Source organism: Coregonus lavaretus (assembly GCF_964263955.1).
Source record: "Coregonus lavaretus genome assembly, chromosome: 8".
NCBI lineage: Eukaryota > Metazoa > Chordata > Actinopteri > Salmoniformes > Salmonidae > Coregonus > Coregonus lavaretus.
Genome location: NC_139995.1, coordinates 25,908,953 through 26,028,943, shown reverse-complemented (window position 1 = coordinate 26,028,943; position 119,991 = coordinate 25,908,953). Strand labels below are relative to the sequence as shown.

Genomic DNA, 119,991 nt, shown 5'->3' with positions numbered 1-119,991 from the left:
ATTTGAAGATTTACATTCATTTTGAAAACATATTTTCAAGCTTAACAATACCTTCTCGGAAGGCGAGTGATACTGATACACTCACATAGTGACACAAACCAGTACACATGTTTTAACTCATCTCGCAATCGAGAGGAAGAAACTTATTCTGGCTTAAATGCAGATATCATTTTTTATAATTATGACATATGATACTGTTTGTATGTTTTAATATCAATATCAAAACAGTACAAATAGGAATGACATTTTTTTACTAATCTTTCCACTAGGAAGACAGTGAACACCAATTCATAAATTATTTTTAAAAACACTCCCCACAGGGAAAAATACACAGTATATTCACTTTATAAAAATGAAATATAAACTTATTCGTGAAACGAAAATAAAAACAGAATATTCAATTGATCCTCTTGTAATCAAGAGGGGAACATTCAAATATTGATATTGTTCAATGCCCTTTTCATTAAAACCAAAACTTATAGAATAAACTCCTGCAAATGCAGAAGATAAGGATGAAATTCTCTGTAATGAGGACTTGGAAATGTCCTGCATGAGCCGACAAGGAAGAAGATCTCTTCCTATTCTCATTACTGTCTAACATCCATTACATTATTCTTAGACCAACATGGTCCATTGTGTTTGTCTGAGAGTGGAGCTCCAGTCTGTAGGACTCTACCAGGGCCTCCAGAGGGCGCTGATGACTTGACTCTTCTCTTTGCTGACGCTGTGCTGAGCTGGGGAGCTCAGCTGAGGCAGGTCACTCTCCCTTCTGTTCTTATCAGAGAATGGTTGCAGGCTCTGGAGGTCCAGCAGCAAGTGGCTCAGAAGTTTTCTCTGAGACTGTGTCTTCACCTCATCCGTGGACACTAAGTGTACAATCTCTTGGACACACCTGGAGTAGCCCTGATTGACAGGTGCTGAGCAGGAGGAAGAGCTCACTGGCAGGTACTGTTGCTGTCATCTCAGGAAGCAAACTGTCATCTCCAGGATGTCAGCGTTCTCCAGCTTGGAGTCAGGCTGCTGGTTGAGGCTCTCTGGACCCAGGAGAGACTTGAGCTGCTCAATGCTAATGTTGATACGATCTCTGCGTAACTTCTCCACCACTGGCTTTCTAATCTGCAAAAAGATAAGGAGAGTCATTAATAACATTGTTCTAAAATATATCAGAGGTGTGATAAAAATATTATTTTTATTTCTATTATCAAGAAACAAATCATAAAGCAAATTGTAATTTCAATTTACCTTGTTTGTCAGAGTCAGGTGGTCCTTAGAGTAGATCATGGCTGAAGTGATTGTAGGTGCCATGGCTTGATCTCTGTGCTGTAGAGGACTCTGTGTAGAAAGTGAATCTGATTTCTACTTGCTTCATCTCTCCTATATATAGTCCCAAATCTGCATATGAATGTGTGGGTCTTGTGCTTGTTGGAGTTTCTCACAGTCTGTAGCCAATGGGGTAGCTTGGGTTCTTAATGCTGGGGACAATGGTCACGTCTCAGGGGAACAGGTGGAGAGGTGGGGGGTGATGGAGAGTGACTCACAGAGCGCTGTGTGAATCTGGGAAAGTGGTGACCCCCAGATTTCCTGCCTAATGGCTCAGTGACACAGACAGTGCATACACTCATCATCAAAATGTACACGTGCGGGACTGACACATATCTTCTGCATTAAAACTTACACTACTTTCTTATACATTTTATTGGAAGATTCATAGCCTACCGTATCGTATTTGGTGACTGCATTATGAATATTACCTCTTTATTTGTTTTCCTGAATAGAGAAACGGCTTGTTTGCCGTTTGCAAATTCAGTATTTTAGCTTGTTTGCGTGTTTGCTTTATCCGTAAAAAGTTTTAACACGTTTGAGATTCATTCAGAATTATTCATGCTAAATGTTTTTTGTTATTATTATGAAGTCAGCATAATCAGTATAATGGGTTGAATTCTTATAGAAGACAGAGAAAATAGCAATATGAGCAAAATGTAGATCGATATTGGCGTGACTTCATCATCATTTCTCATAACTATTTGAGAGAAATGTTGCAATACTGTTCCTATTATTCGGAGTGGAGGGAATACACTTACAGTTTTGGAAGTCCGGAGGTAGCAGATGTGTCCTCTGTAGTAGAGAGCTGATCTGATTTTCCCACACTGAGTCCTGTGTGCTGTGATCAATGCACTACAAAAGCTGTTTAGTGGACCATTAGTGATGGTTATTGGCTCTGTGGTGTACGATAGCCAGAGCCTGACATCACAGACCATCTGGATTCTGGAGGGAAACTCCTGCACTGGCTGGTTCAACACATACTCTTATAGGTACAGACCGTGTATCCAAGTTAGTCCAAGTCAATGTCTGCAATTCAATCTGTTTTCTAAATGGTATTTGAGCTGATATTGATTCTCTTTGTCCTAGACAATAGCTATATTTGAAAGGAAACATATGATGTTATTACAATAATAAGATTATATTATATAAGATTTTCTTCCATAAAGATAGGAATAGTGTTAAAAATGTACTTAACCAAATAGGCAAATCACTGTTTATTTTTTAATTCCCCTCTATACGTGTGCCTATTCCCCAGTGGCTCTGGGTGTTCCCCAGACAGTCAGGTGCTGGTGGGACTGATTATGATAATTCTCATGAAACTGAACTGAGACTCTGCTCTCCAGAGCTTTCCCACACTCTGCACATTGAGAGAGCTTCCACTTAACAATAGAAGTGAATAGAATAGAAGTGTGCCTTGTTAAATGCTATCGTCTCTACACAAGCAGTTCCCATCAAGCCCCTGGGGGTAAAGTTGGTTTCTTAGATATTTGTCAATTTAGATGGTGATAAACACACATTTTTGACTAATTGATTATTTATTTATTTTACCTTTATTTAACTAGGCATGTCAGTTAAGAGCAAATTCTTATTTACAATGACGGCCTGTGTAGGCTACCGAGTCATAGTCTCGGTAGCCTATACAAGAGGCAACAAGTTTAATTCAAAATCCTGAAGGGTTAACCATACGGCAAATTATTATTGACCTTTTTTCATTAGCATTAGTATAAGGTCTGTAACAATACATTTCAAAATAAGACTATGAAATCTATGATTTTCACCAGACTTTATTAACTTTTTTGTTTTGCGAAATTATGTGAACATTTACTAAACATAGGCCTATGATAATGAAATATAACAATCAAAATTCCTCTCCCTATCCCTTGACCCCCCTAAGTAGGGGTCTGAGTGTATTGTCCTTAAGAGGCTCTGTGAGTGAGTTTTCCTGGGTTTCCCACACTCTCTCCATTCACTGCTTTGCTTTCAATGGAGGAACAATAGAAGTGTGTCTTATTACTCATCACATTAGTTATGCAGTTGAGTCCAGTCCCAGACAAAGAAGGTTACTTACTCTCTGTCTTCCCATTTGACTATGATAAGATGAGGGTATCAATAAGCTTTATTTTTGTAAAACACTTAGAAACTCTACCACGCATCAACATATTAGCTAACTCAAGATACAGAACTGCCTGTAATCTATGGAACAATGCAGAACAGATACATTTGACAAATGTAAAAATAGTATATTTGCCTTTTGTAATGACATTGCACAAGTAAGCACTTCTGCACAGACTAACATGCAAACAGTGGTGGAAAAAGTACCCAATTGTCATACTTGAGTAAAAGTAAAAGATAACTTAATAGAAAATGACTCAAGTAATAGTGAAAGTCAGCCAGTAAAATACTACTTGCGTAAAAGTCTAAAAGTATTTGGTTTTAAATATACTTAAGTATCAAAAGTGAATGTAATTGCTAAAATATACTTAAGTATCAAAAGTACAAGTATGAATAATTTCAAATTCCTCACATTAATTAATCCAGACAGCACCATTTTCTAGTTTTATTTATTTATGGATAGCCAGGAGCACACTCCAACAATCAGAGATCATTTAAAAACAAAGTGTATGTGTTTAGTGAGTCCATCTCTTGATAAGTGTGTGAATTGGACCATTTTCCTGTCCTGCTAAACATTCAAAATGTAACGAGTACTTTTGGCTGTCAGGGAAAATGTACAGTACATATCTCATACCTCTAAACATTCAACTAAATTAATCAACACAGAATATTACATACAGTTCCTTCAGAAAGTATTCTCAACCCTTGACTTGTTCAACATTCTGTTGTGTTACAGCCTGAGATGTTGTGTCACTGGCCAACTCACAATACCCCATAAAGTGGAATAATGTTTTTAGACATTTTTACTAATTAATAAAAATGAAAAGCTGAAATGTCTTGAGTCAATAAGTATTCAACCCATTTGTTATGGCAAGCCTAAATAAGTTCAGGAGTAAAAATGTGTTTAACAAGTCACATCATAAGTTGCATGGACTCACTTTGTGCAAGAGCTCGATTTTGGTCTCATCTGACCACAACACTTTCACCCAGTTCTCCTCTGAATCATTCAGATGTTCATTGGCAAACTTCAGACGGGCTTGTATATGTGCTTTCTTGAGCAGGGGGACCTTGCGGGCGCTGCAGGATTTCAGTCCTTCACGGCGTAGTGTGTTACCAATTGTTTTCTTGGTGACTATGGTCCCAGCTGCCTTGAGATCATTGACAAGATCCTCCCGTGTAGTTCTGAGCTGATTCCTCACCGTTCTCATGATCATTGCAACTCCACGAGGTGAGATCTTGCATGGAGCCCCAGGCCGAGGGAGATTGACAGTTATTTTGTGTTTCTTCCATTTGCGAATAATCACACCACCTGTTGTCACCTTCTCACCAAGCTGCTTGGCGATGGTCTTGTAACCCATTCCAGCCTTGTGTAGGTCTACAATCTTATCCCTGACATCCTTGTAGAGCTCTTTGGTCTTGGCCATGGTGGAGAGTTTGGAATCTGATTGATTGATTGCTTCTTTGGACAGGTGTCTTTTATACAGGTAACAAACTGAGATTAGGAGCACTCCCTTTACGAGTGTGCTCCTAATCTCAGCTCGTTACCTGTATAAAAGACACCTGGGAGCCAGAAATCTTTCTGATTGAGAGGGGGTCAAATACTTATTTCCCTCATTAAAATGCAAATCAATGTATAACATTTTTGACATGCGTTCTTCTGGATTTTTTTGTTGTTATTCTGTCTCTCACTGTTCAAATAAACCTACCATTAAAATTATAGACTGATCATTTCTTTGTCAGTGGGCAAACGTACAAAATCAGCAGGGAATCAAATACTTTTTTCCCTCACTGTAACACATCACTGAGTACCGCTCTTCATATTTTCAAGCATGTTGGTGGCTGCATCATGTTATGGGTATGCCTGTCATCGGCAAGGGAGTTTTTGGGGGGATAAAAAGAAACGGAATAGAGCCATAGAGCTCTGGCTCTGGACTAGAGCAGCTGACCAGAGCTGGACTGGGCACCGGTGGAGCAGTCTGCTCTGGCACTGGAGTGGAGCAGCTGACCGGAGCTGGACTAGGCACCGGTGGAGCGGACTGCTCTGGCACTGGAGTGGAGCAGCTGACCGGAGCTGGACTGGACACCGGTGGAGCGGACTGCTCTGGCACCAGCCGTACCGGGCTGGGGACACGCACCACTCGTCTGGTGCGAGGAACAGGCATGGGCCGCACCAGGCTGGGAACACGCACCACTGGTCTGGTGCGAGGAGCAGGCACGGGCCGTGCCGGACTGGATACACGCACCACTGGCGACACGCACCACTGGTTTGGCACGGGGGGCAGGTACGTGGCGTGCCGGACTGGATACACGCACCACTGGTTTGGTGCGAGGAGCAGGAACGGGCCGTGTCGGACTGGGAACACGCACCACTGGTCTGGTGCGAGGAGCAGGCACAGGGCGTACCAGGCTGATGACACGCACCACTGGTTTGTGGCGGGGAGCAGGTACGGGCCGTACCGGGCTGGGGAGGCGCACTGGTGACACAGTGCGTAGAACCGGCGCAGGATATACTGGACCGTGGAGGCGCACTGGAGGTCTGGAGTGTAAAGCTGGCACAACCCGTCCTGGCTGGATGCCCACTTTCGCACGGCACGTGCGGGGCGCTGGTACAGGACGCACTGGGCTGTGAAGGCGCACTGGCGACACAGTGCGTATCTCAGCATAACTTGGTTCCTCAATGAACACACGCTCCTTACAGCGAGTGCTGGTAGTTGGCTCTGGTCTGCCCCCTGGCTCCACCAACCACCCTGTGTGCCCCCCCAAAAAATGTTCTTGGGGCTGTCTCTCTGGCTTCCTTCGTCGTCGGCACCGTTGGCGTCGCCGTTGATCCTCTCCTACCTGGGCTTCTACCTTCGCCCAGGGTCCTTTACCAGCAAATATCTCCTCCCAAGACCAAAGTGTCTTCCCCACCTGTGTCCAAGGTGTTTGCTCCTCCTGGGCACGCTGCTTGGTCCGTTGGTGGTGGGATCTTCTGTCACGTTCGTAGAGTACAGGATTGGACCAAGGTGCAGCGTGGTATGCGTACATGTTCGTTTATTATATAAACACCAACAAAAGCAACGTAACGTGAAGTTCTAAAGGCTAAACCTCAAACAAGCCAAACACACAGAAACAAGATCCCACAACATAGGTAGGCAAAATGGCTACTTAAGTCTGATCCCCAATCAGGACAACGATCGACAGCTGCCTCTGATTGGGAACCACACCCGGCCAACATAGATATACAAACATAGAATGTACACTCTGACCAAACCAACAAGAAACAACAGGCATTAAAGATCAGGGCGTGACACTGGGAGACAAATTCACCTTTCAGCAGGACAATAACCTTAAACACAAGGCCAAATATACACTGGAGTTGCTTACCAAGACAACATTGAATGTTCCTGAGTGGCCTAGTTACAATTTTGACTTAAATTGGCTTGAAAATCTATGGTAAGACTTGAAAATAGCTGTCTAGCAATGATCAACAACCAACTTGACAGGGCTTGAATAATTATTTTAATAATAATGTGAAATATTGTACAATCCAGGTGTGCAAAGCTCTTAGAGACTTACCCAGAAAGACTCACAGCTGTAATCGCTGCCAAAGATGATTCTAACATGTATTGACTCAGGGGTGTGAATACTTATGTAAAATAAATTAGATATTTCTGTATTTAATTTCCAATAAATTTGCAAACATTTCTAAAACATGTTTTCACTTTGTCATTATAGGGTATTGTGTGAAGATGGGTGACAATAAATATATATATAATCAATTTTCAATTCAGGCTTTAACACAACAAAATGTGGAATAAGTCAAGGGGTATGAATACTTTCTGAAGGCACTGTAACTACAGGACAATCGTATATTTATTGATGACGTTCATAAACCATTGCATCTTTCTTCCTTGGATCTAAGATTTTAGGATGTCAAATGACCAGTACTTGGACTCTAATGCAAAGTATAGGATTTTGATAAACCACACAAACAATCAGATACACTGAATAATAAAAAAAATAATCATATAGAAAATATGTTTCTTAAACTATGTGATGAAACATCCCTGCAATTGCTTGAAAACATCTTCAAGACACATCATAGAGTGTGGGTTATATGAAATCTTCATAGAAGAAACATACTGTATAGACAAATGCATTTGTTAGATACATATCTCAATATAATATGAGCATTTAAAAGCTGTAACATTGGTAGTGAATCACAAAAAAAACAGGCTTGAATATCAATCAAATCAATTAAAGATTTGTAAGTCATAAACAAGAACATATTTTCTGAAATTCCTTCACAGAAGGATATTGTTGCATAATTCAAGAATGTAAACATTCTTTGTGCGCTTTCTTACCCAATGTGGGTAATAAATAGACTATAATGGGTCAATTATGAATGATAATTCAAGACAAATCTTCAAAGAAGATAAATTCACTCAGAAACATTTTTAAATAATGAAATAAATTGTTCCTTTGTGGTTGTTTTGCATTTTCTGAACAGTGCAGAATATAAACCACCCTTAGCAGATTGAGGAATTTCGTCTTACACAGTAAGAATAAATTTACATGATACTCATGTTACATGAAAAGTGATGATATTTCCTCACAGAGGAAAATATAAAAGGTAATATCAATATTAACTTCCATTAGGAAGGCTTTTTCACACATTAATGAAAAAACAACAAGCACAGTCAAAACAGAACTTTGAAATGTCCTGCATAAGTAGAAGATTATGTCTCTTTCTATTCTCATTACTGTCCACAACATTAATGTAAGACCAACATGATCCATTTTGTTTGTCCGAGAGTGGAGATCCAGTCTGTAGGACTCTACCAGGGCCTCCAGAGGGGGCTGTTGACTGGACTGGACTGTGCTGGGGTGGGGGACTCAGCTGAGGCAGGTCACTCTCCCTCCTGTTCTTATCAGAGGATGGCTGCAGGCTCTGGAAGTGGCTCAGCAGTCTTCTCTGGGATGTGTCTTCACCTCATCCTTGGACGGGAAGTGCAAAATCTCTTGGACACACCTGGAGTAGCCCTGATTGACAGGTGCTTAGCAGGAGGAGGAGCTCACTGGCTGGTACTGTTGCTGTCGTCTCAGGAAGCAAAATCTCATTTCTAGGATGTCTGCTTTATCCAGCTTGAAGTCGTGCTGCTGGTTGAGGATCTCTGGACCCAGGAGAGATTTGAGCTGCACAATGCTGCTGTTGATACGATCTCTACATAACTTCTACAACACTGGTTTTCTTAGCTGCAAGAAGAGACGAGGAGAGTCATTAATAACATTGTTCTGGAATATGGTATTATTGAAACAAATAATACATCTAATCAAACTGAATAATGGTCCTTAAATTTGAATCTTCAATGTACCTTTTTGGTCAGAGTCAGGTGCTCCTTACAGTAGATCATTGCTGAAGTGATTGTAGGCGCCAAGGCTGGATCTCTGTGCTGTGGAGGTCTCTGTGCAGAGTGAATCTGATTTATACTAGCATCATCTCTCCTATATATAGTCCCAAATCTGCATATGAATGTCTGTGTCTTGGGCTTGTTGGAGTTTCTCACAGTCTGTAGCCAATGGGTGTGCTTGGGAGGACAATGAGAAATGTGGAGCTGCCACATGCTCAGTGTTCTTATTGCTGGGGGACAATGGTCACTCTCAGGGGAACAGGTGGAGGGGTGGTGGGTGATGGAGAGTGACTCACAGAGCGCTGTGTGAATCTGGGAAAGTGGTGACCCCCAGATCTGCTGCTTAATGTTGGGATCAAAAGACACAGACATTGATCCCATAACTTACATATGTGTGAGATGACACATATCTTTAAAATACTGGTAGGCTACTCATAATGTTGTAACTTTTACTGAAAGCTGTTTGAGACAGTGACATAGTACTGATCTGATTGGAGTCCTTTCAGATTTGTCCGTCTGTAGTAGATGACCTTCCAGGTAATGTGACTCCATCAGAGTGCAGCAGTTCTGAGGTGATGACCTACCTACCCACCTACCTGCCTGCCTGCCTGCCTGCCTCTCTCTCTCTCTCTCTCTCTCTCTCTCTCTCTCTCTCTCTCTCTCTCTATCTATCTATCTATCAGTGGTGAATGTGACGAAAGTTCCAATAACTCATGTGACAACATTTACCTCTAGTGAACATGTTTGTGTCTATTTCTTCATTGAGAAATATTGTACTCATGAGCTTTATTCCAAAGGGCTTGTTGGGAACTGCTTGTGTAGAGATGAATTAGCATTTAACAAGGCACACTTCAATTGTTTATTTGAAGCTATCGCAATGGGCAGAGTGTGGGAAAGCTCTGGAGAGCAGAGACAGTTCATTGTCATTAGCATCATCAGTCCCACCAGCACCTGTGAGTCTTAGTGGGGGAATAGGTACACTTCAGGAAGGGAATGAAGCAACAATTTACAAGCCTGAAAACTGAGGTTGTTTTGGACTTAATAGTATTACATTATATATAAAGCAGTACATTTATTGAAAAATAAAATGTATATTCTCTGAATCATCTGAACAGCTAAACATCTAAAATGTGTTAAAAGTTTTGGCAGTTATAATTGTGGAAATAAGTGTATGGGAGTAAAAAGTACATATTTTCTTTAGGAATGTATGTCAAAGTAAAAGTTGTCAAAAAAATTAATAGTAAAGCAAACTACAGGTACCCCAAAAGTAGTACTTAAAAGTATTTGAACTTAGTTACTTTACACCACTGTGTGCTGGAGGTTTACTATGATATGATATTGATTTTAGTTGCTCATCAAATGTGTACCAAATAGTTTATTGTTTTCACAAGCCTTCACTTATGTGTAGGCCTACAGAAAATATCACAGAAGACCTGAGATTTCCTACATCAAATATCACAGAAGTTCAGGGCTATGTTCAGTTGCCAAACGTTTTTGAACGTTGCAGATAGAAATGCCATGGATAGAGCCAATGTGATTCCTTATTCTACGTGTCAGAGAGGCATCTGAATGTTTCAAAACATTGCGTCCTGCTGAACGTGCCCTATAGATAGTGGACGCGTTCCACATCTAAGGCGAGGTGACTGTGTCATCGACTGACAAATTGCTATAACATATTATGTGGTTAGTTGATACTTAAAATACCTATTGAGGCGTTGTATGATCAATCAGGCATCAGCAACGTCTAAGCTCTGGACGCGGCCTTTTCCATTGAGGGATTTTCTATTTTTCGTAGCTACCTGAACACCATTCCGCAACACGTCTGTTACAATGGGCGTGCTCCTCTGCTCAGGCGTTGCTACGCCTACCAGATCTTACAACACCTAGATAGGTTTTTTAAGTATCAGCTAACCACATCATATGTTATAGCAATGATTACACAGTCGATGATGATGTGGCACGCAACCATAGGTCTTGTGCCCCTGCTCAGACGTTACATGCGTCAACCAACGGTCGGGCACCACATTGCTATAACATATGATGTGGTTAGCTGATACGTAAAATACCTATCCAGGCGTTGTAAGATCAGGCATGCGTCAGCAACGCCTGGGCAGAGGAACATGCCAAACGGTTGATGCATGCAACGTCTGAGCAGAGGAACACGACCAATGAGGGGATTTGATTAATCTGGCCCAGGCGCCAGGGTAGGGACTGTAATGCACCAGGTGAAAGTTGATTGCATTCGTTTTGGAAGCGGGCTCCCGGGCCCCAGTGGAGTAATAATAAATAATAATATGCCATTTAGCAGACGCTTTTATCCAAAGCGACTTACAGTCATGCGTGCATACATTTTTGTGTATGGGTGCTCCCGGGGAGTAATGAGTAGGATTCTATTTTTTTCACAAGCAAAAGTGATTTTTTTTTTTATAAAAACGCTTTATCTGCCTTCCCAATGAAAACTAGTTTGAAAAATCAAACATATATTTTATAGAAAATATGTATGTTTCTGGACGAATCACACCGCTGCACACTCTCCATTGTGCTGATGTAGTACAGCGGATATTCGGATTTTGCGCCAACCTGTCACTCAATCCTTTGAACTTTTTTGCTATTTTTATATAGGGACATAAAACTAAAACTGAGGGAGCACATGTTTCAACTGAGCGGTCTAAGCAACCTTTTGCCCCCTAGTGGACGATGCACCATGCTGCCTTGTTGACAACATGAGCGGTAGTCAAGTGGGTCAGCCAGGCTACTAGCGGCGCAGATTAGTATTCGATTGATATAGGCGCTCCTCCCTCACCACTTTTGCCCGTTCACGTCACGACCAATAGTCAGTGCCCCGCGGCTCAGTATAATCGAATCCTCCCAATATTTACTTCCAAGATGGCGGCGGGGTGTGAGCAAGTGGACAGGAGTAGACACAGCATGGATAAAAGCATAACTCTTCCACCCGACGAGATCTTCAGGAATTTGGAAAATGCAAAGAGGTTCGCAATAGACATAGGTAATGTTACACACTAAGTTGCATCTTTCTATCGGTACTTGAGTATATTCACTTACTTTGACAATATACAGCCAGGCATTCACTAGAGGCTAGCAAGCAACGACGTGTTGTCTTTCTGTCTGGCTAGCTAGCGCTGCAGTGTTTAGATGAAGTACCGGTAGCTGCGAAGTTACCTTAGTGCCACTGGCCTGCCACAGACATACATGTTAGCTAGTGGTAATTAACTTTTGTTTATGGGTCAACTTAGATAGCTGCAGTTTTCTCAACTGGCTAGCTAGCTAAGTTAGCTAATTTGACCGCTGGGTCAAAGTGGCTGAGCTGTCAACAGTGAGTGACTGACATTAGCGTTACTCCATGCTAGGTAGCTACTACCATCAATTATCTCACGTTAGAACAAAGTATTTTTTTCCCCCACAGGTGGATCTCTGACGAAACTCGCCTATTACTCCACTGTTCAACACAAAGTAGCGAAAGTACGATCATTCGACCATACTGCAAAGGTAGGTGGCGTAAATAAACTTTGGAATGCTGTCAGTACACTCAGCCTGGTCTCATAGACTAGACGTAACATAGTAAATGTAAATCTGCGACACAGAAATTGTTACGTTCGGTATGGTTACATAAGACAGATGGTTACTTAAGCGAAAGTGGGGTGGATGGGTGGGTGTATAACGTGAACATCTAGCAACCAATGTTCCCTCTAAGCTGCACATGTATGCATCTCCCCCGGGACTACCGCGCAGAAGAAACATCAGCCACGTAGAGAAGAACGAGATTGAACTTCACTCAACTTTCTAGAGTTTTTCCCCATTAGTTAACACTATCAACGTTTCCCTTTACTGTGGGAATTGTGATTGAATCAACGCAATGTTAACCACTTTAAATGCAACATACCGAAACAAATCAAACTATGCAAGACTTAGTACGCAAGAGATTTTGTTGTAGGCAGAACACATCAGAGTAGGATTCTATTACATTGCATTCTATTGCATTGGCAGGCAAGACTCAGGCCCGTACTCTGCACAGACCGGTGCACCATAACCAATCAGAGCTGCAGTAGGATCTGTGCCATTCACTTTGTGTTTATTTTCAGCAAACTGTGTAAATATTTGTATGAACATAACAAGATTCAACAACTGAGACATAAACTAAACAAGTTCCACAAACATGTGACTAACAGAAATTGAATAATGTGTCCCTGAACAAAGGGGGGGGGTCAAAATCAAAAGTAACAGTCAGTATCTGGTGTGGCCACCAGCTGCATTAAGTACTGCAGTGCATCTCCTCCTCATGGACTGCACCAGATTTGCCAGTTCTTGCTGTGAGATGTTACCCCACTCTTCTACCAAGGCACCTGCAAGTTCCCAGACATTTCTGGGGGGGGATGGCCCTAGCCCTCACCCTCCGATCCAACAGGTCCCAGACGTGCTCAATGGGATTGTGATCCGGGCTCTTCGCTGGCCATGGCAGAACACTGACATTCCTGTCTTGCAGGAAATCACGCACAGAACGAGCAGCATGGCTGGTGGCATTGTCATGCTGGAGGGTCATGTCAGGATGAGACTGCAGGAAGGGTACCACATGAGGGAGGAGGATGTCTTCCCTGAAACGCACATCGTTGAGATTGCCTGCAATGACAACAAGCTCAGTCCGATGATGCTGTGACACACTGCCCCAGACCATGACGGACCCTCCACCTCCAAATCGATCCCGCTCCAGAGGACAAGCCTCGGTGTAACGCTCATTCCTTCGACGATAAACACGAATCCAACCATCACCCCGGGTGAGACAAAAACGTGACTTGTCAGTGAAGAGCACTTTTTGCCAGTCCTGTCTGGTCCAGCGACGGTGGGATTGTGCCGTTAGGCGATATTGTTGCAGTGATGTCTGGTGAGGACCTGCCTTACAACAGGCCAACAGGCCCTCAATCCAGCCTCTCTCAGCCTATTGCGGAGAGTCTGAGCACTGATGGAGGGATTGTGCGTTCCTGGTGTAACTCGGGCTGTTGTTGTTGCCATCCTGTACCTGTCCCGCAGGTGTGATGTTCGGATGTACAGATCCTGTGCAGGTGTTGTTACACATGGTCTGCCACTGCGAGGACAATCAGCTGTCCGTCCTGTCTCCCTGTAGCGCTGTCTTAGGCGTCTCACAGTACGGACATTGCAATTTATTGCCCTGGCCACATCTGCAGTCCTCATGCCTCCTTGCAGCATGCCTAAGGCACGTTCACGCAGGTGAGCAGGGACCCTGGGCATCTTTCTTTTGGTGTTTCTGTAAGCTGTTAGTGTCTTAACGACCGTTCCACAGGTGCATGTTCATTAATTGTTTATGGTTCATTGAACAAGCATGGGAAACAGTGTTTAAACGCTTTACAATGAAGATCTGTGAAGTTATTTGGATTTTTAAAATTATCTTTGAAAGACAGGGTCCTGAAAAAGGGATATTTCTTTTTTTGCTGAGTTTAGTATAAATTCAATCTCTGCTTGCCCCACAGAGCTTTCCCACACTGCCCATTGCGATAGCTTCAAATAAACAATAGAAGTGTGCCTTGTTAAATGCTAATTCATCTCTACACAAGCAGTTCCCAACGCCCTTGGGAATAAAGCGCACGAGTACAATATTTCTCAATGAAGAAATAGACAAACAAAAACATGTTCACTAGAGGTAAATGTTGTCACATGAGTTGTTGGAACATTCGTCACATTCACCACTGCATCAAAACAGTGGTGGCAATCTCATTTACGACTAATAAGAAACAATGGAAGACAGTGTACAGTGGAAAGGTTTACTTTACTTAATTACATTTGAGTTTTACAGGGACATTGGACATTAATCAACATTACTGTAAAAGTGCCCGTTTTAGCCAGCCAGCTAATTTTCATCATAGAATTTGGAATGTAACTATGAAACAGTCACAAGAAATGTTTACAAATCACTGATGAAAGTGCTTTTTAAAATAAAGCGCTTCACATGTTCGCTTTTAAAGGAGAAATTAAGAGAGCCATCTCAGAATTGTAAATATAAAGAAACTATTGAGGATATTAATCGATGGCTGAAAGAGCATGAGGAATGCATTTGGAATGTGTTGGGAACCCCAACAACGTCCATTCAAACCCCTCCTGCCATGCAGTGGGTCGTTGTGATAGCAGACACACTTCTATTGTGTGTCAGGGCTCAGCAGACTACATGCAGAAGTGTGGGAAGCCGTGTGTCTCTGTGGCTCCAAGCTCCAGAGAGGAGGGCTTGTGACTGGGGCACACTCAGCTTTGTGCAGGGAGCAAGCTGTGCTGTGGAGCTCAGAGGAGGGAAGTGTGCTGATACGTTTAAATACAGTACCAGTTAAAAGTTTGGACACACCTACTCATTCCAGTGTTTTTCTTTATTTATACTATTTTCTACATTTTAGAATGATAGTGAAGACATCAAAACTATGAAATAACACATGGAATCGTGTAGTAATCAAAGTGTTAAACAAATCAAAATATTTTATATTTGAGATGTTTTTTTTCTCGCTGATAAAAGAAAAGGGCCATATGTTTTGAAAGCCGTATCGCAAGCGATGATTATTTACATTTCTAAACGTTAAAACACAGTGTCGGGATTGTTGATCACGAGTCAGTCGTTGGCGACGCTAATCGCTGAAAACTTTAGGGAGAAGGCAGAATGCCGCATAGAGTTTTCTAGAGCTAGATACTCTTGCGCATCCTCGCCAAAAGGAGGCTATCGAGGAGGGGAGGACCATCTTACGTTTGCTACTAACGAATTGACACATCACTTGACCACTTATCGGTTTCCCGGTCACTGAGGGCGGAGGAGAGAGGACGGAGGACAGACTTTTGCCTAACGTGTTGTGTGCTATTTAAGCCATTTACTCAGCAACAATAACATCAAATGTCAGTGCTCAATTGAGGTGCTAAAGGGATTTGCTGCCAAAGTGCTCTGCTATGAAGTGTTATTACAGTGTTTAGGCCTGGAGGACTCCTGCCAGAAGAGTTGGGCCTATATATCTCAGCAGATTGATCTGTGTTTCTTGTCAGAGGTCTCCAATGGGTCTACCTGATAAAAATGTGTGAATGTAGCTACAGAAAAGTAAACTAATCAAGCTTGTGTTAGTTGGAGAGTAGCCAATAGGGGATTGCTCCAGTGTGGGTTTTGTGTTAGACATATAGGCTACTGATTCATGATCTAGGCCATCAAAAAGGTTTGTACCTTGGGACAGTGAAGGTGTTGACTTAAAGGTCTTACTGAGCCCACTCAGGTTGCCCTGGTGGTCTCAGTTCTGCAGTGCTGACCTGGTCCCTTAACTGTGTCTCCCTCTACCAGGAGACTGAGGGTGACCCCCTCTATGAGATCTCTATGCAGGAGGAGGTCTCGGCTCGCCTTCACTTCATCAAGTTTGAAAATGCCTACATCGAAACCTGCCTGGACTTTATCAAAGACCACCTGGTCAACACTGACACCAAAGTCATCAAAGCCACCGGTGGAGGGGCTCACAAGTTTAAAGATCTCATAGAGAAGAAACTGAAACTCAGGTGAGAAATTGAATGTTGTTAACCTAAAACAAACAGGTTTTGCTTATTATAATGTAACTACTCTTTATGTTTTGACTAGGGTGGACAAGGAGGATGAAATGACATGCCTGATCAAGGGCTGCAACTTTGTGCTGAGGAACATCACCCACGAGGCCTTTGTCTATGCCAAGCATGCAGACTCTGAGTTCCGCTTCCAGAACACTCACCCTGACATCTTCCCTTACCTGCTCATCAACATTGGCTCAGGGGTGTCCATTTTCAAGGTACCAATGTCTGACACAACTCCAGATCTGGTGTGACATGTGCCCTATGTAGACGTACCCATTACTTCAACAAACAATCTTTCTCTCCAAAGGTTGAATCAGAGGATACATTTGAGCGTGTTGGAGGAAGCTCCATAGGTGGGGGGACATTCTGGGGCCTTGGAGCTCTGCTCACAAAAACAAAGGTAAAACCCCTCCTCACCCCCATGCTGAGACTTCAAGCCCAATAGGCTTTTTCAATGGTCAGGCTACTCAAATGAATTAACATTTTTATTTTCTGTTTGTTCTTGCCTATTATCTTGCCAGTTGACCATACTGCAACTTTTTATTATCTGGAAGACTGGCCTCTGTACTTAACTCTTGTTCTGAATAGGGTGGTTACAAAATAGTTAGGCTATCTGGGTGAAAGGGCTCTTTTTAAAATTACTGTACTCCCATGACCTGCTCGCCCCTCCTACAGAGGTTTGATGAACTACTTCAGTTGGCCTCGAAGGGGCAGCACACAAATGTTGACATGCTTGTCAAAGACATCTACGGGGGATCTTATGGGTCCTTGGGCTTGACTGGGGACCTTATTGCAAGCAGCTTTGGAAAATCTGCTACTCCTGACAAAGGTAAAGAGAGAGCAGAGCACTTGCAGTACTTTTACTCTTTGCCCCATAACATGTTTTTCATGGCACCGTCTTCAGGAGCAGACTCCCTGGCATGCTATCTACTGTAATGTAGGCTACATTCCTCTTGAGCACTAACTGATTGATGACCTCTTACCCAGTTGCTGAGACCTTGTCCCTTATAGGCTGGTTGGTTGTTGTTACAATTGAGAAATGTAGACGAGTCAGCCAGCCATGGCAAAGAAAGCCACTAATTCACTCACTCTATTAGATCGTTCATGTTTATCATGTAGTGCCAATAATACCTGTCACAAACTGCCAATACGTAAACCAACACTGTACGTACTTCAATGGGACCTGGGCTTGTTGACTAGTTATGTTTCTGGTGCTTCACTTGGCTGTATGTTAACATACCTTTACTTTTGTCTCCTCCTGAATCAGAGTTCTCTAAAGAAGACATGGCTAAGAGTCTGCTCCATATGATCAGCAATGACATTGGGCAGCTGGCCTGCCTCTATGCCCGGCTCCACAACCTGACCAGGGTATACTTCGGGGGCTTCTTCATCCGAGGACACCCTGTCACTATGCACACCATCACTTACAGCATCAACTTCTTCACTAAGGCAAGCCCCCCCCATGTACCTTCTTAACAAGCATGTCTTTCTCAATCCAGGTACATTTGATTGAGCTCTAGATTTAGCACTGACAGAGCTGAATCTGATGGCAACTGACTAAATTCAGGGATATGTCCCTTGTGCCTAGTTCAGAGCTTGAAAGCAGCAATCAAATCTGAACTGCAGTATTTACACAGTACTATGCAAATATACCCTTTTTCCTGTGATATAAATTTCTCTACTTTCTTGACCAATCAGAATGACTCAAAATGCTACAACAGCAGACTGCACACTTGTTTTCACGGTGCTATTCGTTTTTTGCTAACAGTAGCCTAGGCTAACGGCAACAGTGGAAGAGAAGTCTGATTTTAGCCATCCATATAAATTCTGCATTTAAAAAAGTTTTCTGGTGAGTGTTTTGCATTGATCTGTGTCAGGTCTTGTGGACCCTCTGTTGGTGTTCATCTGTAGGCTAGTCGCTATTTGAAGTGGGGGAAATGGCATACCCTTGTCAGGGCTGACTGGAGGGCTATGATGGTAAAATGCCTTTTCATGTAAAACGCAACCTATAGAATGAGAAAATTGAAAATAAAACTGTCACACAGGCAGCCCAATTCTGATATTTTTTTCCAATGACAGATCTTTTCACATCAGCTCTTTTTCCAAGCTGATCTGATTGGTCAAAATACCAATCAGTGAAAAAAAAGATAAGAATTGGGCTGCCTGTGTAATCGCAGCCAATGTGTGTCCTCAGAACTGGAGGCTACAATTACAGTGCGCCACTGTAAACAATGTTCTGTCAAAGCCACGTGACATCTGAAGCAGCAGTAGCTGTACATAAACACTACATTTAAAAAAGTTTGTTTAATTAAATTAAGCATTTCAAATGTCATGTCCTTGTGTGTAACAATGTAACATGGACAATTTAATTTAGAGAGCGCTTTTTCATTGTTAAAATAGGCACACAACAAAATATCCAAAAAAATGAATACTCAAGGTTTCGAATAGTAACGTCCGTTCGGATATCCAGATATTCGATTAACCGTGCCCATCCCTAGTGGGCAGTTAAAAGATAATACATAAACATTGATATGACAGGTTTGATTTTATTGTGTCCATAGGCTACTTTTAAATGATACAATCTGTGAGTGTAATTAGAGTTAGAAATGGTTCCATTGGAGTGGATATGTATATTGTGCTTTTGCAGGGTGCAGTCCAGGCACTCTTCCTGAGGCATGAAGGCTATCTGGGGACTATTGGAGCCTTCCTTAAGGGAGCAGAGGAAGACAGTAGGTCAATATGCTTTCCTCTATGGGGTTTCTTCATGACATAATGTGGCACAGGAATCCATACCTTATCACACCCTAGGTTTTGTAAGGATTTTCCTGTTGATGGGAAGTTCTTTTGAGTCTAATTCACTGTTATTATTTTTTCACATTATCTAGATCCTAACCAGTACAGTTGGGGGGAGAACTATGCTGGGAGCTCTGGCCTGATGAGTACTTCTCCTGACCTGAACCCCATGCAACGTGCACGCAGTGGAACAGTAAGTCCATTGGAAAAGAAAATATTATAATACTGTAAGGTCAGTTTGTGACCACCAAGGTGCGCTCATAACCCACGTGTTATTTAATTTTGGTGTCATTTCATTGACCATTTTAGCAATTCCCCCCACCCTCTTTCTGAGATGATTGTGGATTTGATATTTTCTGTGGAAATGTCACCAATGCTGTCCTTTTAAAATCCACAAGCCTGGTATGACAACATCCTTCGTTGATCTTTTCAATCTAACATTTTATTGTTTTAATCTCTTCTCTTCATATCAACAATCTCTTACCTCTGTTTACCTACTGTAACCCTTACCTTCAGTTTTCCGTAAGTACTTTCCCATGCTCTGTGTGTAGTGGTTTGATTAGGGCTATATGTTTCCTCATGCTTCTGGCTTTGTAGCTACACACCTGCCCAAGCATTCACATTCACATTGGGTTAAATAAAGTTTCAGAGAGACAGCTGTGGCATTGTAACTGCTATATGCCAGCCTTTTCCTTTCACATATTTATTGCTTAACAGCCTTTTAAGTGTTGCTTTATGTAGTCATGTTTTGAATTGTGTTCTAACATGTTAAAACCAACCTTATAGTCAACCAACCTGTGTGACACTGTGGAGAATAGTAAGGTCTGTTCACCTTAGAAATTGTACATGAAATCATACTCACTGCACGGATGTGACTGGTGTGAGGAGTTGGTATACTATATTTCTGAACTTTGATGCGTGTGTCGACTGCTATTGTCAGCTCAGCTCACTGAACACTAGGGGGCATACTGAAAACAGATTTAGGGAAATATCTATGTTTGAAGGAGTCGTGTTGCTTTGGTTTCACTTTGGAGGGGTTGTTTAGCGACAACACCGATGCGTGCACAACTTTGGGGCAAAACAGACTGGGTTGGCTTACATTCAAAGGATTATTGACAACATGTAAACTATATTTAGGCTCCAAATATTTATTGAAAACATATATGTGCACAATAAGCACTTGTCTCTCAAATACATCGTTACAGTTGTTGGTTAGCTAACTAAAGGATTTTAGCCATATTAGCATAGACGTGACATTAGTCAAAACACCTCAAAACAAGACATGGTATCAAGAACAAGATACAACTGGCTGAAACGAGCCACCTACGATTCCCCACAAAGCAGCTTCTTGTCATTGTTGCTAGCTATCTGACCGTTCAGAATCATAACAACACACAGCCTTTTACCCCTGCGATGCGCGCACATCATTTTTGTGACGTTGTCATGCAACCCATCTAAGTGTGCATGAGTGCATTAGCCTAGCAGTATGTACAGTGCTCAGTGTGTCTCCTCTCCGGCTCCAGTTTGACATGTTGGAGATGGACCGTCTGGAGAGGCAGCTGGTGAACCTGCCCCTGCTGCAGGACCCGTCCTCCTACATCCCAGACACAGTGGACCTCTCAGAGGACGCCCTCGCACGGGAGTACTGGCTCTACTGCTTCGAGGAGGCCCTGGATGGGGTAAGAGGCAGAGCACCTGCCATTGGTCTATTCATCAATATGCACACATTGCATGATGCATTGACAGGGAGTCCTTGTCCTGGTCACTTTTGAAACGGCTGATCTGGGTGATGTGCTTTGGATAGGTGGTGAAGAGAGCTGTTGCCAGCCAGCCTGATCTTCCAGAGGCCATAGAACGAGCAGAGAAGTTCCGTCACAAGTACCAGCACAAGCTTCAGACCCTCCGTCACCAGCCTTTGTAAGGGGAGCCCCAGGATCTAAATGCCACTGCTGCAGATTGCTTTCAAAGGCTGTTAGACCAACTAGAGCATAACACTGTTTCTTGATTATTCATAGATGCATATCTCCAAAGGCATCCTAGTAGTGGATGAGATTGACTCTTATAGATGAAGAGTCTCACTGTTCCCTCTGCAATCTGTATGCGTTTATCTGCTAATGTAGAGTACTTCTCTTCTCACCTCTAGTGCTTATGGATCCCTCACTGTCAGAAGTCTGTTAGACACAAGAGAACACTGTTTAAACGAGTTCAACTTCCCTGACCCCTACTCTAAGGTTTGAGTAGATTCTATAGCTCTTTCCTATAACTCTCTTTTTTTCTCTCTCGTTGTTCACGGTTCCAGTAAATGTTCTAGTGCTACTCTTTTTCTGGACTTGCTTAAGTAGTTATCCGATGAAGCTTACAAGTGTGGTCTTGTGTGTCTTTTAATGTAATTTCATGTCCACTTGCCTTGTTTAGCGTGATTTGCTAATGTGGTAGGTCATCAGTGAGAAGTGGGAGGAAGCTGCTGTCTCAGTGCTGTGTCTCCATCCCTCCCACAGATCAAGCAGGGGGAGAACGACATGGCCCTCAAGTACTTCCAGAAGGCAGTCAAGTCCCTGGAGGAACTGAGCTGGGAGCAGAGGCAGTTTGCCCTGGTCAGGGGCCTCCTGGCTGGGAACGTTTTCGACTGGGGAGCCAAGGCTGTTTCGGAGTAAGTCTTAATGAGGCTGCACTCTGTGCACTCCTAAACTTGGGACTTTGAAGGATATTATTAGGACAAAAATTCTGGTCATAGACAGTGCATTTGGAAAGTATTCAGACCCCTTGACTTTTTCCACATTTTGTTACGTTACAGCCTTATTCTAAAATGGATTAAATTGTTATTTTTTTTCTCACCAATCTACACACAATACCCCATAATGACAAAGCAAAAACAGGTTTTTAGACATTTTAGCAAATGTAGTAAAAAAAAAAAACTGAAATTACATTTACATAAGTATTCAGACCCTTTACTCAGTACTTTGTTGAAGCACCTTTGGCAGCGATTACAGCCTCGAGTCTTCTTGGGTATGACGCTACAAGCTTGGCACAACTGTATTTGGGGAGTTTCTTCCATTCATTTCTGCTGATCCTCTCAAGCTCTGTCAAGTTGGATGGGGAGCGTCGCTGCACAGCTTTTTTTCAGGTCTCTCCAGAGAAATCCGATCGGGTTCAAGTCTGGGCTCTGGCTGGGCCACTCAAGAACATTTAGAGACTTGTCCCGAAGCCACTCCTGCGTTGTCTTTGCTGTGTGCTTAGGGTCGTTGTCCTGTTGGAAGGTGAACCTTTGACCTTCAATGCTGCAGACATTTGTTGGTACCATTCCCCAGATCTGTGCCTCGACACAATCCTGTCTCGGAGCTCTCTAATTGATTGCAGTCCACCTGTGGCCACAGGAAAACTTTGTTTGGACGTCGTAAAGGACCATTTGCCGAAACTGAAGAGATATAGCTTGCTAATGACCTCCTCTTGCACGTGGGGGAAAAAAACGGTGGACAGAGACTTGCTAGCTACGTTAGCTAGCTAGCTAGTTGGGATTTTCCACAAGGATTCTGCCTCCCGAAAAAAGCTTCTTGCAACCGGGTGTGACACCTACTCCCGTTGCCTGCTGCACTGCTGCTTGGATTCCACCTGGCAATCTGTTCCCAGTCTGCCCTGGCCTGTCTCCCCCTGTCTGGTACAGGTACCCCCGCCACACTCCCCCCTCTCTCCCGAGCTTTCGCTCGCCTCCAGCACACACTTACACACACCGCAGTCTTTGGACTGATTGGAATTTTAGGTAGGCTAATTAACTTGTGAAATTACTCAAACGCTTTAATTAACTAGTATAGGCCTACTCGTTATTTATTTTATCTCATACTTTTATAGCCTACTGGACTCCTCGAGAGCTGCTCTATCAAGTTATCTTGTTTGGGCGAGTGACTCTTTGAACTTACAATGGTTAGCCCCAAGTCGTTATATATTTTTTCTTGTGCTTTATGCTATTTGCCTCATGACTCCTGCGTGCTTTGTTGAGTATTAACTTGCTTGTTTACCCAACCGTGGGACAGACTGTTTGTTCCCACACTCGGGACTCTGACTCTCTATTGGTTACATTGGCCTCCCATCCTATTCTAACCAACTCTCGCCGGCTTTGTATTCATGTTAACTGATGAAATTGCTGTACAAATGATCTTTTTGCCATCTGATGCACATTCAAATGACATAGAAAATCAACACCGCAGAGCTCTCCCTGTCCTCTGCCGTGCCCTGATTGTATTACTGCTAATGATATCTGGAAATGTGCATGTACACCCGAGCCATCTACTGTTGCTAGCCCCAATTCTGACTTGTGCTCTGATATCTGTTTCACTGATTTCTGCTCTCGTAAAAGCCTGGGTTTTCTGTACGTTAACACTAGAAGCTTATTACCTCAAATTGATCAATTGAAAGTGTGGGTTCACAGCTCCAATCCAGATATGTTGGTCATTACTGAGACCTGGTTAAGAGAGTGTTTTGAACACCGATTTTAACCTTCCTGGTTATAATTTTTTTATGGCAAGACAGATCTTCCAAAGGTGGAAATCTTTACCAAGGAACACCTTCAGTGCTCTGTTGTCTCCACCAAGTCTGTCCCCAAACAATTTGATTTGCTGGTTTTAAGCATTAAACTTTCAATTAGCTCTGTTGCTGGGTGTTATCATCCACCTTCAGCACCGGTCTGTACCCTACCTAGGCTATCTCCTGGCCCCTTACACTAAGTCTGAATTTGTCCTGCTAGGTGACCTAAACTGGGACATGTTTAAACCACCTGACCAAGTCCTAAAGCAATGGGACTCCCTAAATCTTTCTCAGGTTATTACCAATCCCACAAGGTATGACTCCAAACACCCAGAAAAGGCTACTCTCCTTGATGTTATGCTCACAAATAATCCTGATAGGTATCAGTCTGGTGTGTTCTGTAATGACCTTAGTGATCACTGTTTTACAGACTGTATTCATAATGGCTGCTCAGGGAAACGACCTGTCCTGATTTGTCATAGACGCTTGCTAAAAAACTTTAATGAGCAAGCCTTCCTTCATGACCTGGCCTCTGTAAATTGGTATAGAATCAGCTTGATCCCCTCTGTCAAACACTTCGACGTACCTTCTTTTTCGATATTTTCAGTGGTATTGTTAACAAACACGCCCCCATAAAGAAAATTAGAATTAAAAACAGGTTTAGCCCCTGGTTCGACCGTGATCTGGCAGAGTTACTCCACCTCAAGAATTCCATTTGGCGAAAGGCTCGGCACACGCATACTCAGGCTGACTGGCTCTCGTTCAGGCAAATGAGAAATAAGAGCACTCGGGCTATCCGGAAGGTCAAAGGTTAGTTACTTTAAGGAGCAGTTCTCTCTCTGTGGGTCTAACCCCAAGAAGTTCTGGAAACAGTTAAAGACCTGGAGAATAAACCCTCCTCCTCACAGCTGCCCATGTCCCTTAATGTTGATGATGTAGTTGTTACTGACAGGGAGCACATGGCTGAGCTCTTTAATCACCTTCATTAAGTCAGGATTCCTATTTGACTCAGCCATGCATCATTGCCCGTACAACATTTCCTCATCTCCCACCCCTTCTAATGCGACTAGCCCCGACGCTTCTCCCTCTTTTTCCCCTGCCCCGCTACAAAGTTTCTCCCTGCAGGCAGTCACTCCCTGCAGGCAGTCACTGAGTCTGAGGTGCTAAAGGAGCTCCTTAAACTTGACCCCAAAAAACCATCTGGGTCAGATGGTTTAGATCCTTTCTTCCTTAAGATTGCAGCCCCTATCGTTGCCAAGCCTATCTCTGAACTTTTTTACCTGTCTCTCCTCTCTGGGGAGGTTCCCATTGCTTGGAAGGCAGCCACGGTGCGTCCTTTATTTAAAGGGGAGATCAAGCTGATCCTAGCTGTTATAGGCCAATTTCTATTTTGCCTTGTTTATCAAAAGTGTTGGAAAAACTTGTCAGTAATTAACTGACTGGCTTTCTTGATGTCTGTAGTATTCTCTCTGGTATGCAATCTGGTTTCCGTTCAGGTTATGGATGTGTCACTGCAACCTTAAAGGTCCTAAATGATGTCACCATTGCCCTTGATTCTAAGCAATGTTGTGCTGCCATTTTTATTGACTTGGCCAAAGCTTTTGATACGGTAAACCATTCCATTCTTGTGGGCCGGCTAAGGAGTATTGGTGTCTCTGAGGTGTCTTTGGCCTGGTTTGCTAACTACCTCTCTCAAAGAGTGCAGTGTATAAAGTCAGAACATCTGCTGTCTCAGCCACTGCCTGTCACCAAGGGAGTACCCCAATGCTCGATCCTAGGCCCCACGCTCTTCTCAATTTACATCAACAACATAGCTCAGGCAGTAGGAAGCTCTCCCATCCATTTATATGCAGTCTTATACTCAGCTGGCCCCTCCCCGGATTTTGTGTTAAACGCTCTACAACAAAGCTTTCTTAGTGTCCAACAAGCTTTCTCTGCCCTTAACCTTGTTCAGAACCTCCAAAACAAAGGTAATGTGGTTTGGTAAGAAGAATGCCCCTCTCCCCACCGGTGTAATTACTACCTCTGATGGTTTAGAGCTTGAGGTTGTCACCTCATACAAATACTTGGGAGTATGGCTAGATGGTACACTGTCCTTCTCTCAGCACATATCAAAGCTGCAGGCTAAGGTTAAATCTAGACTTGGTTTCCTCTATCGTAATCGCTCCTCTTTCACCCCAGCTGCCAAACTAACCCTGATTCAGATGACCATCCTACCCATGCTAGATTACAGAGATCTAATTTGTAGATCGGCAGCTAAGGGTGCTCTTGAGCGGCTAGATGTTCTTTACCAGTCGGCCATCAGATTTGCCACCAATGCTCCTTATAGGACACATCACTGCACTCTATACTCCTCTGTAAACTGGTATTCTCTGTATACTCGTCGCAAGACCCACTGGTTGATGCTTACTTATAAAACTCTATTAGGCCTCACTCCCCCCTATCTGAGATACCTACTGCAGCCCTCATCCTCCACATACAACACCCGTTCTGCCAGTCACATTCTGTTAAAGGTCCTCAAAGCACACGCATCCCTGGGTCGCTCCTCTTTCCAGTTCGCTGTAGCTAGCTACTGGAACGAGCTGCAAACAACACTCAAACTGGACAGTTTTATCTCCGTCTCTTCAATCAAAGACTCAATCATGGACACTCTTACTGACAGTTGTGGCTGCTTCGCGTGATTTATTGTTGTCTCTATTTCTTGCCTTTGCTGTTGTCTGTGCCCAATAATGTTTGTACCATGTTTTGTGTTGCTACCATGTTGTCATGTTGTGTTGCTACCATGCTGTGTTGTCTTAAGTCTCTGTTTATGTAGTATTGACTCTCTTGTGGTGAATATATTTTTTTTTTTTTTTTTGTCATTTAGCAGACGCTCTTATCCAGAGCGACTTACAGCTAGTGAGTGCATACATTTTATTTTTCATACTGGTCCCCCGTGGGAAACGAACCCACAACCCTGGCGTTGCAAACGCCATGCTCTACCAACTGAGCTACACAGGACTATATTTTTATTTTAAATCCCAGCCCCCGTCCCTGCAGGAGGCCTTTTGGTAGGCCTTCATTGTAAATAAGAATTTGTTCTTAACTGACTTGCCTAGTTAAATAAAGGTTAAATAAATAAAACTTTTATAAAAAATATTCAATTGATTGGACATCATTTGGAAAGGCACACACCTGGTTATATAAGGTCCCACAGGTTATAGTGCATGTCAGAGCAAAAACCAAGCCATGAGGTAGAAGCAGTTGTCTGTAGAGCTCCGAGACAGGATTGTGTCGGCACAGATCTGGGGAAGGGTACCAAAAAATGTCTGCAGCATTGAAGGTCCCCAAGAACACAGTGGCCTCCATCATTCTGAAATGGAGGAAGTTTAAAACCAAGACTCTTCCTAGAGCTGGGGGAGAAGGGCCTTGTTCAGGGAGGTGACCAAGAACCCGATGGTCACTCTGACAGAGCTCCAGAGTTCTTCTGTGGAGATGAGAGAACCTTCCAGAAGGACAACCATCTCTGCAGCACTCAACCAATCAGGCCTTTATGGTATAGTGGCCAGACAGAAGCCACTCCTCAGTAAAAGGCACATGACAGCCCAGTTGGAGTTTGCCAAAAGGCACCTAAAGGACTCTCAGACCATGAGAAATAAGATTCTCTGGTCTGATGAAACCAAGATTGAACTCTTTGGCCTGAATGCCAAGTGTCACGTCTGGAGGAAACCTGGCACCATCCCTACGGTGAAGCATGGTGGTGGCAGCATGTTGTGAGGATATTTTTCAGCGGCAGGGACTGGGAAGACTAGTCAGGATCGAGGGAAAGATGAACAGAGCAAAGTACAGAGATCCTTGATGACAACCTGCTCCAGAGCGCTCAGGACCTCAGACTGGGGCGAAGGTTCACCTTCCAACAGGACAACGACCCTAAGCACACAGCCAAGACAACGCAGGAGTGGCTTCGGGACAAGTCTCTGTATGTCCTAGAGTCGTCCAGCCAGAGCCCGGACTTCAACCCGATCTAACATCTCTGGAGAGACCTGAAAACAGCGGCGGGGGGGGGGGGTAAATAATAGTGAAGACCTCAAAACTATGAAATAACACATATGGAATCATGTAGTAACCAAAAAAGTGTTAAAACAAATCTAAATATATTTTCTATTTGAGATTCTTCAAATAGCCACCCTTTGCCTTGATGACAGCTTTGCATACTCTTAGCATTCTCTCAAGCAGCTTCATGAGGTAGTCACCTGGAATGCATTTCAATTAACAGGTGTGCCTTGTTAAAAGTGCATTTGTTGAATTTCTTTCCTTCTTAATGCGTTTGAGCCAATCAGTTGTGTTGTGACAAGGTAGGGGGGGTATACAGAAGATAGCCCTATTTGGTAAAAGTCCATATTATGGTAAGAGCAGCTCAAATAAGCAAAGAGAAATGACAGTCCATCATTAATTTAAGACATGAAGGTCAGTCAATACGAAACATTTCAAGAACATTGAACGTTTCTTAAAGTGCAGTCGCCAAAATCATCAAGCGCTTTGAAACTGGCTCTCATGAGGACCGACCGCCACAGGAATGGAAGACCCAGAGTTACCTCTGCTGCAGAGGATAAGTTCATTAGAGTTACCAGCCTCAGAAATTGCAGCCCAAATAAATGCTTCACAGAGTTCAAGTAACAGACACATCTCAACCAACTGTTCAGAGGGGACTGTGTGAATCAGGCCTTCATGGTCGAATTGCTGCAAAGAAACCACTACTAAAGGACACCAATAAGAAAGAGACCTGCTTGGGTCAAGAAACACGAGCAATGGATATTAGACCGGTGGAAATGTGTCCTTTGATCTGGAGTCCAAATTTTTGGTTCCAACCGCCGTGTCTTTGTTAGACTTGGTGTGGGTGAACGGATGATCTCCGCATGTGTAGTTCCCACCGTAAAGCATGGAGAACGAGGTGTTATGGTGTGGGGGTGCTTTGCTGGTGACACTGATTTATTTAGAATTCAAGGCACACTTAACCAGAATGGGTACCATAGCGGTCTGCAGCGATACGCCAACCCATCTGGTTTGGGCTTAGTGGGACTATCATTTGTTTTTCAACAGGACAATGACCCGACACACCTCCAGGCTGTGTAAGGGCTATTTTACCAAGAAGGAGAGTGATGGAGTGCTGCATCAGATGACCTGGCTTCCACAATCCCCCGAACTCAACCCAATTGAGATGGTTTGGGATGAGTCGGACCGCAGAGTGAAGGAAAAGCAGCCAACAAGTGCTCAGCATATGTGGGAACTCCTTCAAGACTGTTGGAAAAGCATTCCAGGTGAACCTGGTTGATTAGAATGCCAAGAGTGCAAAGCTGTCATCAAGGCAAAGGGTGGCTATTTGAAGAATCTCAAATATAAAATATATTATGATTTGTGTAACACTTTTTTTTGTTTACTACATGATTCCATACAGTGAGGGGGAAAAAGTATTTGATCCCCTGCTGATTTTGTACGTTTGCCCACTGACAAAGACATGATCAGTCTATAAATTTAATGTTAGATTTATTTGAACAGTGAGAGACAGAATAACAACCAAAAAATCCAGAACAACGCATGTCAAACATTTTATACATTGATTTGCATTTTAATGAGGGAAATAAGTATTTGACCCCTTTGCAAAATACTTAGTACTTGGTGGCAAAACCTGTTTTTGGCAATCACAGAGGTCAGACGTTTCTTGTAGTTGGCCACCAGGTTTGCACACATCTCAGAAGGGATTTTGTCCCACTCCTCTTTGCAGATCTTCTCCAAGTCATTAAGGTTTCGAGGCTGACGTTTGGCAACTAGAACCTTCAGCTCCCTCCACAGATTTTCTATGGGATTAAGGTCTGGACACTGGCTAGGCCACCAGGACCTTAATGTGCTTCTTCTTGAGCCACTCCTTTGTTGCCTTGGCCGTGTGTTTTGGGTCATTGTCATGCTGGAATACCCATCCACGACCCATTTTCAATGCCCTGGCTGAGGGAAGGAGGTTCTCACCCAAGATTTGACGGTATATGGCCCCGTCCATCGTCCCTTTGATGCGGTGAAGTTGTCTTGTCCCCTTAGCAGAAAAACACCCCCAAAGCATAATGTTTCCACCTCCCATGTCTGACGGTGGGGATGGTGTTCTTGGTGTCATAGGCAGCAGTCCTCCTCCAAACACGGCGAGTTGAGTTGATGCCAAAGAGCTCGATTTTGGTCTCATCTGACCACAACACTTTCACCCAGTTCTCCTCTGAATCATTCAGATGTTCATTGGCAAACTTCAGACGGGCCTGTATATGTGCTTTCTTGAGCAGGGGGACCTTGCGGGCGCTGCAGGAGTTCAGTCCTTCACGGCGTAGTGTGTTACCAATTGTTTTCTTGGTGACTGGTCCCAGCTGCCTTGAGATCCTTGACAAGATCCTCCCGTGTAGTTCTGGGCTGATACCTCACCGTTCTCATGATCATTAAAACTCCACGAGGTGAGATCTTGCATGGAGCCCTAGGCCGAGGGAGATTGACAGTTATTTTGTGTTTCTTCCATTTGCGAATAATCGCACCAAGCTGCTTGGCGATGGTCTTGTAGCCCATTCCAGCCTTGTGTAGGTCTACAATCTTGTCCCTGACATCCTTGGTCTTGGCCATGGTGGAGAGTTTGGAATCTGATTGATTGCTTCTGTGGACAGGTGTCTTTTATACAGGTAACAAACTGAGATTAGGAGCACTCCCTTTAAGAGTGTGTTCCTAATCTCAGCTCGTTACCTGTATAAAAGACACCTGGGAGCCAGAAATCTTTCTGATTGAGAGGGTGTCAAATACTTATTTCCCTAATTAAAATGCTAATCAATTTAACATTTTTGACATGCGTTTTTCTGGATTTTTTGTTGTTATTTTGTCTCTCACTGTTCAAATAAACCTACCATTAAAATGATAGACTGATCATTTCTTTGTCATTGGGCAAACGTACAAAATCAGCAGGGGATCAAATACTTTTTTCCCTCACTGTATTTCATAGTTTTGATGTCATCACTATTATTCTACAATGTAGAAAATAGTAAAGATAAAGAAAAACCCTTGAATGAGAAGGTGTGTCCAAACTTTTGACTGGTACTGTATGTATGTATATGTATATACATATATATGTATATATGTGTGTGTGTATTTGTTCATTCTTGAGAAAAATTGCATTTTAGATTAACAAAGACTCGCTCATGCTCACATTTTCACTTGTAATAGTGTTCTGGAGTCTGATCCGGAGTTTGGGTTTGAACATGCAAAACTGCAGTTGGAAGGTATGAACGCCCTTATTGACTGGGAAAACATTTGTTTATATTGATCCTGCATTTTATTCTGCTGCTGCAAACTATACAGGCTACATAATGACAGTCCCTTTTTCTCCATAGAGCGGCCGTGGCTTGTCGACGCCTATGACCAATGGCTCGAGAGACTGAAGGTAAGGAATTAAACTGTTTCCTGAAGTTGTAGTGTTTCAATGTGATTTATATTAGCTGCATTCGGTTTATGGGCCACATCCTAACTTGAGATCCACAGAAGTTGTGTGCCTGGATCTCAAGTTAGGATTTTGCCCAAAGATGTAAATGACTTGATGCTGTGGAACAGTAATTGAATACCATGCCTGCTGGTTTTCTTTTGCAGGGCCCACCTCATAAGTGTGCATTGTTTTTCGTAGATAATAGTGGAATAGACATCATACTTGGAGTGTTCCCATTTGTCAGAGAGCTTCTCTGCAGGGGAACAGAGGTAAGGAGCCACACCGTCCATCCCCTCATATCTGAAAAGCTGTCACTTTCATCACCCCTTCAAATACACACAGGGTTTAATAAAACAACATGAACGCAGCAAGATTTCCTTTTTTCTTCCTTTGACCCCCTGCTATGCTGTTTTCCAGGTTGTCCTTGCCAGCAACTCTAGCCCAGCTCTGAATGATGTAACAAACAGTGAGCTGCAGATATTGACTGAAAGAATAGCTGCAATGGATTCAGTCATACAGTGAGTATTTCAGTCTTTTGGCACTGCATTTGTGACTGGATTATGGATGTAAAAGATAGGATAGTAATGATCGTTTTTTTTATTTCTGTTTTCCTATACCAGCATGTCAATGTCCATTTCATTTGTTTTGCAGGTCTGCTGTGAAGGAGGACAGGCTGACGCTAGTCCAGAGTGGCTCCAGCTCCCCTTGCTTAGACTTAAGGTCTGTTTTATTTCCTAAGCATGAATTCTATTTCAACGAAACCTACCTTTCTTAACTATGTTTAAAAATATAACCTGAAGCAAATCCTGTAGATGTGTGATAATTTCTCTCCCCACCTCAGCCGTCTGGACAAGGTGTTGGCTGGGGTTGTGCGAGAGCGCCACACAGACCTGGTGATCATCGAAGGCATGGGCCGGGCCATCCACACCAACTACTACGCCATGTTGAGCTGCGAGAGCCTCAAGATGGCAGTCATCAAGAACTCCTGGCTGGCTGACCGGCTGGGGGGCAAGCTCTTCAGTGTGGTCTTCAAGTACGAGGTGCCACCAGGCCACAAAACCACCACCCTGGATCATGTTCCAGTGACGCCTTCATAATCTTATCACTCTCTTTTGAAGTATGATCATGGGAAAGGTTGAACTGGTTGAGGTACTAGTTGGAGAGGTCCAGTTGGCTGTAATGGGGTTGATTTGACCACCTCATGATGATTGACATGCTGATTGTACAAGGAGGCGTTAAGGTAATCAGTGGACTTGGGTTGATTTGAAAACTTAGTGGGTTATTTTAGCAAGGATGTCAAAGCCGAGTATAACATTGCTTTGAAACACCAGAATGTTTAAATGTCTTTATTTTTTGAATATACAGCCATACTTGGCACCATGTTGTGTTCTTGCAGATCACAGCCTAAATTATAGTTATGGTATCAGAACAGACAACGGTTGTCAGTGGTAGAGGTGTGCACTCTTTGCAGATTGACTGTCAATGCTGGTGAGATACTCTACTGTGCATTTATAGACAGGTTATCATCTGTACCCTGCTGTTTACACACAGCATCCCAATGGTTACCATGACAACGTGTCCCTTTCGGTGGTGAAGAGATGCTTTGTGTGTGCCGTGCTGCCAGGGTAATTACAGCAATCTGTGGAGAAGCATCACAAAAATATGGTAAATGTGCCTTGAGGTTGGAGTGATAAAAAGCATAGCTCATTCAAAAGTGCAGGGAATGCATGGAGGTTTGTTACCATAGGCTACATGAAATGGTATTTTATTTGGTTTCATGCTCCCTGTCTTCCTTTGAATCCAAGATTTTCCTCCTTTCATCACTGCCACTAGGGGAATTGAGATGATTTACATAATTGTGTGATGATCATTGCCTGAGAAGCTCAAATGTTTCTTCAGGAAATTTGTTTGAACAGAGTGGATAATAGCACTTTATTGATGGGGTTAAAATGATTAGGTTCTTAAAATTCCAGAAGGTGGCAGTATTTTACTGTGAAATATGTTCCACCTAACAACCCAAATTAAATGTGAAATATGTTGTTTGTTAATCAATGGACGTTCTGAAAGTGTGTTGTGTCAAACTCAAAACATGTATTTCAGGTAATTTTATTGCAAATGTTTAAGCTATCTTTGTATCATCATTCTATTGGTAGCCTTAGTAAATTAGGTCTTCTTCCAAACAACAAACACTAAAGTTGTCAAACAGTAGGCTAACCACTATCATTTACACAAATGTTCTGTAAAAGGGGACCAACTTTCAATCCTTAAAATAGTTTAAACGAAGGCAATAACAGATATCTGCTCTTATTAAGTAATGCTCTGGGTGATTGGAGGTGGCTGAAAGAATTTGATGGTTAATTTACTTACCGATGATACTCATTCATACTATATTTATCAAACCAGGTGTCTGAAATCAAAAAGTTTGTTTGGGTTGAGGTCTTGCTGTCCAAATGTTTCCATGGCGTTTTGCTTATCCTGTGGACTCACTTTGCGATATTGTATTATCATTTTTGTATATACATGTGAAATAAGTGGGTCAATATAATTAATTTGCATTATGAGTTCATGATGCACAGACATTTAGGGAAAGTATTTTGTTCTCTTGACAGTCACTTAATTAAAATATGAATATTTTAATGCCATTTCGCTTGTTTTTGGAGGGGTGGGGGGTACTTATGGCATTTGGGGGAGTTCAGGGGAGGGGAGTTGATACCAGCTAGAATACCACGCGCTGCTCTTGCAAGGGACAGGGAGTAATATGCTGATAATGCACTGTGCCAAGCAGGAAGTCCTCCTCCATAACATGCTGTACCTCTGCCCCTTCATTACTACTGGCACATGCACGGATGCCAGTTCTTGTGTAACAATATTGTACAACTCAACTATTCTGTATAGGCTTCTTGTTTAGTTTTCCTTGCAAAATAATTTATTTAAACACAATTTATTGCTTGTCAAACAAATTATGTTGTTTCAATGTTCAGTTCCCAATGCATGTGGGAAACGTTCAGAAATAATTCACGAACTTGATAATTATTTGCGACAAATTTGACGTATCCCATCCCACGCCCAGGTAGCCTATTCTCTTGCGACTCACCTAATGGGACAAACGCTGACATCAGTCCCCGCACGATCGCGCATACGGTTACGCGCTTCCATCCAGTGACTCTCCTCATAAACCAGATAGAATCCCGACGATCAGCACACCGACCGTGAACGGACCCCACACAGACGGAATTTCAGTCCTGTGCGCTTTCTCGGCCTACATCTGTCTTCCCATATATGACTGAATTCCCTTTGCAATAATAGTCACCCTCAACGGATTAAGAAACACGGGTGAGATCATTTTTTTGTCATTTTATTCATGCGTTAAAACAAGGCTCTCTGTCGCATTAACGAATAGCCAACCAAATGTGCCACCTGTGTCATTCATTTAGCTTATTGTTGCATTTAGACTACATTTTATAGCCTACTAAGTAGTGCATGAATAACATGCACTTTTGTTGCTTCCAAAAAGTTGTATGAATGGAATCCACTGAGAAGGCAAGACATAAACCGTTGCGGCCAGTTATTATACATTGAAAGAAATGTGAAATTGTATGCCTTTTTATTATACACAATAGTTCCTTCAATATTAGTAATTACTTAGTGGTAACTTTAATTCTAATCATATTTGAACAAAAGTATTTTTCTATTATTTGGCATGGTGGGAAATATTCTGTTTTGGTTCTGTATCTGGCAAAATTCCCAAAGAGTATTAATGATGTGAATATATTATGACACAATCATATATTGCGATCATGTCCTCTTGCATGTACATCTGAGACTATACTCAATAATATTGGTATTTCAAGGACATAATTAGAGGGCGAGAAAGAGATAATTTAGTTGGGGAGTCTCCATGTCAGATCATGCAATTAAAAGTGAATATAAAGCAGACACATCAGGTGTACAGTGTTTGTGGACTCATCATTAACAAGCCTGTTAATTAAAAACAAGTCAATCAGCAGAAATGTGAATGTGATCACAAGGAGAACAGTGGGGGGACCTGACTGTGAAACTCCCAGCAGGGCGATCTGGGGCCCACATCCCAGCAGGGCGATCTGGGGGCCACATCCCAGTCTACAATCACTAATCAGGGAAAATTAATCAAAAGAATAGGAAACCAAAGGACAATATTAATCATGACTTTATGGTTCACTAACTAAGCCTTCTTTCACCTAAAAGTAATTCCCCCCCATTCCACTTACATAGATAACTTATCATTATCACCCTCCCTCCTCTGTGTTTATGTAATGGGTAGTCTATAAGTAGTGAGCTGTGCCATTATAGCAAATCCACTATGGACCCCATTGGTGATCTACTAGTGTCCACCATCTCCATGTCTTATAATTAGTATTTTAGTGTGAGATGCTGGTTCAAGGTTGGTTCAGTCTGATTGATTGTTGTTGTGTTTTGGTTAGCCAAGGAGTGTCTTTGTGGAACAGTGGACCCAGCTGGTCTCCTTATGTGCCACCAAATGAGAGAAAGATTCCACTGTCACTGTTCCAAATAACCCTGCCCTGGATATTCTCTCTCTCTAAGTTATATTTGCCTACTCCCCTTCTCTCACTCTCCCTCTCTCTATTTGTCTCTCCCCAGTCTTTCTCTCCTCTCAGTGTGATGTCTGTAGCTCTGTTCTCCTGGTGCTGTTTGTGTCTCAGCGTTGTTGGAACGTGTTTCTCTCTGCTCTGTGGGTGTCTGGAGGAGGTTGCCCCGCTGTGAGTGTGTGTATGTGCACTGAGCATGCTCTACGGGAAGATAAGGGCTACATTGCGGGATGTCTGTGATGTTGCTGTGCAACCGTGGCAATGTTCGATCTCGCCCAACATCAGGGGTGTATTCATCACGGAAACTGTTTAAGAACCAAACGGAAGCAAACAGACCAAACAAATTTCTATTGGACAAATTCAGGTAGGTCCCTCCCTGTTTCGTTCCATTTGCTTCGGTTTAAGAAATGTTTTGCAACAGAATCGGCAGAATGAATACACCTCTGTTGTACCTGAAAGAAAATTGACACACAATCAGTTTGTGCCTCTCCTCTGCATCGGCTCAATTGCTGACAGATGGGCCTTCCTTCTGGCTCTTTATCACCCTGAGCAGTTTCCAGGGGCTCCACAGATAATGCTGCACACTGAGAGCTGAAAAGAAATGATGGTGTGAAATATTGTTCTCCAGAGTGCTGAAGAATTCAAACTACTTAAGTCAGTGGTAATTGATTGGGCATTCACTTATACAGGCTATTGAATTATCTTTATCTTTGCGTTCTTATTTTGACTAGTGTACAGTTATTGCAGTGGATCACTAGCTGTGTTTACCACATAACCTCACATTTGGTTTTGTTTTGGAGGTGGGGGGGTTATTGGCATTGTTCACTGGAGGAGCAAAGAAAGGATGGTGAATTAGTCATGCATGTCTGATCTGGTTGGTGTGAAGTCTTCCTTCTGCTCTTCTCCATTGAGCTGTGTGTGATGGGGACAGGGACCGGAGTCCACCTGAGCCCTGCCACCCACTCCCTTCCTGACACCTTCCCATTGTCCTCTCACTGTTATTGACTGGCCTAAATTAACCACATTACACAGAAGGCACACACTCAGCAACCAGACGGAACACTGCTAATCAGGTAAATAATAGAATAGAAATGGAAAAAAGGACGTCCCTGCTTTTAGAAATGGGCCTGTAATCTCTATGTAAACCCAGAATGATTCCGGTGGTCTTGAGGTCTTTGTTTGGTCGTTCCTTGTGGCCCGGCTGGTTGCTATGAGAGAAAACAGGAAAGGAGCAGATGGCTTCTGGAGGCTTTTGGCCCAGCAGGTGAAGTTATCAATGCGCATTAAATAGAGACCACTGCCAGACCAGGGCCTTGTGCCTCCACTGCTTCGCCATGCCTTGCTGCTTCCCTCACTACCACAGAGGCACTCTTCAAACGATCATTTCAGCTGTATCCATGATCTGCTGTTAGCTGGGCTTTTATGAAGCATGTCGGGGCCTGGTATCGTTGAGGACTGACCGATTGGTCATAGAACCAGAGAGAGGTCTCAGATAGCATCAACAGTGTTTAATGAATCAGCCCTCCAGAGGTGGCCCTTTGCACTCTGCTGCTAGATTGCCCATCATCACCTGCCCTACTTCTGTCTGAACAGTCTAAATCATCTCTATTGTTTTAACCCAGCTAGTGGCCTCCAACTGGTGATATGCAGTCGTTCTACAAAGTCTTCCAGGATTGTTCATGTTCACAGCTTTCCATGTATATGAGGTGAAGGTACACCACATGTCCTACTCTTCCTCATGCTCTCTCAAAGCCCTCTCTGTCTTCAGAATCAGAGTTTCACTCTCCTCCACTATCCAGCTAACCCTGCTAAAGTGGCCCCCCACAGCCTCAGCGCCAGATGCTAACCCCTGCTGCGTCCTACCTATATCACACAGCGCTCTATAATACACTGTTTGATAGAGCCTTCTAATCATCCGATGATGCTGAGAACTTCACCCCAGAGTATTCCATTACCACCCCCATCCTGAGTTCTCAGGGTCCACCTCTTAGTGGCTATATGAAAGGGCCAAAGGAGAAGGGGTTTCGCTTGGCAGGGATGCTCTGTGCCTCTCTGTGCCCCTCTGTCACCAACCAGCTTTCTTTTAAGGCAGCAGGACTACTCAGGCTGCTACAAGCAGTTCACTCTGTTTCTATGAAGGCATCACTTTTCTCTTTGTGTGAGAGAAATCATTTTGGTGCCATTCAATCAGACTGCTGCTCAGCCTCTGTCTGCGGCCTATTATCTCCACGCTCATTTCAAAGGACTCAGTGATTTCCAAAATGAGTCTTGGCTCAGTCAATATGTATCCTGTGCATTTTGATTGTACATTTTTTTGGACTAGTTGGTTGGTTCATTTTGGCAGCAAGGCCTCATGGAGCTCATTCCTCCAGAACTGAGCAGACTGACAAGCAAGAGTGTTTTCTAGTGATGCCAGGTTTTCTGAGAAGTCTCTCTGTTGTTAGATCAAAAAATACCCTATGACTTCCACCACAGCAGTAGCTCGTGTCAAATGTAGGGTTGCAAAGGGAGGGTACAGTGGGGAAAAAAGTATTTAGTCAGCCACCAATTGTGCAAGTTCTCCCACTTAAAAAGATGAGAGAGGCCTGTAATTTTCATCATAGGTACATGTCAACTATGACAGACAAAATGAGAAAAAAAAATCCAGAAAATCACATTGTAGGATTTTTTATGAATTTATTTGCAAATTATGGTGGAAAATAAGTATTTGGTCAATAACAAAAGTTTCTCAATACTTTGTTATATACCCTTTGTTGGCAATGACACAGGTCAAACGTTTTCTGTAAGTCTTCACAAGGTTTTCACACACTGTTGCTGGTATTTTGGCCCATTCCTCCATGCAGATCTCCTCTAGAGCAGTGATGTTTTGGGGCTGTCGCTGGGCAACACGGACTTTCAACTCCCTCCAAAGATTTTCTATGGGGTTGAGATCTGGAGACTGGCTAGGCCACTCCAGGACCTTGAAATGCTTCTTACGAAGCCACTCCTTCGTTGCCCGGGAGGTGTGTTTGGGATCATTGTCATGCTTTGGGATAATTTTGACCCCACGGGGTGAGATCTTGCGTGGAGCCCCAGATCAATCAATCAATCAATTTTATTTTATATAGCCCTTCGTACATCAGCTAATATCTCGAAGTGCTGTACAGAAACCCAGCCTAAAACCCCAAACAGCTAGTAATGCAGGTGTAGAAGCACGGTGGCTAGGAAAAACTCCCTAGAAAGGCCAAAACCTAGGAAGAAACCTAGAGAGGAACCAGGCTATGAGGGGTGGCCAGTCCTCTTCTGGCTGTGCCGGGTGGAGGTTATAACAGAACCATGCCAAGATGTTCAAAAATGTTCATAAGTGACAAGCATGGTCAAATAATAATCAGGAATAAATCTCAGTTGGCTTTTCATAGCCGATCATTAAGAGTTGAAAACAGCAGGTCTGGGACAGGTAGGGGTTCCAAAACCGCAGGCAGAACAGTTGAAACTGGAATAGCAGCAAGGCCAGGCGGACTGGGGACAGCAAGGAGTCACCACGGCCGGTAGTCCCGACGTATGGTCCTAGGGCTCAGGTCTCTCAGTTGGCTTTTCATAGCCGATCATTAAGAGTTGAAAACAGCAGGTCTGGGACAAGTAGGGGTTTCGTAACCGCAGGCAGAACAGTTGAAACTGGAATAGCAGCAAGGCCAGGCGGACTGGGGACAGCAAGGTGTCAGCATGCCCGGTAGTCCTGACGTATGGTCCTAGGGCTCAGGTTCTCAGAGAGAAAGAGAGAATGAGAGAATTAGAGAGAGCATACTTAAATTCACACAGGACACTGGATAAGACAGGAGAAGTACTCCAGGTATAACCAACTAACCCCAGCCCCCCGACACATAAACTACTGCAGCATAAATACTGGAGGCTGAGACAGGAGCGGTCCGGAGACACTGTGGCCCCATCCGAAGAAACCCCCGGACAGGGCCAAACAGGAAGGATATAACCCCACCCACTCTGCCAAAGCACAGCCCCCGCACCACTAGAGGGATATCCTCAACCACCAACTTACAATCCTGAGACAAGGCCGAGTATAGCCCACAGAGGTCTCCACCACAGCACAAACCAAGGGGGGGCGCCAACCCAGACAGGAAGATCACGTCAGTAACTCAACCCACTCAAGTGACGCACCCCTCCTAGGGACGGCATGAAAGAGCACCAGCAAGCCAGTGACTCAGCCCCTGTAACAGGGTTAGAGGCAGAGAACCCCAGTGGAGAGAGGGGAACCGGCCTGGCAGAGACAGCAAGGGCTGTTCGTTGCTCCAGAGCCTTTCCGTTCACCTTCACACTCCTGGGCCTGACTACACTCAATCATATGACCTACTGAAGAGATAAGTCTTCAGTAAAGACTTAAAGGTTGAGACCGAGTCTGCGTCTCTCACATGGGTAGGCAGACTGTTCCATAAAAATGGAGATCTATAGGAGAAAGCCCTGCCTCCCGCTGTTTGCTTAGAAATTCTAGGGACAATTAGGAGGCCTGCGTCTTGTGACCGTAGCGTACGTATTGGTATGTACGGCAGGACCAACTCGGAAAGATAGGTAGGAGCAAGCCCATGTAACGCTTTATAGGTTAACAGTAAAACCTTGAAATCAGCCCTTGCCTTAACAGGAAGCCAGTGTAGGGAAGCTAGCACTGGAGTAATATGATCAAATTTCTTGGTTCTAGTCAGGATTCTAGCAGCCGTATTTAGCACTAACTGAAGTTTATTTAGTGCTTTATCCGGGTAGCCGGAAAGTAGAGCATTGCAGTAGTCTAACCTAGAAGTAACAAATGCATGGATTCATTTTTCTGCATCATTTTTGGACAGAAAATTTCTGATTTTTGCAATGTTACGTAGATGGAAAAAAGCTGTCCTTGAAACAGTCTTGATATGTTCGTCAAAAGAGAGATCAGGGTCAAGAGTAACGCCGAGGTCCTTCACAGTTTTATTTGAGACGACTTTACAACCATCAAGATGAATTGTCAGATTTAACAGAAGATCTCTTTGTTTCTTGGGACCTAGAACAAGCATCTCTGTTTTGTCCGAGTTTAAAAGTAGAAAGTTTTCAGCCATCCACTTCCTTATGTCTGAAACACAGGCTTCTAGCGAGGGCAATTTTGGGGCTTCACCATGTTTCATTGAAATGTACAGCTGTGTGTCATCCGCATAGCAGTGAAAGTTAACATTATGTTTTCGAATAACATCCCCAAGAGGTAAAATATATAGTGAAAACAATAGTGGTCCTAAAACGGAACCTTGAGGAACACCGAAATGTACAGTTGATTTGTCGGAGGACAGACCATTCACAGAGACAAACTGATATCTTTCCGACAGGTAAGATCTAAACCAGGCCAGAACTTGTCCGTGTAGACCAATTTGGGTTTCCAGTCTCTCCAAAAGAATGTGGTGATCGATGGTGTCAAAGGCAGCACTAAGGTCTAGTAGCACGAGGACAGATGCAGAGCCTCGGTCTGACGCCATTAAAAGGTCATTTACCACCTTCACAAGTGCAGTCTCAGTGCTATGATGGGGTCTAAAACCAGACTGAAGCATTTCGTATACATTGTTTGTCTTCAGAAAGGCAGTGAGTTGCTGCGCAACAGCTTTTTCTAAAATTTTTGAGAGGAATGGAAGATTCGATATAGGCCGATAGTTTTTTATATTTTCCGGGTCAAGGTTTGGCTTTTTCAAGAGAGGCTTTATCACTGCCACTTTTAGTGAGTTTGGTACACATCCGGTGGATAGAGAGCTGTTTATTATGTTCAACATAGGAGGGCCAAGCACAGGAAGCAGCTCCTTCAGCAGTTTAGTAGGAATAGGATCCAGTATGCAGCTTGAAGGTTTAGAGGCCATGATTATTTTCATCATTGTGTCAAGAGATATAGTACTAAAACACTTAAGTGTCTCTCCCGATCCCAGGCCCTCGCAGAGCTGTGCAGATCCAGGACAGCTAAGCCCTGGAGGAATACGCAGATTCAAAGAGGAGTCCGTAATTTGCTTTCTAATGGTCATGATCTTTTCCTCAAAGAAGTTCATGAATTTATTACTGCTGAAGTGAAAGCCATCCTCTCTTGGGGAATGCTGCTTTTTAGTTAGCTTTGCAACAGTATCAAAAAGAAATTTTGGATTGTTCTTATTTTCCTCGATTAAGTTGGAAAAGTAGGATGATCGAGCAGCAGTGAGGGCTCTTCGGTACTGCACGGTACTGTCTTTCCAAGCTAGTCGGAAGACTTCCAGTTTGGTGTGGCGCCATTTCCGTTCCAATTTCCTGGAAGCTTGCTTCAAAGCTCGGGTATTTTCTGTATACCAGGGAGCTAGTTTCTTATGACAAATGTTTTTCGTTTTTAGGGGTGCAACTGCATCTAGGGTATTGCGCAAGGTTAAATTGAGTTCCTCAGTTAAGTGGTTAACTGATTTTTGTCCTCTGACATCCTTGGGTAGGCAGAAGGAGTCTGGAAGGGCATCAAGGAATTTTTGTGTTGTCTGAGAATTTATAGCACGACTTTTGATGCTCCTTGGTTGGGGTCTGAGCAGATTATTTGTTGCGATTGCAAACGTAATAAAATGGTGGTCCGATAGTCCAGGATTTTGTGGAAAAACATTAAGATCTACAACATTTATTCCATGGGACAAAACTAGGTCCAGAGTATGACTGTGGCAGTGAGTAGGTCCAGAGACATGTTGGACAAAACCCACTGAGTCGATGATGGCTCCGAAAGACTTTTGGAGTGGGTCTGTGGACTTCTCCATGTGAATATTAAAATCACCAAAAATTAGAATATGATCTGCTATGACTACAAGGTCTGATAGGAATTCAGGAAACTCAGAGAGGAACGCTGTATATGGCCCAGGAGGCCTGTAAACAGTAGCTATAAAAAGTGATTGAGTAGGCTGCATAGATTTCATGACTAGAAGCTCAAAAGACGAAAACGCCATTTTTTTTTTTGTAAATTGAAATTTGCTATCGTAAATGTTAGCAACACCTCCGCCTTTGCGGGATGCACGGGGAATATGGTCACTAGTGTAACCAGGAGGTGAGGCCTCATTTAACACAGCAAATTCATCAGGCTTAAGCCATGTTTCAGTCAGGCCAATCACATCAAGATTATGATCAGTGATTAGTTCATTGACTATGACTGCCTTTGAAGTGAGGGATCTAACATTAAGTAACCCTATTTGAGATGTGAGGTATCACGATCTCTTTCAATAATGGCAGGAATGGAGGAGGTCTTTATCCTAATAAGATTGCTAAGGCGAACACCGCCATGTTTAGTTTTGCCCAACCTAGGTCGAGGCACAGACACAGTCTCAATGGGTATGGCTGAGCTGACTACACTGACTATGCTATTGGCAGACTCCACTAAGCTGGCAGGTTGGCTAACAGCCTGCTGCCTGGCCTGCACCCTATTTCACTGTGGGGCTAGAGGAGTTAGAGCCCTATCTATGTTGGTAGATAAGATGAGAGCACCCCTCCAGCTAGGATGGAGTCCGTCACTCCTCAGCAGGTCAGGCTTGGTCCTGTTTGTGGGTGAGTCCCAGAAAGAGGGCTAATTATCTACAAATTCTATCTTTTGGGAGGGGCAGAAAACAGTTTTCAACCAGCGATTGAGTGCTGAGACTCTGCTGTAGAGCTCGTCACTCCCCCTAACTGGGAGGGGGCCAGAGACAATTACTCGATGCCGACACATCTTTCTAGCTGATTTACACGCTGAAGCTATGTTGCACTTGGTGACCTCTGACTGTTTCATCCTAACATCGTTGGTGCCGACGTGGATAACAATATCTCTATACTCTCTACACTCGCCAGTTTTAGCTTTAGCCAGCACCATCTTTAGATTAGCCTTAACGTCGGTAGCCCTGCCCCCTGGTAAACAGTGTATGATCGCTGGGTGATTCGTTTTAAGTCTAATACTGCGGGTAATGGAGTCGCCAATGACTAGGGTTTTCAATTTGTCAGAGCTAATGGTGGGAGCCTTCGGCGTCTCAGACCCCGTAACGGGAGGAGTAGAGACAAGAGAAGACTCAGACTCAGACTCCGACTCGCTACATAATGGGGAAAACCGGTTGAAAGTTTCTGTCGGCTGAATGAGCGACACCGGTTGAGCCTTCCCACAGTATTTCCCTCCAGAAGCCATGAGAAAGTTGTCCGGCTGCGGGGACTGTGCGGGGGGATTTATACTAACGTTACTATCTGTACTTACTGGTGGCACAGACGCTGTTTCTTCCTTTCCTACACTGAAATTACCCTTGCCTAACGATTGCGTCTGAAGCTGGGCTTGTAGCACAGCTATTCTCGCCGTAAGGCGATCGTTCTCCTGTATATTATGAGTACAGCGACTGCAATTAGAAGACATCATGTTAATGTTACTACTTAGCTTCGGCTGTTGAAGATGTTGACGAACCATGTCCAGATAAAGCGTCCGGAGTGAAAAAGTTGAATGAGGGAAAAAAGTTGCGATGGAAAAAAGAAAAATAAAGTAAAGTTGGCAGCAAAAACGCACAGGAAAATCGAGGGAGATTATCAGTGGTCTTGTATGTCTTCCATTTCCTAATAATTGCTCCCACAGTTGATTTCTTCAAACCAAGCTGCTTACCTATTGCAGATTCAGTCTTCCCAGCCTGGTGCAGGTCTACAATTTTGTTTCTGGTGTCCTTTGACAGCTCTTTGGTCTTGACCATAGTGGAGTTTGGAGTGTGACTGTTTGAGGTTCTGGACAGGTGTCTTTTATACTGATAACAAGTTCAAACAGGTGCCATTAATACAGTTAATGAGTGGAGGACAGAGGAGCCTCTTAAAGAAGAAGTTACAGGTCTGTGAGAGCCAGAAATCTTGCTTGTTTGTAGGTGACCAAATACTTATTTTCCACCATAATTTGCAAATAAATTCATTAAAAAATCCTACAATGTGATTTTCTGGAATTTTTTTTCTCAATTTGTCTGTCATAGTTGACGTGTACCTATGATGAAAATGACAGGCCTCTCTCATCTTTTTAAGTGGGAGAACTTGCACAATTGGTGGCTGACTAAATACTTTTTTTCCCCACTGTATATTACTGGAAACGCCAGCCTGACACGGGCTAGCCCACAACAAGCCCAACACAGGCTAGCCCACACCAAACCCACATCAGCCTAACATGGGCTAGTGGCCATTTTGGGTACTTCAGATTATGACAGGTGTCTGTAATTATCTCTGGCCCTCTGTGTGGCCTTATCACATGTAAAATCGATGAAATAATTAAATAAGACGATTTACACATTAAAAATAGAATGACAAAGCTGTAAAACATTATGTTAAATATAAACCATACATTTAGTGAATACCATTGGTGTTTAATATGAGGGTTTCAGCATGAAATATATATATATATATACAGTGGGGAAAAAAAAGTATTTAGTCAGCCACCAATTGTGCAAGTTCTCCCACTTAAAAAGATGAGAGAGGCCTGTAATTTTCATCATCGGTACACGTCAACTATGACAGACAAAATGAGGAAAAAAAATCCAGAAAATCACATTGTAGGATTTTTAATGAATATATTTGCAAATTATGGTGGAAAATAAGTATTTGGTCAATAACAAAAGTGTCACGATCGCTGAAAGGATTGGACCAATGCGCAGTGTGTAATGCGAACATACTTTTATTTTAAATCACCACACGAACAAAACAACAAAACGATACGTGAAGTCCTTGGTAACATAAACAAACCATACACGGAACAAGATCCCACAATACACTGTGGCAAACAGGCTGCCTAAGTATGGTTCCCAATCAGAGACAACAAGCAACAGCTGATACTCGTTGCCTCTGATTGAGAACCACCCCGGCCAACATAGATACACATGAACTAGATCTTCAACACAGAACACAAACACATAGAATCTACACACCCTGGCTCAACATAAGAGTCCCCAGAGCCAGGGCGTGACAGTACCCCCCCCCCCAAAGGCGCGGACTGCGACCGCGCCAAAACATAAACCGAACAGGGGAGGGCCGGGTGGGCATTCCTCCTCGGAGGCGGATCCGGCTCCGGGCGTGACCACCACCCTCTAATAACCCCCCCGTAGTGCCCCTGGTCTGGTCTGGCCCTGGCTGACTGGAGCTGGACTGGACATCGGTGGAGCGGATTGCTTAGGCTCCGGTGTGTAGCAGCTGACCGGTACCTGACCAGGCACCAGTGAACCGGGCACGGGCTGTGCCGGACTGACGACACGCACCCCAGGCTTGGTGCGGGAAGCAGGAATGGGCCGGACCGGGCTGACGACGCGCGCCCCTGGCTTGGTGCGGGGAGCAGGAACGGGCCGGACCGGGCTGACAATGCGCACCAGAGGCTTGGTGCGGGGAGCAGGAATGGGCCGGACCGGGCTGACGACGCGCACCCCTGGCTTGGTGCGGGGAGCAGGAACGGGCCGGACCGGGCTGACGATGCACACCACAGGCTTGGTGCGGGGAGCAGGAACGGGCCGGGCCGGGCTGACGACGCGCACCCCTGGCTTGGTGTGGGGAGCAGGAACGGGCCGGACCGGGCTGACGATGCGCACCACAGGCTTGGTGCGGGGAGCAGGAACGGGCCGGGCCGGGCTGGCGACGCGCACCATTGGCTTGATGCGGGGAGCAGGAACAGGCCGGGCCGTGCTGGCGACGCGCACCATAGGCTTGGTGCGGGGAGCAGGCCGTGCCGGGCTGGCGACGCGCACCATTGGCTTGGTGCGGGGAGCAGGAACAGGCCGGGCCGGGCTGGCGACGCGCACCATTGGCTTGGTGCGGGGAGCAGGAACAGGCCGGGCCGGGATGGCGACGCGCACCATTGGCTTGGTGCGGGGAGCAGGAACAGGCCGGGCCGGGCTGGCGACGCGCACCATTGGCTTGGTGCGGGGAGCAGGAACAGGCCGGGCCGGGCTGGCGACGCGCACCATTGGCTTGGTGCGGGGAGCAGGAACAGGCCGGGCCGGGCTGGCGACGCGCACCATTGGCTTGGTGCGGGGAGCAAGAACAGGCCGGGCCGGGCTGGCGACGCGCACCATTGGCTTGGTGCGGGGAGCAGGAACAGGCCGGGCCGGGCTGGCGACGCGCACCATTGGCTTGGTGCGGGGAGCAGGAACAGGCCAGGCCGGGCTGGCGACGCGCCACATAGGCTTGGTGCGAGGGGCAGGAACAGGCCGGACAGGGCTGGCGACGCGTATCACAGGCTTGGTGCGAGGGACAGGAACAGGCCGGACCGGGCTGGCGACGCGCATCACAGGCTTGGTGCGAGGGACAGGAACAGGCCGGACCGCACTGGGAACACACACCACTGGCCTTACACGGGGATCAGGAACGGGCCGGACCGGACTGGCAACACACCTCAGTACCTCTCGCCGTGCCTCTACACTTTCCTTCCCTCTACTCGCCAATGGCTCCCGTAACCCGGTGGCCTTCTCTCCTCGTCCACTAACTCGCCCTTTATCTGCCTCCGGCAGCCCCGTCGTCCATGCCATGTGCCCCCCCCCCCTAAAAAATTATTGGGGGTGCCTCTCGCCTGTCCGACGACGGACCAGTTGGCGCCACTTCTCCTCTCCTGCCTGGGTCTCCCCCTTCATAGCCCTCCGGTAACGGACAGCCTCCTCCTCCGTAATCTGCCCCCAACCGAGGAGGACATCCACTAGAGTTACCTCTGGCGTTGGCTCCTGGACACGCTGCTTGGTCCAGTTATGGTGGGATCTTCTGTCACGATCGCTGAAAGGAGTGGACCAATGCGCAGCGTGTAATGTGAACATACTTTTATATTTATTAGAGTACCACACGAACAAAACAACAAAACGATACGTGAAGTCCTTGGTAACATAAACAAACCATACACGGAACAAGATCCCACAATACACTGTGGCAAACAGGCTGCCTAAGTATGGTTCCCAATCAGAGACAACAAGCAACAGCTGATACTCGTTGCCTCTGATTGAGAACCACCCCGGCCAACATAGATACACATGAACTAGATCTTCAACACAGAACACAAACACATAGAATCTACACACCCTGGCTCAACATAACAGAGTCCCCAGAGCCAGGGTGTGACAAAAAGTTTCTCAATACTTTGTTATATACCCTTTGTTGGCAATGACACAGGTCAAACGTTTTCTGTAAGTCTTCACAAGGTTTTCACACACTGTTGCTGGTATTTTGGCCCATTCCTCCATGCAGATCTCCTCTAGAGCAGTGATGTTTTGTGGCTGTCGCTGGGCAACACAGACTTTCAACTCCCTCCAAAGATTTTCTATGGGGTTGAGATCTGGAGACTGGCTAGGCCACTCCAGGACCTTGAAATGCTTCTTACGAAGCCACTCCTTCGTTGCCCGGGCGGTGTGTTTGGGATCATTGTCATGCTGAAAGACCCAGCCACGTTTCATCTTCAATGCCCTTGCTGATGGAAGGAGGTTTTCACTCAAAATCTCATGATACATGGCCCCATTCATTCTTTCCTTTACACGGATCAGTCGTCCTGGTCCCTTTGCCGAAAAACAGCCCCAAAGCATGATGTTTCCACCCCCATGCTTCACAGTAGGTATGGTGTTCTTTGGATGCAACTCAGCATTCTTTGTCCTCCAAACACGACGAGTTGAGTTTTTACCAAAAAGTTCTATTTTGGTTTCATCTGACCATATGACATTCTCCCAATCCTCTTCTGGATCATCCAAATGCACTCTAGCAAACTTCAGACGGGCCTGGACATGTACTGGCTTAAGCAGGGGGACACGTCTGGCACTGCAGGATTTGAGTCCCTGGCGGCGTAGTGTGTTACTGATGGTAGGCTTTGTTACTTTGGTCCCAGCTCTCTGCAGGTCATTCATTAGGTCCCCCATGTGGTTCTGGGATTTTTGCTCACCGTTCTTGTGATCATTTTGACCCCACGGGGTGAGATCTTGCGTGGAGCCCCAGATCGAGGGAGATTATCAGTGGTCTTGTATGTCTTCCATTTCCTAATAATTGCTCCCACAGTTGATTTCTTCAAACCAAGCTGCTTACCTATTGCAGATTCAGTCTTCCCAGCCTGGTGCAGGTCTACAATTTTGTTTCTGGTGTCCTTTGACAGCTCTTTGGTCTTGGCCATAGTGGAGTTTGGAGTGTGACTGTTTGAGGTTGTGGACAGGTGTCTTTTATACTGGTAACAAGTTCAAACAGGTGCCATTAATACAGATAACGAGTGGAGGACAGAGGAGCCTCTTAAAGAAGAAGTTACAGGTCTGTGAGAGCCAGAAATCTTGCTTGTTTGTAGGTGACCAAATACTTATTTTCCACCTTAATTTGCAAATAAATTCATTAAAAATCCTACAATGTGATTTTCTGGAATTTTTTTTCTCAATTTGTCTGTCATAGTTGACGTGTACCTATGATGAAAATTACAGGCCTCTCTCATCTTTTTAAGTGGGAGAACTTGCACAATTGGTGGCTGACTAAATACTTTTTTCCCCCACTGTATATATTTTAAATTACACACATTTATTTTAGTATGTCAATATATATTTGCTCTCAATGTTTTGGCATCAAACTGATAGCAGTTGTGAAAAAAGTCAATAGTTGGACGAGTTGCAGAGTTAATTGAAAATAATGCCAATGTTGATTAGATGCTTTTTTCATTAATTAGGCTATTTTCTCTTGAACCATATGGTCTATCTACTAGAACCTCATGGACAATATGGACACAGATTTTATATATATATATATTATATTTGTTTTATATTTTGTTTGTTATTCAAGTATAAATTACCAAAGTTTTGATAGATTGCTATAGATCTTCTGTTAATTACCAACATTTTGGTAAATTACCGGTAGCTTTGCCAACCTAGTCAAATGTACAGGGCTGGAAATTAGATCAAGCCTGACCAAACACTTTATGTGGGATATGGCACAGTGCCTCTCTCTCTGACACACACTGTAAGGTTGGAGAAGATAAAGGTCTCACCTCAGCAACTACTGTCCCACTGTTGTTTGCAAACTGCACAGCTGGTGGAACTCCCTCCCAGAGATGGGCTGGAGAAAGCAGTTTGTGTCTAATCCCCCAGCAGGACTGCCTGCAATAGCACCACACATTTCCCCTGACAGCAGTTGCTTCCCCTCCTCCCAATAACACAATCTCCTAGTCCTGGCCCATTTTTAGAAGCACATAAATAACCCACTGTAAACCTCAGGGTGGGGTGTTTGAAAGTGTGTATGTGTATGGGATGATGGAGGCAAGGCTATCGACCCACAACACCCCAGCAGCAGCGGCTCAATACTTCTCCCCGATTGATTTTCTGTATGGGTCACACCGCCATCCATCTTTAACATAAAGGAGTGGCCCGCCGGGGCACAGCATTCATGCTGCATTGCCAGGGTGATGGACGGTCCCAACCCATCAGAGAGGAACAGAAATCCCACCCTGTTCTTTTAATAAACAACCCAAATGAACTCACATGAACTAGACCAGGGGGTTAGAAACAGCATTAGGATATCCTGAGTTGAATACAAATTAAGTTGGTCAGTTAGTGGTTATTACATTTACATTTTTAAATTTTTGTCATTTAGCAGACGCTCTTATCCAGAGCTAGTGAGTGCATACATTATTATTATTTTTGATTACATTTTTTATACTGGCCCCCCGTGAGGATTCCTTGAGCCCCATACCAACCCAGCAAACATTACTCTATTGGCCCTGTCTGGTTATTCGGTGGGAAAGGTGGGCACGGGCTAGCCCACGTCACGCCCACATCAAGCCCACACAAGCCCAACACAGGCTAGCCCAGCATGGGCTAGCCCACAGCAATCCCACATCAGCCCAACAAAAGCTAGCCCAGCATAGGCTAGCCTACATCAAGCCCACACCAGCCTGACACGGGCTAGCCCACAACAAGCCCAACACAGGCTAGCCCACACCAAACCCACATCAGCCTAACATGGGCTAGCCTACACCAGCCCAACACAGGCTAGCCCACACTAAGCCCAACAGGGGCTAGCCCACACCAGCCTAACAAAGACTAGCCTACAACAGCCCAGCACGGGCCATCCCACACCAAGCCCAGCTAGAGGGGGGCTAATTCAAATATTTGGGGGTGTGGTTTGCACACAGTTCTTTTTGTGCAACCGTTACTGGTGTCGTTCCGGTTCAAGTGTTCTGTTGTGTGATTCCAAAGCATGTTTTATCTTGTACACTGCCAATGATGAAGTCTTTAAAAATACTTAAGTACATGTGACATAGGAGAAATGTAACAGTTTCTCTTGTGAAAATATATGTATGATAGTAACAACATTGTTGTTTTTTTGATACAATGTATCACGTTCCCTAAATACCTTTAAGGCTTAAATTATGCAATTTAGGCATTGAATTACATTTTTATAAATAAATTATAAATACATTCCTATTAAATAGCAAAGGTGCATTGGCCCAAGGTGGGAAGCCTACATGGGGCCAATATGTTAGCCCACATTGTGCCAACGTAGGAATTTTTGCTGGGAAAAAATTTGCTTATTTTCGGCAAGGTGAGGGCTGCCCTCACCAGATATGGGCAGCCTACATGGGTCCAATATTTTTGCCCACATCGTGCCAATATGGGCATGTTTGCTGGGAATATTTCCAGCAAATCCTACTATACCAAGCACCTTTTAATCAACCAAGTGCAGTCAGTGCCATTAGTCCCAGAGCCTACAGGTATACAAGGCTGTGATGGAGAACGGCTGCAGGATCTCATGATGAAGAGGATGTTCCAAGGCCACAGACAGACAGGGAAAGGCATTTACAACACAAGCACTAAGGGGCTGCCTGTCTCTGTCTTTATAGGCTCCTAAAGAGCCACTGCAGCTTGAGAGGGTAGCCCAAGAGGCTGATGATTACTGCCAGGACTGATGAGTGCTGCCGTAGCACAGCATCAGGGATGGCGTGAAGGGGTGAGGAGGCTATGATATGGTGGAACTGAGTGCTTCTGGGAAAAAAGGACAAGGGAACAACGTGTACTGTCTGGGGCCTTCAGAAGATTATAGTCTGGCTGCCTTGTGATGGATGCCATGGCAGAGGTTCAAAGCCACAGATAGTCACAGAGAGATATCACACCAATCAGCTGTGACCGGATGTTTCACCCAAGAAAATACTCTTATGTAGGGAAGAGCCTAGTTTGTCTACATGTATTTGAATGAACTCTGGACTTGCTGAGAAGTATGGTGAGGGTATGGTCCATAGTGTGTCTGTGTCATCATACCGTAACTGCTTCTGCCCATCCTCTCTTTTCTTGAGTAAAACGTAGCATATAGAATGAGTGTACTGAAATCTGTTGTATTTTTCCAGCAGGTGGCGCTGTGCTTATAGGCAATGACTTCCTCTTGGTGTCTGCCTCTGGCTCTCCTGGTCTCCACCCTTGCCGTTTCACACAGCGCCGAGACCGGCTCCACACACGCCAAGAGGAGATTGGCACAGCCCTCGCCAGGAAATGGCAATGCCCTCCAGTACCCTGAGCAGGGCTTCCTGAGCCATGGGCACGGCAGGGAGCGTGAAGGGGGGCATGGGGGCCAGGGGGCCCGCAGTGCCAAAGCCAGTACTGGGGCTGGGCTCCTCTCCCACAGTCCCCTGCACCCCGCAACTCGACCTGAGGATGATGGGACTGGTCTGGAGGGCCTAAGCCCGGTGAGACTGGAGATGGGCCCTGGAGGCAGGGAGAGGGAGAAGGGTCACGGGGGCTTCAGGAACCCATCTCATGCTCGGGACAACCACCCTCTGGGGCCACGCAAGGGGAGGGGACAGGGACATGGGCACCACTTTGACCACAGGAGACATGGAGGTCGGAGAGACAAGGGTCGGCACACTAAAGGTGAGTCACCAAAGGATCTAGGGTTATCAGATAATGAGCCGTGAGCCTGTTTGGGATTAGTTCTGTTTACATATGATACATATGATTGTGAAAGAGCCCAAATGAAAATATAAAGTGACATATAATTTGAAAGCTACAGCCCTTGTCTTTTTGGAAAGGGTACACCTTGATGTTTATTGTGAAGCAATGCACTTCCTTCTCCATCCACAATACCTTGTATGCATCCTCCACATGTGCCATTGATCTGGCTCATCGTTTACAATAGGAAAATAAGTTTCCTCACCTGTAAATAAATAAAAACTCCATAACTTGAAAGCCCTGATTGGTAAGGTCATTTTAAGATGTCAGGCTTGAAAATCCGCTCAGCCATTTTGGCTAAGTGACTCACTACCCAAACCAGACACAACTGGTTTCAAGTGGCCAAGAGACGTCATGTGACCTCCTACTGCTATCAAGTGCAGGGGTTCTCAAACTGGGGTCCGAAGACCCGAGGTCCTACAGGGGGTCCGCGGCCAGATCTCAATTTTTGTTTTTTTAAAGAATATTATTAGCAACAACAGATTTAACACATTTTATTCCAAGGGATCCATGGAATAGATTTCATGGCAAAATTTGTAAAATTGCAGGATATTAGCTTTAATGCTGCACAACAACAAATCTCTCTGCCCCATGACAAAATGTGTAGACCTGCAGGAAATTAGCTTGAAAACTGCAACCTTTTTTCTCCAATGCCAAGGGGTGGGCCTTTAAAATGTTCCTTCCCAGGGCCCGAGACTTAGTTCGCCCGACCATGCACTTCTGAAGTCATAGTAAAACTCCTTGTATGCTATTTTATCTCACTCGAGTTATGAGTGGGTCCCTGATGAATTTACTATCACAAAAGGGGTCCCTGGCCCCAAAAAGTTTGATCAAGTGGACAAAGTGGGAATCACAGGGGACATACAGTACCAGTCAAAAGTTTAGACACACTCAATGTACACCTACTCATTCCAGGGTTTTCCTTTATTTTTACTATTTTCCACATTGTAGAATAATAGTGAAGACATCGAAACTATGAAATAACTGGTAGTGTACAAAACATTAGGAACACTCTGCTCTTTCCATGACATAGACTGACCAGGTGAATCCAGGTGAAAGCTATGATCCCTTGTTGATGTCACTTGTTAAATCTACTTCAATCGGTGTAGATGACAGATTAAAGAAGGATTTTTAAGAATTAAGACAATTGAGACATGGAATGTGTATGTGTGCCATTCCGAGGGGAATGGGCAAGACAAGACATTTAAGTGTCTTTGAAAGGGGTATGGTAGTAGGTGCCAGGCGCACCGGTTTGAGTGTGTCAAGAAGTGCTACGCTGCTGGATTTTTCACGCTCAACAGTTTCCCATGTGTAACAAGAATGGTCCACCACCCAAAGGACATCCAGCCAACTTGACACAACTGAGGGAATCATTGGAGTCAACATGGGCCAGCATCCCTGTGGAACGCTTTTGACACCTTGTAGAATCCATGCCCCGACGAATTAAGGCTGATCTAAGGGCAAAAGGGGGTGCAACTCAATATTAGGAAGGTGTTCTCAGTGTATTTACATCATTGGATAGGAAGAGACTTCAGTTTTCTCATCATACAGTACATTCGGAAAGTATTCAGACCCCTTGACTTTTTCCACATTTTGTTACATTACAGCCTTATTCTAAAATTGATTGAATCAATCTACACACAAAACCCCATAATAACAAAGCAAAAACATGTTTGTAGACATTTTTGCAAATGTATATAAAAAAATACAAATAAAAAATATTACATTTACATAAGTATTCAGACCCTTTACTCAGTACTTTGTTGAAGCACCTTTGGCAGTGAGTACAGCCTCGAGTCTTCTTGGGTATGACGCTACAAGCTTGGCACACCTGCAGATCCTTTCAAGCTCTCAGATTGGATGGGGAGTGTCGCTGCACAGCTATTTTCAGGTCTCTCCAGAGATGTTAGATCGGGTTCAAGTCTGGGCTCTGGCTAGGCCACTCAAGGACATTCAGAGACTTGTCCCGAAACCACTCCTGCGTTGTCGTGGCTGTGTGTTTAGGGTCGTTGTCCTGTTAGAAGGTGAACCTGGAGCAGGTTTTCACCAAGGATCTCTCTGTACTTTGCTCCATTCATCTTTCCATCGATCCTGACTAGTCTCCCAGTCCCTGCTGCTGAAAAACATCCCCACAGCATGATGCTGCCACCACCATGCTTCACCGTAGGGATGGTGCAAGGTTTCCTCCAGACGTGACGCTTGGCATTCAATCTTGGTTTCATCAGACCCGATAATCTTGTTTCTCATGGTCTGAGAGTCTAGGTGCCTTTTGGCAAACTCCAAGCGGGCTGTCATGTGACTTTTTACTGAAGATTGGCTTCTGTCTGGCCACTCTACCATAAAGGCCTGATTGGTGGAGTGCTGCATAGATGGTTGTCCTTCAGGAATGTTCTCCCATCTCCACAGAGGAACTATGGAGCTCTTTCAGAGTGACCATCAGGTTCTTGGTCACCTCCCTGACCAAGGCTCTTCTCCTCCAAATGCTCAGTTTGGCCGGGCGGCAGGCCCAGCACCACGAGGGGGCAAAAGGGGGCAATCCCCCCTCAGTTTTGTATCCCTATTCTGTCCCACAATCTGCTCCCTCTGTTATGCCCAACCAATTTATTTTGTATGCTTCATTCATGCAACTCCCTTGCACGCATCATACGTACGTCATACATATTTTACCAGTTGAAAAAAACGATAGAAGGGCGGGGTCAATTTGACCGTTTAGGTTTACTTTCAACGTTTCGTTCTACTGGATGGAATTTCGCTTATGTTAACAGTTAGGTAGGTAGCTGATAGCATGATGGATATTAGAAAGTGGCTTCGCCAGGGCACAATGGCAGCATAGGATCAAAGCGGCAGGGAGGGGGAGAAGCCTGCCACAGAGGCCAAGGCCGCTGAGCCGACACTAAGGCACCTGCGCAACAGTCTTGCAGCCTGGTGACATAGGAGGTAACCAACCCGAGGAGGGGCCTGCAGCCGCCAAGACTGAACCTAGCAGCAGCACCGCCAGGATATTATAAGCACCGACGCCTCCGTTAGTGCCTGACGACCTCGGTGATGAGGAACCAGCGCAGGTTTGTCTGGGGAAATACCCAACCCGCTTGTACTGTGGGAGAAAACTGGCATTTTGTATCGCATGGTTCAAAGGCAGAGAGTGGCTGGAATATTCCTGCAGGGCAGATGCAGCTTTCTGCTAGCCTTGTCGAAAATTTTACATCGGCTCCAATGCTAACGCCGATAAGGCATTCACCCAAACTGGATATAATAACTGGCGACATGCCATTGATAGCAACAAGGGACTGGGGAGGCACGCATCAAGCAAAGAACATTTGAAATGCATGGTACTTTGGACAGAAGGACAAGCAAGGAATGCACAGAGAGCGGAGATTTCAACACTTGTGAATTCCTCACACCTTGCAAAAAATTGATATTTGTCATCGATTGTGGACATTGTGGCATTTCTTGCTGTCAACGAGCTTCCTCTCAGGGGAACTTTGGATGCGATGGATGGAAGAGGGGAGGGGGGCGGCGGACTATTCCTGGTGATGTTATATTATACGCTCAGGAAAGACAAGGAACTTGCTAGTGCCTTAAGCACAATTCCCTGCAATGCCACATACACATCTCATGACATCCAGAACGAAATAATTGGGCTCATGAGTGAGGTAGTCACAGAGGAAATTGTGAAGGAAGTAGGTGATTCATGGTACACACTTAAAGTGGATGGGACTAAAGACCCAACCGGGTGCAAGAACATTTCAATTGTACTCCGTTACGTGGGCGAAAACAACCGTGTTTGTGAGTGGCTACTGTCAATGGCAACGAGTAAAGAATGTGATGCTTTATCGCTGACTAACTTGGTCCTGTCAGAGCTAACATATGTTGGCCTTGGCACCGAGAAGATTCTTAGTCCATTTTATGATGGGGCCAGTGTGATGTCTGGTAAACATGGGGGCATGCAAAAGGTAGTACAGGACAAGCTGAAATGGGAAGTGCCATATGTGCATTGGTTTAACCACCAACTGCATTTAGTCATAGTGCACGCTATGTCCTCAGGGTGAATTGTATGACTTTTTTAATGTGTGTTTCTCAGGAAACCAACGGTGGCTGCGCAATATATGGGAGAGAAACTGAAACAGTTGCTTGAGCAGCAATGGACTGGTCATCTGGCCACGGTGAGTGTCATTATAAAATCTCTGGACAGCATCATCCACCTGCTCAGAGAAATCGAGAGTACCCGCACCTACGGTACAGAGGTGCGACTGAGGCTGTGGGCCTATTTAAAGCTGTTTCCGAGCCGAGCTTCAGATTCATTGCCTTCATGGTCCCCAAAGTCCTCAGCCTGCTCGACCCCCCTAACAAGTTACTTCAGGCTGAAGCAACTGATCTGTACACTGGCATCCGAGTCGTCTGCAGTGCCCACAATTGCGTGGAAAAACTGCGACGTGACAGTGAGTTTGATGAGTTATGGTAGAAATACAAACACACGGACACCCCCGCTCCAAGCAAACGGCAAAGAGTAGTGAGTAGTAATCTGAAAGAATATGTAGTCGAAACAACAATGGGCCAGCAAGAAGAGGATAATGAGAAGGAGTGCAAAATACTGTTTTTCAGCACTCTGGATGCTGTACTGGGAGAAATGTCAGCAAGATTTAACGAACGAAACAGCCAACTTGTTGAGGCCCTGTGTGCCTTGCACCCAGATAATGAAACCTTTATGGATGTGGAAAAGGTGAAACCACTGCTGGACTTAATCTCAGGAGACATTGTGGAAGCTGAGTTTACTGTCGCACGCCAGTTTCTACAGACTGAAATCGTCCGATCTGGAGGAGAAAAATTGACTATGCAGAGCATTTTGGATAGATACTCCAGGCCTCTAACGGCAATGCCTACTGTGATGATGGCATTTAAGCTGGGATTAACATTTGGAGCATCCACGGCAAATTGCGAGAACTCTTTTTCAACATTGAAAAACGTATTCAGTGAGCACAGACGGAGCATGTTGCACAGGAGGAAAGCGCAGCTGATTGAACTGGCATTTGAGAGAGATCTTACAAGCAAATACCGTGGGGATTGGAACGAGAGGCTGCTGAGGAGGTTCAACATAGCATCAAGGCGGATGCAACTCTTTTGAATCTGGGTAAGAACAGGCAGCCTGGCTGGGCTTGTATTATTTTGTTATTTGCTAGCTTTTGGAAATGCGTGGCAAATGTCAGAAATAGGCGTAGATGTGATTTTCTTAATTGGCGTTGCTGCCAAGTTTACTGCTTGATTTCTGTGATGTGATTGGATTGGAAATGTTTGGTTTATAATATAGTCAGATTGTTTTTAATGTTGTTTTATATGGTAGAAGAGGTGCTTTGCATTACATTGATGAGGGTGGGCAGACCTTGACCAATGGTTGAGTAACGATGTAGCTATAGTGTTGCCATAAACAACTCATTGCTATGGAATACTAATTTCTCTGTTATTATACACTGCGTAGTATGGCACTCTTGTGGGAAGACAGCTTGGTAGCTGCGTCCAAGCTGCATTGTACTGACAACTGTGGGACCTTATATAGACAGGTGTGTGCCTTTCCAAATCATGTCCAAACAATTTAATTTACCACAGGTGGACACCAATCAAGTTGTAGAAACATCTCAAGGATGATCAATGGAAACAGGATGCACCTGAGCTCAATTTCGAGTTTCATAGCAAAGGGTCTGAATACTTATGTAAATAAGGTATTTCTGTTTTTGATTTTTTATAAATTTGCAAAACTTTCTAAAAACCTGTTTTTGGTTTGTCTTTATGGGGTACTTCGTGTAGATTGATGAGGGAAAATTTTAATTTAATTAATTTTAGAATAAGTCTGTGACATAACAAAATGTGGAAAAAGTCAAGGCATCTGAATACTTTCTGTATGCACTGTATGTATATCATTCCTGTAAGACAAAAAATGAAGGCATGGCACATTGTACAAGCCCTGCGCTTTTAAAATGGCTGTGTTCCTATGGGAATTTGTACATGTTTAGAGCTCCACCATTAAAACCCTCCCGTTGTCCTAGGGTCAAAATGACCCGCCACTGTGTTGAACCAACTTTATTTAATTTGTATATTTTTTGGATAATTTGTGAGAAGGAGGCAGTGATACTTTCTTTAAAGTCTCACTGCCTCCTTCTCACAAATGATCCCCCAAATATAAAAATTAAATAAAGTTGGTTCAACACAGTGACGGGTCATTTTGACCCTAGGACAACGGGAGGGTTAAGTAAAAGATCTGACCATTTGTTTGGTTTTTTAATACATCGTTTTGGGACAGTATTTGGTGACATATTTTATCTCAAACCTAGACTTTCAAATCTCTTACTCCCCAACATTTGACTTGGCTCTGTAATAGTAAAAAAAATTCTGACACCTTTATCAGAATCCCACAGTTTTTACCTTTCTAACAGTACTAAACATGCGTTTACAATATACAATATTATGCGTTGTTTAGAAAATGCCACCAGAGGGCGCCATGGTTTAAGAGGTTAAGTGTGAAGTTGACCTTATACTTAAAAAACTAAACAAAACTGCATTTCCTTGTCGACAGGGAGAAATCTTCTCAGGTGGATATGATCATGTCTGGTCTTTCCTCTCCTCCCCCACCCCTGTTCTGTCCATCCATCCTTCCTATAGGTTTCCTCCCTGAGCCTGAGCTAGGCTCTGTTCTGAAGGAGGGATCTGTCTCCTCCGCCATCTTTGGTTCCGGCGCCTCTGCGTTTACCATGGTGATGAGCGAACATCCCCCAACGCTGCCCCCAGCCTCCACCAAACCCCAGGTACCCCATAAAGACATATGAGTGCTTATTCAAAACAACATTGTCTATTGTAATTCAGTGTTGTAGGATTTGTAGAGCTATTCATGGTAAAGAAAGAGTCCTATTTGAAAATACCTAGGCTCCGTAATGGGCTTAATGTATCACATAGCTCATTGCTCATCTCAGAGAAATGAGGAGACAGGCTTTTTAAATTACCTATCATCTCTCCTTCACTTTCTCCCAGAATGCTGCCTGCCATCACAATTATCACTCACCCGGATAGATAGATAGATAGATAGATAGATCCCTTCCCTGCTTCTCACTTATACAAATGCTCCCCCTCTTCTATCCTCCCTCTATTTTTCTCAGGATGCTATTAAACCACCAATACACTCATCAGACTGGTAAATAACAGTACTCAGCCAATGTTGAGGTCTGACTGACTCCAGGCTGGTGTTCTGTGGTGCCTATCCCAGGTCCATAGTTTCATAGTTACTGAAGCCCTGTCTGGCTTTACTGGCCCCTGTGAGTATTTGATGTCTGGACTGTCTGACTGCTTGGTATGCTGTTTACAAGCTGCCAGAGAGCATTGGATATTGTGTGCATGTCTTTATTCAGGAGCTGTCAGATACCGGCCTGCAGTGGAAATGATAGCCTCACTTGGAGTGGACCTGGGTTCAATGACACAGGGACGCTGCGAGAGTTCTTAATTAACGTTCGATCCCGGCTGATGGCTAAATGAACAGCCAAGCACTAGTATCCCACCGCCATTCATCTAATTGATGTTCCTCAATGTTTCCTCTGGGTGAGACGAAATGAGCTGGGATCAATGTGCACAAGGAGTCTGTTTGGCACAGACCCTTATTTCCTGATAGATGTTCTTCTCAGGTCCATTCTCTCTAGACATCCCATGGAGACCTCTCAATGTCATATTGACTTCATTATAACCTGCTATTATTTTGTCAACACGGTCCAGAGGAAAGGAGTTATGTAAAGAGCTTCGTTGAAGTTTATGACATCAGTTTTGGCTAAGTAATCCTCTGAGGAGTTTTATTCAATATTGACTCATGCTTAAATTGCTTTGGTTCAGGGTGTGATATTGAAGGACATTGACATACCGGTAAAATCACAGCTGTGTGAAAGTGATTCACAGGCCTTCTACTCTGACCAGTAGTAACACTGTTTAGTACGATGCATGTATGCTGCCTCAGGGCCATAAACAGTGCAGTAGGAAGCCATGTCCTCCGAAGCCCACTGATTGCCTGTAAAGCACTCTGGGCTGTGAAGTCCTGAGTGTCCACAACTAACAGGCCATTTTATCTGCCAGGTGTCTGTTCACATCCTCCCCAACAGAGACATACGGGAATGTAGTTATAGACTACTTAAGTGTGGCTATAATATTTTCTCTGCATTACAGAAGTCAGGCCACAATGTGCAAGGAGAGGTGATGCCCACTCTGGACATGACACTGTTTGACTGGACGGACTACGAGGACATGAAGCCAGTGGATGCCTGGCCATCCTCCAGGAAGAAAGGTCAGCACTTTCTTCAAATACACATTTAGTCATCTCAGTTTGAGAAGATACAGCTAATATTAATGTTGGTTGAAAGTCACACATGAATAAGTGTTCACTCCCCCAAAAATCCTAATGATCCCTTTGCATGTGCTGAAGACAAGCGGCGCAGTAAGAACCTGAGCAGTGGCAACGTGACGGTGGACGCTGATGCCATCGAGCCATGTGACCACCACTTGGACTGCCTCCCAGGTCAGTGACTAAACTGTCCCCTATCCACTTCTCTGCTGACCCCTGACCCTTGACCTCTGGCCACTCAGGTCATCGTCTCATGAAAGCTCATTATGATAAAGGCCATGTGATGGTCGAAACATTCGCGTTTGAATTTACAACTGAAAGTCACTTTTCTTTGTGATTTCACCTCCGCCACACTGTTGGTAGATGAAGTGCAGTCTTCCAATCTGAGAGACTATGAGGGACAGTCTGGCTGGCATGAGTAGTGTTTGAAGCTGACCCGTGTGATGTGGTTCTCTTTCAAATACTTGTTTCAGTATCTCACTATGGGGACATACCTTCGGGTGGCGGAGTCACAGGAAGCTCCAATAACACGTCTGTCAAACACAGACAGGAAGCGTGGCAAATAGTGGGGAACCACACTCCTTATAAAATGCCACGGTAACACCCTCTACTTCATTATCAGTTTCTTCCTTCCCACCCTCTACTTCATTATCTGTTTCTTAACGGAGAACACAAGCTCTATCTATCTCTCCTCAGCACGACATGAACCACTGCTTTCCTGCTTAACTGTTCACAGGGGACCCGTACAGGACGCGTTGCCTAGCACAGGATAACAGCTTCGCATTGCATGAATTGAGCACACTTACCCAAAGGAAAAGTTTCCTTCACAGTTTACAGTCAACACTAGCACCACACGGCTAGCCTTCGCCCCAAAAGCCCACTTAGCTAACTTCTTTGTGCTGCTTTTTTCCCACCACGGTGAAAGAGAAAATAGACTTTTAATATTTGGTTAGCCCATGCTGCAAGGCAAACCTAGCTCACCAAAGAGTTATGCCACATATTTTTTCTTCAGCTAGCAGTATGCTAGCAATTAGCCCACGAGGTGAATGCTGGCTAGCTAATGCCAGGACTAGCTAGCTATACGGCTAAGCGTCAGCCAGCACAAGCATAGCCTGGACCCACTAGCCAGAGCTATGGCTACTACTACCCCTGCACAGGGTGAACCCAGCAGACCTCTGGCTTGCTCGTGCCCATGCGGGTCCTACATGTCAGGGAGGGACACACAATACCATCTGTGTTGACTGCTTGGGAATGGAGCATGTTCAGGCCGCTCTTGCTAACCTCGAGTCCTGCAAGCATGGCAAGGAGTTGCCTAAGTCAAGTCTCAAAAGTAGGGTGAGCCAGGCTGCCCATCCCGAGGCTCTTCTTCCTCCCAGCCTTCAGGCGAAGAGGCAACCCAACAACCCTGAATGAAACCAGCTGAGCTGAGGTTATGTACGGTCTCCTCCCGGATTTCCACCCGCTGTTCAACAAACTAGCAACAGGGAAGGGAGACAAGGGGATGTACGAAGAGGAGGATGACAGTATTCTGCACCATTTCCACAAAGAGGATGAAGAAGGGGAGGAAGACCCCCCTGGGGAGGAAGGGCCCCTCTCTCCCAGTATGGAGTACGGGCTGCTCCATGTGTACAAACGGGATGCAGCCAAGCTCAAGATTGAGTGAAATGCTGAAAGAGACTGAATCGATTGGAAGAGACTTCCATCCTGTACCGTCCCTGGGAAACAGGATGTCCCCGCGATTCCAGCATGCTTGGCTGAGGCCAAACACAACTGGGAAAAGCCCCTGTCGGGCAAGGTCCCAGCTAGGGACTTTGCTGCCATGGACATGCAGGGTATGGAGGAGCTGAGGTTCTGCAAACCCCTCCAGTAGAACCTTCTCTAGCTAACCACCTCCACCCCAAACACGGTGCCTGCTCCCTTGCCAGCATGTCTCTCCCTGGCCTGAATGTTTATCTTCCTCCATCCTCCAAAATGTGTATGTGTAGGGTGGAACTTCGCAGGACAGAAGGCGAGACTTTCAACTTCTGCCTGCCACATAGACCCGGGCCTCATCACGGTCCGACGTCCCCTGCAACGAGTCCGCGTAACTTCACGGCAGGACGAGGGCAGTACACTGGTGCCAGGGGCTCCGAACCCCCACCGTCGCAGCAGACTGCGAGGTCTCAGAGCAGAGGCAGGTCATGGGGCAAGCGGTCCTTCATTGCAGCCGCTTCAAAGTCCCACCCCGGCGATTACCCTGGAAGGGAAGTGGGGGCAACCATCCTGGGGTCTGTTCCCAGCGGCAAAAGGGAGCAGGGCACAGCTCACATGGTGTCTGGCCCTGCCCCCTCTCGGGCAGAAGGTAGACTTTCCACCTCCCCCCACAAAGCAGCGACCCATCGTTTTGTGTCCACGCACAGTGAAGACGGAGGGAGCCCACTTTCCCACCGAGTGTCCTCCATACTGTAGCTCTCCGCTTGGCACACATGCACTGTCCATCCCTTGGCAAACCCCCATCTTGGACATACAGGTCCTCAACAACTATCTAAGAAAGTTCACGTTACATATGCTTACGCACAACGTGCTGTCTCCCTCCATTTGGCAAGGCGATTGGTTCACTACAGTCAATCTGCAGGACGCTTATTTTCATATAAGTATTCTGCCAGCACACAGGAGATTTCTCGGGTTCGCCTATCAGGGCACAGCCTATATCTCGCTGTCCCCTTCGGGCTAGCACTAGCCCCTCGGACATTCAGCATGTGTGTAGACGCGGCCCTAACTCCCCTGAGATGCAGGGGACTCAGAATATCTGCCTACATAGATGCCTACCTGCTCTGCTCATACATACAGGAGCAGGCAGTGAGAGACACAGCTCTCCTTGTAACCTACCTCACAAAGTTAGGTTTCAGGATCAATCAGATAAAAAGCTGTTTAGTGTCCACATAAGAAATAGAATTTCTGGGCTTCGGACTGAATTATTTTTCTTTCCGGGCCACGCTATCAAACAGGCAAATCACAACGCTTCGCCAGTGCCTTTCCATGTTCAAATGGGATCATAAGGGTTCATTGGTGTTGATGGCCTCCACCATCTCAGTAGTTCCGTTGTGACTATTGAGGATGAGAAATGATCAGTGCTTGGTGTCTGCTCGACGCCTGTGTCCCCACTGTCACCTCAATCAGAGGATTACAGTGACCTCACCTTGCGTGGTGGCTCTCCGCCACTGGAGGGACCGCTCTGTCTTTGCTGGAGGCACTCCACTAGGGGTACCTGACTACAATCTCTGCCTGTCATATAGGCTTTGACAATAATACAGCGGGAAAACACCCCCTGATTTGTCATTTTATGAAGGGCACGTGTCGCTTATGCCCAGTGTCCAAGCCATTAGTCCCATCGTGGGATCTACCTATTGTGCTTGAGGTAATTTCACAGCAACCATTTGAGCCGCTGGAAAGCGTAGGAATGTGATATCTCTCATTTAAAACTGCATTACTTTTAGCCATTACGTCCGCAAAGCGGGTGAGTGAGCTGCACGCACGGTCAGTCCACCACTCGTACCTGCTATTTGCCCTGGGGTTATCAAAGGTTACCTTACAACCTAACCCTGCCTTTACATCTAAGGTTAGCGGTGCTTACAATTGCCTCACTTTGGAGTTGCTAACCTTTCGCCCACCGCTTTTTTTCTGCACGGAAGAAGAGCATCTCCATCACTTCTGTCCAATGTGCACCTTGCGCATCTACATGGCAACGACGAGAGACCTACGACAGAGCGACCAGCTCTTTGTCTATTGGGCTCTGTAAGGGCAGGCCCATTTCTAGCCAGCGTCTATCCCACTGGATATGGAAGACTATTATATCGGCTTATAATAGCAAGGGTTTACCACCTCCGGAGGGCTTGAGCGCCCACTCCACCAGAGGTATGGCTGCATCATGGGCACTATTCAAAGGCATCTCTATCCAATAGATCTGTAATGCGGCATTTTGGGCTACCCCTCATACCTTTTATGAGGTTCTACCGACAATAATAATATGAGTGAAGTATAATATGAGTGAAGTATCTCACTACGTTTCCCTTCACACTGTGCGTAAGGATGAAAACATATGCTTGATAATGAAGTAGAGTGTGGGACCGTGGAGCCTTATAACATGTTGACCTGTGTTTTGGCTCACTGCCCCGCAATTTACTGCTTGTTTCTACAGCACCAACTTGCGAGTTGGTCATCTCCCGCTCATATAGTGTATGTGCAGCCAGGATCCATACGATGAGCAAGTCGTCCGCTTTCTCTCTGTTTGCCGTACTGGTGTGTGACTCGGGTGTGTGTTGCTTGTGTGTTTGCCATTTCACTGGATGTGCTTGTTTCAGGAAGCGGGGTGCGGGCTGTATTTACGAACCCACTGTAGCTTATAAAAAACTTTTAGTAAATTCCTGTAAACAAGAGAGACACAGAAGCCCAGCTAGCCTGTAGTTTCAAATGGAGGTTGCTAACTAATCTTTTCAAAGCTGCAGGAGCTGTGCTTATTTTGTTCTATTCTGGGACAATGTGGACCATCCAGACTTTCAATGTAGCAACTGTTTGCTTGCATTGGACTACAGGGGCGAAGTGGCTACTCTTAGCAAACAAGTAGCGAATTTACATAATCTACTGGGGAATCCATGTCCACCTACTTTTTCCTCTACTCCAGTTGCTGGATGCCGCTCTGGTGGGAGTGTCGCTGCCGTGTCGTCTCTCCACAGCCGACTGGCCGGTGCTCTGCAAGGATCCCTCCCCGAAGGGGTCTACCCCTTCCCTGGAGAATGGAGTTGGTAGGATGCTTCTGGATGTTCCTATTCTTGACCCTACCAACCAGCCATGGAGGCACATCATGGATGTCGAAAGAAGCGACCTTTGGCAATAGGGGCCTCCTTGGCGGTGGGAAGTCCGGACCAGATAAAGACTTCAAACAGCTTCGCCGCCCTGGATCAAGAGGTTCCGGCACCTTCATCCCCTGTTCTGTCTCCCTTGCCGGTGGCTTCTACAGGAAATGACATTTCGCTGGTTATGGGAGGCTTGAACCGGGTGCCAAGAGTTGCGAGCATGTGAGATTCCGCCTCTCACTAGTCCTCGACGGGTCTCACAAATCATGCGAGACGTAGGAATGGGCGTATTTCCTCTCATCTCGCCGGCTGTTGTTTTAGACAGCTCTATGGTAGGAAATGTCTTTGTTCCTGGACCAAAAACTCTGTGCTACTCCAGAGCTCGAATACAGGATATTACTAGGCTGCTCCCTACCATTCTACGTCAGCACACAGAGATTGATGCTGTTGTAGTCAAAGTGGAATTTAAAGACATTAGGAATGGTAGTTTGGAACGGCTGAAACAGGATTTTGAAGAACTGATTGTATCTCTGTTGCATTACAACCTGTAATTTAAATGGATTTTTATTTGGATTTCATGTAATGGACATACACAAAATAGTCAAAATTGGTGAATGAAATGAATGAATAAAGAAATTACTTGTTTCAAAAAATTCAAAAAAATAAATAACGGAAAAGTGGTGCATGCATATGTATTCACCCCCTTTGCTATGAAGCCCCTAAATAAGATCTGGTGCAACCAATTACCTTCAGAAGTCACATACAGTGGGGGAAAAAAGTATTTAGTCAGCCACCAATTGTGCAAGTTCTCCCACTTAAAAAGATGAGAGAGGCCTGTATTTTTCATCATAGGTACACGTCAACTATGACAGACAAAATGAGAAGAAAAAATCCAGAAAATCACATTGTAGGATTTTTAATGAATTTATTTACAAATTATGGTGGAAAATAAGTATTTGGTCAATAACAAAAGTTTCTCAATACTTTGTTATACTGTATACCCTTTGTTGGCAATGACACAGGTCAAACGTTTTCTGTAAGTCTTCACAAGGTTTTCACACACTGTTGCTGGTATTTTGGCCCATTCCTCCATGCAGATCTCCTCTAGAGCAGTGATGTTTTGGGGCTGTCGCTGGGCAACACAGACTTTCAACTCCCTCCAAAGATTTTCTATGGGGTTGAGATCTGGAGACTGGCTAGGCCACTCCAGGACCTTGAAATGCTTCTTACGAAGCCACTCCTTCGTTGCCCGGGCGGTGTGTTTGGGATCATTGTCATGCTGAAAGACCCAGCCACGTTTCATCTTCAATGCCCTTGCTGATGGAAGGAGGTTTTCACTCAAAATCTCACGATACATGGCCCCATTCATTCTTTCCTTTACACGGATCAGTCGTCCTGGTCCCTTTGCAGAAAAACAGCCCCAAAGCATGATGTTTCCACCCCCATGCTTCACAGTAGGTATGGTGTTCTTTGGATGCAACTCAGCATTCTTTGTCCTCCAAACACGACGAGTTGAGTTTTTACCAAAAAGTTCTATTTTGGTTTCATCTGACCATATGACATTCTCCCAATCCTCTTCTGGATCATCCAAATGCAAACTTCAGACGGGCCTGGACATGTACTGGCTTAAGCAGGGGGACACGTCTGGCACTGCAGGATTTGAGTCCCTGGCGGCGTAGTGTGTTACTGATGGTAGGCTTTGTTACTTTGGTCCCAGCTCTCTGCAGGTCATTCACTAGGTCCCCCCGTGTGGTTCTGGGATTTTTGCTCACCGTTCTTGTGATCATTTTGACCCCACGGGGTGAGATCTTGCGTGGAGCCCCAGATTGAGGGAGATTATCAGTGGTTTTGTATGTCTTCCATTTCCTAATAATTGCTCCCACAGTTGATTTCTTCAAACCAAGCTGCTTACCTATTGCAGATTCAGTCTTCCCAGCCTGGTGCAGGTCTACAATTTTGTTTCTGGTGTCCTTTGACAGCTCTTTGGTCTTGGCCATAGTGGAGATTGGAGTGTGACTGTTTGAGGTTGTGGACAGGTGTCTTTTATACTGATAACAAGTTCAAACAGGTGCCATTAATACAGATAACGAGTGGAGGACAGAGGAGCCTCTTAAAGAAGAAGTTACAGGTCTGTGAGAGCCAGAAATCTTGCTTGTTTGTAGGTGACCAAATACTTATTTTCCACCATAATTTGCAAATAAATTCATAAAAAATCCTACAATGTGATTTTCTGGATTTTTTTCCCTCAATTTGTCTGTCATAGTTGACGTGTACCTATGATTAAAATTACAGGCCTCTCTCATCTTTTTAAGTGGGAGAACTTGCACAATTGGTGGCTGACTAAATACTTTTTTCACCACTGTAATTAATTAAATAAAGTCAACCTGAGTGCAATCTAAATGTCACATGATCTGTCACATGATCTTAGTATATATACACCTGTTCTGAAAGGCTCCAAAGTCTGCAACACCACTAAGCAAGGGGCACCACCAAGCAAGAGGCACCATGAAGACCAAGGAGCTCTCCAAACAGGTCAGGGACAAAGTTGTGGAGAAGTACAGATCAGGGTTGGGTTATAAAAAATATCAGAAACTTTGAACATCCCACGGAGCACCATTAAATCCATTATTAAAAAATGGAAAGAATATGGCACCACCACAAACCTGGCAAGAGATGGCCACCCACCAAAACTCACGGACCAGGCAAGGAGGGCATTAATCAGAGAGGCAACAAAGAGACCAAAGATAACCCTGAAGGAGCTGCAAAGCTCCACAGCGGAGATTGGAGTATCTGTCCATAGGACCACTTTAAGCCGTACAGTCCACAGAGCTAGGCAATACGGAAGAGTGGCCAGAAAAAAGCCATTGCTTGAAGAAAATAATAAGCAAACACATTTGGTGTTCGCCAAAAGGCATGTGGGAGACTCCACAAACATATGGAAGAAGGTACTCTGGTCAGATGACACTAAAATTGAGCTTTTTGGCCATCAAAGAAAACACTATGTCTGGCGCAAACCCAACACCTCTCATCACCCCGAGAACACCATCCCCACAGTGAAGCATGGTGGTGGCAGCATCATGCTGTGGGGATGGTTTTCATCGGCAGTGACTGGGAAACTGGTCAGAATTGAAGGGATGATGGATGGCGCTAAATATAGGGAAATTCTTGAGGGAAACCTGTTTCAGTCTTCCAGAGATTTGAGACTGGGACAGAGATTCACCTTCCAGCAGGACAATGACCCTAAGCATACTGCTAAAGCAACACTCGAGTGGTTTAAGGGGAAACATTTAAATGTCTTGGAATGGCCTAGTCAAAGCCCAGACCTCAATCCAATTGAGAATCTGTGGTATGACTTAAAGATTGCTGTACACCAGCGGAACCCATCCAACTTGAAGGAGCTGGAGCAGTTTTGCCTTGAAGAATGGGCAAAACTCCCAGTGGCTAGATGTGCCAAGCTTATAAAGACATACCCCAAGAGACTTGCAGCTGTAATTGCTGGGAGGATGTAAATCATTTGATCTATTTGTTGTGAAACTGAACATAACCCTAGAATGGTAGTTCCTGTTTCAGGATCAGGAGTGTATTGAAAATGTCAACATGTGCTGTAATTGCTGCAAAAGGTGGCTCTACAAAGTATTGACTTTGGGGGGGCGAATAGTTATGCACGCTCAAGTTTTCTGTTTTTTTGTCTTATTTCTTGTTTGTTTCACAAGAAAACATATTTTGCATCTTCAAAGTGGTAGACATGTTGTGTTCATCAAATTATACAAACCCCCCAAAAATCCATTTTAATTCCAGGTTGTAAGGCAACAAAATAGAAAAAATGCCAAGGGGGGTGAATACTTTCGCAAGCCACTGTAATTTCCATTGGGCTCCCGAGTGGCGCAGCGGTCTAAGGCACTGCATCTCAGTGCTTGAGGCGTCACTACAGACAGATTCCAGGCTGTATCACAACCGGCCGTGATTGGGAGTCCCATAGGGCAGCGTACAATTGGCCCAGCGTTGTCCGGGTTTGGCTGGTGTAGGCCGTCATTGTAAATATGAATTTGTTCTTAACTGACTTGCCTAGTTAAATAAAGGTAAAATACAATTTTTAAAAAAGGAACCCACTGTTGTTAGCTCCCCCTTATGTGTATATCAAGCGATCGTATTGCTGCATTATTGAAGTTGCACACATGGGGAAAATGTTTAGTAGCCTAGGGTCCAGGAAAATGTTGGCCTTTTTATAAACTCATTTCATGCAATTCTATGTCATTTTACATGACTGGAGACTTTGGCAGAATATTTTTTAATACCGCCCAAGTTATCGAAATGGCAGGCTACTTTGACACTGACAAATTGATAATCTGAGATCAATAAAAACGACCTTGTCTTGAATCCATCAATAGCCTAGGCCTAGGTGTGTGGAGACATATTGTAGGCTATATGAGGAGGAAATTATAGTCCTAAAAATGTTTTCCAGTTTCACTGACTCACCCAATGGTGCGCAGCTCACTCACAGGTGATGGCCGATGTGCTCGTGCCAAAAGCCCCTCTCTCTCTTTTGTAAAACAATATTTGTACGTTTATCATATATTTTGGTAGCCTACAGCATAGTCTTCTCTTTTCAGAAGGAGCCATTTGCTTTCTAACCTGTGTTTTCCCTCGATTGTATTTGAAATATTGCGAAAGGCCTGTTTTGTCTGGGTGCTGTTTTTTCACTGACACACCCGACTGTAAGCTATTCCTTGTTATTGGGCTACAATCCACAGCTATTGATCATCTGTATCTAAATTATAGGCCTTCTCATGGTGTAGTAGGCTATTCTGAATTATTTAATTTATTTCTGAAGAGACAGCAGTAATTCTATAACTTTGGCAAATGTATTTAAATTTATCAGGGGTGCTGCGGTTCGTTCAGAATCCTTTGTGTGGCTATGATTCTTTAAGTGTCGGTCTCAAACATACAGTACCAGTCAAAAGTTTGGACACACCTACTCATTCAAGGGCTTTTCTTTAATTTTACTATTTTCTACATTGTAGAATAATAGTGAAGACATAAAAACTATGAAATAACACATATGGAATCATGTAGTAACCAAACAAGTACTAAACAAATCAAAATATATTTTATATTTGAGATTCTTCAAAGTAGCCACCCTTTGCCTTGATGACAACTTTGCACACTCTTGGCATTCTCTCAACCAGCTTCACCTGGAATGCTTTTCCAACAGTCTTGAAGGAGTTCCCACATATGCTGAGCACTTGTTGGATTCTTTTTTTTCACTCTGCGGTCCAGCTCATCCCAAACCATCTCAATTGGGTTGAGGTCGGGTGATTGTGGAGGCCAGGTCATTTGATGCAGCACTCCATCACTCTCCTTCTTGGTCAAATAGCCCTTACACAGCCTGGAGGTGTGTTGGGTCATTGTCCTGTTGAAAAACAAATGATAGTCCCACTAAGCGCAAACCGGATGGGATGGCGTATCGCTGCAGAATGCTGTGGTAGCCATGCTGGTCAAGTGTGCCTTGAATTCTAAATAAATCACAGACAGTGTCACCAGCAAAGCACCTCCTCCATGCTTCACGGTGGGAACCACACATGCGGAGATCATCCGTTCACCTACTCTGCGTCTCACAAAGACACGGCGGTTGGAACCAAAAATCTCAAATTTGGACTCATTAGACCAAAGGACAGATTTCCACCGGTCTAATGCCCATAGCTCGTGTTTCTTGGCCCAAGCACATCTATTCTTCTTATTGGTGTCCTTTAGTAGTGGTTTCTTTGCAGCAATTCGACCATGAAGGCCTGATTCACGCAGTCTCCTCTGAACAGTTGATGTTGAGATGTGTCTGTTACTTGAACTCTGTGAAGCATTTATTTGGGATGCAATTTCTGAGGCTGGTAACTCTAATGAACTTATCCTCTGCAGCAGAGGTAACTCTGTGTCTTCCTTTCCTGTGGCGGTCCTCATGAGAGCCAGTTTCATCATAGTGCTTGATGGACTTGGTGTTTTACCAAATAGGGCAATCTTCTGTATACCTTGTCACAACACAACTAATTGGCTCAAACGCATTAAGAAGGAAAGAAATTCCACAAATTAACAAGGCACACCTGTTAATTGAAATGCATTCCAGGTCACTACCTAATGAAGCTGGTTGAGAGAATGCCAAGAGTGTGCCAAACTGTCATCAAGGCAAAGGGTGGCTACTGTGAAGAATTAACTAAGAGGCAACTCGAATGAACTTTGATTGCTTTTATTCAAAATATTACATTGCAAAAAGTGACAATTATTTGTCATGCCAGCAGAGGCACCGGATCCGGCCAAATAGGTTCCGGAACAAAACAGTCCAAAACGGAGAGGTGCCGGATTCTGTTCCGGCAGGATCCGGCTCAAATTAAGCACTGGGATTTGTCAATAGTAATCTTGTGCACATTTATCTGAATTCTACTTAGCTCTGTCACTTTGAATCCAATCAGGAAGCCCATTGTGGCAAGCTCATCCAATTCTATTGACTCTTGTGTCAACATGGATACTCCTGCTGTTTTCAAATCTCACAGAGAGCTTGGCCTGTTACATATACAGTGAGGGAAAAAAGTATTTGATCCCCTGCTGATTTTGTACGTTTGCCCACTGACAAAGACATGATCAGTCTATAATTTTAATGATAGGTTTATTTGAACAGTGAGAGACAGAATAACAACAAAAAAATCCAGAAAAACGCATGTGAAAAATGTTATGAATTGATTTGCAGTTTAATGAGGGAAATAAGTATTTGACCCCTCTGCAAAACATGACTTAGTACTTGGTGGCAAAACCAGACGTTTCTTGTAGTTGGCCACCAGGTTTGCACACATCTCAGGAGGGATTTTGTCCCACTCCTCTTTGCAGATCTTCTCCAAGTCATAAATGTTTCGAGCCTGACGTTTGGCAACTCGAACCTTCAGCTCCCTCCACAGATTTTCTATGATATTAAGGTCTGGAGACTGGCTAGGCCACTCCAGGACCTTAATGTGCTTCTTCTTGAGCCACTCCTTTGTTGCCTTGGCCGTGTGTTTTGAGTCACTGTCATGCTGGAATACCCCGCCACGACCCATTTTCAATGCCCTGGCTGAGGGAAGGAGGTTCTCACCCAAGATTTGACGGTACATGGCCCCGTCCATCGTCCCTTTGATGCGGTGAAGTTGTCCTGTCCCCTTAATAGAAAAACACCCCTAAAGCATAATGTTTCCACCTCCATGTTTGACAGTGGGGATGGTGTTCTTGGGGTCATAGGCAGCATTCCTCCTCCTCCAAACAAGGCGAGTTGAGTTGATGCCAAAGAGCTCGATTTTGGTCTCATCTGACCACAACACTTCCACCCAGTTCTCCTCTGAATCATTCAGATGTTCATTGGTAAACTTCAGACAGGCCTATACAGTGGCGAGAACAAGTATTTGATACACTGCCGATTTTGCAGGTTTTCCTACTTACAAAGCATGTAGAGGTCTGTAATTTTTATCATAGGTACACTTCAACTGTGAGAGACGGAATCTAAAACAAAAATCCAGAAAATCACATTGTATGATTTTTAAGCAATTAATTTGCATTTTATTGCATGACATAAGTATTTGATCACCTACCAACCAGTAAGAATTCCGGCTCTCACAGACCTGTTAGTTTTTCTTTAAGAAGCCCTCCTGTTCTCCACTCATTACCTGTATTAACTGCACCTGTTTGAACTCGTTACCTGTATAAAAGACACCTGTCCACACACTCAATCAAACAGACTCCAACCTCTCCACAATGGCCAAGACCAGAGAGTTGTGTAAGGACATCAGGGATAAAATTGTAGACCTGCACAAGGCTGGGGTGAGCTACAGGACAATAGGCAAGCAGCTTGGTGAGAAGGCAACAACTGTTGGCGCAATTATTAGAAAATGGAAGAAGTTCAAGATGACGGTCAATCACCCTCTGTCTGGGGCTCCATGCAAGATCTCACCTCGTGGGGCATCAATGATCATGAGGAAGGTGAGGGATCAGCCCAGAACTACACAGCAGGACCTGGTCAATGACCTGAAGAGAGCTGGGACCACAGTCTCAAAGAAAACCATTAGTAACACACTACGCCGTCATGGATTAAAATCCTGCAGCACACGCAAGGTCCCCCTGCTCAAGCCAGCGCATGTCCAAGCCCGTCTGAAGTTTGCCAATGACCATCTGGATGATCCAGAGGAGGAATGGGAGAAGGTCATGTGGTCTGATGAGACAAAAATAGAGCTTTTTGGTCTAAACTCCACTCGCCGTGTTTGGAGGAAGAAGAAGGATGAGTACAACCCCAAGAACACCTTCCCAACCATGAAGCATGGAGTTGGAAACATCATTCTTTGGGGATGCTTTTCTGCAAAGGGGACAGGACGACTGTACCGTATTGAGGGGAGGATGGATGGGGCCATGTATCGCGAGATCTTGGCCAACAACCTCCTTCCCCCAGTAAGAGCATTGAAGATGGGTCGTGGCTGGGACTTCCAGCATGACAACGACCCGAAACACACAGCCAGGGCAACTAAGGAGTGGCTCCATAAGAAGCATCTCAAGGTCCTGGAGTGGCATAGCCAGTCTCCAGACCTGAACCCAATAGAATATCTTTGGAGGTAGCTGAAAGTCCGTATTACCCAGCGACAGCCCTGAAACCTGAAGGATCTGGAGAAGGTCTGTATGGAGGAGTGGGCCAAAATCCCTGCTGCAGTGTGTGCAAACCTGGTCAAGACCTACAGGAAACGTATGATCTCTGTAATTGCAAACAAAGGTTTCTGTACCAAATATTAAGTTCTGCTTTTCTGATGTATCAAATAGTTATGTCATGCAATAAAATGCAAATTAATTACTTAAAAATCATACAATGTGATTTTCTGGATTTTTGTTTTAGATTCCGTCTCTCACAGTTGAAGTGTACCTATGATAAAAATTACAGACCTCTACATGCTTTGTAAGTAGGAAAACCTACAAAATCGGCAGTGTATCAAATACTTGTTCTCCCCACTGTATATGTGCTTTCTTGAGCAGGGGGACCTTGAGGGCGCTGCAGGATTTCAGCCCTTCACGGCGTAGTGTGTTATCAATTGTCTTCTTGGTGACTATGGTCCCAGCTGCCTTGAGATCATTGACAAGATCCTCCTGTGTAGTTCTGGGCTGATTCCTCACCGTTTTCATGATCATTGCAACTCCACGAGGTGAGATCTTGCATGGAGCCCCAGGCCGAGGGAGATTGACAGTTATTTTGTGTTTCTTCCATTTGCGAATAATCGCACCAACTGTTGTCACCTTCTCACCAAGCTGCTTGGCAATGGTCTTGTAGCCCATTTCAGCCTTGTGTAGGTCTACTATCTTGTCCCTGACATCCTTGGAGAGCTCTTTGGTCTTGGCCATGGTGGAGAGTTTGGAATCTGATTGATTGATTCCTTCTGTGGACAGGTGTGGACACTCCCTTTAAGAGTGTGCTCCTAATCTCAGCTTGTTACCTGTATAAAAGACACCCGGGAGCCAGAAATCTTTCTGATTGAGAGGGGGTCAAATACTTATTTCCCTCATTAAAATGCAAATCAATTTATAACATTTTTGACATGCATTTTTCTGGATCTTTTTGTTGTTATTCTGTCTCTCACTGTTCAAATAAACCTACCATTAAAATTATAGACTGATCATGTCTTTGTCAGTGGGCAAACGTACAAAATCAGCAGGGGATCAAGTACTTTTTTCCCTCACTGTATGTGACCGACCGGCTTGATTCGGTCTTACGTAGCAAAATTTGAAATTGTGTTTTTTACATTGGATAAAAGTAGAGACTCAGAGCTAGAAAATGGTATATCATACACTACAGTTGAGGAACAATGGGAAAGTAATTCCGCTTTGAAAGTTGATAAACTTGTAACCTCACTTTTGAGAAAGCTTTTTTTTACTAGCTGCATACCAGGACCCAGTTTTGGCACTTTCATTTTTCTCATCCATTTTGACCTCTCTGGCTGATAAACATGCCCCTTTCAAGCAACTCAGAGTCAAAAACCGAACTAATCCATGGTACTCTCCTGTACTCTCAGACCTCCTCTTGGTAAGAAATCAAGCCTGGGCGAAGACAAACTGGCTCGTTAGCTGATTGGCAGCTATTTGGGCAGTTGAGAAATGGGTGCACTGCCTCGGTTAAACAGGTGAAATCAAACTAGTTCCTTAGCGCTGTGGCAGACTCTGTTAGTGATCACTCTAAATTCTGGATAACCGTTAATTCACTGAAGCGGGGTAATTCCTCTACCTCCCTGCCTAAGCAAGTAGTTTTAGCATCATTACTGAAAATGTTAAGATTTGTGATGCTTTTAATCAGCATTTTATCTCAGCTGGTTTCTTACTTGAAAGATTTGGTGGTCAAACTGGTCTTGGCGAGTCAGTTGACTGTTCTTCCCACATACAGCTTTCAGTTGCCTCGATGGAATCAGTCGACTCGGGAAATGGTAGTCCGGGTTTTTCTTTTTGGCAACTCACAGAAACAGAAGTTATTTCTGCGTTATTAGCTATTGACACCAAGATGTCATTAGGGGCTGTCAATTTCGACCCGTCTTTGCAGCACCCCTCATTGCTTGCTCAGTAACACACATTTTTTATTTAACTTTAGTATCAGGAAATATTCCAAAAGTGTGGAAAGCAGCTTTTGTGTTGACACTCCATAAAGGCGGGATAGTAATGATCTTGATAATTATCTACCTATTTCCATGCTCCCTTGTCTTGCGAAAATCCTAGAATAATTTGTCAACAAACAGCTACGTTATTTTCTATCTGTAAATGGTATTCTTAATGTTAATCAATCTGGATTCAGACCTGAACATAGTACAACTATGGCTACCATGCTTGTTGTAAATTATATTGTAAATGCCTTAGATGATAGAAAGAATTGTGCCGCCATGTTTGTAGACTTGTTAAAAGCTTTTGATACTGTAGACCATGTTATTCTGTTGAATAAGCTGTCATCTATAGGGTTGGGTACTTATGCTTGCCGATGGTTTCATAATGACCTCAACGACAGAACTCAGGCCATCAAGGTATATGGGGTCAAATCTGAGTTCCTTGAGTTACATAAAGAGGTGCCCCAAGGTTCAAATACTCGGCCCACTACTGTTTGTATGCAAATGATAGTGTTGTATTCCATTGCTCCATCGGTTGGCTAAGCCTTTTCAAATTTGAAATCAGATTTTCTAGCACTGCGGAGATCACTTCTGGATCTAAAGTTAGTGCTAAAAGCAAAACAAAACAAAATGCATGCTTTTTTTCTAGGTCCCATAACCCAGTTTTAAATGAATTTGTAATGACTAGTTTGAACGGTACACAAATTGAGCGAGTTCCTTCCTACAAATATCGTGGTATCTTGCTTCATGATAAACTGTCATTTAAAAAACATGTCACTGAGGGCCTCCCGAGTGGTGCAGCGGTCTAAGTGGCGCAGTGGTCTAAGGCACTGTATCGCAGTCACTACAGACCCGGGTTCGATCCCAGGCTGTGTCACAGCCGGCCGTGACCGGTACACCCATGAGGCGGTGCACAATTGGCCCAGCGTCGTCCAGGTTAGGGGAGGGTTAGGCCGACCGCAATGTCCTTGTCCCATCGCGCTCTAGCTACTCCTTGTGGCGGCCAGGTGCCTGCAAGCTGAATTCGGTTGCCAGCTGGACGGTGTTTCCTCCGACACATTGGTGCGGCTGGCTTCCGGGTTAAGCGAGCAGTGTGTCAAGAAGCAGTGCAGAGCTTGGCAGGGTCGTGTTTCGGATGACGCATGGCTCTTGACCTTCGCCTCTCCCAAGTCCGTAGGGGAGTTGCATCGATGAGACAAGACTGTAACAACTAATTGGATATCACGAAATTGGGGAGAAAAAGGGGTAAAAGTACCCCCCCAAAAAAGAAAAAAACATGTCACTGAGCTGGTGTTGAAGTTCAAGTTACAGAAACAAAGCATGTCTGACTTTTGTTAATAGGAAGGAAATTGTCCAGACCACTATTATGTCTATTTTAGATTATGGGGATATTATCTATATGCATGCAGCAGCATCTACACTTAAACCACTAGATGCTGTTTTCCATTGTGCCCTTAGAAGTCTGTTTTGTATCAAAAAGTAGGTTGGGCCTCTTTGTATGTAAGGAGAGAGCAGCATTCTCTTGTGTTTATTTACAAAGCTCTCATGCAGAAACTTCCTATGTATCTATCATCGTTAATTCAATTTAGATTTACAAATGACCAAACCCGGTCACAGGCTTGGAACAGTGGAGGCCCCTTCGGTCTCCACGGAGTTGGGTAAAGCTGCTTTTAGTTTTTTTTTGTTCACAGATATCTCTGAAATTAGATGTTCTGGTCCCCTATGGTCAGTTCAGATAAATGATCAGAGACCTCTTTGTTGATAAATGTGTCTGTTTTTCTTATTATGTTTTGTAATTTTGTATATTGTATGTTGCATATATGTTTGATGTATTTATGCAGGGCTCATCTGAAAAATATACCCTAGTCGCCGTATGACTATGGGGCCCTGTAAAAATAAAGGTTTAATAATAAGGAGTGGGGTTCCCCACTATTCACCACGCTTCCTGTCTGTTTTCGACAGAGTTGTGTGATTGAAGCTTCCTGTGACTGCCCCAAAAGGCACCCCATAGTGATATACTTCACTCATATTATCAGAGAACCGGAGTTACGCAAATAACCTTACGTTTCTCCCTCCACCCCACCCATAGGCTCCTGCTGTGACCTGAGACAGCACGAGTGCAAGCCTCACAACCGCGGCCTCAACAACAAGTGCTATGATGACTGCATGTGCGAGGAAGGTGAGTAAGGGACGTAACAGGCCAAGGCCACAGAGCATCAGAAAATGTAAGCGAGAACACAACCAACATTAAGAGACCACTGCAAAAATATAAGTTTCTCTGGTTTGACTATTTATAGGTATGTGTTTGGGTGAAATTAACATTTTTGTTTTATTCTATAAACTACTGATAACATTTCTCCCAAATTCCAAATAAAAATATTGTCATTTAGAGCATTTATTTGCAGAAAATGACAACTGGTCAAAATAACATAAAAAAGCAATGTTGTCAGACCTCGAATAATGCAAAGAAAATAAGTTCATGTTCATTTTTAAACAACACAATATTAATGTTTTAACTAAGGAAGAGTTCAGAAATCAATATTTGGTGGAATAACCCTGATTTTCAATCACGATTTTCAATCACAGCTTTCATGCGTCTTGGCATGCTCTCCCCAGTCTTTCACATTGATGTTGGGTGACTTTATGGCACTCCTGGCGCAAAATTCAAGCAGCTTGGCTTTGTTTGATGGCTTGTGACCATCCATCTTCCTCTTGATCACATTCCAAAAGTTTTCAATGGGGTTCAGGTCTGGAGATTGGGCTGGCCATGACAGGATCTGGTGGTCCTCCATCCACACCTTGATTGACCTGGCTGTGTGGCATGGCACATTGTCCTGCTGGAAAAACCAATCCTCAGAGTTGGGGAACAATGTCAGAGCAAAAGGAAGCAAGTTTTCTTCCAGGACAACCTTGTACGTGGCTTGATTCATGCGTCCTTCACAAAGACAAATCTGCCCGATTCCAGCATTGCTGAAGCACCCCCAGATCATCACCGATCCTCCACCAAATTTCACAGTGGGTGTGAGACACTGTGGCTTGTAGGCCTCTCCAGGTCTCTGTCTAACCATTAGACAACCAGGTGTTGGGCAAAGCTGAAAATTGGACTCATCAGAGAAGATGACCTTACTCCAGTCCTCTACGGTCCAATCCTTATGGTCTTTTGCAAACCTCAGCCTGGCTCTTCTTTGCTTCTCATTGATGAAGGGCTTTTTTCTAGCTTTGCACGACTTCAGCCCTGCCCCTAGGAGCCTGTTTCGAACTGTCCTCGCCGTGCACTTCACCCCAGCTGCCGTTTGCCATTCTTTTTGTAGGTCACTTAATGTCATCCTACGGTTGTTGAGTGACATTCGAATGAGTTGGCGGTCATCCCGGTCAGTAGAGAGTCGTTTTCGCCCTCTGCCGGTCTGTAGCTTTGTTGTCCCCAATGTCTGCTGCTTGACCTTGTTCTTATGAACCGCCGTCTTTGAAATTTTAAGGATGGAAGCAACCTGACGCTCACTGTATCCCTCTGTCAGTAAAGCCAGAATTGAACCCTTCTTTTCCTCACTCAAAACTTTCCTTTTCAACTCTTTTGGCATGGTCAATAATTTTTTTTAAAAATTAATATTACTTTTGAGGTACTATTAGCACTGTTTTTGCCATCCAGCTGGTCCTATTGCAAGAGGATAGTGATGACCACAGCAGTGGTTTTTATACTTTTCCTTGTTAAATAAGATTTGGTTCATGTGATCACCTAATCAGTACCTCATTCAGTAGAATGAGGTGTGCCTGTGTTGGAATTCAACAGACACTGGAATGGAATGGCTGTCATACATGTAGAGATGCTGATTTAAGAAACATTTGCAGTGGTCTCTTAATTTTTTCCAGAGCTTGTAGGGCTCAGTTTCTGATGTCAGTAGCCTGCTTCTCCATCTTCTGACAGCGTTCATATTAATTTGTCTCAGGGTTCCGTTGCTATGCCAAATTCCACCGGAAGCGTCGTGTGACCAGGCGAAGGGGTCGTTGCGTGGTGCCAGAGTCAGCCAACAGTGACCAGGGGGCCTTCATCACAGTGTGAGGGGTCACAGACACACACCAGAAGCCCCCAACACACACCACACACTGAACATGACCACTCTCTCTGACATAACAGACAGACAGTGTCTAGAGATAGTTCATTCAGAATTTTCATACTACTCATCTGGTCTCCCCCACTTCAGTGCCACAGAATCACATACATGTACACATTAGTTCCAAAACAACAACTGTGCAGTGTCTGATTATCTGTGTCCTGAACATATGAATGTGTTTTCTGAGAATGGATAGATTGTCAATGGCTTTTCTACTGATACTGTCACACTGCTCTTTAAAGGTGATTAGTATGATAACCAACAATGTTTGTTTGAGTTTCCTTTTCTATGTTTTAATATATGTTTTATTTATACAATACTTAGAACATAATTCTATGTCTATATTGTGTTTTCTCAACCTCATTTTATGTGATTAAATTCTTGTACATTGATGACCGTTGTTCTGAGTGTTCTTGAGTGTTTTCTTCATCTTATGGACGGATGATTTTTTTAGGCAGGGCAGAGACAGGCTTGGTTAAGATTCTTATCATCATGTTGCCTCTATATGTTCAGTATGCTTAGTCATGGGGCTCAGGGTCTTATGAAACGTTATACTCCATGACACCAGTGAGGATAATTCTTCTCAGTACTCTGTGGAGACGGATGTGATAGTTGGTTCCAAAGAGCCACACGAGCTCTGAGGTTGGGGCTCTAGATGCCCCCCGCTCTCAGTGGGATGCTGTGTGTCAAGGCCCAGGGTTCCCTGGAGGAGGACAGATGCGCTCTCTCTCTCTCACGCTCTCTCTCATCCTCTCACTCTCTCTCACCCTCTCTCTCTCAAGACTTGCACTACAGAGTGTAAAGAAAATGAAATCAATGACATCAAGTGTACAGTGCTATGAAAAAGTATTTGCCCCCTTTCTAATTTTCTCTACTTTTGCATATTTGTGATACTGAATGTTATCAGATCTTCAACCAAAACCTAATATTAGATAAAGGGAACATAAGTGAACAAATAACACAACAATTACATATTTATTTCATAAGCAAAGTTATGCAACACCCAATTCCCCTGTGTGAAAAAGTAATTGCCCCCTTACACTCAATAACTGGTTGTGCCACCTTTAGCTACAATGACTCCAACCAAATGCTTCCTGTAGTTGTTGCTTTTTAGCAATTTTCATGTAGACTTGATTGTGTGTTTTGGATCATTGTCTTGCTGCATGACCCAGCTGCGCTTCAGCTTCAGCTCACAGACGGATGGTCTGACATTCTCCTGTAGAATTCTCTGATACAGAGCAGAATTCATGGTTCCTTCTATTAAGGCAAGTCGTCCAGGTCCTGAGGCAGCAAAGCATCCCCAAACCAGTGTTTGGTTTTCGCCAGGCATTACTGGAACCATGTCGTCCAAAAAATTATACTTTTGAATCATCTGTCCATAGAACGTTCTTCCAAGAGTCTTGATGATCATCCAGGTGCTTTTTGACAAACTTTAGTCAACTTTTTGGACGAGATGGGTCCCATTATGCCTGGCGAAAACCAAACACTGCATTCCACTGCATTCCACAGTAAGAACATCATACCAAAGGTCAAGCATGGTGGTGGTGGTGTGATGGTTTGGGGATGCTTTGCTGCCTCAGGACCTGGACGACTTGCCTTAATAGAAGGAACCATGAATTCTGCTCTGTATCAGAGAATTATACAGGAGAATGTCAGACCATCCGTCTGTGAGCTGAAGCTGAAGCGCAGCTGGGTCATGCAGCAAGACAATGATCCAAAACACACAATCAAGTCTACATGAAAATTGCTAAAAAAGCAACAAATTGGAAGTTTTGGAATGGCCTGGTCAAAGTCCAGACCTAATCCCAATTGAGATGTTGTGGTAGGACATGAAACGAGCAGTTCATGCTTGAAAACCCACACGTCACTGAGTTAAAGCAGTTCTGCATGGAAGAGTGGGCCAAAATTCCTCCACAGCGACTTGAGAGACTGATCAACAACTACAGGAAGCATTTGGTTGGAGTCATTGCAGCTAAAGGTGGCACAACCAGTTATTGAGTGTAAGGGGGCAATTACTTTTTCACACAGGGGAATTGGGTGTTGCATAACTTTGTTTATGAAATAAATATGTAATTGTTGTGTTATTTGTTCACTTATGTTCCCTTTATCTAATATTAGGTTTTGGTTGAAGATCTGATAACATTCAGTATCACAAATATGCAAAAGTAGAGAAAATTAGAAAGGGGGCAAATACTTTTTCATAGCACAGTATATTGTGTATTGGTGAGTGAAACATTAGCTCCCACTCCCACCACACAATTGTACCTGTATCAATATCTGATCAGGCATAGTAACAATCGTTTTTCTTCCCAAACAATCAGCACACTGGGAGCACTCTGATTTACGGCCTTGGAAAAAAAAGGGGTTGTGATGTATTCAATAATAACCTCAGAGAAAGTGCAGTGCTACTGAGCGCAATGCTGGAACTTGGAGAGCAGCCAATCGAATGATAGATCACCCCCAGCCAGATGGTGGCAGGATACATAGGGAACGGTGGCATCACTAATGGACCTGCCTAGACTGTAAAACAGCCTGTAAACAGAAGGAGTGGGGAATTGTTCTTTAACACTTAGTGTATGGGAAGATGGAAAATGGAATTTTGGGGGGTTTGTATCATTTGATTTACACAACATGCCTACCACTTTGAAGATGCAAAATATTTTATATTGTGAAATAAGACAAAAAATAACAGAACTTGAGCGTGCATAACTATTCAACCCCCCAAAGTCAATACTTTGTAGAGCCACCTTTTACAGCAATTACAGTTGCAAGTTTCTTGGGGTATGTCTCTATAAGCTTGGCACATCTAGCCACTGGGAGTTTTGCCCATTCTTCAAGGCAAAACTGCTCCAGCTCCTTAAAGTTGGATGGGTTCCGCTGGTGTACAGCAATCTTTAAGTCATACCACAGATTCTCAATTTGATTGAGGTCTGGGCTTTGACTAGGCCATTCCAAGACATTTAAATGTTTCCCCTTAAACCACTCGAGTGTTGCTTTAGCAGTATGCTTAGGGTCATTGTCCTGCTGGAAGGTGAACCTCTGTCCCAGTCTCAAATCTCTGGAAGACTGAAACAGGTTTCCCTCAAAAATATCCCTGTATTTAGCGCCATCCATCATTCCTTCAATTCTGACCAGTTTCCCAGTCCCTGCCGATGAAAAACATCCCCACAGCATGATGCTGCCACCACCATGCTTCACTGTGGGGATGGTGTTCTCGGGGTGATGAGAGGTGTTGGGTTTGCGCCAGACATAGCGTTTTCCTTGATGGCCAAAAAGCTCAATTTTAGTCTCATCTGACCAGATGACCTTCTTCCATATGTTTGGGGAGTCTCCCACCAAATGTGTTTGCTTATTTTCTTCTTTAAGCAATGGCTTTTTTCTGGCCACTCTTCCGTAAAACCCAGCTCTGTGGAGTGTACGGCTTAAAGTGGTCCTATAGACAGATACTCCAATCTCCGCTATGGAGCTTTGCAGCTCCTTCAGGGTTATCTCTGGTCTCTTTGTTGCCTCTCTGATTAATGCCCTCCTTGCCTGGTCCGTGAGTTTTGGTGGGTGGCCCTCTCTTGCCAGGTTTGTGGTGGTGCCATATTCTTTCCATTTTTAAATAATGGATTTAATGGTGCTCCGTGGGATGTTCAAAGTTTCTGATCTTTTTTATAACCCAACCCAACCCTGCACAACAGACCCGTAGCACTGACGTCTGTAGCCATGAAGTGCTTTGAAAGACTGGTCATGGCTCACATCAACAGCATAATCCCAGAAACCCTAGACCCACTCCAATTTGCATACCGCCCCAACAGATCCACAGATGATGCAATCTCTATCGCACTCCACACTGCCCTTTCCCACCTGGACAAGAGGAACACCTACGTGAGAATGCTATTCATTGACTACAGCTCAGCATTCAACACCATAGTGCCCTCTAAGCTCATCACTAAGCTAAGGATCCTGGGACTAAACACCTCCCTCTGCAACTGGATCCTGGACTTCCTGATGGGCCGCCCCCAGGTGGTAAGGGTAGGTAACAACACATCTGCCACACTGATCCTCAACACGGGGGCCCCTCAGGGGTGCGTGCTCAGTCCCCTCCTGTACTCTCTGTTCACCCATGACTGCATGGCCAGGCACGACTCCAACACCATCATTAAGTTTGCCGACGACACAACAGTGGTAGGCCTGATCACCGACAACGATGAGACAGCCTATAGGGAGGAGGTCAGAGATCTGGCCGTGTGGTGCCAGGACAACAACCTCTCCCTCAACGTGACCAAGACAAAGGAGATGATTGTGGACTACAGGAAAAAAAAGAGGACTGAGCACGCCCCCATTCTCATCGACGGGGCTGTAGTGGAACAGGTTGAGAGCTTCAAGTTCCTTGGTGTCCACATCACCAACGAACTATCATGGTCCAAACACACCAAGACAGTCGTGAAGAGGGCACGACAAAGCCTATTCCCCCTCAGGAGACTAAAAAGATTTGGCATGGGTCCTCAGATCCTCAAAAAATTCTACAGCTGCACCATCGAGAGCATCCTGACTGGTTGCATCACCGCCTGGTATGGCAACTGCTTGGCCTCTGACCGCAAGGCACTACAGAGGGTAGTGCGTACGGCCCAGTACATCACTGGGGCAAAGCTCCCTGCCATCCAGGACCTCTATACCAGGCGGTGTCAGAGGAAGGCCCTCAAAATTGTCAAAGACTCCAGCCACCCTAGTCATAGACTGTTCTCTCTGCTACCGCACGGCAAGCGGTACCGGAGTGCCAAGTCTAGGTCCAAAAGACTTCTCAACAGCTTCTACCCCCAAGCCATAAGACTCCTGAACAGCTAATCATGGCTACCCGGACTATTTGCACTGCCCCCCCACCCCATCCTTTTTACGCTGCTGCTACTCTGTTAAGTAAGTATTTATGCATAGTCACTTTAACTCTACCCACATGTACATATTACCTCAACTACCTCAACTAGCCGGTGCCCCCGCACATTGACTCTGCAACGGTACCCCCCTGTATATATAGCCTCCCTACTGTCACTTTATTTTACTGTATATATTCTCCCTACTGTCACTTTATTTTACTTCTGCTCTTTTTTTCTCAACACTTTTTTTGTTGTTGTTTTATTCTTACTTTTTTTGTTTAAAATAAATGCACTGTTGGTTAAGGGCTGTAAGTAAGCATTTCACTGTAATGTCTGCACCTGTTGTATTCGGCGCATGTGACCAATAACATTTGATTTGATTTGATTTGATTTGATTTGTACTTCTCCACAACTTTGTCCCTGACCTGTTTGGAGAGCTCCTTGGTCTTCATGGTGCCTCTTGCTTGGTGGTGCCTCTTGCTTAGTGGTGTTGCAGACTTTGGAGCCTTTCAGAACAGGTGTATATATACTGAGATCATGTGACAGATCATGTGACACTTAGATTGCACAGAGGTGGACTTTATTTAACTAATTATGTGACTTCTGAAGGTAATTGGTTGCACCAGATCTTATTTAGGGGCTTCATAGCAAAGGGGTGAATACATATGCACGCACCACTTTTCCGTTATTTACTTTTTAGAATTTTTTGAAACAAGTTATTTTTTTCATTCCACTTCACCAATTTGGACTATTTTGTGTATGTCCATTACATGAAATCCAAATAAAAATCAATTTAAATTACTGGTTGTAATGCAACAAAATAGGAAAAACGCCAAGGGGGATGAATACTTTTGCAAGGCACTGTATGTGCAATCTATCACTCTTGTGGTATCGCGTCGAATGCTGGTGGGTATTGCTGTCAATCAAGGAGTCCGCTTAGGCTGCACCGTGTTTAGAGGCTTTTATTAATATCACGAGGTTACAGCATAAGTTACAGACCCGCGGTGTCTGGAGAAGCCCCGTCCCAAATTAATCTGAATGCTTCTGACTTCTCCTTTGTCTAACCCATACTTATAAACAATGGCAATAAATGGGTTGCTCCCTTTTTCGTCCAATCACCGGTCTCCCCTGGGGCGTCACCCTCCAACTGCTACATTCAAACTAAGATAACAGTTTTTCTTTGTCCCTCAAGACTAGTCATAATCTTCATACACGACACTCTATTGGGAGGTGACAACCAGAAAGGGTCACTTGTTTTCCAATTCTATTAGATTCTGGTGATTGATTTGGCTCCCAAGTGTAAAACAAATTTACAACACAAATTAAGTAATAGACCACCCTCTCTCTCTCTCCATCCCTCCCTCCGAAGTCCCCTCTAGGATATCCGGCCAATCATAAAAGTGGGGCCTATACATGGCCACATTTGGAAAGCCTTTCATTTCAATCTATGAGATGTGTCTACTAGAATGTACAGTCAATGTATGTTAAAAATCCTGTTTCATTTATAATACTACCAGTCACAGTCCTAGCTCCCACACTGACTGAGACTTTGATTATAATTGAGTTAATAGTAAAGGAAATTGAGGTTGTCTCTTTTGGCTTCAATAAGAAATGGGGTAAGGATTTTCAGTGGTTGGTGGTGCACCTCAGAAACAGCTATTATTCTACAGAGATTGACCAGTATGAGATACAGTACATAACAGGGTGACTGGTATACAATATACTTTACAGTAAAGTTTCATATCTGCCTCAGAGTTTTTGATTTCACGAGGAACATGACAAACTGTCCATTAAGAAACCATTTAAGGTGAGTTACAGAGAGATGAGATACAAAGCAATTCTCTGAAGCATATGCTGTTCTGAGAGATTCAGTATTTTCTTGACATGGGATTTTGATGTTATTAGATAGATCACCTCAGTCAGTGAGAGAGGTTTCATGTCTGTCTGAGGAGGAAATGTCAAGAGCTGTAATATGATTCTGTCAGCTCATAACTGCAGAGCAGTGGTGTAAAGTACTTAAGTAAAAATACTTCAAAGTAGTACTTAAGTCGTTTTTTTGGGTATCTGTACTTTACTCTTCATTTTTTTTGACAACTTGTATTTTTCCTTCACTACATTCCTAAAGAAAATGATGGACTTTTTACTCCATTCATTTTCCCTGACACCCAAAAGTACTCGTTACATTTTTAATGCTTAGCAGGACAGGAAAATGGTCCAATTCACGCACTTATTAAGAGAACAAGTGGTCATCCCTACTGCCTCTGATCTGGCGGACTCACTAAACACAAAGGCATAATTTGTGTGCCCCTGGCTATCTGTACATTTTAAAAACAAGAAAATGGTCTGCTTTGCTTAATATAAGGAATTTGAAATGATTTATACTTTTACTTTTGATACTTACGTATATTTTAGATGGAACAGCCATCTATAGACTTATGGGAACACAGGATATTCAACTTGTGATATCTATTGAACACCTCACTATATTGCGACATCTATGAAAAGTGGCCACTGTAACCAATTCAACCAGAATGCCTATAATACAGTTGGTGTGTTTGGATGTGAACAGTTTTGCCCACATTCCAATAAATACATGGTCTAATATTAATGATAATTGATTTACTGAATGGTGACCAAGACCACCAACGGCAGATGCTCACGTCTTTATTGCAGTATGAAATAATAACATGGAGAGGGGAGATGGACGCAAAGGGTCACGTGAAGGGAGTCAGGGTGTTGTCACATGGGTTGTGTTTCCTGCCGGGTTAGGAGTGGTTGAGAAGTTTTAGTCAGAGAGAAGTTGAACAGTTATTTATGAAGTCCTCAAAAAACGAAGGGTGCCAAACTACATCTGCATTGGCCTGAAAATATGGAAATTCCTGCCATAAGCCTCAAGGTAAAGTCGGTTGTTTACATATTTACAATGATCACTGTATTTACACTGCAATTAAAAGGTCCGCACTTCGACAGTAGTTACATTTGTATCTTTCTTTTATCATCTTGTCACGTCCGCAATGTTACAGTTAAAGGAGCATGAGCGCTCCGTTATTGTAGAGAACAAAATAGGAACAAGTGTAACAATCTTCTCCCTTGTATAATGCGTGACATTTTATTCCTCTTGCGTTACAATTATTCTTATTTATTTTTACTCTACATCGTTGGGAAGGGCTGGTAAGCAAGCATTTCACGGTAAAGTCTACACCCGTTGTATTCGGCGCATGTGAAAAATAAAATGTAATTTGAAATGACTCGGGGGCTTATGACGAGATGTTGAGTCCCTGGTTAAACGTTTCCAATCAATTAAAATTATTTATTTATTGTGAATCACTGATCGTTTAATGAAATGTCAGGCATCAATTAAAGTGGAGTTGACGGCAGGCAGGTTCCCTTTCACGGGGGATAAAACATTTTGTAATATGTTTTGACATATTTTTTTGTCCCCGCAGGCCATAGTATTAGTGCACTGGCTACTGACCGTCTGGTAAGTGGATGGGTTGGCTCCTCTCAAGGATTTAAAACGTTTTTATATACCTGTTGAATTTCTCTTGTTGCCCTCTCCAACTGAGGAAAGTGGTCTACTCTGCATGCTTCACCTGTGATGTGTTTTCTCTATGGGTGGCTGCATAAACATAATGCCCTGCATGAAGACTTCTTATAGTTCCAGTCAGTCACACAAGAGGCTGTCTTTAATCGCAGGCCTACATTGTATGGACCATTTCTCACCTACCTGCTTTGCCTCCAGAGTTTGTCAATTAAAAATTGTCCATCTGGAGAATTATATTTAGGCCTACTCTTTTAGAGACGCTAGTATATACTGAAAACATTTGGAAGCATATGCAAGTGTCAGTTGTTATTTCTGACTGCGTGTTTGTGTGATTCCTAGGGGCTGCATGGCCTGGCTGCCGTCCTCCTATGCCTGGGGTAACTTCAGTGTCCTGGCTGTGGGCGTGTGGGCCATCGCTCAGAGGGACTCCATTGATGCTGTACTTATGGTGAATCACAGCCTCATACTCCTGTACTATCTGAGACAGCAGCCAACAGTAGAATCATTCTATCCATTCTATTTCTATGGGCCCTGGCCAGAGGAGGCTTGTGTGTTAGTTTTGAAGTATATCATCTCCTTGGTGTTCCTGTTCCAGACATGCTATCAATAAGAATCATCCTACCTCATCGGGCTCTAATACATATTCGTCTTGTATCTCCGTCTGCGTTTCTCTTCCAGTTTCTGATTGGGATTGCAGTGACGATACTGACAGACATTATCCATTTTGGGATCTACTACCCGCTCATTGACGGTCTATCTGAGAGGAACCGGGACACATTCCGCTTCAGTGCGGGCATGGCCATCCTGGGCCTGCTACTCAAACCTGTCTCCTGCTTCTTCATCTACCAAATGTACAGAGAGCGCGGAGGAGATTACAACGTCAACTTTGGTGAGTATGACTAGGTGTGAGTAGAGGCAGCAAGTGTTAACCATTAGTTTACAGTAAAGCTAGTTACTGTAGCTTCAAGTGTTAAAAATAAGGTTTTGGGGTTTGTACATCTAGTCTCACACAAAGGATTAACCCTGAACTGGTCTGGACAAAGTCAGAAGCAGGGTGTGATGCATGTGGTTCGTTTCCCACGGGGGGCCGGTATGAAAAATGTATGCACTCACTAACTGTAAGTCGCTCTGGATAAGAGCGTCTGCTAAATGACTAAAATGTAAATGTAATGTGCCTCAGTCAAATACCATCCTAGTGCCAAGGAGTTGTAGAGAGGAAATAACATTTTCCAGGCTGCGCTCTTGCCTGGGCTGTTTCATGATGTTGGCCATGAGAGAATTGTAGAGCACATGCAGATCAAACCAGAGTCAAGCTAATTGAGTTACAAAGACGGTCACAAGACAAATGCACCGGATACACCCACTAACTAGTGGACCAGTTAGAGAAGAGCTATGCCTTTGTAGCCAGGTTACATTATATAATCGATTAGCAAAATAATCCGATCTCAATTCAAACAAATACAGTATAAAAGAAAGGACAATTAGACAGTAGAATCTATAATGGCAGTGGCAGAAATCAACCAGCTCCCTTCTCAACTCCATTCTGTTGGTCTGAGTCACACTGAGATGTTAGCACAACACAAGTCTTGGGTGTTTTTGTAGACGGTTCTCACTCCTCACTCCTCACTGGAACAGGAATGGTATGTTAAGTTGTCCCGTAAACCAGTAAGGCACACCTGAAAGCCATTCATATATGAACAGTAATAATTGATATGTTGACTCTGTTTGTTTTAAATGCTCTCTGATTGCTTGACATTGGGAAGTCTCTGGGATCAAGGTGGCCTCCTGCTGTGCTACACACCAAAGCAATAAGGTGTGTGTCGATTTAAAACCATTTATTTAACGCTGATACGAATAAGTATAGTACATCAGTGGAGGCTCCTCAGAGGAGGAAGGGGAGGACCATCCTCAGTGAATTTCCGAAAAATAATTAAACATTTAAAAAGTCATAATTTTAGATAAAACTATACTAAATATATTCAAATGTCACCAAATAATGGATTAAAATACACTGTTTTGGAATGAAGGTCTACAGTAACCTCAACAGCACTCTCTGGGGTAACACCATGGTGTAGCCAGAGGACAACTAGTTTCCGTCCTCCTCTGGGTACATTGACATCAATACAAAACCTAGGAGGCTCATGGTTCTCACCCCCTTCCATAGACTTACACAGTAATTATGACGACTTCCGGAGGACGTCCTCCAACCAATCAGAGCTCTTGGAGCATGAACTGACGTTGTCCACCATATCAAAGGATCAGATAATTAATCTAGTACTGAAAGCATAAGATACAGCTAGCTAGAACTGCAGTGCATAAAATGTGGTGAGTAGTTGACTCAGAGAGAGAAATACAATAGTTGAACAGTTTTAAACAAATACATTTTTTTTAATGAAGGAGAAGCAAGAGAGAAGGAGAGCTAGCTATATATATATTTTTTAACTTTCACTTACTTAGCTAGTGAATGCAGCTAGCTAGTTTAGCCTACTCAAACCCGGTTCAAACAGAGAGGGATGCTATGTTAGCTATTTGGCTAAGGCTATCCAACACTGGAACTCAGGTCAAGGTAAGCTTTTGGTTTTATTAATTTATTGCAACAGGGGCCCACCTGTGTAACTGATGAACTGCTTGCTGTACACTGTACTGCATGATTGTATTGGGTTTACAAATGCGTTAGTTCTAGTAGCTACACTACATGACCAAAAGTATGTGTACACCTGCTTGTCAAACATCTCATTCCAAAATCATGGGCATTAATATGGAGTTGGTCCCCCCATTTGCTGCTATAACAGCATCCACTCTTCTGGGAAGGCTTTCCACTAGATGTTGGAACATTGCTGCGGGGACTTGCTTCTATTCAGTCACAAGAGCATTAGTGAGGTCGGCACTGATGTTGGGCAATTAGGCCTTGCTCACAGTCGGCATTCCAATTCATCCCAAAGGTGTTCGATGGGGTTGAGGTCAGGGGTCAGTTCAGGCCAGTGAAGTTCTTCCACACCAATCTCGACAAACCATTTCTGTATGGACCTCGCTTTGTGCACAGGGGCATTGTCATGCTGAAACAGGAATGGGCCTTCCCCAAACTGTTGCCACAAAGTTGGAAGCACAGAATTGTCTAGAATGTCATTGTATGCTGTAGCGTTAAGATTTCCCTTCACTGGAACTAAGGGTCCTAGCCCGAACCATGAAAAACAGCCCCAGACCATTATTCCTCCTCCACCAAACTTTACAGTTGGCACTATGCATTCGGGCAGGTAGCATTATGATGTGGAAAATAATCACTATACTTTATTAAAAATCAAAGTTCTTCCATAGTTTTTGTAGAATCAAGATTTGACTTTATTTAAATTTCAAACAAAGCCTTTTTGGTCTGCAGAGTAGCCCCCCTCTCTCTCTCTGCTCCCCATCTATATAGTCCCATTCTCATCCCTTCTAGCTCAAAACCCTTCCCTCTTCAGTTTCCCGCGCTCGATCGCTCCGCCCACTTCCTTTGTCTATGATGGCGGCTAAATTCAACTTGTATTCAGTTCAGAATCAATAGTAATACAATCAATCAATCCCTTATCTTGCAAAAACACTCATATTTAGTTTAAACTCTGGTCAACCCCAGCTCTCCCGAGCTTGACCTGAAGATTGATTGTTGGACATGACAGGTTCACTGAGGAGAGATGCATTAGGCAACAGTCTGGTTTCAGTCTCTGTTAAGGTAGGACAGCCATGGATTTAAGTAAGGGCGAGCAATTCGACCCTAGGTTAGATTCCCACTTCACACACACAGTGAAATTACCCAAATACAGTGGGGAGAACAAGTATTTGATACACTGCCGATTTTGCAGGTTTTCCTACTTACAAAGCATGTAGAGGTCTGTAATTTTTATCATAGGTACACTTCAACTGTGAGAGATGGAATCTAAAACAAAAATCCAGAAAATCACATTGTATGATTTTTAAGTAATTATTTTGCATTTCATTGCATGATATAAGAGATCATACGTTTCCTGTAGGTCTTGATCAGGTTTGCACACACTGCAGCAGGGATTTTGGCCCACTCCTCCATACAGACCTTCTCCAGATCCTTCAGGTTTCGGGACTGTCGCTGGGCAATACGGACTTTCAGCTCCCTCCAAAGATTTTCTATTGGGTTCAGGTCTGGAGATTGGCTAGGCCACTCCAGGACCTTGAGATGCTTCTTACGGAGCCACTCCTTAGTTCCCTGGCTGTGTGTTTCGGGTCGTTGTCATGCTGGAAGACCCAGCCACGACCCATCTTCAATGCTCTAACTGAGGGAAGGAGGTTGTTGGCCAAGATCTCGCGATACATGGCCCCATCCATCCTCCCCTCAATATGGTGCAGTCGTCCTGTCCCCTTTGCAGAAAAGCATCCCCAAAGAATGATGTTTCCACCTCCATGCTTCACGGTTGGGATGGTGTTCTTGGGGTTGTACTCATCCTTCTTCCTCCTCCAAACACGGCGAGTGGAGTTTAGACCAAAAAGCTCTATTTTTGTCTCATCAGACCACATGACCTTCTCCCATTCCTCCTCTGGATCATCCAGATGGTCATTGGCAAACTTCAGACGGGCCTGGACATGCGCTGGCTTGAGCAGGGGGACCTTGCGTGCGCTGCAGTATTTTAATCCATGACAGCGTAGTGTGTTACTAATGGTTTTCTTTGAGACTGTGGTCCCAGCTCTCTTCAGGTCATTGACCAGGTCCTGCCGTGTAGTTCTGGGCTGATCCCTCACCTTCCTCATGATCATTGATGCCCCACGAGGTGAGATCTTGCATGGAGCCCCAGACCGAGGGTGATTGACCGTTATCTTGAACTTCTTCCATTTTCTAATAATTGCGCCAACAGTTGTTGCCTTCTCACCAAGCTGCTTGCCTATTGTCCTGTAGCCCATCCCAGCCTTGTGCAGGTCTACAATTTTATCCCTGATGTCCTTACACAGCTCTCTGGTCTTGGCCATTGTGGAGAGGTTGGAGTCTGTTTGATTGAGTGTGTGGACAGGTGTCTTTTATACAGGTAACGAGTTCAAACCGGTGCAGTTAATACAGGTAATGAGTGGAGAACAGGAGGGCTTCTTAAAGAAAAACTAACAGGTCTGTGAGAGCTGGAATTCTTACTGGTTGGTAGGTGATCAAATACTTATGTCATGAAATAAAATGCAAATTAATTACTTAAAAATCATACAATGTGATTTTCTGGATTTTTTTTAATAAATGACAGACCTCTACATGCTTTGTAAGTAGGAAAACCTGCAAAATCGGCAGTGTATCAAATACTTGTTCTCCCCACTGTAGGTATACATGTAGCTTTTTCCTGCTTCTTAATTTACTGGAACTGTCATATGTATTAACTGCGTTTGTCATAAATTCTACTGTTTGTGCATCTTTGCCTGACATGGGGAGGTGAGAGGCATAATTTGGACTTACACATGAGTAAGTTGCTCCAGTGTCTATCATCATTGGTGTGCCTCTATTATTCACCTGAACCTTTAGCATAGGTTCTTCATCAGCCTGCATAGTTACTGCCACTAGCTGACCCTCCCCTTTAGGATTCCCTGGGCATCCCTAGTATCCATGATTTGGTCCTCCCCACGGGTTCACTAGGCTCTGTGGAGCCTGTGTCTGAGACTGCTGCCATTCAGCTAAGCTGGGCCCATTTCCTTGCCAATTACCCTGTTGTGGTTGCCTAGGCCACCGCGGCTTGGTGGGACAATTCCTTCTTGTATGTCCTGATTGATTGCAGCTCCAGCAGACACCTGGTCTTCTTGGTCCACCATTCTGGTGTCTGTTGCTGTGGTCGGTACCATTGATTCCTTGGTCTGTTTCCATTTCCTCTGTTTATATACTTTGATTTGTTTTAACACTTTTGTTTTTGTTTACTACATGATTCCATATGTTATTTCATAGTTGTGTGTCTTCACTATTATTCAACAATGTAAAAAATAGTAAAAATAAAGAAAGATCCTTGAATTAGTAGATCCAGAGTAAGTAAACCTTTTAAGGGAATTATTCCACTTTCATCAAGAATATTAAGTCTGCATGAAACCCTATTGATTTTGTCCGTTTTCGTCATCCAATCCCAAACATCTCACTGTCACCATTTCCTTTTCACTTATTTCACTGCTTGTGATTGAGTGTTGTCAGTAGCTTTATGTCTGTGAGTGGAAACTCTCCTGTCTTGTCTGTTTGGTGTGTTATGTTCTGACCCTGTTTGTATTTTGTCTCCATCTGTCTCCCCTCTGCTGCTGGCCTCTGACCCCTCAGACTTCGAGACCTCAGTGGACAGTCGCTGCACCACGGATAGTGCTGACAGTGCTTTTATTGGCTGCCGCTACTGATCCCCATCCTCTTCTTTTTCATAATTCCTTTCCTTCCATCATCCTCTCCTCCATCCTCTCCTCCCCTCACACAGAAAGTAAAGGAAACCGCTGGGCTGAAGAACTACAGGCCTACCTCACTTTTTGTTCTGTTTTCTGACTGTCCACTCTTTTACCTCTGGCCACATGACTGCAAAATCTATAGTTCAGTGTTCTGTACTCATGTCTTCCCATTCATACTCTTCTGCCAATCACATAATATCTACATGTCCCTCCTTCCTATCTAAATACTGAAACTGTCATCACTGCCCCCTACACTCCATGAAAATGATCTTTACATATTCTTGCTTGATGTTTTTGTGTTTGTAAGACAAAATAGCTAAGAATAAGGTTGAACAATTTAGGTCATAAACAGATGGTTGGAGATTTTAACACAACTTTGAGTACTTAAAGGGATACTTCAGGATTTTGGCAAGTTATACTTCCCCAGAGTCAGATGAACTAGTGGATACTATTTTTATGTCTGTGTCCAGATTGAAGAATGTTAGAGGTAGTTTTGTGAGCCAATGCTGACTAGCGTTAGCGCAATGACTGGGAGTCTATGGGTATCTACTAGCATGCTAATTAATTTATGCTGAACATTTTTGAAGTTGTATTTTTAATAAATTATATTTAAGTGAAAATGCTAAATTTTGTTTTGCCTGTTTTTGTTATCTGATTTTCACATCCATATTGTGAAAGCCAAGGTTGGCTCTTATAAGATAGAATTGATTGTTTACATTGCAGCTCTGATCATGTGATCAAGGTTCTAGGCAGCCATTGGTATTCTGTCTGGGGAACTGTTCAGTATGCACTAGTGGAATTCTGCACCCTGTCTTAGTAGGTTTATCCCCACATATTGACTTTTTAAAAGTGTGTTTTAAATCATGTTTGTGATGTTTGTAGTGGCTCATATATACAGGGTTTTCAGTTTAAACAATTCCTGAGCAGTCTGACTTTGAAAACATTCAGTCCTTTATCTCCTGGGTGGTGTTCTATTCCAATCTTTTTCTTCTCTATTCTTTGACTGTGGCTCCTCTGAACACAGACACGATTGTGTGTGAGTCCTTCAGATTGGTCTCATTCAAATGTAATTTGCAATTTTCTGAAGGAACATTTAACCTCCTCAAAATGAAGTTGATGTTCCGTTTTAGTTTTTTGTTAAATCTGTAATAGAACATTTGACAGTTATTTGAGGCTCACAGAGTACATTCAATCAAGCATTATTTGATTTGCCATATTCAGAAATGTGTCCTACTGGATGATCAATATGTAGCCAGAAGGTGAGAAGCCTTGAGTTCAAATGATCAACATATTTAAGAGTTATATGAATGTCAGTGAAGTGAAACAGGTTTTTGGGGTATAATGTACTGTACCAGCTACTTTATTTTCAAGACCTTTGTCTTATCTCTACACAGCAGGCATCCCCAGTGTAACACAAAACAGAGATGCGTACCAGTCCATTGACCAGCAGGACCAGACCACCAGCTCAGCCAACCCCTAAAAGCCTGAAGCAGCAAACTCCCACTGAGAGACAGCACAGCACAGCACTCACTTTATTCTCTTGGAAATGCATGGTTTCATGAAGGAATCCATCACATCCATAATGTTTTTGGTAAATGATGTGTTTTTTCAAAGCCAATTCAGTCTTCTTTTCATATGGGTATCTGTCCTTTGTCTGTTATTCTGTGCTTCATTCAATTCCTTACCAAAATACTCACTGTCATGGTAAAAGAATAGGACATGTATGCTTGATGCTCTGGGTAATGTCACACACTGGCATATGGAGATAACTCCTGAGTGGCGCAGGGGTCTAAGGCACTGCATCGCAGTGCTAACTGTGCCACTAGAGATCCTGGTTCGAATCCAGGCTCTGTCGCAGCCGGCCGCGACCGGGAGACTCATGGGCGGCGCACAATTGGCCCAGCGTCGTCCAGGGTAGGGGAGGGAATGGCCGGCAGGGATGTAGCTCAGTTGATAGAGCATGGCGTTTGCAATGCCAGGGTTGTGGGTTTGATTCCCACGGGGGGCCAGTATAAAAAAATATGTATTCACTAACTGTAAGTCGCTCTGGATAAGAGCGTCTGCTAAATGACTAAAATGTAAATGTAAACTTGAATGATAGACCCCAGTCACTGCCCAACAGTAAAAGGAGAGCTGTGATTAAGTTTCAGATTTTATGGTACAAAGCACTAACCATGTTTCCATCCACAGTTTTTATGCGAGGAAAGTCCTACCTTATAAAAAATAATCATCATCACGACAGCTGTGATGGAAACAAAGTTGTACTGAAATGCCAGCAGATAATTTGCTTGTTCGACACTAGCTAGGTTTCCTGCCAATTGGCGACGGATTTTCTTGCGAGTATTCCAAAATCTGCATAAAGAATATCTGCACATTTTTCCACCAGTGGTGTGTCCAACAAATGGACTTGTTGAGAATAAAAATCAGTGAGTGATGACGTAGTGCACACAAAATGTACCGAATAAAAATCTAAAGTTGTGTCTTTCCATCGCATTTTCAACTCACAAAAACGGTTGCGTTAAATTGCAAATGTGCCTACTCTGGTTTTGGCACACATGCTCTAGCCCAGTGGTTCCCAACCTTTTTCGGTTACTGTACCATCAACTGAATTTTGCTCTGCCCGGATTACCCATGAAGTACCCCCTCCTGTGCATTTTTCCAGTAAGCATATGGTCTCATGAGTCTTCTCAAGTACCCCTGGTTGGGAACCACTGCTCTAGCCAACAGATACAGTGCGGATAGGCTACTCTACATTATGAGATTATTAAGAGCGAAACAAATTTTTGGGGTCAAACGGCAGTCAGGCATCGATCATCATGTCCCCAGAATAAGACCCTCAATATTGATTGGAAAGGAGCATCAAGATCACCGTGCACTTTCACCACCCTGTGAAGTTCATCATACGTTTTTTATTCTGTAGCCTAATAAACTAATAAACGGGCACTTTCATGGCCCCGTGAAGTTCATAATTTATTTCATCTGTAGCCTAATAAACTGCATAGTTTCCAGAGTCGTAGCGGGAGGACCACACACCAAATCATCACGTGACTCCAAGCTTACTTCTATATGATGGTTATTATATTAATATTTGTGAATTAAGACATTTCCATAACCATTTCTCGCATAATTCATTTTACCGACACAAAAAGATCTCACCATGTAGAACGAACAAATGATCTGTCGGCATTTATCAAATTGTACTGAAACTTCCTGTTTCCGTCACAGCTGTCATGATTTTTTAAAAATATGGTATGACTTTACTCACATAAAAACTGTGGATGGAAACGTGGTTATGGTGGGATCTTTTTGTGTGTAAAATTAAATATGCGCGAAATGGCGGCTGAAACGACTTTATGCGCAAATATTGATATAGGCCTAATAACCATCATATCGAAGTAAACTTGGACTCAGGTGATGATTTGGTGTGTGGTCCTCCCACTACGACTCAGGGAAACTGTGCAGTTTATTAGTCTACAGATGAAATAAATTATGATTTGATTAGATTTAGTAGGATCCCCATTAGACAATGCCAATGGCGACAGCTATTCTTACTGGGGTCCGACATATAACGAAAAAGACATAAATGAACTTCATGGGGTGATTCAAGTGCCAGTTGATGAGCTCGAGGGTCTTATTCTGGTGACATCCTTGATCGATCCTTGACTGCAGTTTGACAAATAAAAATATTCTTGCTCTTATCCATAATAATCTCATCATGTAGCCTAGACTATTTCACTCACACTGTATCTGCTAGCTGTTGGCTAGAGGCGGGTGCCAACACCAGAGTAGGCACATTTTGGCACATTTGCTATTTAACGCAGCAGTTTTTGTGACAAAACTATTGGTAGAGTTGTAAATGCGATGGAAACACATTGAACTTGAGATTTGTATTCGGTACATGAAAACATTTTGTTATTGTATGTGCATTATGTCGTCACGCACTGATTTTTTTCGGCAAAAAGTCAGTTTGGTGGAAAATCTGCGCATATTTTAATTCATTTGGGATTTTAGAATATTCGCATGAAAATCGGTCCCCAAATGGATGGAAACCTAGCTACTGGGATAATAATGTAGAGAACACAGTTGGCCAAATATATACAGCCAAGTTTGCGCCACCTCTTACCAATATCTTCCCTGGCCAAAATGCTACTATATTTCTTACTTTTTGTCTTTTTTAAAAAGATGCTTGATGAAAGATATTTGTTGTCATAACCAACGTTCCATCTAAGCTCTGCGTATGTGTGGGCGCATAGCTCCCCCCGGACTGCCTCACAGAATAAATATCAGCCCGCCCTGTTCAGAGAAGCACGACATTGAACTTCACTAAACTTTCTGGAGTTTTCCCAGTTAGTTAACACCGATCAACGTTTCCCTTTACTGTAGAAATTGTGATCGAATCAACACAATATTAGCTACTTTCAATGCAACATACCGAAACAAAACAAACTATGCAATGGATTCTGTTGTAGTCAGAATGCATAGGCCCTGTAGCTCAGTTGGTAGAGCATGGCGCTTGCAACGCCAGGGTTGTGGGTTTGTTTCCCTCGGGGGGCCAGTATGAAACTGTAAGTCGCTCTGGATAAGAGCGTCTGCTAAATTACTAAAATGTAAATATCAGAGTAGGATTATATTGCACTGATGAGAAGCTACAATTGGATCAACAGATTGAGCTGGAATGTGCTCACCGGTCTGGGAAGCCAGGGGGCACTGGTGGTGCCAATGGAACCAGACCCAGGCCAATTGTAGTGAAATTCCTCAGGTTCAAGGATAAGCTTGCAGTTCTTGAAAAAGCCAAATGCCTTAAAGGGTCCTACATCTTCATCAATGAGGATTTCTCTGATGCAGTCTGTCAAAGAAGAAAGGAACTAATACCAGCTATGAAGGCTGCAAGAGAACGAGGTGACATAGACTACCTGAGGTTCACCCTCTCAGATTCCAACTGCTGATTCTGCTGTTTGGACATATAAATACTGTAAATCTACCAAAGAAATGTCTGTTAATTGCTCACATGAATATTTGCAGTTTAAGGAACAAGATTCATGAAATATGCTGTCTAGTGCAGTCAAACAATATTCATGTATTAGCAATATCAGAGACTCACTTGGACTCTTCTTTTGAGGATGCTGAGATCTCTATACATGGATACAATTTGTTCAGGAGGGACATAAATAGATATGGGGGTGGAGTTGCAGTTTCCATCCAGAGTCATATTCCAGCAAAACAATGTAAAGACTTAATGTTGAATGGATTAGAGGTGCTAAGGGTACAGGTGCATTTACCACATTTGAAACCTATACTAGTTGGTTGTTGCTATAGGCCACCTAGTGCTGATGTGAAATATCTTGATGTAATTTGTGTAATGTTGGATAAGGTATCTGATGAAAATAGGGAATATATATTTTTTGGGAGATATTAATATTGATTGTTTTTAACACCAACTGTCCAATGAGAAATAAACGTATTTCTGTTGCCAATGTATGTAACCTGACCCAAGTTATGACATTAGCAACCAGAACGTTCACTAATAGGTCCGGTATCACATCATCAAACATTGTTCTAAAGCTGTATCAGTGGCACTAGGTTGTAGTGATCATAACTTGGTTGCACTCACTAGGAAAACTAAAATACCAAAGGCTGGCCCTAAGGTAATCTACTGAAAGTCCTACAGAGGGTTCAATCAGGACTCATTTGTGGATGAGATTAAGAATGTGCAATGGTTAGAAGTGTAGTAAGGATGATCCTGAAATGTCACTAAGTTTGTTTATGAAATTATTTATGAGTTTTGCTGATAAGCTTGCCCCTTTAAGAAAATGCACTGTGAGGTCATACGGTGCCCCATGGATTGATGATGAGCTGAGAAATGTAATGATTCAACATGATGATGCCAAAAAAGCAGCAGATATATCTGGCACTCTGTTTGATAAGCAAAGTTATTGTAAATTAAGAAATCTTGTGACCAAGCTAAACAAAGGAAATAAGAAGGGATTCTATCAGCACAAAATTGATGAATTAAAGGGTGATGGGAAAAAACTGTGCAGAACGTTGAACGCTATTATTGGTAGGAATTCGAACATGTCCGCCTCTTTTGTTGAATCAGAGGGTATATTTATTAGAAAACCACACGACATCACAAACTACTTTAATGAATATTTTACAGGCAAAGTGGAGAAGTTGAGGAATGCCATGAGTCCAACTGATGGCTCCATGTCATATACCCTTATAAAAGACTGTATCATGAAGGAGAGGCAATGCATGTTCGAATTTCACCAAGTAGAAAGGGAAGAGGTTGAAAGGATGCTGTTGTCTCTTTTGGATGACAAGTCACCTGGTACAGATAATCTTGACGCCAAATTGCTTAGTGTTACAGCTAACCAAATATCTACCCCAATCTCTCATCTTTTTCTTAATAAGTGCTTGATGTATGGGGTGTGCCCAGAAGTCTGGAAAGAGTCAAAGGTTATTCCACTACCTAAGGATAAAAAATCTACATTCACTGGTCCTAATAGTCGTCCTATAAGCTTGCTGCCTGTGTTAAATAAATAATTGGAAAAAATTGTATCAGTACAAATCAAGGATTATTTCTCATGCAATGGTCTGATAACGGGTTTCCAGCATGCATACAAAGAAGGGCATTCTACGAGTACGGCCTTAGCACAAATGACAGATGATTGGTTAAAGAGTATGGATGACAGGAAGTTAGTTGGTGCAGTGTTGCTAGATTTCAGTGCTGCTTTTGATGTAATTGATCATGAACTGTTGCTAGGTAAACTCAAATGTTATGGTTTTAAGTCTGCAGCTCTATCCTGGATGGAAAGCTATCTTTCCATCCAGAGTTAACAGATTAACAGACTGAGTAGTGAACTAAGAACGGCGTCTGAGTGGGTTGATATGAACAAATTGGTGTTGAACATTTCTAAAACTAAATGTATTGTATTTGGTTCAAGATTAATTACGTTTACATTTTAGTCATTTAGCAGATGCTCTTATCCAGAGCAATTAGGGTTAAGTGCTTTGCTCAAGGGCACATCGACAGATTTTTCACTTAGTCGGCTCGGGGATTAGAACCAGCGACCTTTCGGTTACTGGCACAACGCTCTTAACCACTAAGCTACCTGCCACCCCATGCTTGCTGATGATCCCCAATTGAATTTGTCGATGAATAGAACGCATGTAGAGCAAGTGAAAAAAACGGAACTACTTGGCATCATGTTGGATGCAGCTTTATCATGGTCAGAACACATAGATAATAACAATATTAAGATAAGTAAGGGAATTTATATATTTTTATTTATTACGCCACTAGAGATCCTGGTTCGAATCCAGGCTCTGTCGCAGCCGGCCGCGACCGGGAGACTCATGGGCGGCGCACAATTGGCCCAGCGTCGTCCAGGGTAGGGGAGGGAATGGCCGGCAGGGATGTAGCTCAGTTGATAGAGCATGGCGTTTGCAACGCCAGGGTTGTGGGTTCGATTCCTACGGGGGGCCAGTATATATAAAGAAAAATAGGTATTCACTAACTGTAAGTCGCTCTGGATAAGAGCGTCTGCTAAATGACTTAAATGTAAATGTAAATGTATTAAAAAAATACAGTATTTTTCAGACCAGTTAGTACAATCTAGCATTTTTTTTTTTACATTTCAGCAGACGCTCTTATCCAGAGCGACTTACAGTTAGTGAGTGCATACATTATTTTTCATACTGGCCCCCCGTGGGAATCAAACCCACAACCCTGGCGATGCAAACGCTATGCTCTACCAACTGAGCTACATCCCTGCCAGCCATTCCCTCCCCTACCCTGGGGCAATTGTGCGCCGCCCCATGGGTCTCCAGGTCGCGGCCGGCTACAACAGAGCCTGGATTCGAACCAGGATCTCTAGTGGCACAGCTAGCACTGCAATGCAGTGCCTTAGACCACTGTGCCACTCGGTAGGTGTGCAACATGCATAACCACCAAACCAGACAGGTAAATTCAAGGCATCTAAGACAACCCTAGCCAAGGACAAATCGCCTTAAATCTACAGTTTTATATAGAGCCATAGCTGAATGGAACTCTTTACCAATCCATATTTGACTGGCAAAAAGTAAATCCACCTTCAAGAAAAAAATAAAAGAACATCTAATGCGATAAACCATATAACTGGACAGGAAATAGAAAGCATCAACTGAATGTTAAATGTGTTACCTGTCAGGTATTTTAATTGTCTGTATTGTCTACTTGTTAAATGTTTGTAAAGTCTTAGTTTGTAATTGTTTGTAATGTGTTATTAATTGGTATTGGAAGATTAGCTAACATTACGTAACGTTCCTAATAAAAATTCACAAAAATTCACAAAGACTCAGGCCATTACTCTACACAGACCTGTGCCCTATAACCAATCAGAGATGCAGTAGTCCTACATGCAAATATACCATTGCCATATATGGATCAGTGCCATTCACTTTGAACTGGACAGTTTTTACAGCATGAGCAGTCATGAGTAGATGTGCTTGTTTTGTTTTGAGATTAAAGCGAGAGCTACATATAGCGACGTGTGCACATTTGTTAATATCCTTTGCTAGTTAGTGAGTTATTAGCCCAGTTATATATAATTTGTAGTCAGCAATGGGGGAGTGATTGCTTCCTACAAGAGCACAAAGCGTGTGCATTTCTAGCCATCTTTGAAAAGTGAGTCAGGTAAATAGCTTATTTTTGTCTTAAATGGGCTATGTTGCATTTTGAGACAGGTTTGAGTAAGCTAAGTTGCCAATAGGCAGAGGGTAGCATAATTTGTCTGATTCTCTGTAATAATGGTATGGGAATAATGCTGCATTTTTATTTTGTTAAGTTGTTTCTTGCTTCAAACAACACAACAACATTTAAGTCACTTCCTTGTCTAAAAGACAAGTGGATAAACAGGTTAATGTCAACCCCTTCATGTTTTTTTCAAAAGTAGGCCTACATTTGTATTTTTTATTTAACTAGGCAAGTCAGTTAAGAACAAATTATTATTTACAATGACGGCCTACACCAGCCAAACCTGGGCCAATTGTGCGCCGCCCTATGGGACTCCCAATCATGGCTGGTTGTGATACAGCCTGGAATCGAACCAGGGGGTCTGTAGTGACGCCTCAAGCCCTGATGCAGTGCCTTAGACTGCTGCGCCACTCGGGAGTGGTCTAAGTGTGAACGCCACACTTTGACTGCTACTGTAGATATTTCCATGTTAAAATGTTATGGGATGCATTTTCTCCATTGTTTTTGATGGTAGGTGACTCTGGAAGGCCTACATTATCATCAAATAGCCACAGTAGCCAACTTGAATACGGTTAAAACTGTAACTTAAAGCTGGGTACAGCCTCAGCGTTCACAGTAAACGCGCGCCGGAAGTTGCACAGAATATTCACAATGTTCAAGTTTGCGCTCAGCAGACCTGAAATTTGCTCAGTGACAAAAAACATTAAGAGGGAACATTGGTCATAACCCTGAAAGATGGACATTTGGTATTTTGGTATTTTATTAGGATCCCCATTAGCTGTTGCAAAAGCAGCAGCTACTCTTCCTGGGGTCCACACAAAACATGTAATGTTTCACAAAACATGAAACATTACATAATACAGAACATTCATAGACAAGAACAGCTCAAGGACAGAACTACATGAACATTATTTTAAAGGCACATGTAGCCTACATATCAATACATACACACAAACTATCTAGGTCAAATAGGGGAGTGGTGTTGTGCCGTGAGGTGTTGCTTTATCTGTTTTTTGAAACCAGGTTTTCTGTTTATTCAAGCAATATGAGATGGAACAGAGTTCCCTGCAATAATGGCTCTATATAATACTGTACGCTTTCTTAAATTTGTTCTGGATTTGGGGACTGTGAAAAGACCCCTGGTAGCATGTCTGGTGGGTTAAGTGTGTGTCAGAGCTGTGTGTAAATTGACTATGCAAACAATTTGGGATTTTCAACACATTAATGTTTCTTATAAAAAGAAGAAGTGATACAGTCAGTCTCTCCTCAACTCTTAGCCAAAAGACACTGGCATGCATAGTATTTATATCAGCCCTTTGATTACAATGAAGAGCAAGACATGCCCCTCTGTTCTGGGACAGCTGCAGCTTAAAGAGGTCTTTCCTTGCAGCACTCGACCACACGACTGGACAATAAGCAAGATAAGACAAAACTAGAGCCTGCAGAACTTGCTTTTTGGAGTGTGGTGTCAATCTTTATTACGGACAGACATCTCCCCATCTTTACAATCTAAGGTAACTCCAAGTAATTTAGTCTCCTCAACTTGTTCAACAGCCACACCATTCATTACCAGACTCAGCTGAGGTCTGGAATTTAGGGAATGATTTGTACCAAATACAATGCTCTTAGTTTTAGAGATGTTCAGGACCAGTTTATTACTGGCCACCCATTCCAAAACAGACTGCAACTCTTTGTTAAGAATTTCAGTGACTTCATTAGCTGTGGTTGCTGATGCGTATATGGTTGAATCATCAGCATACATGGACACACATACTTTGTTTAATGTCAGTGGCAGGTCATTGGTAAAAATAGAAAAGAGTAGAGGGCCTAGAGAGCTGCCCTGCGGTACACCACACTTTACATGTTTGACATTAGAGAATCTTCCATTAAAGAAAACCCTTTGAGTTATATTAGATAGATAGCTCTGAATCCACAATATGGCAGAGTTTGAAAAGCCATATCACATACGTTTTTTCAACAACATGTTATGGTCAATAATATCAAAGGCTGCACTGAAATCTAACAGTACAGCACCCACAATCTTCTTATTATCAATTTCTTTCAACCAATCATCAGTCATTTGTGTCAGTGCAGTACATGTTGAGTCCCCTTCTCTATAAGCATTCTGAAAGTATGTTGTTAATTTGTTTACAGAGAAATAGCATTGTATTTTGTCAAACACAATTTTTTCCAACAGTTTGTTAAGAGCTGGCAGCAAGCTTATAGGTCTGCTGTTAGAACCAATAAAGACCGCTTTACCACTCTTGGGTAGCGGAATTACTTTGGCTTCCCTCCAGGCCTGAGGACAAAGACTTTCCTCTAGGCTCAGATTAAAGATATGATCAATACAGTGCCTTTCAAAAGAATTCATCCCCCTTGGCATTTTTCCTATTTTGTTGCATTACAACCTGTAATTTAAATGGATGTTTATTTGGATTTCATGTAATGGACGTAAACAAAATAGTCCAAATTGGTGAAGTGAATTTTAAAAAAGGACTTGTTTCAAAAAAATGCAATAAAATAGATAACGGAAAAATGGTGCGTGCATATGTATTCACCCCCTTTGCTATGAAGCCCCTAAATAAGATCTGGTGCAACCAATTACCTTCAGATGTCACATAATTAGTTAAATAAAGTCCACCTGTGTGCAATCTAAGTGTCACGTTATCTCAGTATATATACACCTGTTCTGAAAGGCCCCAGAGTCTGCAACACCACTAAGCAAGGGGCACCACCAAGCAATCAGCACCATGAAGACCAAGGAGCTCTCCAAACAGGTCAGGTACAAAGTTGTGGAGAAGTACAGATCAGGGTTGGGTTATAAAAAAATATCAGAAACTTTGAACATCCCACGAGCACCATTAAATCCATTATTAAAAGATGGAAAGAATATGGCACCACAACAAACCTGTCAAGAGAGGTCCGCCCACCAAAACTCACGGACCAGGCAAGGAGGGCATTAATAAGAGAGGCAACACAGAGACCAAAGATAACCCTGAAGGAGCTGCAAAGCTCCACAGCGGAGATTGGAGTATCTGTCCATAGGACCACTTTAAGCCGTACACTCCACAGAGCTGGGCTTTACGGAAGAGTGGGCAGAAAAAAAGCCATTGCTTAAAGAAAAAAATAAACACGTTTGGTGTTCGCCAAAAGGCATGTGGGAGACTCCCCAAACATATGGAAGAAGGTACTCTGGTCAGATGAGACTAAAATTGAGCTTTTTGGCCATCAAGGAAAACGCTATGTCTGGCGCAAATCCAACACCTCTCATCACCCCGAGAACACCATCCCCACAGTGAAGCATGGTGGTGGCAGCATCATGCTGTGGGGATGTTTTTCATCGGCAAGGACTGAGAAACTGGTCAGAATTGAAGGAATGACGGATGGCGCTAAATACAGGGAAATTCTTGAGGGAAACCTGTTTCAGTCTTCCAGAGATTTGAGACTGGGACGGAGGTTCACCTTCCAGCAGGACAATGACCCTAAGCATACTGCTAAAGCAACACTTGAGTGGTTTAAGGGGAAACATTTAAATGTCTTGGAATGGCCTAGTTAAAGCCCAGACCTCAATCCAATTGAGAATCTGTGGTATGGCCTCCTGTAGCTCAGTTGGTAGAGCATGGCGCTTGCAACGCCAGGGTTGTGGGTTCAATTCCCATGGGGGGCCAGTATGAAAAATGTATGCACTCACTAACTGTAAGTCGCTCTGGATAAGAGTTTCTGCTAAATGACTAAAATGTAAATGTATGACTTAAAGATTGCTGTACACTAGCGGAACCCATCCAACTTGTTGGAGCTGGAGCAGTTTTTCCTTGAAGAATGGGAAAAACTCCCAGTGGCTAGATGTGCCAAGCTTATAGAGACATACCCCAAGAGACTTGCAGCTGTAATTGCTGCAAAAGGTGGCTCTACAAAGTATTGACTTTGGGGGTGGGGTGAATAGTTATGCACGCTCAAGTTTTCTGGTTTTTTGTCTTATTTCTTGTTTGTTTCAAAATAAAAAATATTTTGCATCTTCAAAGTGGTAGGCATGTTGTGTAAATCAAATGATACAAACCCCCCAAAAAAACAATTTTAATTCCAGGTTGTAAGGCAACAAAATAGGAAAAATGCCAAGAGGGTTGAATACTTTTGCAAGCCACTGTAGGAGTGGCTATAGAGTCAGCTACCATCCTCAGTAGCTTTCCATTTAAGTTGTCAATGACATGTTTACAACAGTATTATTGTTAGTGTTTGGAATTACCAGTGCTCTGGTTTTGTGTTATTTTAGTAATCCTTATGTTACTGTAAACTATCCATAAGCTATTCTCAGAACCACCATCTCCTCGATGTTTCCAGTTTTACTGATTGTACATGACGTGCCTTGCAGCTTTCAGGAAGGATGTAAATCATTTGATCTCTTTGTTGTGAAACTGAACATAACCCTAGAATGGTAGTTCCTGTTTCAGGATCAGGAGTGTATTGAAAATGTCAACATGTAGAAAGCATGCGAGTCATTTGGTTTGCAATGGTACTGTGACATACAGTTGAAGTCGGAAGTTTACGTACACCTTAGCCAAATACATTTAAACTCAGTTTTTCACAATTCCTGACATTTAATCCTAGTAAAAATGCCCTGTTTTAGGTCAGTTAGGATCACCACTTTATTTTAAGTATGTGAAATGTCAGAATAATAGTAGAGAGAATTATTTCTTTCAGCTTTTATTTCTTTCATCACATTCCGAGTGGGTCAGAAGTTTACATACACTCAATTAGTATTTGGTAGCATTGCCTTAAAATTGTTTAACTTGGGTCAAACGTTTCGGGTAGCCTTCCACAAGCTTCCCACAATAAGTTGGGTGAATTTTGGCCCATTCCTCCTGACAGAGCTGGTGTAACTGAGTCAGGTTTGGAGTCCTCCTTGCTCACACATGCTTTTTCAGTTCTGCCCACACATTTTCTATAGTATTGAGGTCAGGGCTTTGTGATGGCCACTCCAATACCTTGACTTTGTTGTCCTTAAGCCATTTTGCCACAACTTTGGAAGTATGCTTGGGGTCATTGTCCATTTGGAAGACCCATTTGCGACCAAGCTTTAACTTCCTGACTGATGTCTTGAGATGTTGCTTCAATATATCCACATAATTTTCCTTCCTCATGATGCCATCTATTCTGTGAAGTGCACCAGTCCCTCCTAAAGCAAAGCACCCCCACAGCATGATGCTGCCACCCCTGTGCTTCACGGTTGGGATGGTGTTCTTCGGCTTGCAAGCCTTCCCCTTTTTCCTCCTAACATAACGATGGTCATTATGGCCAAACAGTTCTATTTTTGTTTCATCAGACCAGAGGACATTTCTCCAAAAAGTACGATATTTGTCCCCATGTGCAGTTGCAAACCGTAGTCTGGCTTTTTTATGGTGGTTTTGGAGCAGTGGCTTCTTCCTTGCTGAGCGACCTTTCAGGTTATGTTGATATAGGACTCGTTTTACTGTGGATATAGATACTTTTGTACCTGTTTCCTCCAGCATCTTCACAAGGTCCTTTGCTGTTGTTCTGGGATTGATTTGCACTTTTCGCATCAAAGTATGTTCATCTCTAGGAGACAGAACGCGTCTCCTTCCTGAGCGGTATGACTGCTGCATGGTCCCATGGTGTTTATACTTGCGTACTATTGTTGGTACAGATGAACGTGGTACCTTCAGGCGTTTGGAAATTGCTCCCAAGGATGAACCAGACTTGCGGAGGTCTACAATTTTTTTTCTGAGGTCTTGGCTGATTTCTTTTGATTTTCCCATGATGTCAAGCAAAGAGCCACTGAGTTTGAAGGTAGGCCTTGAAATACATCCACAGGTACACCTCCAATTGACTCAAATTATGTCAATTAGCCTATCAGAAGCTTCTAAAGCCATGACATCATTATCTGGAATTTTCCAAGCTGTTTAAAGGCACAGTCAATTTACTGTATGTAAACTTCTGACCCACTGGAATTGTGATACAGTGAATTATAAGTGAAATGTAAACAATTGTTGGAAAAGTTACTTGTGTCATGCACAAAGTAAATGTCCTAAGCGGCTTGCCAAAACTATAGTTGGTTAACAATACATTTGTGGAGTGGTTGAAAAACGAGTTTTAATGACTCCAACCTAAGTGTATGTAAACTTCCGACTTCAACTGTATCCTTTCACTGTGAGTAAACTTTTTAAAATCAGACTTTCATTGAAATTACGTGGAAACAACGTTGACTCAACCAGTGTGTGCCAAGTGGATTGGTGCCTTCCATACCGTCTGGGTTAAAACTATAATCTGCAGTTGAAACAATAGCAAAACTGAATCCCCGTCTCTGTTTTGGTAAAAAGCTGAGGGATGGGCCTGGAGAAATGTAATCACTCTCAAATCATAGACAGATTTATGGATGCAAGGACTGACCACCCATGATATAAAAATTATAGTTTTAACCATGTTTTGTGGCTATACAGTGTTTGTTTACATTTACATTGTTTACAAACATTGGAGTACTGATGGGGTACAACAGTTGAACTATGCTCATGAGGAATTCACAAGTTATATTTTTCAATAATCAATGGGTATATATCATTAATTTATTAGTCAAAAAATTGATGTAGCAACTAAGGATTCTAGCTTTAAGGGTAGGTCATACCTTGAAGATGAGAGATTAGCAGATACAGTGAGGGAAAAAAGTATTTGATCCCCTGCTGATTTTGTACGTTTGCCCACTGACAAAGAAATGATCAGTCTATAATTTTAATGGTAGGTTTATTTGAACAGTGAGAGACAGAATAACAACAAAAAAATCCAGAAAAACGCATGTCAAAAATGTTATAAATTGATTTGCATTTTAATGAGGGAAATAATTATTTGACCCCCTCTCAATCAGAAAGATTTCTGGCTCCCAGGTATCCTTTATACAGGTAACGAGCTGAGATTAGAGCACACTCTTAAAGGGAGTGCTCCTAATCTCAGTTTGTTACCTGTATAAAAGACACCTGTCCACAGAAGCAATCAATCAATCAGATTCCAAACTCTCCACCATGGCCAAGACCAAAGAGCTCTCCAAGGATGTCAGGGACAAGATTGTAGACCTACACAAGGCTGGAATGGGCTACAAGACCATCGCCAAGCAGCTTGGTGAGAAGGTGACAACAGTTGGTGCGATTATTCGCAAATGGAAGAAACACAAAATAACTGTCAATCTCCCTCGGCCTGAGGCTCCATGCAAGATCTCACCTCGTGGAGTTGCAATGATCATGAGAACGGTGAGGAATCAGCCCAGAACTACACGGGAGGATCTTGTCAATGATCTCAAGGCAGCTGGGACCATAGTCACCAAGAAAACAATTGGTAACACACTACGCCATGATGGACTGAAATCCTGCAGCGCCCGCAAGGTCCCCCTGCTCAAGAAAGCACATACACATGCCCGTCTGAAGTTTGCCAATGAACATCTGAATGATTCAGAGGAGAACTGGGTGAAAGTGTTGTGGTCAGATGAGACCAAAATCAAGCTCTTTGGCATCAACTCAACTCGCCGTGTTTGGAGGAGGAGGAATGTGGCCTATGACCCCAAGAACACCATCCCCACCGTCAAACATGGAGGTGGAAACATTATGCTTTGGGGGTGTTTTTCTGCTAAGGGGACAGGACAACTTCACCGCATCAAAGGGACGATGGACGGGGCCATGTACCGTCAAATCTTGGGTGAGAACCTCCTTCCCTCAGCCAGGGCATTGAAAATGGGTCGTGGATGGGTATTCCAGGATGACAATGACCCAAAACACACGGCCAAGGCAACAAAGGAGTGGCTCAAGAAGAAGCACATTAAGGTCCTGGAGTGGCCTAGCCAGTCTCCAGACCTTAATCCCATAAAAAATCTGTGGAGGGAGCTGAAGGTTCGAGTTGCCAAACATCAGCCTCGAAACCTTAATGACTTAGAGAAGATCTGCAAAGAGGAGTGGAACAAAATCCCTCCTGAGATGTGTGCAACTACAAGAAACATCTGACCTCTGTGATTGCCAACAAGGGTTTTGCCACCAAGTACTAAGTAATGTTCTTCTTCCTCAGAGATGCAGTGGAAGCGACATGAACATAGACAAGGCATATGCAGCCTTAGCCAACCTGATGACAATGAACCATACAAGGTTTAGCACACAGCAGGTACCAGGTACTTTCAATTCCAGAAGGCATAGATTATCACTCCAACTACATCAGTTTCATACAGGAGAGGTGGTAGACTATTAAGCAACACATTTACATTTTACATTTTAGTCATTTAGCAGATGCTCTTATCCAGAGCGACTTACAGTTAGTGAATACATATTTTTTTATACTGGCCCCCCGTGGGAATCGAACCCACAACCCTGGCGTTGCAAATGCCATGCTCTATCAACTGAGCTACATCCCTGCCGGCCATTCCCTCCCCTACCCTGGACGACGCTGGGCCAATTGTGCGCCGCCCCATGAGTCTCCTGGTCGCGGCCGGCTGCGACAGAGCCTGGATACGAACCAGGATCTCTAGTGGCACAGTTAGCACTGCGATGCAGTGCCTTAGACCACTGCGCCACTCAGGAGGTTAACACTACTGATGTGTGATGATCACAGGCCAATTTAAGTCACATGCTGTTTCCCTCATTAAAATGCTAATCAATTTCTAACAATTTCTAACAAAACACATGCGTTTTTCAGGATTTTTTTGTTGTTATTCTGTATCTCACTGTTCAAATAAACCTACCATTAAAAGAAAATGTCAGCACTTGTCCTTAATCATTCCAAATGCATATATGTTTTTTATGTGCCTGATCAATTTTGTAAGATTTTTGTCTTTCATATGCAAATGCACTAAAGCCTTTGTCAAAGAACAGTACTCTTAGCCTTACATTGACTGTGGGGCAATTTTCTCGAAAAACCAATGTGTTTGTCCCAGCAGTGTTGAGTTGTTCTCTTGATAAAACACAAACTATTTATTGATCTGAGTTACCAGCCACATTGATTTGAGTAACATGGGTGAGTACCAAACATTCACCACCTTGAAATTCTATCTACAAGTTAATAAAAAAACTACACCTCTGACATATCATTTACAATGTTCATGGTCATGGAGTGTTTAATTGAATTAGTATCCAGGGTTGATAGAAATGTATGCAACATGTACTTAAAAAATATATATGCTTCACTCATTGCACTTGCAACCAAATGCTATGCTCCTTAGACAAACCCTATACCCCTTGCACTTGTCTATGAAAAAACTAGACAATTAAACAATTATCTAGTTCAAACAACAGATGTCTTACATTTGCCTCTATATAAGACTTAGTCAGACGAGCACAGAGCACTGTTTCTACACAGTGCACAGCACAACATGCCTACTGTTGGCTAAGGTGTTTGCATTGACTCTTTATCAGAGAGCCTGTCTGATAGGCATTATAATAGAACCCACTTGAGCTCTTCTTGAACATTTTTATAGTCGTTTTCATTAAGGCACCCCCCAAACAGGCAGTACCATCTCCCTCATGATGTTCCCACCATGCCCCTTCCTCTTATTTTCTCCCTCTCCCCCTCTCTTTGTTTCTATCTCTCTCCTCTCAGTCATGTCTCTGTTAACCTTGGCCCTGCTCTTCCCTGTCAGGAGCGGCGGCTCCACAGCCCCACCACTGCTTTGATTTATCAGAGTAGACTGGACAGGACACTGATCTACCTTGGTTTACAGCCCTGCCCCTTTTACACTCAACTGCATTTACTCTGTAGGTATTATAAGTTATACATTGTGAACGTAGATTTGAACAGAAAATCTAAGGAATCTAGGAAGAATTTAGGAATTGGCTATTGGGGGAGAAATCACTCTGGTATGCAGTTCTTCTCCTGACACTTTTGTGTGGAGTGCCGCACCAGCGCACTTTTCACATGGGAGAAGAGAAACAGCATGTGACTTAAATTGGCCTGTGATCATCACACATCAGTAGTGTTGCTTAATAGTCTACCACCTCTCCTGTATGAAACGGATGTAGTTGGAGTGATAATCTATGCCTTCTGGAATTGAAAGTACCTGGTACCTGTTGTGTGCTAAACCTTGTATGGTTCATTGTCAATAGGTTGGCTAAGGCTGCATATGCCTTGTCTATGTTCATGTCGCTTCCACTGCATCTCTGAGGAAGAAGAGCCTCTATAGGAATTATATAATTGCTCCCCCTCTCTGACACACCCATATCACACCACACGCTGGCTACAGTGTTGTGAGTGCCTTCCTCCTTCCTCTCTCTCTCTCCCTTTCTTTCTTTTCTCTCTCCCCCTGTGAGAGCATCTGGGGGAGGTCTTAATTAACGAGTAACCGATCTGTTAATGATTCATTCCTGCTGAGCGCCTAACGAGAACGGAGGCTGATGTCCGGGAGGAGGAGGAAGGGGAAGAGAAGGAGGTGGAGTAGAGCAGGGACTGGCAGCCCCAACCAGCTGTTGATTAATACAGGGGCTGGCAGCCCCAACCAGTTGTTGATTAATACAGGGGCTGACAGCCCCAACCAGCTGTTGATTAATACAGGGGCTGGCAGCCCCAACCAGTTGTTGATTAATACAGGGGCTGGCAGCCCCAACCAGCTGTTGATTAATACAGGGGCTGGCAGCCCCAACCAGCTGTTGATTAATACAGGGGCTGCTGGGCTGTGTCTCCTGAGTCCTGAATGGTGCGCTGCTGGGTTGACACATCCTCAGGCACACACACCTGTGATCCCTCCCAGTCAAGGACACAGTGACTGCGTTTGTTGTTCTGGGCAATAAAAAGTGCTCAGTTTGTCAGGTTTTTCATTGCATTAGCAACAATCCTCCAGAGTCTTTCTTTGAGTGAATTCCGAAGCCATAAGAGTATGGATTTTCAGCATTGTAAGAAATGCCTCATCAGTATTGGACTGACCACCAAATCCAAAATGACATCCAATGGTGAAGGATTTTGCAGGGATTTGGGTTTTATTGTTATATTACATGGAACAAGCGAAGATACAGACAATTTCTCCTTTATGTTTGTTTTAGCATTACTTTGGAATATCGTAAGGATTGTGTGTAAAAGAAGAAGGAATGACAATGAGGCTGTTCCCTATAGAAAATAACTCACTCTGCACACCTTGTCAGCCTCACATACAAGGCATACAGTATTTACCACTATGTGTGTGGTTATTGTTAGGAAGGGTCAACAGGTCCCTGTTTTCTCCTACTTCCTTCCGTACTGCGACACTCAAAGGCAGATAGAAGGGAATCAAGAAAAGGCCACGGTTCCAGCGTATTATCTTGAGCTGTACCAGACTGATTCACGCTGTGCAGCAACATTCATGCAAGCTCTCGGGATCAGGCGGCTTTGAGAGGCTACCACACTGCTACTGTTCATTGTCTTTATCTGGTCTCCACAGGAGGGTGATTACATTTTACATTTACATTTGAGTAATTTAGCAGATGCTCTTATCCAGAGCGACTTATAGTTAGTGCATTCATCTTAAGGTAGCAAGGTGAGACAATCACATATCAGTCTTAAGCCCTGTTTATACCTGGTTCTAACATGTAGTCTTTGTCCTGTACACATTCTAATTGTGCCCACATTTTTAGACAAGTGTAGACGATTACAATACGCATTGTGATCTGATCTTTTAAGTGTAAACAGACAAGATCAGGTCAAGATCAGGACGAAGGACGCATGTTAACGGCGGGTATAAACAGGGCTATTGTAAATATACTATACTATACAGACAGCTGGAAAAAGGCCTTCGATCACTCCTCCAGCTGATGTGTGTGTGCGTGTGTGTGTGTGACCCAAACTGTGTGTGTGTCCCTGCCCTAGTTTCACTGGATCCAGTGGGTGGGTGGTTCCCCTGTGTAGACTGGGCACTGTGTTCATGTCACACTATTCCATCAGAATCTCATCTCCCTGTCGTAGCCGTGGAGACCGAGGACAGTGTGACCTTCAGAGAGACGGGTCAGATTAGAAACCCTAGGCTGAGAGACAGCCTTAAATTGTACAGCTGAGAGACAGGGAATAGTGAAGGAAATTGACTTATATTAACATGCATTGATATTGTCAGTGAGCGTGTGGGTGTGTGTTTGTTTGTGCATGCACACGTGAGTGTATGTGTGTCTGTCAGTGTGTATGTAAAGAGGTTTGGTTGGTGCTAGTGAGATATGTTTTTTCCTTGAGGATCCACAATCCCATGGGACTACTCTCTCGCCATCTGACCTTTTTATATGGCTGCCCCAGCACCTGTCACCGTGGTGATAAGGGCATCAACATTGATTCCAATTACTGTTCAACACCTGGCTGGGATCAGTCACGGGTCGTCAATATCCTCTATAGTGGACAGGGGATGAAAGAAGGTTTGGTTTAAATGTTCAATGAGATGATATACGACCTCTGGGAGGCAGTGGATGGCCAGAGCAGTTGCACACTTTTCTACTCTGCTGTCACAAATGTGTTTTTAATGAGTGTGTACCCAACTCCTCTGCAGAGGAGAGACGGCCCTGTTCTGTACTGTAGGTCCAGTCTGACCCCAATATTTTCTGAGAAGCAGCGGGGCTGACCAGACCCAAACCCACATACTGTAACGCAAATAACCTTCACCCTCTGCTCTATGTCATCCATCTGTGTGTAGGCCTGGTTTTCCTGCATAGAGGTCATTCCTGCTTCTATCCACAATACAAAGGGGGATATTAATTACTGGTGAAGCAATGTCTTTCTTATAATATAGGAATACTTTTTTGTATGGACATGTCTTCAGCAGACAATAAAAAAAAGAAACAGACAAGAAAATAGGAAAGGACAAATAAAGCATAGTATGTACACCAGATAGAAATGTATACAGGTAACTGCCAAAATAATGAAAACACTTGAGTAAATGAGGGATACAAATACAAATACTTTCACATATGTGAGGTTCCTGAGTTAATTAAGCAATTAACATCCCATCATACTTAGGGTCATGTATAAAAACGACTACCATCGCTATGCCCCCATAGGATGACAATGCCCCCATCCACAGAGCACAAGTGGTCACTGAATGGGTTGATCAGCATGAAAACGATGTAAACCATATGCCATGGCCGTCTCAGTCAACAGATCTCAACCCAATTGAACACGTGGGAGATTCTGGAGCGGCGCCTGACACAGCATTTTCCACCACCATCAACAAAACACCAAATGATGGAATTTCTTGTGGAAGAATGGTGTCGCATGCCTCCAATAGAGTTCCAGACACTTGTAGAATCTATGCCAAGGTGCATTGAAGCTGTTCTGGCTCATGGTGGCCCAAGACACTTTATGTTGGTGTTTCCTTTATTTTAGCAGTTACCTGTAGTTCAATCTTTATTGAATTCAAAATTCAGATGTGGGGGAGGGGGGGAGAGAGCGAGAGCGAGAGCGAGAGAGAGAGAGAGAGAGAGAGAGAGAGAGAGAGAGAGAGAGAGAGAGAGAGAGAGAGAGAGAGAGAGAGAGAGAGAGAGAGAGAGAGAGAGAGAGAGAGAGAGAGAGAGAGAGAGAGAGAGAGAGAGAGAGAGAGAGAGAGAAAGGTCCAGTTGCCAGGACCACAAATACAAATTCCATCTAGACACCGATGCCCTAGAGCACACAAAAAACTATACATACCTCGGCCTAAACATCAGCGCCACAGGTAACTTCCACAAAGCTGTGAACGATCTGAGAGACAAGGCAAGAAGGGCCTTCTATGCCATCAAAAGGAACATAAAATTTGACATACCAATTAGGATCTGGCTAAAAATACTTGAATCAGTTATAGAACCCATTGCCCTTTATGGTTGTGAGGTCTGGGGTCCGCTCACCAACCAAGAATTCACAAAATGGGACAAACACCAAATTGAGACTCTGCATGCAGAATTCTGCAAAAATATCCTCTGTGTACAACGAAAAACACAAAATAATGCATGCAGAATTAGGCCGATACCCGCTAATTATCAAAATCCAGAAAAGAGCAGTTATATTCTATAACCACTTAAAAGGAAGCGATTCCCAAACCTTCCATAACAAAGCCATTACCTACAGAGAGATGAACTTGGAGAAGAGTCCCCTAAGTAAGCTGGTCCTGGGGCACTGTTCACAAACACAAACAGACCCCACAGAGCCCCAGGACAACAAAAACAACACAATTAGACCCAGCCAAATCATGAGAAAACAAAAAGAGAATTACTTGACACATTGGAAAGAATTAACAAAAAAACATAGCAAACTAGAATGCTATTTGGCTCTAAACAGAGAGTACACAGTGGCAGAATACCTGACCACTGTGACTGACCCAAACTTAAGGAAAGCTTTAACTATGTACAGACTCAGTGAGCATAGCCTTGCTATTGAGAAAGGCCGCCGTAGGCAGACCTGGCTCTCGAGAGAAGACAGGCTATGTGCACACTGCCCACAAAATGAGGTGGAAACTGAGCTGCACTTCCTAACCTCCTGCCAAATGTATGACCATATTAGAGACACATATTTCCCTCAGATTACAGAGATCCACAAAGAATTGGAAAACAAACCCAATTTTGATAAACTCCCTTATCTACTGGGTGAAAAACCACAGTGTGCCGTCACAGCTGCAAGATGTGTGACCTGTTGCCACAAGAAAAGGGCAACCAGTGAAGAACAAACACCATTATAAATACAACCCATATTTATGTTTATCTATTTTCCCATTTGTACTTTAACTATTTGCACATTGTTACAACACTGTATACATACATAATATTACATTTGAAATTTATTTATTATTTTGGAACTTCTGAGTGTAATGTTTACTGTTAATATTTATTGTTTATTTGACTTTTGTTTACTATCTACTTCACTTGCTTTGGCAATGTTAACATACGTTTCCCATGCCAATAAAGCCCTTAAATTGAATTGAAGAGAGAGAGAGAGAGAGAGAGAGAGAGAGAGAGAGAGAGAGAGAGAGAGAGAGAGAGAGAGAGAGAGAGAGAGAGAGAGAGAGAGAGAGAGAGAGAGATCATTGCTTCCCTCACATAAGCTTGGCTTCACCAATTTGCTGCTTATTCTTGGGTAAGTTAAGGAAACCACACTGACAATACTCGCCCAGTTTCTCCATGATTAATGCACAGGTTGATGTGCATCATTACATTTTACTGTTTTATTTATTGCCGTCACACCAGCACTATCTATGACCTGAGGATGAGGACCAACAAGCCATACATCACCAGATACATTCTACTATGTACTGTATATAACTAGTAATCATATGATACAAATACAACCATAGGTTTTAGAACCATACAATCAAACGAATAGCCCTTTCAGGACAACACAGCATAACAACATACAGTGGGGGAAAAAAGTATTTAGTCAGCCACCAATTGTGCAAGTTCTCCCACTTAAAAAGATGAGACAGGCCTGTAATTTTCATCATAGGTACACGTCAACTATGACAGACAAATTGAGATTTTTTTTCTCCAGAAAATCACATTGTAGGATTTTTTATGAATTTATTTGCAAATTATGGTGGAAAATAAGTATTTGGTCACCTACAAACAAGCAAGATTTCTGGCTCTCACAGACCTGTAACTTCTTCTTTAAGAGGCTCCTCTGTCCTCCACTCGTTACCTGTGTTAATGGCACCTGTTTGAACTTGTTATCAGTATAAAAGACACCTGTCCACAACCTCAAACAGTCACACTCCAAACTCCACTATGGCCAAGACCAAAGAGCTGTCAAAGGACACCAGAAACAAAATTGTAGACCTGCACCAGGCAGGTAGACTGAATCTGCAATAGGTAAGCAGCTTGGTTTGAAGAAATCAACTGTGGGAGCAATTATTAGGAAATGGAAGACATACAAGACCACTGATAATCTCCCTTGATCTGGGGCTCCACGCAAGATCTC

At 43.7% G+C, this 119,991-nt stretch overlaps 3 protein-coding genes and 2 pseudogenes across 6 annotated transcripts; 3 read left to right on the top strand and 2 right to left on the bottom strand.

Moving 5' to 3' along the window:
* Positions 1 to 672: 672 nt before the first annotated feature.
* On the bottom strand, positions 673 to 1,369 carry LOC311133835 (transcription factor HES-5-like; annotated as a pseudogene). The gene is made up of 2 exons: positions 1,243 to 1,369; positions 673 to 1,116 (listed from the first exon to the last, which is right to left on the bottom strand). The product of its transcript is annotated as a transcription factor HES-5-like (transcript).
* A 6,886-nt stretch (positions 1,370 to 8,255) lies between these two features.
* On the bottom strand, positions 8,256 to 10,638 carry LOC311133982 (transcription factor HES-5-like; annotated as a pseudogene). The gene is made up of 3 exons: positions 10,628 to 10,638; positions 8,793 to 8,897; positions 8,256 to 8,673 (listed from the first exon to the last, which is right to left on the bottom strand). The product of its transcript is annotated as a transcription factor HES-5-like (transcript).
* A 1,073-nt stretch (positions 10,639 to 11,711) lies between these two features.
* Positions 11,712 to 33,840, top strand: LOC311133779 (4'-phosphopantetheine phosphatase-like). The gene is made up of 19 exons (XM_084167337.1): positions 11,712 to 11,835; positions 12,253 to 12,335; positions 16,159 to 16,367; positions 16,447 to 16,630; positions 16,723 to 16,815; positions 17,091 to 17,244; positions 17,683 to 17,864; positions 19,063 to 19,144; positions 19,301 to 19,401; positions 20,732 to 20,887; positions 21,013 to 21,125; positions 21,352 to 21,439; positions 21,707 to 21,858; positions 30,948 to 31,003; positions 31,115 to 31,164; positions 31,368 to 31,472; positions 31,621 to 31,721; positions 31,855 to 31,923; positions 32,045 to 33,840. Exons 1-19 carry the CDS (start codon positions 11,715 to 11,717, stop codon positions 32,298 to 32,300), a joined length of 2,355 nt encoding a protein of 784 aa, XP_084023463.1. The 5' UTR covers positions 11,712 to 11,714; the 3' UTR covers positions 32,301 to 33,840.
* A 561-nt stretch (positions 33,841 to 34,401) lies between these two features.
* LOC311133638 (draxin-B) lies at positions 34,402 to 81,012 on the top strand. Its single transcript, XM_084167164.1, has 7 exons — positions 34,402 to 34,536; positions 52,081 to 52,600; positions 59,330 to 59,472; positions 60,869 to 60,986; positions 61,125 to 61,217; positions 78,593 to 78,682; positions 80,448 to 81,012. Exons 2-7 carry the CDS (start codon positions 52,105 to 52,107, stop codon positions 80,558 to 80,560), a joined length of 1,053 nt encoding a protein of 350 aa, XP_084023290.1. The 5' UTR covers positions 34,402 to 34,536; positions 52,081 to 52,104; the 3' UTR covers positions 80,561 to 81,012.
* A 7,235-nt stretch (positions 81,013 to 88,247) lies between these two features.
* On the top strand, positions 88,248 to 98,352 carry LOC311134230 (type-1 angiotensin II receptor-associated protein-like). Of its 2 annotated transcripts, none has more exons than XM_084167845.1 (5): positions 88,248 to 88,364; positions 88,915 to 88,949; positions 89,352 to 89,460; positions 89,691 to 89,901; positions 96,794 to 98,352. In XM_084167845.1, exons 1-5 carry the CDS (start codon positions 88,338 to 88,340, stop codon positions 96,877 to 96,879), a joined length of 468 nt encoding a protein of 155 aa, XP_084023971.1. In that variant the 5' UTR covers positions 88,248 to 88,337; the 3' UTR covers positions 96,880 to 98,352. The 2 variants fall into 2 exon arrangements, with proteins under 2 accessions (XP_084023971.1, XP_084023972.1); XM_084167846.1 differs by lacking the exon at positions 96,794 to 98,352 and adding an exon at positions 95,284 to 96,023.
* The last annotated feature ends 21,639 nt before the right edge of the window (positions 98,353 to 119,991 follow it).

Bases quoted from the DNA above. Each gene is read 5' to 3' on its own strand.
- LOC311133779 (XM_084167337.1), top strand. From the start codon at position 11,715: ATGGCGGCGGGGTGTGAGCAAGTGGACAGGAGTAGACACAGCATGGAT. The intron at 20,888-21,012 runs GTAAGAGGCAGA...TGCTTTGGATAG, and splicing joins TCGAGGAGGCCCTGGATGGG to GTGGTGAAGAGAGCTGTTGC. The intron at 31,722-31,854 runs GTGAGTATTTCA...TTTGTTTTGCAG, and splicing joins GCAATGGATTCAGTCATACA to GTCTGCTGTGAAGGAGGACA.
- LOC311133638 (XM_084167164.1), top strand. From the start codon at position 52,105: ATGACTTCCTCTTGGTGTCTGCCTCTGGCTCTCCTGGTCTCCACCCTT. The intron at 52,601-59,329 runs GTGAGTCACCAA...TCCTTCCTATAG, and splicing joins CAAGGGTCGGCACACTAAAG to GTTTCCTCCCTGAGCCTGAG. The intron at 78,683-80,447 runs GTGAGTAAGGGA...AATTTGTCTCAG, and splicing joins TGACTGCATGTGCGAGGAAG to GGTTCCGTTGCTATGCCAAA.
- LOC311134230 (XM_084167845.1), top strand. From the start codon at position 88,338: ATGGAAATTCCTGCCATAAGCCTCAAG. The intron at 89,461-89,690 runs GTGAATCACAGC...TTTCTCTTCCAG, and splicing joins CCATTGATGCTGTACTTATG to TTTCTGATTGGGATTGCAGT. The intron at 89,902-96,793 runs GTGAGTATGACT...ATCTCTACACAG, and splicing joins AGATTACAACGTCAACTTTG to CAGGCATCCCCAGTGTAACA.